We start from the raw sequence: 144,179 nt of genomic DNA, 5'->3' as shown, positions 1-144,179 counted from the left end.
CCATTGGAATCATTGAGGACCCAGTGTGCCTGTCATGCTTGGAGGAGGCGGATAGCACTGAGCACTTTCTCTGTGAGTGTCCTGCCTTTGCTAGAGCACGGCTACGAGTTTTGGGTTCCGATGTCATGAGAATGAGTAATATTCGTTCTCTAAAAATGGAGGATATTTACAGACTTGCCAAAGAATCTGGAAAATTCTCACAGGACTAACTATATCTGTCTCTATTTTTTCCTATCTCTTTCTCTGTTACTTTTCTCCTTCCCTCCTTGACTATCAACCCCCTTTCCAGAGCTTTAAATACAATGGGCTTTTTAGCCTGAGTGTTTTAGGAGCCACCAAATCTCCTGGTGCTCCTTGGCTCGACCTTTTCAAACTTCAATAAGTTATAAAATTGCTTACCAATTTTTCTAGAAATTCTATTTAAAAACCGTGGAAAGGTTTGTGCTTATTTTCTAGCCATATTTCTGTGCTTGTCACCGTACGCCCTTGTATGAAACAGCGCCGCACTCGCACTCTCCCGTTCGATACTGCCGTACACTGGTTCAACGTTCGCCACTTACCGTTTGTGGTGTGTGAGTTAATTTTTGGCTTATAACGATTTTGTGCGACTATTTATTTCATTTAATATAGCATTTTTAATTTCCTTCCAATTGGCTTCTTTGAAATTTTGTTTTATTGAAATACAAATGTACATATATTTTAGCATATATTTTGCTTTTTGTATGAATATTATTGATGGATGAATTTATGGCAATTAATGTTAAATTTTACTCTTTGCCACATACTTCGCTATTAAATGTACAAATAACAACAAACACGAATAAAGTAAATGTCGGGGCGTAAACAATTTACAATTTTTGAAAATATTTTGCTCGTATGTCTGGCACAGTGAAAACATTTATTTTTATATTAGTACCAAACTTGTTGCATTTTTTTTTCACAATTTACATGTTTGCTCATACGTGCAGCATATGTACGTATGTATATTTTGTATTTACAATTTTCAAATTTTACGTGGTTTTATAATTTTTTAATTTTTTTTTTTGCAATTTGTTTTATTTTTGGTTTTTATTTTAATTTTTTAGTGAAATTTGTGTTGTCATTTATTTGTGTTGCCTTTCCTCACATCGGTTTCTGCTCACCGCTCAAATTTGTGAGATCATCTTTTTGTGACGTTAATGGCCATTTCGTTTTTCTCTTTGCCTGCTCTGACGTGGAACAGACTGATTTAATATTTATAAAATATATAAAGATAAACAATAGCAAAATTGTAATCATTATCATTATCTTCTTTGTAGTTTATTCGATCCACTCTCGACTCTGTTCCAAGTTACCCAACCGAAGCTGATCTGCATTACTCTAGTAGAGTATACATATTTACATGTTTTTGGCTTTTTTGCTATTTTTAATTTCCGTCTTTACCGCTAATATGTTGGCAAAATATAACAGCGTCATAAGTGGGTTATTACGTAATGTGTGCTTTGATTGGAACGTTGGACCGACAGATAATCAGACAGAGAGACAGACGGTTGCGGAGATTAAATGAATAATGGCAACTTGCATATCGGTCAAAAACACGTGATGTTCGTGAACTATTATAAAGGGTGGGTCACCGGTTGGTTTCGTTTTAAAAACTCATTAATGAATACTCCTTTCAAAAATATTTAGTTTATTACTTAGAAAGAGTAAACTTCCCGAGTAATTTTGAAATGCAGCTCTATCCAAATGGCTGTCTTGGCTAGCCCAGTAGTAGTAGTTGATTTTTCGACTCAATTTATTTGCGGCACGAGCGTCAACAGCACTGTTTAAGTTCCTCAATCGTTTCTGGGCTATCCACAACCCCTAAAAAAGCTAACTTTGCCAAATTATAGTTTTACGTAGCCACTTTTACATCGCCAAACGGCTGATTATACGATTGCCGAACTTAGTGCGGAAAATATAAGGTCAGTCCATAAAGTCGTGCGTTTTTTAAAGGTGGTTTTACAATTAACAAAAAAGATGTTTAAAGTATTTATTAATCAATAATATATTTTCCTTCATTATTTACAATGCCTTCCCAACGTTTAGGCAAATTTTAATGCCCTGCTCAAAAAATTGTTTGTCCTTGGAGCCAAAATACGCTTCGATATCCCTTTTTATAGCTTCTTTTGAGGAGTAGTTCTTGTTACTCATATGGGATTCAAGTCCACGGAAAAGGCGATAATCATAAGGTGCAATATCCGGAGAGTATGGCGGATGCGGCATTAGCTCCCATCCGAGCTCGTTCAGCTTGCCTAATGTTTGCCCTGCGGTATGAGGTCTTGCGTTGTCGTGCTGAAACAAAACTTTGCGTCTATTCACTAAAGACGGTCGATTTTTTTTAAGTGCCTCATTCAGGTTTGATAGCTGATGGGAATAATAATCAGCAGTTATCGTCTGGTTTGGAAGTTCATGATAAACAATACCGACCATATCCCACCAAATAGGCAGGAGAATCTTCTTGGGGTGGAGGTCATCTCTAGGGGACGGTTCTGGTGTTTTATCTTTATCTAACCATTGGCGTTTGCGAACAGAATTATCGTAAAGGACCCATTTTTCATCACCAGTAACGATACGGTTCAAAAAACTTTCATTTCCAAGCCGTGGTAGCAGCTGAGAACACACATTCACTCTCTGCTGAAGGTTGGCGACGGAAAGTCTATGCGGAACCCATTTTCCCAGCAAGGCGATGGAGTTAAAAACTTCAGGACGACCAGCGCGTGGGGCGTCCTCCTCGTCGCAGTTACCACTTCGGAATTTTGAAAACCACTTTTGCGCAGTCCTTACACTCACGGTATCCTCTCCGTGAACAGTGTTTATTTCTGCAGCAGCAGTTGTTGCATTTTTACCTTTTTTATAAAAAACGGCTCCATTTTATTTGCTTCCACCTGCTTCTATCTGCGATTAAAGTCATTTGTTGAATGCGCAATACCTTCTGGTCACACATACCTTCTGAGAACACACTCGAGCTTGACTTGTTTACAGTAGCACAGAAAACAAACTATGTGACATATCACGCTGAAATTTGCCATGTAAAACAGTCTTACCAAAAAACAAAAAATTTATTTTTGCCATATGTCATCCGCGGACCGTTTTATTGATAACGTGTCGTTCATATTTGAGCAGAAGGTATATCAAACAAAATATACATAAATACTTCCGTTATATTCTGCGAATAATTTTTTGTATGCAAAAATCGTACAAAAGAGAAATTATGGGTAAAATACGCACGAACTTATGGACCGACCTGATATCAATCAGTTGTCCAATGATGCGTGGTCTGTTGCGCCATCTTACTGGAATCGAAGCTAGTTAAGGAATGATTTCATTCACAAATAATAAATAAAAATAGTTAAGTAAATTCTAAGTATAATTATGCAGGGCTGAACAAATCCAAACATATGTATTTTAAGAATAACAAGAAAAACATGTTTTTCCTAAACAGCAAACAAAGAAACTAATATACAAGTCGTGTACCTAAAACAGTAAGATGAGGTATAAGTATGTATAAATACGACTGTCAAATATTACATGTTGGCAGTCAGTCCAGTATTAACATAGCGTTAAGAACTACCCTAAAATTAAATTTAAAAAAATAAATTTTTATATATTTTCCAAAGATAAGCAAGTCTTTAACTATCTTCTAAGTCTTTAACGAGCTTACCACTAGCGTTGTTCCGAAGTGGAGCAAATGTGTCTGGGGATGAACGAAAATAAGTCGATATATACTTCCTGTAATTAAACAAGCGGCCAGCGCATTCACGGCTCGCCATCCACCTCATTGGTGCCAATTCTATTTTTGAAGTAGTAAAGGACCCGTCAGTATATACACAGGCATTAAACGGCATTAATCGGGAGTCTCTCACCACACAACTGTTAGGGGAAAAAATAAAACAGCTTGAAAGCTTACAATTGGAGAATTACATATTTTGCACTTTACAAAAGAAGTGATTCAATACTTTCCAGAAGACAGCTAAAGCCTGGCTCAGTTAAAATTTGTAGGCTTAAAAGTGGGGAAATATATTTATTATTTTTTGACGTGATAACGTCTTATAATTCGATTTAACAGGCTGCACGCACGAAAAAATGTGTCGTTACCTTGCTCATATGTAGTTACCTTGCTCATTAGTGTTACCTTGCTCATATTAGTGTTACCTTGCTCATTAGTGTTACCTTGCTCATATTAGTGTTACCTTGCTCATTGCCGTTACCTTGCTCATTGCATTGAATGAACTGCAAGCGAAAGGGCGGAACGAACGACAAAGCAAACAAAGCAAACGAACGGCAACGTTCGACATCTTGCTCTCTCCTACTTAAGTGAGCGTATATATGTATGTATATGCGCATATGTACATGTATAAATTCACGTATTTGTATTTGCATATGCCTTCTTACTGATTATTATTAATTTGATTCACTTGAAGAATTTAAAATAAAACCAAGTTTGTTAATAATACCTGTTGTTTTAATGTTATAATTATTAATTTTTTTATTATATATGCAGGAAAAAATGTATGGTAATATTTACCATATACCTTATAAGATATGTTGTCTATACTAATATTATAAAGAGGAAAACTTTGTTTGTTTGTAATGAATAGGCTCAAAACTACTGGACCGATTTTAAAAATTCTTTCACCATTCGAAAGCTACATCATCCACGAGTAACATGGATTATATTTTATTTTGGAAATAGGGCTCGAGATATAGGTCAAAACGTGGACCCGGGTAACCCTCGGATGTGTATGTACAATATGGGTATCAAATGGAAGCTGTTGGTGAATGCTTTAGTCCAGAGTATTTTTCATGCTGCTCCGTGACTAGGGTCTCGAGATAGAGACCAAAACGTGGACCCTAGAATGTGTTTGTACAATATGGATATCAAATTGAAGCTGTTGGTGAATGCTTTAGTACAGAGTATTTTTCATGCCGATCCGTGACTGGGGTCTCGAGATATAGGTCAAAACGTGGACCCGGGTAACCTTTGGTTGTGTATGTACAATATGGGTATCAAATGAAAGCTGTTGATAAGTGCTTTAATACGGGGTAGTTTTCATACCTATTGATGACTAGGGTCTCGAAATATATGCCAAAACGTGGACCCGCCGTGTCTTTGAACCGAATTAAACCAAACTTACACACATTGTTAAGTAGGTATTGAAGATGATTTCCGTATAGTTTGAATACCTATTGGTAGATAGGGTCTCAAGATATAGGTCAAAACGTGGACCCGGGTAACCTTCGGACGTGTATGTACAATATGGGTATCAAATGAAAGCTGTTGGTGAATGCTTTAGTACAGAGTATTTTTCATGCCGCTCCGCGACTGGGGTCTCGAGATATAGGTCAAAACGTGGACCCGGGTCACCTTTGGTTGTGTATGTACAATATGGGTATCAAATGAAAGCTGTTGATAAGTGCTTTAATACGGGTAATTTGTTATGTTATGTTATGTTATGTTATGTTATGTAATGTAATGTAATGTAATGTAATGTTATGTTATGTTATGTTATGTTATGTTATGTTATGTTATGTTATGTTATGTTATGTTATGTTATGTTATGTTATGTTATGTTGTGTTGTGTTATGTTATGTTATGTTATGTTATGTTATGTTATGTTATGTTATGTTATGTTATGTTATGTTATGTTATGTTATGTTATGTTATGTTATGTTATGTTATGTTGTGTTGTGTTGTGTTATGTTATGTTATGTTATGTTATGTTATGTTATGTTATGTTATGTTATGTTAAAGTATATTATGTTATGTTAATGTTAACTCATTCTCTATATCCATACAAAATATCTATCAAACAAATAAAATTAAAATTTTCTTTTGAAAATGCAACCATTCAATCAGTATTTTCTTATGACGTTATCACGTTAAACTATCGTCAGTAAACCGACTTTACAGACAACCTCTTTTTTTTGTAAAATGTATCCATTTTGCTTCAAATTGGCTTTCTAAAACTACCTAACTTTATGGGGCGGAGCTGTGGACAATTGGGTGGATTCATATTTTTAGGGATCACATCCACTTCATTATACAGGTACCATTTCGTGGTTGTTCTGGAATAATGTATGCTGGCTAGGCTAGGTAAAAATGGTGTTGAATCAAAGGCAGCAACCACTAAGTGATACACTATTTAGAGTAAATTTGAGATGTCATTGTAGATGATGATAAAAATGGCCGGCTTTTCGAAACACAGCTGCATATTGTTTGTCAGATTATAATTTTTGTTTTTAAACTTATCTGATTTTTTTATATATACATTTTGAAGAGTTGATGTTGTTGTTGTTATTGCAGCAGCATAAATATTCTCCATACATACGGGGAATACTGCTGAAGTGACAGTTCTTGGCCGAATATAAATCCGGGTGGTTCCGGTCACGTAGAACCGACTTTCGTGGGAACGAAATTTTGAAGAGTCATCCAATTTCGCTGTACCCATAAATAATCTTAAATGCAAACTGTAAAGCGAATAGCTAAAGACAACTTTGCTCTGATCACTAATTACCACGCCATAGTACACGACTTGAAAATTAAATAAATTACGCCACATAAAATAGTGTTACCAAGAACTAACTTTTGCGTCCAAAAGCACGTTGGGCGTAACGGTAGACGTGGCAGGGAACTTGTTAAATATATATAACTCGAAAAGTTGCACAGATTACTGCATAGCCCAAGCTATAAATGAAAAAACAAAAAAAAAGGAAAAAATCCGAGAGGGTGTGTTTTTCACAAATGATAAAGAAAGTTTTTCCACAAAAATTTTGAACAGAAAAATAATATTTTTCCCCCAAAAAATTAATTTTTTACTCCAAAAACAAAATTTGTTTAAGAATTATATTTTGTCTTGAAAACAGAAAAGAAAAATATAAAAACTTCAAAAAGAACTGAAGGTATTTGACTTAAATAAATCAATACCATAATTTTGAACATTGAATAATTCTCTACATTGTACATTTTTTTCAAAAGTTCTTCACATTACTTCTTATTATAATCTATAGGCTTGATTCAATCAGCCAATTTTATGGAAAACTGAAGGCCATGTTTAAAATACCTTAATCACCTGATGTAGAATTGCTCATACATTTTAAAAACATTTAATTCGCAGAATTCAGCCGGTGGCTCACCCTATACTCGTATGCCCCTTACCTTTAAAACTATTCATGAACAAAAATAATTTAATTTTTAAACTGGTATGCTCAGTGTAAACTTGATGACAACTTTGCAAAAACTCATTGCATGAATGATAATGATGATAACACCCACAAAACATATACATGTATGTATGTATGTATATATGTATGTATGTATGTACGTATGTATATATGTATGTATATATGTATGTATATATGTATGTATATATGTATGTATATATGTATATATGTATGTATGAGTGCATCATACACGTAATAATAATAACGCTGATGATGATTTTCCTGGCATTCGCAATGATGTTCACTTCCGTAAGCTTTGTTTGCTCGTAGCTTGAAATTTATTTCTCTTGTTCCTTAGCGCTCAGCTTAGATTTTGCATATGAATGAGCAAGTGGCAAGTGTCAGGCCTGAGTTCCATGAATCCAGTGAGGCTACTATTTATGCGTTAGATTTATTTATATGTATTAATATAAAATGTCTGTATGTTCAATAAGTTTGGGTGTGTTTTTTTATACTTGTTGGAGTTAGTGCACAACCGAACTACCCTACAGGGAAAACAATAAACTCAAATTTTGTGTTGTATTAGAGAATTTAGGACCATAAAAAATTAATTAGGATTTTTTCATATTAACTATTACTTAGTTTAGCAGGCGCCGTTTCAATTGACACACCAAGTTCAATGGCCCGTGGTTCGCTGATGGTGCGCTCGTAATACCTTGCTTAAATTTCAACCATATCCGAATACTTTATCACCGGGACATTACAGGGAATTGCTAGGTTGATGAGCTAACTAAATAGGGGAGTCTTGAGGTGGTTTCCCCGCGAAATGAGAGGATTGTGGCTCCCTTGCCTACCTGTGATGTGCTCCTGAAAAGGTGAGCTCCGTGCCAACTCCGCGAGCGTTAGGCAAGTACACCAAACTTCAAGGTCGTGAGATCTTTCTGGTCACACGTTGGTCAAAGATGTTCGATGGAACTTTAAAGTTCAGTCAGTAGTTCGAAGTGGTTAACACAATCTTAAACAGTCATCGGTTAGTCTTTCTCATATGCAACTGATATTTCCTTTATTCTTCAAATGCTACAGGGTGGTCAATCTAGCGTTTGAAATTCAATTCGGCTATAAATAAAAAACGCATGCATATTTTCAAGGTATTTCTTTAAGCAGTAAACTTGAACAAAAACAGAAATCTATTTTGGAAAATTGCTTTTAACATTTCTCAGCTTCGCTCTAGCTAAAAACCATCTTATAAATGTTTGGACCACAAATTGAATTTATTTAAGCTGCCAAAACCAAAAAATTGATAGTTCAAATTTCATATCTTATAATACGTTCAAATATGCATTAATCACCTATAAATCCACCAAAGTAATCTACCCGTTCACATATGGCAGAAAACCTGCAAAATTGACAATCAGCTCTCAATACTACTTTAAGAGGTTTTTCTCCACAGAAATCATTTTGTTGGAATATTCGGTGTTTTTGGTTTCTTTAATTATTATTAACGATAGGAAGAAAATACAAGGAAAAGGAATAATTTAATAGCGCAATTGGCTGCTAATAATAAACAGTTGGAGGAAATTCGTATGCGACGTTTACATAGGTTGAAAAAATTATGGCAGCAATGCGCATGGGATATTCTATATTACATTTTATAAGTAATAAGAGGGCAAAACGTTTGTGGACACACGCTTTATTCTGTAAAATTAATCCATAATTATTAATATTTAACAAAAATCCTATTAGAATTATGTTTACAGACCTGTTTTCTTTGCCGGCATCCATTTCATTTAGTTTTTATTTTGATGTTTCTTCTTACATTCATAATAATAATTATCGATAACACAGAAAACACAGGGCTGTATGTCAATAAGTATCGTTATTATTTTGTATGGGAAATCGGGCTTTTTAATTACGGATTTTGAGTTAAGCGGGAAGAAGTAGATCATCTACTTATATGTGAACGTATTATTAGATAGACTACTTAGATAGATTACTAGCTGTGCCTATCCCTACGGGGTATGCATATATGCACTGAACTTGTGTTTGATTTAGTTTGCACCGACCAGCACCGTTGTCGCTCTTTTCAATCACTTTGCTTTTTTATCTGATAAATTGTATGCTTAAGTTTTCACTGGCAAATTTCGCTGTGTTTATACATAGGCATATGTATGATATGTACATACATATATATTAAATGAAACAACACACAAATCAAGCAAAAATATCACCAACCACATATACAGTTGTATGTGTATGGGAGTGTAAATTGAATGGGTGTGAGTGTGTTTTTAGAAAGCACTAAATATTCGCATATTCGCGGCAATGTGCGAATTATTGTGTATTTTGTGTTGAATTCATTCTCAAGGTAAAATCAATTGAGATCAAACTAATTGAAATGAATCTAAATGCCAACAAAACTGGACGGCGCAAAATGGGTAGCGGTGCACACTTACTAAGTATGTGTGTATGTATGTATTTATTTATGTAGCTTGGTCTCCACTAGATGGGCGGATGATGAGCGCTAATGCTGACGTGAACGTCGGAAAATTGTCGTTGGTTTGCTGCGTACAGGTTGATGGCGTGTCGCTTTTGTGCAACATTTCTATTATCCGATATTGTGCAAAATTACAAAAACAGAAGCGGCATAAAATTAAAAGAAGTAAGGGCGTGCGGTTTTCGACTCAATACGATTTAAATGTGCAACTACACTGTGCAGCACCCGAAACCAGCCCGGACTTTGTTAATATTTTCTGAAAGTATATGTATACTCGAGGCGGCCACCGTAGCCGAATGGGTTGGTGCCTACAGTTTTACGCAGCTTCCAAACGGCAGATTGCTTTTTTTATCAGGAACATTTTTTATCATTTTATGTCTTGTGCCCGGGGTTTCGCACCAACCCAATCGGCTACGGTGGCCGCCTTAATTTGTACCGCTAAAATTGCTTGCGTGAGCTCGCTTGCGTATAAATTGAAATACTTTCTGAGTTAAAAAAAAAGAAACAAGTGGCAATACCATTAAAAAATGTTTTTAAATAAAACGCTCTCAATCATGATTTGCGTCATCTCCCCATCGCTATACTTTTATTTACTATTTTCACCTTATGAGTTAGGTGGCTACGCCATACACAACTAATTTTAATTAAAGCTTTACTCATGCTTTTGAAGACAATTTATTTGATACCCATATTTTGACCTCAATTTCTTAATTTGCAAAAATACGTGGCAACACCAGCTAAAATTATTTTGTATTGAATCTTGTTAACACACCTCATAGGTTTCATTATATCTTAAAGTTTGAACGAAATGTGTGGTAAATTGCGAGTTTTGCATTAAAATTCCAGTGACAACGCTATCAAAAAAATTGTTGGAATGAATTTTTCTTAAGAATATTTGTTGCTGTCTTGAACCCGCTGTTGTAATACTTATGATTATTATTAAATGATTACTTTTTAAATACAAACTGGTGGCAACAAATTGCTAAAATGAATGTGTAAACGGTGTACACAATTTCAAAATCGAGGCAATAGTTTTTGCGTGATGCTCTTTCGAAGACATTTTCTACGTTTTTATAGAGTTGTGGGCGGGTGAGATCCAAATTGGGCATTTGTATAGATTAGCTCTTCAATTAACTCTTCTTATCAACTTTTTCATTGAGGTGATTTTGTTAAAGACTAAACTATGACTTTATGTGTGCACAAATCTTATGATATAGAAAAGGAAATGAAAATAAACATACAAATTAACAGGCGTATACTTTCACTTAAGGAATATTCACCTTTGCCGCCGATCACTAACCGAATCAAAAAGACATTCAGTTCCATCTATAGATCTTCAAAATTGAAACGACAGTTATCTGGTAGCATTAACTTCTACAATCTGAACTTTTTACATTACATATTTGTATAAATGGGGCTTCGCGATTTTCCGTAAATACTTACTTTATTTCATTCATATGCTTTTATTCTGAATAAAACACATTTGTCGAAAACTTTTTCGTGTGAGGTATAAAAACGAGTACAAAGTAATTTTAATGTGCGGAAATTGCAAATAATTTACTACCTTATATGTGCGTACAATTATTTGAATAAAGTACACGTTTACATGCCGGGTAATCTATGTAGCGACGAATGACAATGAAGCAAGCAACTCGTAAATTTCTATTTTTCCACTATCTAAATTCATGTGAGCTATTTTAGGTAACTGTGACTGGAGTACAATGGTCTGATGATTTCGCTTAGGAATTTAGCCAAGCCATAGACAGCGGGGCAACAAAGCGACAAAGCAGTGAGGCGGTGGCAAACAAATGTGGTCAGTGCAACCTGTTGATTTAGTTAACCTCGGACTGGGAATATGTACATTGACACCACTTTAATGAACATTTTTAGATGCTATGTTGTGCCAGATTTATCTAATAAAGTACCAACTAAAATATTCAAAACAATTGTGCACATACATACATACATATGGACTTATGCGTGTGGCGTAGCCTGAATTAGTTATCTTAATTTAGTTTTAATGAGAGAAACGCGTAAAAATATTTCTACATTCATAGTTTAGTTTTTGTGCTTTTGATATTATTGAAGAGGAATAGTAAAAAAATTAGGTAATTACTATTTCGCTGAGCTAGCAATTGTCTCAGATGCTATTATATCGTTCACAAAGAAATGACCTACCGAATTAACTTTTTTTAATAAAAAGCCCTGGTGTAATACAAAAAATAATATAAAAAATTGGAAACAATATTTATTCTTTATTCACATTGATGATATTTTGCCGAAGGCTACTTAACCTATAGGACCCAAAAAACCAACACTTCACAAGTGGACATAACAGAATTTTTTTGGTACTTGCTTAAAGCTAATTTAATTAAAATGAAACTCAAAACAAATTATTTCATTTTATTAAAATAATGTCATCCTTAAATGCTTGCACCGGATTCAAAAAGAATGCAGTTTTTCATAACACGTTTTTTTCTATACACAACACAATTTTGTTTTAGAGAATACAATTTATATTCAAGCATTTCATGTAAGAAAATTAGCACTAAGGTCACAAGAAAAAAATTCACAAATGCACACCTACTACGAGGGAGGCAACCCAACCTATGCCTACGTTCCCACGACAGTCGGTTCTACGTAACCGGAACGACCTCGATTTATATCCGGCCAAGAACTGTCACTTCAGCAAGCTTCTCCATATATGTATGTGCATATATATGGGGAATGTTTATGCTGCCACAACACTGTCCATTTTGTATTCCCTCTTCAGTTTACTGCATTTAGTAGCTTTTTCCTCTGATCTAGGACAACAAAGACACTATTAATTGATCCTTCGGATTATAATATTTCAAAGATTTATAAATTTTTCAAGTATTCCAATCTTATCCGACGTGTCTAAACCGGCCAATCTCTACCAGCCAGCTGAAAGCCTCTGTAGCTAGCGCGGCGTATCTTTTTAGTTATTATTTAACTTTTATAAAAAAAAAAAAATAAATAAAAATTGGTTATCACCTACCAGAACATCTCTAAACTGCTGTACCTTCAAACTGAAATATTTAATTTTTGAAAAAGTCGTTTCATTTATTCGCTGCAATTTGGTAATACTAGAAACTGATGAGGTTCTAAACACCTTAAAAGGGTGTTGATAGTCACGAGAATACGAAGGATGTAACAAAATCCGTTACTTTTTAGCGTTCTATTGGGTAACCATAATGTTTCCTGTATTATTGTCAATTCCTTGTTGGCTGATTAAACAGTAATCGGCCAAAATCGCATAAGCGGTCATCGCGCCAATCAAGAAGAAGAAAAAGTTAGCTTGATTACCTTGATTTTTCCGCGTCTCAAGAGAGAGAGATTACACTATTGTTGTTTGGTATATATGTAACAAATGGTTTTAGTTTTTTGTTCAAAATTAGCTTTATTCATCAACGTAATTTTCATCAAGGACAACGCAATCATCGCCGCTCTAACATTTCAATATCACTTTTGTGGAACGATTTATCGTATATCTTTTCTTTATCTCAAAATAGGCCCTAGTTTCAGCGATAACCTCTTAATTCTAGCGAAATTTCTTACTGGGGAGCAACAGCCAGTAATCGCTGGGAGCCAAATCTAGCGAATGCGGTGATTGTGGGAGCAATTCGAAGTTCAATTCATGTAGTTTTGCATCATCAACACTTTCTTGTTTTTGATGAGCAAACGCGGCACCCACTTTAAACAGAGCTTTCTCATAGTCAAATGTTCACGCAATATAAATCCAACGCGTTCTTCTTATATCTTTACGATGCCAACTAACTCACGAAACTTTACTGTTTTGTGGATTTTTCTAATGTTTTCTGGTGCTACCGACGTCCACTGCGTTGTGCATCATCGGTGTCTCTACCACCAATTTTTTAAGTCAGAAAACCATCGTTTTATTGTTGTTTCTGATTTAGCGCAATCCCCATAACAACTTTCAAGTCATTGCTTCGCTTGAACGGTATTTTTTCTCATCAAGAAGCAGTGTAAAATTGATACACGAACTTCTTTTTGATCCATTGTTTTGAAAGAAACAAAAGTAGTGTAAATCTTAGCACAATAACTCACGAACTAACGAATAGAATACATGTAGTTTTAACAGCTGTCTCTTTGAAGGTAGTACTAACTGAAAAAGAGGATAATGCAATAAAACTACTTCCATCTATGTGTTAGGTCCGGGACTTTTCAGCCCATGTGTGATGTAGGTTTTTTCCATTAAGAGCGCTCGAAATTTTAAATTAAACAAGATACGTAGTTAAGTGAACCACCCAAAATAGTCGAGTGGCGGTAAGTCCAACGATCTCGATGGTCAGTCAGTGTCGTCGCCATATGAGATGAGAATTTCAATGTTACACTTGTAGTATGGTAACTGGCGCCATTCTGTTGTTGTTGTTTTTGTTGTTGAAGGGGTTGAGTATTTCCACTGAAATAGTCCTAATTACTGATCAGCACCGTTTTACCACCGTCCTCGAATAATGATGTTTTTTTTCTTTTTTGTTCTAAGTCAGATCCATTTAGTGAGGTCCAAGTATAGCAACAAATTCTTTATCTCGATGTCTGAAATCTCATTAATTTGTTGCAAGAAAGGCTTACCAAAGGAGCGGAGTCGCGCCCTAGCTAGCCCTGGACATTCACATAAGTAGTGGAAAAGACTTTTCTTCGCTCCTTTCGCTTGACAGCTTCTGCAGATAGGATGAAGGGTAGGTTGAGTCTAGCTGCATGATCCCTTACTTTCTAATGGCCTGTAAGGGTTGCAGTGATGCGTGAGATGTTTGGCCGAGAGCATCCTAACAGATCATTCGTCCTTTGGATTTTGTATGACGGCCATGTGTTTTTTGTTGTAATACATGTAGTTAGTTGCTTCCATCTTCTCTCGGCTAAAGCATGATAGTGTAAAGTAATGGATGCTTTTAATGTGTTGAGTGGGGTGGAGACTGCCACAGCCTCTGCTATTTCTAGTTTCGAACCTTTTCTTGCTACCTCATCCGCTATCTCATTACCCCGTATGTTCCTGTGACCGGGAGCCCATATCAGAGTGATTTCAATGACTAAGCATTTCCAGCTCCTCTCTACACTGTAAGACTAGTTTGGATGAAATGGAGTTGGACTCTAGGGCCTTTATAGCTGCTTGGCTGTCTGAGAAGATAGCTACTCTTGCACCAACTTCCTTGTAGAGTTTTAGTGATTTACATGATTCTCTGATCGCTAACTGTTCTGCCTGGAACACGCTGACATAGTCAGGAAGACAAATTGACTGAGATAGGTTGAGCGGCTCCAAATGGAAGCCAGCTCCCACACCACAGTTCATCTTAGAACCATCGGTATAAATTTCGATATAGTATCTTCCAATCACCTTCCCTTTGCTCCATTCGGCACTTGGTGGAAAACGTACCGTAAAGTCTTTCTTGAAGTTAAGGTCGGGTACAGTGTAGACTGATCTGTTTTTGAGCAGCGGGGGTCCTTGTAGGAGTATCTATTGTGGCCGTACGACCTTGTTGTCCAGCTTCCTATGCCTCTGAGTTACGCCGCGCTGCAAGTAGCGATTGTTTTAATGTGCAAGTCTAATGGTAGCAGGTGAGTTAGTACATTGAGCGCTCCTGTAGTTAGGATACATGCTGTTCTTTGTATTTTGTTCAGCTTAGTTTTGTTGTATTTCTTTTCTGTTGCACGCCACCAGACTAGTGCCACATATGTTAGTATTGCCTTACAATGGCTGTGTAGGACCAATTGGTTAGTTTTGGTTGGAGACCCCATTTTTTACCTAACATTCTCTTACACGTGTAAAGTGGCTTATTCGCTTTCTTCCATCTGAGTTTGGGGTCTAGGATAACACCAAGGTATTTTGCCTGTTGGGTTAGCGTTAGACTAACGCCGTTTATTTTTGGGAGATTAAAGTTTGGTACCTTGGTTTTCTTGGTGAATAGCATCAATTCATAAGCTGATGGGTCTGAAATCTTTCGCTGTATCATGACCGTGTCTATCAGCTTTGGGGATAAAAATCCCCTTAACCCTCCTCCACCTTTTTGGAATATGCCCTAGCATAAAGCTTTTTCTGAAAAATACCTCCAGCCAAGGAATCGTCGTTTCTCGAGTGTTCCACAGCATGGCTGGGAATATCCCGTCTGGGCCGGCTGTTTTGTAAGGTTCAAAGTTTTCCATTGCCCATAGTATTCTATCTTGGGATACGATGTGATTGATTGTATTGGATGACAGGTTGGACGTTGGAACACTGTTAATATTGTTCTTAATATATTCTGTGTTACCTGGGAAATTTGAAAATATCAAAAAACTATGCAAAAGTTTTCAAAAATTCAATGCCAAAAAATTATTATCACGTTTCAGTATGTGGATGTAATAGCTGATAGGTTTATCGCAGTCTAGCGCAATAAAAGTAGCGACTCTTGTATTGTGTCTATAAAAGTTCTAACTCCTCTCTGTATTTGACTGATTATAAAACCCTTGACAGTTTTAGACAATATGCTTATCACATTTTGCTTAAATGATAGAAACCGGCACCAGCGCCACGGCTCACCTGTAGCATTTTCAATAAATGATGCTAAAATTTTTGTAGCACTCCACTTCTCAGAATTCTAAATTGTCAGTAAGTTGGAAACAATAATTAAATATGATATATACTCTCATGCACTTAAGTACTCTGCATTAGATAATTATACCTACTTATTTGTTAACGACCTTTCAAGACCTAAGAAAAATATCATAAATTATCATTCTCAATCTTTATATGTATTCTATTTTACTTTACTGATACGAAAGAATTTTACAATTATTTAAGCTTTTACATTATCTTATATCTACCGGCAATTATTATAAATTTTTAATCCTTTATAATACAGATCTTACTTAACATTTTCCGTTTGTGAAAAAGGAAGCTTAGAATTATCCCTATTACTTGCTAAATAAGTGTGCGTGTCGTTACTATATCTAAAATTATCACTCTAATATTTCGGGGGGTATACGCCTTATATGATTATACAATGTGTAAGAAGGCAGTAGAAAGAAAAAAAAAGAAAAATTATTGACATTCCAATTTAATATTTCGGCTGGCCAATAACTCCTTGTTTTTCATGCTACTAATACTTTTATCGGCGCACGGACTAACATTTTTTCATTCTCTTTTAACTCGGCCGTAAATGAATAGCAGTAACTTACAATGTCAAGTTCGTAAGTCATCATTTTCATACAAAAACAATAAGCACTTCAAAATATTCATAGGTGTTTTAATAATTGTTCACATACTGCATGCGCATACGTATATATGTATGTGGGTATGCACGAGTATGCGTGAACGTCCATATGGAAGTAAATAAGAGGCGCGCCTCGTTTGTAGTTCGTGTGCAACAATTGCTGGTCTTGCTGTCGATGGGTTTAATTTGTTGACGTTGTGTGTCTGTACGTACATACATATGTAGGTGTATGTAGGTATCTGTATGTACATATGAGAGTATATGACCATAGACGGTGTGTTTACACTTTGATAAGCGTTAATTTTGCCTTTCAAGGTTGCTTTGTACGTAATTTCTTACGTTAATAGTTACTCCTTTCCTTATTCATCTAATTTTTTCTCATTTGCCAAACATTTGTGTATATTGCTACTGGGAGTTTGTTTGTTCGCGTTTAAACATACTCGTACTTTATATTTGCATACATATGCATGCAAGTATATACATACATACCGCATGTACTAGTTGTATGGTAAATTAGATTTGTCTGAGCTACTAACATACATACATAACCAGGTAGAGCCGCCAAATCACGAGATTAGCTTGCGAAAATATCACACTTAAAATACAAACATATGTACATAAATCTATCAGTATGTATATTTTTACCAAGCCTGAAATATAGACCGCGTTGATTGTGCTTTACTGTTTCGTTTTTTATTCTTAGTATATTGATAGCACTGGAGCAGTCTCAGCGACATAGAGTTTATGCCCGACTTTTTATTTTTTGCAAATTTTTTCAGAGATCTTGTTTAAAATTATATTTATCTACTGAATTTAATTCCTTCTTTTGAAGAGCTGAAAATGCTGGAGAAAGACGTTTGCGGGGAAAGGGTCACTTGAAAGTTACAAAGCGCTCAAGGAGTATAAGTAGTAGATTTCGGAGGTTAAATACTATAAAATATTCTCGTACTTTAATTTTTTCCCCTAATTTTCAATTTCTAAAATTTACAAATTATACAAGACGTCAAACAAATTTTTTTCTCGTTTTCTTCGTTTTAAATTATCTACAAATTCCTCTAGACGTAACTTAGCTTAAGTTACAAAAGAACTTAAAGATGTTTACGCAAGCTGTCAAATAAATCAAAGTACGCAATTATTGAGCTCGACAAATACTTCTATCAAATAGTAATCCCTATCTCCTGGAACTCGATTGTAGCTCTAAACTCGGTTGTTGTTAATGGAGCAGTTTACCAGGCCCTGCTAGTTCGGTGTAGTCTCCGATCGTCATCTTCTAACTCATCTAACGGCAGGCCCAGGAAACGTGCTGTTTCGACAGGATGAGTCCTGAGGGAGAAGGGTATTAGGTGAGTGGGTTGGTTAAAGTATAGTTGGTTAGTATCGTGTGGTTTCATATGTCGGTCATATGTATATTGAGTATGTCGGGGCCGGTTTTGATTAGGTAGGAGTTTTAGCTGTTACAATTAGATCAAACCGCAGTTGAGCCAAAGTTACGCTGGTCTCAAGAGGCAGCTGAAGCTCTTCGTCTATAATGGGTGATGGGTGAAGTCCGATAATGGCTTTCGGGGGTCGGGAGTTTAACACGTTCCCTGTCCGCTGAGCCACATATGGTCCAGGAAACGTGCGCCTGATAAGCACTGATACGTTCCTGAGCCATATGTGTGTCAGGGGGTATATGAAACTTCTAAAACAAATTATTCGACTGGACGTAACGGAACTGTACAGTTTCTGCACTGGACGTGCTGGGACATACGAAAAAATATTTTTATTTTACGCAGAAATCACAAATTTTTTTAAATTATTTCTTATTACGACACTCCCAGGCTTATCCAAATCAGCAATCTAGGGGTCACGCCCTATGTAAATATCATAATTCCAGACAAACCCCTCTTCTGTGCACAGTTTATAGATTTTCAAGCCGTATTTATGAGCTTTTTATGGGTTGTATTGACGGAAAGATATCCTGCCTCTAAACGGCATCATCGACTCGTCAATGACGATACATTCACCAGGTGTTAGTAAGCTCTTCCAGTTATTGATAACAAGGTCCAAAAGTGGTTTTATTTTGTATAGACGTTCGTTTTGATCCCTCGGAGCTTTCCATCAATTGCTGAGTCTGTTGGATCCTAAAAGCGGGAAATACATAATTCGAGATTTTTGTGCAAAATTCTTACTAAGATTAGTGTTTTATTCAAATTTGTATTCTCAACTTTAGTAATTAACTGATTAGAGCGTATACGTACATATTCATAAGTATTTGTAGGTGCTTAATGTTTGTGGTTTACGTATCGTCTAGTTGGTAATTATTAGCTTATTTGCTTCACGTTCGCGATAAACACATTAAAAACGATAACGTTCGTCATGAAGAATGTATGATACTTGTGCATACATGTGTATATGCGTGTATATCTAATCTAAAATACTTATGTATGTATGTACATATGTACTTATACATACTTATTAATTAATAAAACGTGACAATGAGCTAAATTAAATGAGTAATTTTTGGAGAAAAATTGTTAACCTTATCAATACTTTTATTCAAATTGACTCTCCGAAGATTTATCTGTAGTCAATAAAAATCTGTATAATATAGTACATATTAACATATGTATGTGCATTAGAGTCGATGGTATCGGTAGTATCGATAGTAGGTGTTATTTTGTGACTTATCGGTGGTTTTATCGTTATCCTGGAAATCATGTTTAATTATAAAAAACCCACGGTCAAACTTAAAGGCTAAAACCGTTGATGTGCTGATTTTTCTTAAAAAAAATTTAAATGAGATAGCCGTAAATGCATAACTTTAATATATATTAATTTAATATATTCGATTCGATATTTATGTAATACATTCGATAGTATATAGATCAACTTTCGAAAACTATCGATGGTCTTACCTATCGACAGTCTGACAGCTCTAATGCTCATATATGTATACGAGTATTTGAAAAATAAAATAAAAGCAATATGATTCAAACTTTGCACGAAATTCAAAAAAGTTCATCAAATTTTCATAAACTAATTTTTTGTCGAAGGTATTTTGCATACTTTACTTCTAGAAAAGCATAGTAAATTGAAACCCTTGGAGCCGTTTTTCGCGAATTTGTGATTTTTTTAGTTATGACTTTCTTCCAGCAAATGAGCCGTATGCATGTACATATCAATATATTATCACGGTATGGCATACAAATTGCTGGCGTTTATTAACGTTGTTGTGAGATCGGTTTTCTATTGATTTAATAAATTTACATATTTATTTTATGAAATTCTATCTATTAAAAAATTCCTTTGGTCTCGAATGCAATGTGAAGCACTTAGAGGTGGCATGTGTAATGTTTGAGGTATTTGCGTTCGAATTTTTAAACAAATTCCATGTCATCCGTTCACACCACTCAATTGTTGATTATATTAATAAATTGTATGCAAAAGTATGAGTGCTTCACCTATCTATGTCAACTTGCTCTAATATTGCGCTGTGTTTTTGTTTTAAATTTTTTTTTATTTTTCATAACGGTGAAATCGTTATTTTCTAATTCAATTATACATTCCTATAACATCATAACTTCAACATTCGTCGGATGTTGTAAGCTTCAATTCATTCATAAATCTAGTTGACACAATGCAAAGTCATTCGTTCTCATACTACATACATTGAATTTTTTCTTAAATAAAGTAAGCATGACAAATAATTAAATGAAAACCAAATACATACGTACATGCATACACACATAAAAAATCACCACATATATTATATTTATGCCGTAAATATTCAAATTCATTCATTATTCCACACTGTAGGCTCCATATTACGAACTCAACAACTTATTTCATTCCCCTCATTCCTCATTGGTTTTCATTCATTCACCAACATATTTGGTCCAATTTGTCATGTTTAGTCGCAACTATAATGTGTGTGACACGGCAATTCCAGCAATACGAGTATTAATAACAACAATAGAAAAAGCAACAATAGCAAAAGTGTCAACAATTGCAGCGTACAAAAATGACAGGAACCACGATCGAAACGACAAAAACACCGGCAAATCTAATAAATAGAATCTAATGGAAATGAACAACAAGTATGCAACTACTTACAAATATTATATGTAAGCATTTCATACAATCTTTTGCATTGTTGAAGAGGAATTAAATTCCGTCTATGGCATACTGAATTCATATTAAATTATTTTCACGCGATTTAATCGGTATACTTTAGATAATTTTTTCTTAGATACACTTTTTATCAATATATTTTTATTAAAAAGTCGTTAAATGGATGAGTAATGTAATTTTATTCACATAACGGGTGTATATACTTTGTACGAACACAACATTTTTCAAAATTTGATTAAAAGTTTCGACTTTTTAAATGAAACTTTTTGGAATTTTTCTGTGTATGCAGTTTTATAGCCCATTTTAGTATAACAAAGTGCAAGTAAGGGATTCATTTTTTTTTTTTTTTTGAAGAAAATTTTGTTCAAAAAGTTTAAAGTTTTGATTAACATTTTTGAAGTTTTGCGCTATGCCATTTTGGTTAGAGTATATACACTGGAAGTGTATTTATAATTTTGCAACGGGGTGTACATGAGAAGAAACCGAGGGGATATACCAATATTAAGCTCGAATAGTAATGTCTGCCCATTTGTCCGTCTGTTCGTGTGCACGAAAACTCTAGCAAAAATTAAAATATTTCAATGAAACTTGGTACACATACGGTATTACTCTTTGTACACGGTAGTTTGGTTTTGAAAATTTGCGAAATAGGTCAATAATGCCGTATAACGCTAATTTTTTAAAGAGAGAAAAGTGATATCTCTGTTAAAGTTAGACCAAAATTTTGATGCAAATAATAAACCAAAAAAAAAAAAAAATAGTAGGCTTTTAAACAGCACAAATTGATTTGGGCCAGCTTCCTCTAATTTTCATATTTGTCGTAATTGTACCGAAATATGCACCGAATTTTCTCTTTTTTAACCGTCATTTTGAACTACCTTTAAATCGTCGTTTAGTTTGACTCGATACTTTGCATACTTCTTGAGATAGGGCTCACTAGATATTATACATCTAGCGGAAAATGGCCAGAATTTTTTACTTCACTGAATACTTTAATAATTTGAAGGTCACAGCTTGCGTGATAATCATTCGCTATGCTTCTAAAGTTGTCACACAAAATACCCATATTTTCGTTGAAGATCGAGCCCCACACTGTGTTGACTCTGGAAACTAATATACAAGTAATTGCAGCACTGTTGCACTGTAAGTAGAGGTCTATCGCAAATTAACTATCAGCCTAAAATGTGATGAACTTAAACGCAACTGAAAAATTCTAACAAAACCACAGTTAATTCAGCCTGAAATACGAGCCAGTGGTCAAAAAGTCGTATGTAGAAAGATCTCTTCGGAAACCAATTTGTCCTAATCAACGTTCGGCCGGCTTTCAAAAATATAAGACGTAATATACTATATGTATATATACAGCCATGGACAGATAAATAGCACAAATGTGAACCTTATATGTTAAGTTAAGTTAAGTTTTTAGTACGAACTCTGTTTTGATCAAATACATTTGTTTGTTTATATTTATTACCATTATTAAGCTACCATTTATGCGAGGAATTTACCGTTTTTTTTTTCGATGGAATTTTTTGCGTTCTATTGCATTTATGCTTATTGCTGTTTTGAATTGGACACAAACATAGCACATGTTAACTTGTGCAGCGGAGAGTAAAACTTTAATATTGTTTCAGCGATTTGTAGTGTAATTTTTTGTTTCTTAAATAAAATTTTGAAGTAATTACTAAAAAAAACTTTTGCACGCCGGAGGAAAGAGCTCTTATATACCTTATGAGTCAAAATGGAAAAAGCTATGCAGAAATAGCTGAAATGATGATGTGCTCTCGGAAAATGGTTTATACTCGTAATGCTCTTAATTTAGTTAAGAAAGATTAATCCTATCTAAGCAAAAAAACGGAAAGAAAACCAAAGCCGCGAAAAACTGATGTTAATGTGGATGGAGCTATAATACGCAAGAGCAAAGCAGATCCTTGTAAGTCGGCACGGCAAATAATGCATAAACCAAGAATCTGGTCTACAGGTGTCCAGAAAGTTTGTAGGAAGGCGACCTAACGAAGCCCAGCTGTTTGGCCGCATAAACAAAAAAAAAAAACACTTCTCTCAAAAAGACATATCAAACACCGACTTGCCTTTGAAAAAGTGAACAAAAAAAAATCTATTCAGTTTTGGATAAACGTACTTTGGCCCGACGAAACCAAAATAAATAGGATGGGACCAGATGGGAAAACTATTGTTCGTTGTCCAAAAAATCAAGCACTAAATTCTAGGTTGGGGAGCTTGTTCCTAGCATGGTGTTAGGCCGATTGTTCGCGTGATTGGTAAAATGGATAGATTTCAGTATCTGGATATATTCCAGAATAAAATGGAGCCATTTGTGTTTGAGTTTATGCCATTAAATTGGGCATTTATGCAGGACAATGATCCAAGCATACTGCGAAGACAGTGAAGCAATGGCTCAAAAGAGAAAAAATTAATGTACTGGATTGGCTGGCGCAGAGCCCTGATGTCAATCCAATAGAAAATTTGTGGAATGACGTTAAGGTCAAAATTGCTAACAAAAATTTTAAAAATTTTGACGATTTGTGGGCCGCAGATGAGGAGGCTTGGTACTCTATTCCAAAGGAAAGACGCCACAAGCTTGTAGAAAGCATGGAGCGACGGTTCGAAGAAGTAATCAAAAACAGTGGATATAGTACAAAATACTAATCTGGTAAAACAATATTATTACTTAAATATTTGATTTGTTTACTATTTTGGCTTTTATTTGTAATTTTTTAGGATGTGCTAATTAGGTGTCCAGAAGGTTTCGTGAGTTATCAACGGTCTCGTAAATTAAATAAAAACTGAAATATTTTTTGACCATTTTTTTGATGGTGGAAGTAAATAAGTTTTTTATTTTTTATGTTACTTTTTTCCCAATAAACAATAATTACTTAAAAACATATTCAACTCTTTGCTTTCAGAGTCTAAACGTGCTATTTATATGCTGTATATATATATACAATATATATATAATTGACGCGTACACCCGTTTTGAGTGTTTGGCCGAGCTCCTCCTTCTATTTGTGGCGTGCGTCTTGATGTTGTTCCACAAATGGAGGGACCTACAATTTCAAGCCGACTCCGAACGGCAGATATTTTTATGAGGAAATTTTTTATGGCAGAAATATACTCGTAGGTTTGTCATTGCCTGCCGAGGGGCGACCGCTATTAGAAAAATGTTTTTCTTAATTTTGGTGTTTCACCGAGATTTGAACCTATCCATTCGCACCAACTCATTCGACTACGGCGGCCTTAATATACTATAGTTGTTATTAAATTCGAAGTTTTGAAGTTACATAATTGTTATTAACGTCCGTAGCGAAACCTTGGACTACCAGCGTCTGCTGTTCCTTAAAACTACGTATGTATGAATATATGAATTTGTGCAAGTACTGACTTCGAGCTGCTTACTCGTAAGTTCGCGATGACTTGACTTTTGATATTTGATGTCTCAAAGAAAATTGCCTTTGTAAATTGATATAAATGACAATATTGCTAAATTGCGATAAGAGCTGGGCGTAGTTGTTCAACGGTGTGGCCAGACTAGTTTTTAGAATTAGTATTTATTTTTGTGCTCTAACCTAAGAATTTTCTGTTATAATACGAGTATATAGTATGCTAAAGAGATGGTGCTCGACCTTTCACCGCTTTATAAAATTATTCAGCAATCAGCCAAGTGCACCCTTTTTAATATGACTAGGGAAGATTTTGGGAAAAAGTCATCTCATCCGGGAATATAGATTCGTTGAGACTGTAGCTCTCACCTGCCCAAGTACCCAGTTGGCCAGTTACTAGGGTCATAAAATGAGAGAAGAAATTTAGGATCGAGCTTGAGGATAAAATCAAATGGAGTACACCTGCTTTCGAAAGGAAACTCCAAGAGTGTACCCTGCACTGGTACACAGATGGCTCAAAAACACCAGAAAGAATGGGCGTTCGGAAAAGCAACTGACACGTGTGGGTACCTGGACACAGAGGTAAACATGAGAGTATATACGTTGGCTAGAGAGGCGCGGCGTCCTTACTAATAGAATGCGGGCTCTTCCTGTATATGGGACAACATAACATCAAAGAAGAGGTTCGAAATGGGGAGCTAAAGCTAAAAAATGTAAGCTGTTAAAAATTATGGCGTCGAACGCCAGGCTAAGCAATATTTGGTAGGGTATAATCAAACAGAGGCAAACTGAGAAGGCTCACTGGCTTCGTCATAGGTCATGGCAGATTGCGCAGGCTCGGTATATCACCCACCGACTCCTGTTATTTCTGCGACGATCAATCACCGAAAATTCTAAAACACCTTCTCGAATGCGATGCCAAGCGATAAGAAGGCCTGTTCCATCCAAGGCTTATTGAGGGAACTTGAATTTTGGATTTAAGGTCGAAATGTATACCTCCTCCACTCTTTCATTTCAGTTCATAGTTTGTAGTTATAACTTCGTGCCTTTTTTCTAGCCTTTTGTCTACTTAAAATAGTAGTTTTATAATTCTTTAATTATTAATTAATTATTATATTTCAACGTTATGGCAATTATATGCTCTAATTTTAGCTCTTTCGATACATCTGATGAAGACGGCATACAGTTAAGTTACTTAAACATCGTCATGAAAAATGTTCAAAACATTAATAACATTTTTAGATTTTGTTAGTAATTTTGTATAAGTACAAACCCGAATTAAATAAAACATAAATTGTAATAAATAACTTCTTTTTCATGACATCTCAAATTTTCTAACCTTTTACTTTAAGTAAATTTAGCTTCTTTTCTTTTGATAATCTGGTCGCATTGTTGAATATGAAGTCTTGGACTGAAGTATGCTACCTACTAGGCGACAATAACAACTGTGCGGCCGGTATACTGGGTTGATTGACTGACGGATGGCCTGGTATATAATATTATGAGAAAGCGGCATACGCACATACCTACATACTTGTACATAACAACTAACTAGCTTGCTAACTTACGATTGTCATCCGTCGGTTGTCGGCAATTCGTTCTACTGTGTGAAGAGAACGACTCAAATTTTCCAACGCTCGAGTAGTGGTACCAATTGTTTACATTTCATTCATGGGGCGAACACAATACTACACACATTCCATTTAATTTATTATTATGTGTTGTTATTGTTTATTTTATATAACTTTTTGCTGAGCATGCTAATATATAATATTCAATGTGAAAATGAACTCGCAAGTGCTTGCGGTCATTTTGTTATTTAGATTAATTCGAAGAGGTATTTATATAAATTTATTAATTGGGAATAATATTGGCAACAAAGGTTTAAAGCAGAAGAAAATAAAATAAATTCTTTCTCAAAAGAAATTTCTAACGAGGAGATGAAAATCACTTGCAAAAATAATTTAATCCATTGCATTGCGATCTCTACTGTGTTTAAGCTACATACATATATAGAAGGTTTTAATTGTTCAAAACGAAAGTTCGTGATTTGTTTATTTAATGCCGTGAAACCACAAAATTAATCACTCCCAATTTGCTGTTGTCTCAGGTTACTAATATTATTTACGTTGGTCTACATTGGTTACTGTTGATGACTAGATGTATGTATGTGTATGTTAATGAACAAACCCTGTAAGAAAGTCACACTTGTGAAGATGGATTTTACTTCCAATGCTATTTGAATTGGAATTTGGTGAGTAATGATTTTGAGAGTGTGAGATGGGGTACGATACACTAGACAGGGCTAGTTTACTGAGGCGGCAGCCCTTGGTCGGGGAAAAAACCCGAGTCATTCCGGTAACGTAGAACCGGCTGCCCTGGGAATGTAATATTAGAGTGTGATTAGTAGTGAGATTAGTCACCAATTTTTTATTGATCTCATTACATGAAATTGATTTTGCAATAAAATTCAATGGTTTTAAAAAAAAATTTAGGCCAAGTTTCTTAAAATTTTGGTATCCGAGTATATACTAATATATATTTGTTCTCTGACAATACAGGCCTTTACATTCGAAACACAGGTATTTTTAGGGACGGTATTCCGGATGTACGTTAAGAGTTGTCGAAATGGACAATGATCCTACTGTAACTGAGGTCTTATCTTTGTGCTTTGCCGGAAGATAAACACCTTTCATCGAGTACAAAACAAAACCTAGGCACTGACAAACGTGCAAGGTTAATTCTACTTTCCAGGTAAACCAAGTTTAAACACCAAATTTTGCAGATGAGTCGGAAATTCAAAGGTTGGTGTAAAAATTTCAAGAAACTGGTTCTGTCGAGGATAGAAGCTAAGTTTCCTAGTCCGTTAATTTCACGTAATGCTGACATAAACTGGACACCTAGATCATGGGTCCTAATTTTACTATATTAAGTTTTTTTTTGAAAAGTAAAAAATATGTGAATAAGAAAACAACGGTTCCAGAGCAGAAACACAACATTCAGATCGAGATTGCTGAACTCAATGTGATAATGTGTGAGTGAGTGAGTCCTTGAAAATTTTAATTCTCGTATGATAGCCTATAGTCGTGTTCATTGTGAACATTTCACATTTAATTATTAAGAGCCGTTTTTTTGAATTAAAATAGAGAAATCTGAAAAATTAAAGTTTTTACATGTTTTATTTTAAAACAACTTCTTGGTTTGTTTTTAATAAAAAACCATCTGCCGTTCAACTGTAGGTGCCTTCATTTTCGAGACAACATAAAAATATACATATATTGCTTATTTTTTTTTAGCTGAATGAGAACTATGTATATCGATAACTATGGCTTGATAGCTGAGTATTGAATATTTGGCAAGTCATCAGGAATCGTTTAAGGGGTTATACGCAGTTATGAAGCAAATAAAAGACGGGTTGTCAAGGATTTATCCTGAAGAAACTTCAGAATATTTTAATTTGAAAATTTTTGGCGGTTATAAAAACATCCTTCAAGAACGTAACAAAATTTTTTATTTATGAAAATGTTGATTATAGAGCGCGCTGCAGGCGATTTCTGGAACCTCCTTTAAAAAAAGACGATTTACGGTGTACATCGTAACTCAGGATTGGATTATCTGAAATCAAAAAACCAAACAAATTTTGTTAATATATTAGATTATCTAGTAATTAATCGTTCGGCTAATCAAAATAGTGAATTTTCACAAAATGGCAGCTTTTAAAAGAAATGATTTCGATTTTTACGTTAAAATTTGGCCGTAAATTAATTATAATATAAAATGGAAAATAAGTATCAGATTTACAAAAGGAACGATTAATTACTAGAAAATGTATCTTTAAAGATTGAGTTAAAACGGTTGACCGATCAAACAAGCCGTTTTCGAGATATCGTGTACACCGACTTGAAAAATGCCGTTTTGAAAAAAACACGTTTAAAGTTTCAATACCTACCTTAAAACGTGCCGAGGCATCTCTACATATTTAGGTATAACTCCGAAAGTATTGCTTAGATCTACTTCAAATTTCGTGCGTATACTTTTGAATATATGTACATTACAAAAATGCAATAAAAAAAATCGATTTTTTTGAAAGTCATAACTGCGTATAACCCCTTAACGCCAGAACAACGCTTCCAAATTGTGGAAATTTACTTTGAAAAAAAAAAAAAAATTATAAATATGGTCGCGAAGTTCATATAGCACTGACGTCATCATCGGCTAATCATCTAAACATCGACGACATTTGGTTACAATAAAATGACGCTACTTGCCATACAGCTCACTTAACAATTGATTAATTGCAATATTCCACCTACCATTGACGCCATACAGCCAGATTTATTGAAAAAAAGTAGTAAAAAATTGGACTGATACAATGGACCATGTATCTCGTAGGCGGTCATATGTCGGATATACCATACCATATTTCTGTTCTTTATTATCATTTTAAGCTCTCAAGCTCTTAAAAAACACCCTATACAACAAATTTATTTATTTATTCGTAGGAAAAGCTCGATTAATAATTTTGCAAATGCAATCCTGTATTGAAATTGTTTTAACTACCAGCCTATAAATTTATTTTTTTGGCTTAGATTTTCCTGCAGGTCATCTCATTGCATTCATTGTACATATGTATGTGCTATGTAGAAGTAAGTGGTTGTGCAAATCCAAATATGCTGGCGATTATTCTGCTAATAACCGTTGGCAAATTGTGGACCGAATTTCCTTCAGGAAGATTCAATAAAAAATAATAAAGCGAGCTAGAGAAAAGGTGGGAATTTTCTTATATACTCGTTTTGTATATCGCGTGCTTCATATTTTCTTACCTTGTTTGCTGATTTTTGATGGTAAATCGTAAATTTCGCGGGTAATTTAGGCGTTCACTAATTTGTCTATACTCAAATCTAATAAGCGAATTGTAGACAGAGTCGATTATTAAATTAACGGTGTCTACGATGTTAATCCGCATTTTCATAATTACGAAAGTTAATACTCGTACATACATTTTATAGCTTTTTTTGCCAACCAGACCTGGCAAGGGGCGAAATGATTTGTTGGTGGGAATACTCGAGTACACGCGTTAGAATACCTTGTGGTATTTAATTATAATTTGATTATCGGAAACGTTCGACAGGGTTTATAAGTGATTAGCATTTTACAAATTTTGCTTTGTTAAATTTTCTGGAATATATTTTTTTATTTTTTCATTTCTAATATCCATCGTTTTCGCTTTCGTGTATTTTTGCTTTGGCCCCCTTTAATGTGAAACCACGTCTTTTTGTCTGTTCATAAGTAAATGCTTTCGCATATCTTTGTACTTATGGATTATAGAAAACGTACTATAAAGCTAATTTAGTTTGGAAACTTTTTTGTCAGCAATTTCTATGTTATGTTCGCTATGTTAATTTTTGAAAAGTTTCAGGTTAAGTCGCCTGAGACTCATACTTTCACAGAAACCGCAAGTCTTCATCCCATTTTTGATCTTTTGCTCTGTACCACTTGTGCATATATATGTGTGTGCATACTTATATGTTTACTAATTTAGCTGTCTTGCCGTTGGCGTATTAAGTAGGTGTTGTTTGCTTGATTTTTTTCCTCTCTCCTCACAACTTACTGCTGATTCCGTATAACGTGCTTTCGCTTCTTTCCGGTTGGGCGCGGCTCACTTCCAGTGTGGTTCTTAACTTTTTGCGCTTTTCTCTTCCTCCATGTCTTTTTATGTAAATGCGTTTGATACTTTGGCCAAATATTTGAATTTCTTTCCGTTCTCCTCACTTATTAGAAAGTGTCAATCTTTGCAGTTACATTTATTGATTTGATTGAGCGCTTAGAAACTTAAAATCTGAATGTAAAGTCAAGTTCAGTGAGGTAATAGTTTAAGTTGGAGCGATTTTGTGATTTTGCAATAAATTGTCTTAGTGATACTTTTATACAGGTGGTACAAAATTAACCACCCTATCGGAAGACGTATAATTTTTGCAAACGGCGTCGTACGTCAATCATATAGGTATGACACGTGTGAAGTAGTGCAAGCTGAGGAGCGGTGCTTGACAGTCCAAATAAAGATTTCCATCACTCATAATTATTTTTTTTTTATTCAGTAAAAAAGTTATTCAAAAACAAAATTGGATGATTAATTTTGCGTCACAAAGATAAAAGCACCGGGATTCGAATCTACACACTACCGAATGGTAGTCACGCACCAACCCATTCAGCTACAGCGGCCGCCTGTATAGCAGTTGCATAGCTCATTAAATTTTAGTATAATAATGTGCAAGTTCGAAGTGGCTCAAAAATCGCGTTTTTTTATTTTTTTTTGTTTTTGTGGTCGTTTTTTTAGTTGTTGGTGGTTTTGTGTATTTTCCCAAAACAAGCGAAATTATCAAACATCAACGAGAACTTTTAACCAATGCAAACACTTAAGGGGTTATATACCTTGTGTTTTTCAAAAAAATCAAAATAAATTTTATTTCTTTATCGTAAAGTACAATCCCTTGAGAACATTTTCCAAAAATTTCATAGAGATCTGAGCAATAGATCGAAAGTTACAGCGTTTTAAATTGTGCGTCGTCACGTCCTGAGCGTACGGCCTCATGCGGCGCTTGAAACTTTAAACGCGATTATCTCAAAAACGTGTTTTTCCAAAAATGCTTTTGCGGTGGACGCGATTGCAAAAAAAGTATTCAACCGATTTTTATAATTTTTTTTTTAAATTGTTCGTAATTGATGTCGCCTCTTAGTGAACGATCAACTTTTTATGTATAAATTTTTATTTTGCAGATATGAATTTTTTAATGCCAATTTTAGGACTGTAGAAGTGGAGTTTTTTAAAAACATGTTCCTATTTTCACAAAAATCAAAATATTTAATATATTGATCGTTCACTAAGAAGATATAACCCTATACTAATGAAATCTTTTCGATTTTTTGATTTCAGTTGACTTGGTGGACTTGAATCGCGTCCACCGCAAGCCTCTTCCAAAAAAAGGGTCTTGGGGGAAAACGCCATAACTCCGCCATTTTTAAATATTTTTACACAAACAAAGCCTTTTTTTTTTCTTTAAACATTGTAATATCCAATAATAAAAACTTTTATACAATAAAATTATTGCTACATATCTTTAAAAAAAACCCAACTTTCGCTAATTTCACCGGACCACAAGGTATATAACCCCTTAATAATACAAAAATTCAATGGGCTATAACGCTAAATTATGAATAAAAAGTATGCAATTTTGATGGAAATTGGATAAATGTTTACAAATTTTGCACAAAGTTTGAAACTTGAGTTTGTGTGTTATAGAATGAAATATATTTTTATAAAAAACAACAATAATTAAAATTAATAAAAAAAATTATTCAGTCAAAACTTATCAATATATGGGGACCTTATCATTATGTCATTACTCTTTAGTTATACCGTATTTCCGTCGAGCATTTACAGTAGTTTACGTTTAAATACAGTTAAATTTTTCACTTAATGACCAAAATTGAATTTTGCATCGAATCGTGTCAACTCATTTCCAGAACAGAATTAACAGAAAATGTTATGTTAACAGTGATACTCGTATGACAAATGTAAATGCAATATGAATTATCTTTTCGAGAATCTCGCACGGGTCGCGCTAATTTTACTGTTAATATTCCAGGACGGAAGAAAAAGATGTGTAATCAGAAAATTAAAATGTTGGCCTAATTCAAAATCCTATCATATCTATTCGAGTTGCTTTAAAGCCTAAACTGAGCAGAGATAAAACGAGGCCACCCGCCTTTTGCCTGCAGTAGCGAAATCTCTCTCCCATAAAAATCGCGCTTGGCGACTTCAACGTCAGGGTGGGCAAGGATGGAATTTTTGGTCCCACAGTCGGCAAATTCAGCCTGCACAACTAAACATCCGGTAACGGTAACGAAACATGGTAGTCTGTAGCACCAGATTCCAGCATAAAAAGCACCAAGTTACCTGGCTGTCCCCTGATCGAAAAACCCGAAACCAGATCGATCATGTTGTGATAGATGGAAGACACGCTTCTAGTGTATTAGATGTACGTACGATCCGAGGACCCAAGATGACGTTGCTCAACACCAGCAGCGCCGTCAAAATTGGGAAGGACCTCTCCGAGCCGTTTGATAACAAAAGAGGTTTCAGACATGGTGACTCACTGTCGTGTGACTTCTTTAAATGATGTTGGAGAGCATCGTAAGAGCCGCAGAACTTAATCGCTCAGATACAATATTTTATAAGAGCTTACAATTGTTGGCGTTTGCCGATGACATTGACATCATCAAATGTAATCAAATGTGCGTTTCTTTATCTTCATATCTGCGATACTTTACTCTACTTCACAATTTTTTGACTTCTAATGATCATCTTATTGTTTGTGAAAATGAGGCATGCAAGTAAATGGTGCTTTAGAGGTGAGGTATTGGAACAATAATATTATTTGCTTTCGTTTTTATTTATTTTGTTTTTGAGAAATGAAGTTTTATGTGAACAATGACCTTGCAGTTTTTTAATTAGAGGAGTGTAGAGCCCACTTCGCACCTCCACTACAGTCTGATACAACAGCCGCTGCTTGCCTGGGACTGCTTATTTGTTATAGAGGTCCTTCATCATCCGCAATCTGAGACCCGTCCGGTAGCCTGCAGCTTGGCTTCCACAGAAAATATTTCCCACGACAGTCTGTTCTACGTTCCCGGAATGACCCGGATTTATATCCGGCCAAGGATTGCCCCTCCAGCAGCACTCTTCATACAACTCTAAACATCACTCAACCGCCTGATCTCAATATAATCGAGTTCCATGTTTGGAAGCAATTGTTCAGAGAAATAGAGTTTTGAAGCACAAACGAACTGAAAGAAACTCTGAAAACCGAATGATACAATATTTCACCTGACATATGTAAAAAACTTGGTAGAGTCTTTGTAAAAGACGTTTAAATGCAGCAATAAAGGGCAAAGTATCAAATACGGATCAAACAGTTTTGTAAAATATTTCAATTTTGTACGATTATTCGTTTGGACAAGAATTCTATCGTTTTGTTTATTTTTATTTCCCAGTAGGAAATGATGAATATAAATATAATTTATTAAAATAAATGAAGTAAACTCTAAATAAATGATATATATAAATTTTGCGAATATTAATTAAATTGCAGTTCCGAAATTCTGTTTTGAAGTGTAACAATGAGTTTGTATGATTAAGCGTTTGAGCCACACTCTATTCGCATTACATTCATATGTCTACGTAATATAGTGCAGTACAACTGCTTAATATCATGGAATTATCTTACAAATAACTGCTGACTTAAAATAACAAATTAACTGTCTTCCACGTGTTATCAATAATGAATCTAGAACGCTCAGGCTCACTAGACCGCAAATATTAGCGTACATTTGCATACAGACAATCATATATATTGCGCAAAAACTATATTAATAACAATACCAATTGTTTCATCAACTCCCCAAGTGTATCGGTGCTTCGGGTAATGACTTAGATAATAGTAAAATTCAAAGTGTAATAGATATGTAAGTGTGTGAACCTCTTTACCCCGTGCCCTGGACGCTGAGTGTGCATTGGAGGAAATAACAACTTGTTGCCTGTCTATTGGTGAAAATACATACGTATTCCCAAGTCCATGGATAAGTATACCTATGCACATAATAGTAGACAGTCTATAAATAAAGAACACTTCCACTTAAACACCTATACACATATCGGCAACCCCTAACCACCCACTAGACATACCACCTGTCTTGGGAGCATTAAAAAAACAAAAGCGAAATAATTATGGAAGCTGCAGTTGGTGCTTTTGTTAAGTGGAAACAGAAAACCGGACGACGAATAGGCAGGGAGGAAGTGATCAATGGGCAGTCAAATACAATGTTTCAATGTGCATATGACTGAATGTACACTGAATGCATGCGAGTATAGTGTATGTATGTATGTGTGATATTGAATATTTGCCAGATATAATAAACTATTTGCCGTTTAGACTGCTTCCATGCATAGAAATATCCATATGTGTTATGTGTGTGCATGCTTCTCTATGTCGTATGTATGGATGTGTGTATGTTCGCCTTTAAAATAGCGTGTCTTGTTTTATTTCCTAAACTGCAAATGAGCGTCGAGGTCACAATAGTTGAACTTCATTTATTTTATATATTCGAAGTGCGTGCGTCAGTCGTCGCAACATAAGCAAAGCCGTAAAAAGCATTATATGACAACGAAAAATCTATCATGTAAGTTAAGGGAAATGTTCTCAATAGAAATTAGAATAACATTTCAGGTTATTTACAAGAGCTTGATCTTCTTCATCCACATTGTGAATTGGATTTAATAGGGCAGAGTGTGAGGGAGAAACTTCGGAGAGATACTCGTAGCACTTTACTTTTGAGCAAAAGTTAATATTTCCTTTGCCGAACGCCATTATGGAACATTCATTACCATATGAGATCAATACGAGATCCCTTGAATTTTTGTAAAATACAAAAGTTACCATTGCCATTTCCAGGGGAGTTCTAGAGCCTATGAAATAGCGAGACTCGGCACTAAACTTCCTAACGAGTACATAGACAATATATTTACAGGTAACATGTCAGCAAGTAATTTTTGAGAAATTTGTAAGAATAGCGAACGAAAAATGGCGTAACGAACCGACTTGCAGAATGGTCCGGCAACTGTTGTCGACTCTCAACACTAAACGCACAGTACCCTTTATGGCCCGAAATAAGCATAGCCTTAGTTCAGTAATATCTAATATAATGGTCTTACAAGCTGACACGCCCAGAGGTTATACGCGCAAATACGTGATTTCTGCAGAAGCTGTATAAATGAAGAAGAGAAAGAGACGATCCTTCATCTTCTGTGAGCCAGAAGGTCCTGATCTATTGAGACGAAGATTATTTACTTTAAGTAGACAATTGCTTAATGAGTTGAAAGACCTCAACACTGTGGAAATCGGCGATTTTCTAAAATTTTTTGAACAATTCACGTTGATTTTAAGAGTAATCAGGGCAAGTTCCTCATGTGGCATCACAATGGGCTGTGAGCTGCGTGTGTCCCATAATGGCCAACGGCTCCAACCTAATGTAACCCAGAAATTCCGCAAAAGTGTAGATAGGGTAATATAATTTTGTGATGTCCTTTGCTTAATCCTTATGCTATTCGAAATCTGACATCAAACGGCTATGTCATGATCACTCAGTTAATTTTCCACCCATTGCTTCATCTCTTATGGTAGGGTAAAGTCCTTGAGGTGATAAATAGAAATGTCGCGTGAACTGCGCGTTGGCGACGGCAAATATCGCAGACTATTGAGCGAAGAAGTGTATGAGCTTTATGGGGACATAGACATAGGATACCAACGCTCCATCTCTAAAAGTATTCCGTGTGGTACTTGCTGCTGAAAATTAAGTGTAAAAGGATTTGCCTTCACTAGAAGTGTCTAATAGGTACCAATTACCACAAGGAAGGAACTACCAGGAAGAAGAAGATTTGCCCAGATTATATGTGGGTTGTTTTTTAGTATTTGCATGTATGCACATCTTATTTTCTTCGGAAGCACATACGGTGTTTTTTTAGAAATGGTCTTTGCAGAAATGGTTCGATTTTTGGTAAAAGAGAGAATAGCAAAATGTTTAAAAAGAAAAGAAATACAATAATAAAGCGGTTATGCACTTTTAAACATAATGAAGTTGTGAAGCCACTTTCAAAATTTCAAATAAATTCATGCAAAAGGGTGGTTCGGAATAAACAAAAAGGCGTTAAAAGTTGTAAAAGTAGCTGAAAAACGCTACGGTAAAGTAGATACTTGAAGCTTTAACATTTTTTGTTCACTATAGGATGTTATTTTTAAGAATCCTAACTATTGTATTATATAAAAAAATCAAAAGTTTTGAAAAATCCAAAATGCCATGAACGAAAAACAGAGTTTAATATGCATTGAAATCTGATTCGAAAAATGTTTGACAATTTTTGTTTTTTATTTACTCGTACATTTATGAATAGAAACTTAGGAGGGTTTTATTGATATATATAGGCATTTTCTGCAATCGATGCGATTTTAAAAATATCTTCAAATATATGGTATGAAAGTAACAAATTTTGCAAATGTAACCTGTTAAAAATGTTGCGAATGATATGTTACGTCATATCCAGCGATTTGGAGCCAAATTTTTGCTTTTTTTTCACGAAATCTATGCAATAGGTTTTGTAAATCTCACTGATCTCAAATAGTACGATTTGCGGAATTTGCCTGATATATTCGATATACGAGTACATACATATAATATCGAGAAGAGCCAAGCTTAAATGCAATGCATTCAGAATAAATTTTTCAGTGCTGTTTTATTTGGGATGCATTTTATGAATGAATAACTGCAAATTTGAACTCAAGTTTTGCTGGAAAGTTGAGGAAAGACTGCACTGAAAAATTGGCCCCTACATTTTTTACCTATCTACCCGCCTGAATGAATTATATTATATTATAAGCACTCGACATGTGATCATTTTGCCTAAGATGGAAGAAAATTTAATAAATTAATTTCACAGTTTAATATTCTTTTTATAATCTTCCTGACTCTTCTTCCATGTTCCTTTCAACTACGAGCAGAAAGAAAGTTCAGCGCATAGAGCAACGGAAATTGTGCCTTTTTACACCGCCTGCTGGCGCAGAAAAAAGGTAGACATCATCTTTGCTTTCTCATCGACACTTGAACGCTTAATAGCTTTTGCTTTGTCATAAATTAAAAAAACAAAAAAAATTAAAGGAAGCTAACAATATCCAAGATAGTTTTCAGCGCATCTGCAAACAATCTAAAAATGGCAATTGGCACATTCAACTTGACGCCCACTAAAGATCGCGTAGTTGCACAAGCTTAGCTTAACTAAAGGGTGACCAAATAAGAATGATAGAAAGAAAATGTAAATAAAACTGCAATGGTGCGAGATATCAACTTACTTTATTATGAAGCTACAGTACTTAATTATTTTGGCATAGGAGCTCATTCAATTGATGTCAATCTGTGATGTCAGCTGAGCAATGTCTTCTGGAGTGACACTAAGTGGCGAATTCAGATAAGTTTTTGGCTTGGCGAAACTGCACAGAAAATAATCGAAAGGTCTCAAATCTCATGTTCTCATCGGTCAAATGATAAAGCTTCAAGAAGTTGTCAAATGGATCGTAATATCAGTGGTATAAAGTTTGAGCCTGAACTTCGACGTCTCTTAATTATTTCCAAAGATGTATAGAGCATCAAGAGAAGCATGTTGAAATGGCTATATCCTTATTGAGAAAACTATCAAAGCTATTTGGTCACCCGTTACATGTGTGCACTTACCACTCACCTAAACACCTACATAAAAACGTTTATTTGTTTTTGTATTAGTAAGTTTTGTGTCTGCTGCCCTTTGGCAAATTATGTGTGCGAAAAATACTTATGTACAGTTTGCGCGCAGCCAATTAGAATCGCGATATTTAGTTTGACCAGTTTTGATTGCTTTATGTTTTTTTTTTAATTTTCATTATTTTTTTATAATAATTGAGTTCATTCAACAACATTATATTATTAAAATTAGAAAAATTTTCATTAAAATTAAAAAAAATAATTTCAAATTTTCAAAATTTCATTGTAATTTTAAATAATAAAAAAAAATTAATTTGGGTGTGCAGTTTCAAGGCCCATTGATTTTAGTATTATGAAGAGCAATTTGTACTGGCTCGAAATTTTCGTCGATTTTTGATAATTTTTCCCCTTTTTCCAGGCGGTGTTGCGCATTTTCTCCATATAACGAATGCATGTAATTTTTCTTTATATAGACCAATATTCCTTATGCGTACCTACATTTTTTTTTAGAAGTATGGTATTTTTGAATATTTGTCGATTTTTTTAAAGTTTTGTGCAAAGTTAGAAATTTTTTTATATTTGTTGTAAAATGAATTATTGTATATTTATTTTTTTTAATTAGTAGCCAAAACTGGTCAAAATATTATGTTTCTAATTAGATGTACGCATCTATATGCATACGAGGTGTGTCTATTAAAGAACGATACCGATTCCGTAAAAAGATTTTATTTTTGCTTTATACATACATACATATTTTATTAATTATCGCCTTCAATATTCGCCTTTCCTCTATCCCAACGAAGTTTCCATTTTTGAAAATTTGCAGCCATACTTCACTTTAAACAGCTCGCAAACGTCAGTCTCGTTATGTAATAGCCACACCTCGTATGCACTTATGTATGTACATATATATGTATGCGTACATATATATGTATGTATGTGTGCAGCTCAACTTAAAAATCTTAAGTTTTCACAACGGCAGATGCAATAGTTCCTAAAGGCATTATTACAAAGTTAATTGGCACATTTTAGGCGATGAATGGAAATTGTCATTGCCATTCTCATTTAATAATGCACCTATTGGAAACGTACTTGGCGTCTTAACAACCAAGTGCTCGCACATAAATGCGCATTACATTTTGTTTTTTATTGATTTCCGCAAACATTGGCGGTAAGTGCTGAAACGTTGTATTGATTAGATCGTCAGCTTGGTTTTCATGAGTTCATTCTTTTTTACTCTTCTGCATGTCATTTACTTGCTTTTATTGAAAATGACGTTGGCGGCAATTTCAAGTTTTTTTATTTAGTTTTTTTTTAAATTTTTCCTTCCTTTGCTATTACTAGTGCATACCCGTACATTCATACTTTTCCACCCGGTCGCCTTATTTCAAGCCCAAGAATAATTCGCTTTTTTATGCGGACATATAAATGATTTAGTAAATATTGCTGCAGGGCGTTTTACAAAAATATTGTCAAATATTTCATATTAAAATATTCCTCCAATCTTTAAAAGATAGAATTGAGATTGCAAATCAAAATTTGAGTAGCCGTTATACATATGTACCTACTACACCTCTGTTCACAAGAAAAGCGGCGGGACACATTGCAGAGTTTTGACTATTTTAAGTTTTTTATAAAAATGTAATTCAACTGCAAAAAAAACTACAAAGTTTCAAACTTTGTACAAAATTAAGAAAAAAGAAGAAAAAAAAACGAACTTCATCAAAATTGCATACTTTTTATTTCGAATTTTTAAAACTATTCTGCAAGTAGCATGAAATTTTATAGATCATTGAATTCTGGTATTATAAAGTGCAAGTTTGAAGTGATTTTAAAATTTTTTTGTTGCTATTCGTTAGGAACCAACGCTAAATTTATGCGACTTTAAACTAACAATTTTAGACAAAAATTTAATGGTCCACAAAGTTTGAAACTTTGAGTTAAATATTAAATATGGCTTTTGTTGTAGTAGGAACCACATTTTTATAAAAATAAAAACGAAAGAAAAATAAATAATATAAATACTCAAAACTTCGAAATATGCGGCGCTGCTATTATTTAAATTATATAATATACATACACACATTTCGTTCATTATTTCATAATTGTTTAGCATTGGCCAGAAACGCGAACCGGTTCCTATTCACAATCATTGCGAATTCCCGGTTCAAAGTTGCTGGTTCTAGTGTAACGTGTGCTCAGTTCATTCTTAAATTAAGCTCAATAGAAATAAATTTATAATTTACCATATGTTTAACAAATTGTTTTAATTATTTCCTTCCTTTCTATTACACTATATATAGGCGAATAAGAATGCTACTGTATCCATGTCTGCAACCGCCGATCGCGTGCCACCCATCGGTAACTACCAGTGGCCTGCCGATCTGACACCTGGCGTCATGGGGCTCAAGAATCACGGTAATACATGTTTTATGAATGCAGTGCTGCAGTGTCTCAGTCACACTGACATACTGGCGGAATATTTTGTTTTGGATCAGTATAAGGTGAGTGTAAATTGAATATGGTGAACCAGAAAACTCGCTACACTCAGCAGCAAAGAAAGCTTAAGTTCTCAATAGTCGTAAAAATAATGCAGCTATATCGTGTTTTACTTAAGCTTATATTTTATTAGTTCATTAGTATTATATGAATTTATTATTATAAAGCTGGTGGAATTCCATTTGAAAAAATAGAATTCACTTATGAGTAAGAGCTAAGAGCGGTTGCTTATAAACAATTCACAGTTAGTATTTAAAAAATCCTTCGATCGCTTAAAATTCGCCAAATCGTTTTTATAACGTTTAATTATGAAAAAGATGTAACTCCATTTGTGACCCAGTCAGAATATATGAGTAGTACATAGGTCATGCTAGAAGTTGTCTTGCAACTTCTTATTGGTGTAAAAATTTAAAGAAAGAGTTTTTAGATTTCATTGCCATTTCATTTAAACTTTTTTTCATTTATTAATATTGTTGTAGTACGAGTATAACTAAAAAATATTCAAAATTATCGCATTTTACTTTTATACGCTCTTCAACGGTCCGACTGTTGTACAGGGTCCGGCACTCGAAGTGTAACTAATTAAAAAGGCCATAAATTGAGTTTGGAAAATTACTTTTATTCAAATCAAAGTAAAAAATGTGTGAAAATAATACAAAATTAAGATCAACTCACTTTTGCTCGATATGACTACATTTTGCCTTGAATATTTCCTTGAGACGGTCCAGAAACGAATCGCAAGCTGCTTGAACGTGACTTGGAGATTTTTTGGCCCACTCGCGGACAATAACTTTTTTCAGCGCCTCGAGACTGGTGAATCTTTTAGTTTGGACCTTGCTCTCCAAAATGGCCCAAAGAGAATAATCCATCGAATTCGCGTCTGGTGAATTTGAGAGCCATTGTGTGGACGTTATGAAGTTCGGAACGTTGTTTTTGAGCCATTCTTGGTTCACTCGAGCTTTGTGAGACCGTGCCGAGTACTGTTGAAACGTCCATAGTCTGCCACCGAAATGTTTGTCTGCCCACGGCTTCAAAGCAACATCCAGAATACTTTCCCAATAATATTTCTCATTTATCTTGATGCCAGGCTCGATTAAAACTATTACCTGTGACGGGTGCTGCCTTGTAGGGACCAATCGATGAATCAAATTCTCGTATGAACAGTCGGTCAAATAAGCCGGTCCCTTTTGGGAGTTTGCGAATTGCTCAATTTGAAAAATTTTCTCGTGAGAAAACGCAATGTTCGGAAATTGATCGCTTTTGGCCAAGCGAAGCAACTCCTTCGCTCTTCAAGTCTGACTTGTTGCTGCTTTGGTGTGAGATCATACGCCTTTTGGGTCTTGTAAGGCTTCACTTTGAGATTATTTTTCAGTATGCGGCGGATGCTACGCTCAGACATTTTCAGTTCTTTCGCCATTTGATTGGCACTTCGTCGGAGATTTCTCTCAAGTCGCTTCTTCACTTTTTGAATCATTTCACGTGACGTTACAGTTTTTGATGACCACCTCCATTACGTTTCGTGATGTTACCAGTATCATTGTAAAAAGTAATGGTGCGATAAACAAAAATTTTATTTACTTTAAGATGCTCGAGCTCACGAACAATCGCTGGTTGTGATTTTCCAGCCAAATATAATGAAGTCACACTATCACGTTTGAAATCCATTACTGATTTTCTTTTTTCGAGTTTACTATCGGCTAAATGCTTCCGCGCGCTTGTAAACAATAATGTAGACTGTCATTTAGCCATCTAACAGACAGCTCTTGTTCGTGCATTCGTATGTGGCGAATTCGTTCCTTCACAGCTTTTATATCTGTCCCCAACTTGACACGATTCTAAGATTTATAGTACGATTCACAGACAATCTGCCTATACCGGGTGTTTTTTTTAGTAAAGTGAATGTCTGAAGTCCAATAATTTCGCACTTTTGTAATGCAATCACAAGAAATGGGATAACGTGAACATTCTAATATACTTAAAATTCAAAAGCCTACTGCTTTGAAAATCTTGTAATAGAACTTGTGGCATTACTTAAGTACATATCATATTTTAGTTACAGCTGGTGGCCAAATTATTATACTCAATTCGAAAAATTAGCTTCAATACGTTTTAATGAAACGTATAATAAATGTATTTATTACGTAAACATGTTTATATTAAAGAAAAACTTATTGCAATGTAGACTACTTAAGAGAGAATTAAAATTCAATACATACACCCGTTGACAGCTAATTTGAAACGCGATATCTTGACCAATTTTGACTACTTTATTGTTGTTTTAATTTGCATTAATTTTTTAGAAAAAAAGTTCATTCTACAAAAAACATCATATAAAAAGTAAAAGGTGTTATAAAAATTTCAAATTTTTAAGAGAAATTAAAACAAACAGGCAAACATTTTAATAAACCAATATTTTAGTTAACCACAATATTAAACCAAAATTGAAAGGGCTTCGAAATTGCATACACAGAAATTTTGTGAAAATTGTGATAAAAAAAATTGGAAGTAAGTATGTTTTTATATAATACAGGGTGGCTGATGAATTTTGATACTTTAAGAAACTCAAATAACTTTTTTTTTAGTGTATGGAATTCATTTATTTTTTTTTCAAGTTGAAGGTCATTAAATTTTATTAAATGTAGCTTAACTACAATAGTTTTAAAAATAATCGAATTTAAATGCCCCCCATGCTCGTTGACACAAGTGCGGCATCTTAGTAAAAAGTTGTTCATTGCTGCTTTGAGAGTTGCGACAGGAATAGCCGCAATTGTTGCCCGAATGGATTGTTTTAGTTCATCCAAATTTGTTGGCTTTGTTTTATAAACTTCTTGTTTACATAAACCCCACAAGAAAAAGTCAGATGCAGTAAGGTCAGGCGACCTGGGGGGCCAACGAAATTCGGAGTTTCTTGAAATCAGTTTATTGGGAAATTTTCGTCACAACTCTGTCATAACAGTCTGGGCTATGTGAGACGTTGCCCCATCTTGTTGAAACCACACAGAGTTGAAAGGAATTCTCTTTCGGCGTAGTTCTGGATAGAAAAATTCTTTCAGCATTTTCAAATAACGGTCTCCAGTAACCGTAACGGTGTGACCATTTTCTTCAAAAAAATAAGGCCCGACAATACAGCGTGAAGAAACCGCACACCACACTGTCACGCGAAGAGGATGCAATTCCGTCTCGTGGAGTATCTGTGGGTTAGAAGTACTCCATATTCGACAATTTTGTTTGTTCACATTGCCGTTTAAATCGAAATGGGCCTCATCAGACATGAAAAGGCAGTTTAACATGTTTTGGTCTTCTTCCACCATTTGCAGGATCTTCTGGCAAAATTCCAAGCGAATCGGCAAGTCTGCTGCATTCAGTTTGTTAACCATTTGAATTTTGTAGGGAAATAAGTCTAAATCTTTGTGCATTATTGTTTGCAAAGACTGTCGGCTGACACCAAGTTGAGCAGATAAGCTTCTTGTTGAAATCCTTGGATTGCTTTGTATAGCTGCAGCGACAGCAGCGATCGTTTCCTCCGTCCGAACTGGTGGGTTTCGATGATAAGGCCTTCTTGCGACTGTTCCTTGCTCAGCAAAATTATTCACCAGTCTCATTATGGTCCATCTGCTCGGGGGATCGCCGCCAAACATCCACCTGTACTCTCTCTGAACCAAAACTACGGACTCCAGTGCGTGATAGCGGCGGACTATCCAAATTCTTGTTTGCGTGTCCCAGTTATCCATTTTAATAAATTTTAAAGATCAATCTGCAAATTAAAACAAAAATGGAACAGATAACTTAAAAAGAGCCACCCTGTATTTACCCGTGCAACCAAAGCTTTGAAAACTACAATTGAATTCCCATGAGAAAAAATCGTGTTACGTAAATTCGGTATAAAATGTTTATAGATTCATATTATTTAATCTCCTATTTGAATTTATCTTCACAAACTTCCAAAAAATTATGCCTAGAATAAAAGAAAACTTAAGATAAAACGAGATAAATATTAATTTTTAACAATTTTTTTATTTTGGGGACCCCACCAACAAAAGTTGAAATTATTATTTTTGAATAAACTATGCATATCGTCGCAGAATCTTTTGAGTATAAATTGTGGGTAGAGCGCTTTGCTGGTGAGTGCGCACATGCACACACACATACATATTTATTGTTTGTTGAATCATTTATTACTTCATATTTGTAGATCTAAGAATACTTATGTATGTCTGTTTATTGTTTTCCTTTTAAGGCTGACTTAAAGCGACGCAACAAAATCAATTCACGCAAATTTGGCACTAAAGGAGAGTTAACCGAACAATTAGCCAATGTGCTGAAAGCTTTGTGGACATGCAAGAATGAGAGCGATCACAGCACCAGTTTTAAGGTGAGTCAATTTGTGTCTTCAAATATTTCATATTAATGCAAATGTGGTGCCGCTTTCTTTCAGGCTGTTGTCGATCGCTATGGTTCACAATTTCGTAGCTCAACACAACACGATGCTCAAGAATTTCTATTCTGGCTGCTGGACAAGGTGCACGAGGACCTGAATACGGCTACGAAGCGACGTTACAAAAGCGTAAAGGTACTTATTAATACTATATAACGCAGTTTAGTACAAAAATTGATTTTGCTGTTAGCAATGTATACATTTGATCTATGCGAGTCGTAATGACATAACAGAGAGGATTTATTTTAATGTTTTGGTCTTTTCGCTTGTTCCTCGAATTACTTAAAACTATAACGAAACTAGTCGAAATTATATCTGTCCAAAAACTTCGCCGCAACCGTAGTGGAGTGGATTTGTACGTCATTACCATTCGTTGGTTCTCGGGTTCAAATGTACTTCAAACCCAACGATTACCCTCTTATCGAACAACCGACATGACGGACGCAGCCGCATTCCCATGCCAGCCGGTTCTATGTTACCGGAATGACCAAGGGCTGCCACTAGACTATCTATGTATGTCTAGTGAACAGTTTATCACGCAGTCCGCATTAAGTAAAATTAATTTTGTTTGGGTGCTAGACAAAAAACGGCAGGAATTTGTTACTTGTCGAGATTTAAAAATATTTAGCTATAGAAAAAAAATTATCAGCTGGATTAAAAGCTTGAAATATATCATCGTCCATCATTTATGAAGAGAAGATAGTAGCGTTTTCTTGATGGTAAAAAGCAGGCCAGATCAAAAGTCCTGAAATGAGAATTAAAAGTTTGAGAATTAAGGGATCGAAGTTCTATATGGTTTTACAAAAAAGAGGCTTAGAGGTAGAGGAAATATTAAGGCTGACTTCTGCCAGAAGAGAGGGGCTGGAAAACGTCCTTGTGAACAGCTTAATCACAGTTGTGTTCCCACGACAGTCGGTTCTATGTTACCGGACCGACCATGATTTATATATGACCAAGGATTGTCCTCGAGCAGCACTCCCCTTACATGTATTGGGAATGGTTATACTAAAACAACAACAACAGTTTAATCATAATTATTATTCCCAACATTTTTCTATAACTAACAAGAGTCGAAAGATTGATAAACTTTAGAGGACTATTGCATGGGGGAAACACTCAAATCTCTTAATCTATCATCGCAAATGTCTTAAGGCAAAAATATAAACTGGTTCTGCATAGATTCTATAGCCAAATTCGGTAATAGTAAATTTTCTTTTAATTCATCGAATTAACGTGAAACTCTTTACTCGGGGTTTTTTGGGATCGCTGAATACGAATTTGAAATAAGTTTTTCGAAGTTCAAAAACAACTCAACCAAAAATTACTAGTACGTACTTCCGTTACCTGCAACATTTTCTCTTGTAAATATTGATAAATGATATCTTTTTGCAATTATGCACGTTTTACATTACAAGTCTTTCAAACTTCTTTATTAGTCGGAAAAAATAAGAAATTTCCACTTTTATCCAGCTACTCTTTTAAGACTTAGGCAAGCATTCTCAGTACTCTGCATCTTATCTAATTATTAATTATAGTTAAAATAAGTTTGCAACAAATGTTTTGCCGATTTACATGCATACATACATATGTATATAGTGTAGACAAATGTACACGTGGAATTTTTTTATTGTTGAGGAAATTGCGACGTAATTGTAGCTCATCAAATGCACTAGTGGCTAGCCAATAGTTGGCAACCAGGCAGAATGTGGCAGTTAATTTTACAATTCTTATTTACATTCATTGTAAATTGGGCATTGGACAAAACGAAACGAACAAAAAGAAAGTATGCGATGGCAAGAGTAAAGAAAAGGTTCTACTGTAATATTGCACTGGCTGCTTATGTAAACAAAAACAAATTATTGTTGAAGTATGTTTATTAAAAATATTTTTTTTGCGACAGTGCATACTTATACTCTTACCTACACATGCATAGACGTATGCATGTAAATCGAGTTTGCCATGGCTACGCGTGCTCTTGAATTATTATCATTTTTGCAAAGTGGAAAACTACTATTTACTTAGCGTCTTGTATAGATAAGATAAGCTAAAAGATGGGGGCAGCGTCGCTGACAGCGGCAGCGAGTAATTGTGAAATAACTTACGAAAGTTTTTGATCAAGGAGCATCTCATGGCGATTTTTATGTATTCTAAAAAACGCGTGCATATCTATTTAGCAATTATTGCTTTCATATATATGTACATACATACATGTACACGTATGTATGTAAATAAGTAACAATATGGAAGACAAATTGATGGTTATAGGTTGATGTTGCGCAATTTGTTTAACGATCATTTCTATGAAAGTACAAAATGCACAGACAACTTTACGTACCCCTCACAAATAATGCGTTCAGAAGATAATTGATTTTATTTAAAAAAAAACTGACCAAGAGAACTATTGTCTTTTAGGATGCCTGACATTTCGCCCAGCAGCATTTCTAAATACATTTACATATGTACATATGTTTGTTTTATCGCTCCAAAGTATGCTATACCATTTTTTCGTACCCTCTGGTCCACACCATGGCTTGTTTTCTTGAGCAAAACTGTTCCTTATTTTTTTAACGCCGTACAGTTCTCGTTGATTCTAAATTATTGATTTAATATGCAATGGCCTTTGATGACTTTGAAAGGACCCGTCTTGGCAAGAGTCACAATTAAATTATCAGTATTGCAAGTCGTTTCGTTTACCACCACGTCGTTCTGGGGATTTTTTGGCTTAAGGGCATTTACAACAAAAATTTTGGACCAAGTGACTCAGCGGTAAATTCGAACGTTTTTTTTTTGTTTTCAAAGATTGATAACAAACCTCCGTTCCGCAACTGTGCAATGCTGAGCACGACCCATTCTTGAAAGAAATTCAAATTATTTTTTAGTTATAAATCAACCATCTTATTCGCTACTTACGTTACGTTCTATATTTTTCACTTACTTCGTTAAAATGCACGAGTAAACGGCAAAGTACTTATTTTAGTGGACGCAAAATTACACTTTATTAAAATATCGAATCTGTGCAACCAATAACGCAGCTTAATATAAGGGGGCTTTCAAATTCACAACGAAACAGTGATGCCTTTTTGGAAAAAGCGAACTTTCAATAATAGCTTTAAATTTTTGCGAAAGGCTCAAGGCAATCGATAGATAGAGGCATTTCAATGACCATAAGCTGGATTTTAAAAATTTTAGAAATTGGAAACCCGCTCCTCGAATTAAAAGCTTTGAATCTTTGTGAATACAAAAAAATCGAATAATAAACTACGTTTTTTTTTTTAATTCGTAAGAATCGGGAGAACTTCTGTAAGTTTAGTTTGAGTAAACATTGCTCTTTAAAGAAAAAAGAAAGCATATAACAACCACTTTTTCGTTTTCGTATGTTTAATTTTTATATGTTTCCACTTTTAGAACTCTTACGGTCGTCCTGATGAGATAATCGCCGCAGAAACGCTAGCCAATCACATTCGCTGCAACAACTCCTTTGTACAAGCGGTGTTCCAGGCACAATTCCGTTCGTCGCTCACATGCCCACGTTGTAAAAAACAGTCCAACACTTTCGATCCGTTCCATTGCATTTCGGTGCAACTGCCACAGTTGATGCAACAGACGATTTTCGTTACTGTGGTCTATCTACAACGAGAACCACGCCAAGTAAAGATCGGTATTACTGTGCCTACTGGTTCGCCCATTGTTGCCCTACGCGATCAATTGCAAGCCGACACTGGCATTCAGGGAAAGCGCATGGTGCTAGCAGACATCAACAAAGAAGGTTTTACGCGCGTCTTCTACGACTCCCAGCCGGTTGCAACGCTGTGTGGTGTTGAATCGATTTATTGTATAGAGGTACCCGAGATAAAGATCGCGACAGTTTCGTCAACGGTATCAACAACTGCCGTCACCGAAAAGAGCGACACAATTCGCACCAGCAACAACTCTAATTCCAACCCCAGTGCGGAAGCAAATTCTACATCAACAGAAGCAAGTAAAATCAATGCTTCTAGCAATACTGCCAATGCAAATACCAACGCCAAGGTTACGAACACGTCGCCTTCTGCCAGCACTACCGCAGAGCTACTTTTGTTGGTGGCGAATGTGCGCAAGCGTAAAGTCGTAAATGATGGCAACGAGCCAGCGAACGGCAACGGTCTTGTATATACGGTGGAACGGTTTGGTATGCCATTCAGCTTGCTAACAGCTCGAGATTGTTCTTATGCCGATTTACAAAAGCGCCTTCTGCGCGAAATGTCGCCATTGTTAAAACCTGAAGTTTTCTCGTTTACCCAATCGCTCCATGATATGTTTCAAATGCGTCTGCAAGATCCATCTGCAGATCCCGACACATATCTACAGAACGTTGAACATCCACTGCTAACGGAGATGATCGATTTGGCTTTATCAGTGCTCTCGGCTGAGGCTGGACCGCCACATATAAAGTTGTTGCTTGAGTGGCCTGAGCCAGAAGATTATTTTGTGGATCTCAGTGATAAGGTGGTGGAAGACGAAAGTGTGGCGCGTTTACTCGACGATCGTAAACTTAAAATGGCGAGTGACACTTCAGTACTTACTTTAGAGCAATGTCTTGAGCACTATACCAAGGCGGAAACATTGAGTGCCGAAGATGCTTGGCGCTGCCCGCATTGTCAGCAATATTTGCCGGTTGTGAAGACGCTCGGTCTATGGTCACTGCCCGACATATTGGTCGTGCATTTCAAGCGATTCCGCCAACACCATGAAAAGGGCGCAAATGCAGCTAAACTTACCACCATGGTGAAATTTCCGCTGAACGCATTCGATATGTCGCCGCATATAGTACGCGGCGGGGATGACGAAGAGAGACCGCGCTCAACTCTAAACACCGCTACTGCAATGGATATGGGCTCATATTCTAGGCCAAGTCCTTGGAGGAAGACGCGTTCAGGGGATTCCCGATCTTCCACACTTAGTTCCCGAGACAACAGGGAGACACGTTACGACTTGTACGCTGTGTGCTACCATCAGGGTGATACGCTCGAGACGGGCCACTACACTGCCGCATGTAAAAACCCCTATGACCGACAGTGGTACAAATTTGACGATCAACGGGTTTCTAAAGTACCCAACGAATCCATCGAGGATGAGATAATTAACAATGAGGCTTATATGTTATTTTACCAGCGTCGTACTGGAGACGTAGCTGAATGTTCCGGTTCTAGTTCCAATTCTGGTGATCACTGGGTATCACGAATTGCACCACCACCAATGGCAGTGGTTGAGAAGATAAAGGATTCGGAAGAAAAACTAGTCGAAGAAGATATAACTGCTGATAGAAAAGATGTTGTTGTTGTCGCGACCGCAGCCGCAATCGAAACAATACCAGGAAAGCCCGAAGAAAAATCAGTCGATATACCAAAATTGAAAGAAGCTATACATGAAAAGGACGCAGTCGGAGAAGGTAAGTCCAGTTGTGTAAATACTAACATAACTTTTCTCAAACATTTTTATTTACAGTAAAAACAGATGCCTCACCAGTGGTTGTGAAGAATGAAACGATTTCAGTCGATATCGAAGTATTCGACTTTGCCGCTTCAAATTCTGCTGCTGCTATCGATGCTGCTGATGACAGAAAGGATTCCGTTATACACACATTAAAATCCGATAGCACAGGAAAAGCCGTTGAAACATTGCCATTAAGTATGACAAAAGACAGCGTTGGCGACAATCAGATCTTCGTTATGGACGAAGATTGCCACATTGATGAAAGCCAGTCTCAAGCAACAATAGTACAACCTGTCAGTAATGGAGTGTCTGTTGCTAAATCGCAATTATCACCCTTATCAACTACCAAAGCGTTGTCAGCGACGGTGGCAGCAGTTTCAGTGACACCTTCAAAAACATCTGCTGGCGGCTCAACAAATTCAGTATTAACCAATGGCTATGCTACAGATAACCCAACATTGCCAAATCGAAACTCAAGTATCAAGCGTCCCGAAAGAACTGGTAAACCGAAAAGTCCCGCCACGTATGTCATTCCCAAGCCGACTGTTCCGGCTGGTATCAATGGCGACCGCGGGCGTAATTCCTCAACTTCTTCCTCCAGTTCTTCGTTGTCATCACACTCCTCTCCACACTCACTGGCCGTGTCCATACATGGTGCTTCGACGTTGCAAAACAAGTTCAACGGCTTCACCACCACTTCGGCCACAGCGAGTAACAACTACAAGGAAGTATTGCTCTCCAGTAGTCTAAAGAGCAACAGTAGCAGTATTATTAGTGCCGCTGTGGCTGCGCATACAGCACACGAATTCCACTTGTCACGTCATCAGCCATGGAACGGCAGTCGTTCGAGTGTTTCAGCACTGGAGAGTGGAACGCAAGCGAACAGTCATCAGCATGTGCATGGACTTAATTTAAGACATTCATTCTCCACAAGCTCTAATTGCAAATTGCGCGAATGCAGCGAAACGCTGTCGTCGATGTTGCGCAATTCGACCAATACATGCAGTAAAGACACGCTGATATTTATCGACCAGCAGAATCATCACCATCACCACAGTTTAATCGAAGATGACGACGATTCGTTCATGGGCAGTCGTTCACTTTGGGTAGGTTTATTAAAATAACTAATATTTGCAAGTAAGCTAATAAATATATCTTCTTCCTCACAGATTTCGCCAGTAACGCCACACAAACTCATAACGGTCTCGCCCAAAAACTGAGAAGTCGCTCTGCCATGAGCTTTGAGAATTATATATTACCGTTGATGATACAAATATACAGATATCTGAATAAGGATAAGAAAATGAAAGGTTCAGCAAAAGAGTTCTTTAGTGTTTTCACCATTGAATTTATATAAAACCCAACTGAACGATTTACAAAGGAGTAAATTATTTTAAAATTTAAGAGCATAGTGACCAAATTTATATAAATTATATACGTGTATGTATGTATTTGATGTGTATGCATGTGGTATTCTATAGACACTTGCTGTCTTTAGGGGCAATAAATGACGTACAAACAAATGTCGTATGAATGCGACACATGATACCCATTTAGAGGCAGATAACTGTAAAATGAATTATCGATAGCAATTTACAAATTACCAGTGAATGTGATTCGAGTGCGCAGAGATGTAAATTATTGTAAGAAATACATGTTAAATACAGGCTTAAAAAGCTAGAGGAATGAGTTATTAGAGGTTGGCATTTTGATTGTTGGTACATTTTACATTAACTTATTGGCCAGTACAAGGAGCTGTGCAAATAAAATGACAGTTGCTACATGTGAATTTATCTTAAGTGGTAGATAAGTAGGAGTAAAACGTGGAATATAGTGAAATATGTATTAGCAGGTGCATCCAGACATGCATGCTTAGCATTGGGAAATGAAACATGATATACATATTTATGTAAGCACGTGATCATGTTAATTACGTATGTAAGGGTACAATTATATTTGCAACCATAACATTATTTAGTGCTGTAAGCTAAATTTATGGAAATATGTTGGAATTATTTATTATGTAAAGTCGAGTTTAAGACTATTGAAGCAATATCATTGCGATACAGTTCACGGATATAAATAAAATAGAAATGGTCACTTTGCTTGGTTTGTTTTTAGACCCAACGACAGGCGTAAGAAAATATATTAGCTTTTGTTATTGTAACAGTATAGAATACACCCCAATCAATTTTACGCAATTCTACTGAAATGACGGCGGCCGCTATAGCCGAATGGTTTGTGCGTGAGTACCATTCGGAATTCAGAGAGAGAACATAGGTTCGAATCTCGGTGAAATACTAAAATTAAGAAAAACATTTTTCTAATAGCGGTCGTCCCTCGGCAGGCAATGGCAAACCTCCGAGTGTATTTTTGCCATAAAAAAGCTCCTCATAAAAAATATCTGCCTTTCGTAGTCGGCTTGAAACTTTAGGTCTCTCCATTTGTGGAACAACATCAAGACGCACAAATAGGAAGAGGAGCTCGGCCAAACACCCAAAAAGGGTGTAAGCGCCAATTATATATATATATATATATATATATACTGAAATGACAGTATTTGGGGTAATGTAAATGTTGGTCGTTCGGTAACTTAGATTCAGCTGTCAGGGGAAACAAGAAATGCCTTTCCATTAGTACGAAGCGTAGTGCAAACCATGTTGCTTTTGAATCAATCTGAATTAAATTTTTTTCAGCTTACCTATGTATATTATTTAAAACGCTTGTACACTTTTTGCATTTTTTTCCTCTGTCTCTCAACTAAGTATAGGCTCAATTACATATATCTAAATGTTTGTGTGTCTACAAGCGTTGAAAATATTTTTTTTGATTTTTGCATCATAATTTAAATATTTAATTAGAGAAATGAATATTCCAGCAATGAACACTTGCATATGTATGCATCTGCTCTTAATACAAACATACATTATTCGGCAGTCACAATGCATTTTATGTGCAACATATTTTTAGGTTTTAATTTGATATTCAAAACAACTAAATTAGCCTCATTTACTTTAGATTTTACTCAAAATGACGCAAAAATGCAATAACTGTTTGTACGAACGAAACGAAATACTGTGTAATTATTATATTATATGTGTATTATTATTGATACATACACATGTCTATGTATACGTAACTTAGCACCTTGCAATAAGCTAAAAACCAAATGTAATACTTCAAGTAGATTTTAAATTGAAATCAAATATATATGACGAAGCATATAAGTATATTAAATAAACATAAAAATATTAAAGACTTTGACTAAATTTTGTTTATAACATGAAAGCAAATAAGTAATAAATAATATTAATGTATTCATATATCTTTATTTATCTAAAATAAAAAGTTGTTGAAAATGATAAAATCTATTTAAGGTGAGATGAATTCGAAATAAACATGAAATTACAAGCCAAATTACAAAATTGTGTTACCATCTTTATACACCACAATCTTTATAAATAAACCATACAGAAAAATTAGTAAAGTTGGGATTTTTGTATGAGACCACTATACATATTTTTACAACTCATAATTCGTATGATTGTCTGAAAATAAAGGAACTTCAGAAAGGTTTTACACCGACATACAAGGGCATTTTCCAAAACGCCTTTTGCTTTATGTTCGAACAAAGTAACATGTTCCTAAGCGTAACCCTGATACCCTTGACGATGTTTCGTGTTCCGAAAAGTATCGTTGATGTTCACGTCACCAAAGCATCAGTAATATGCACGTCACAAGGGGTCCGTTGCGAAAATGAATTTGACTGGCAGCCCAATAAATTATGCGATTTTGAGTCGAAAGCGCCACAGAAGTGCCGTACGCCACGCCGGAATGCACAAAAATTGGCAACTTTCTACTTTTACTGTACGGCAAGTGCGGCGAAAATGACAGTTATTTGAAAACGAACAATACTTTATCGCATAAATTTTTATCGGGAGGGTTTTTTATTACATCAAATTAAATGCAGAAAATAAATGGGATTTGAATGAATTGAGTCAATTCGAATGCACCCTTATCTTTTCGATAAAAGCTTGAAAGAGTAGAATAAAGGCTATGCTTAACCAAGTTATCCTAAAAAAGGATTTGTGCGTCCCCATCTCCAAGTTGTGGTCGCACCCACCGTTAAGCATTAATTTGATAATATATTACACAACTAAAAAAACCTGTATAAGCAGATATGACATTGGCTTTCACAACAAGAACATCTGTTTTTTTTTCTTTGTTTATATTCGCCAATACTTTCATTATGGCACCACGGCACGTACTACACGTCACACCAGCCAAATCCATTGCCGCAACGGACACAAGCGGCCCTTTGTGACAGCCCTATAAAAAAGCTGATGCAATATGTACATATATACATACGCAACATAGGAGGAAAATGGAAAAAATTGCGGAGAACGAAGAAAAGTAAGTTTTGAAATTATATTGCTCATTATAAGATATTTGTACTTAATTTTTAATATTCTAAGGGTTGCAAAGCATAACTTTACAAAGTATCAATATTTTACTGATACAATGTATACATAGTGATTTTAAGAGGTGTTCTACGTAGCAGATCGTTATTCGGCTCTGAGTGAATATGGCACATGCGCTTAACAAAATTTAGCTCGTGTCAGTGATAAACGCCAAAAATCAACACAACCAATGCTCATACCATTGACGAATACGGTACATCCGCGTTATCAGTTACAATTTTTCATTGTTTAATAAACCAAAGCCAGAAACGAACAAATGCAAATAGTTCATTTATCTATAACTATAACATTATTCAAACATTGTTTTTAAGTTATTCTAATAAAAGTTAAAATTTTTTCAAGTTTATTTTGTAAATGATTTCGAAATATACTGCTTGGCAACACTGTGTGGTGAGAGAGCAATCAGCAAGACGTTTCTACGAAACAAGCCAAAATGTTTCATTTACCCACGTAAACGATCTACGATGTCACGGAACGGAACGGTGGTGATTCTTCATTTACATGGGGCTCTCATAAGGTTTTAGTGTAAGCTGACATGGAACGTACGTTTACGTTGGTGAGTGTGAACACCATTAGACGTTACAGGTCCGTTGTGATACCACTGTGTTACACGGGAACCTCATTTACTTCGTGGAACCATTTTGTGGCTCTTATGAAACGGATTTGTCGTTCGTTAGAGAATTGAATTAAAATTTAGCTAGATACCTGTTCTGATTTTGGCCTAAGGTTGAACAATTGCAAAGCAAGTGCTTAACTGTTTATTTTTCTTCCTCTTCCTCATCTCTACAACTTGTACAATATTCGTGTGAGAAAACTCCTAGCCTCAAGGAATACCTGCCAGATAGCCAATGATCGGTTATAAAAGCCACCACCTTCAAGACATCCTGTCTTGAGAGGCTAAGCAGTTCCTTTGTACTTTTCTTATTGCGGTCTTAGTAGCTTAGCGTGTACCTCTACCTTTCCATGATCTATTGGTCTCTTGGATAATTTTGTATTTGATTATTAGTTTGCTCGTGTCCATACGTATCCCAATGGCACTTTTATCACTGAGCAGGTCACTACTCGTACCTTTCCTAACTAGCTCATCGGGTTTACAATTTCCCTCAATATCTCCGTGCCCCAGAATCCAAATAAGGCTGAACTTGAATACGATGGTAATATAATTTAGGACTGCTGGGAATTCCTGTGCAACCTTTAATCTTAGTATAGCCGCATTCATTGATTTAATGGCCGCCTGGCTATCCGAGAATATATTTATAGTAGTTTTGGTGCATGCGTATTTAGATAAATAACTAGTTCTTTTGTAGCTAGAACTTCTGCTTGATAGACGCTGCAATTTAGTCACATTTAGCTCACAATTTATAAAACTAAATACATTAATTTTATTTTATTTGTTGTAGCGCCATAAAACATTACCCATATACTTTTATGGAATAACGTTCAAATGAATCCCTTGGTAGGGTATAGGACCGGGTTGGTATTTTAATGCGAAGGAGAAGCAATTATTCAATTTTAAAGCAAAATGCTTTTCACATCGCCTTGGTTAAATTTATATGATTTTTTTCTTGTACGAGTTTTCACGAGTAAGGTTTTAGTAAGATATAAAAAAAGAAGGTAGTTTCACTTTAAATTTTTTTTCACATACTATAAATTGTGCTCATTGCCGTTTACACTTTTCATAAATTGCTCAAGTACCGCTGCCACCTCAACAAATTATTGCTTTAGAAATTTTACTATTTTTTAAGATAATGTTTTACCCATTAAAAATATAAAACACACACACTTATTTAAACTTATTTTTATTGTGTTTTGGCACTACAAAAATTTTGCATTATCTGTAGTGTTTTATGATCCTTAAGAAGTATTTTACCGTCAATAAAAACTTCTTTGTGTAGTCGTGAATTCCACATCTTCCATGTCTTGTATATTGTCTGAAACCAATATTTGCATATTGAATAATAAAATTTGCAAAAGAAAATAGATTTCGCACATTAGGTATTACAGATAAGATTTGCCTTGTTTGAGTTACAATCGCAACAGCAACCGGTGTATTGCACGATTTTTTAAGGTATCACGTTCGACGTGAAATTCTGACAACTTTGGCAAAAGTACAGCGCTCTAACTGGTAAAAATTAGGTCATTGTTGCACGCCTACTCTTTTAAATCGGCATTATAAAACTTTTTTTCCACGATTGCTTCATTCTTTTCTTTGTAATTTTTAATAGTAAATTATCTTCAATATTGGGCTTAAGTGCTGCAATACTGCCGCCTTTATTATATGTCTCGAACAAGCCCATTCTTACTCTACTCCTACACCATGCACGCGGCCATCCACTTTCCTCGGATATGCAGTGCCGCCGCGCTCCTTGAATTTTTGCAATCTCTAAATGAGCTGCATAAATTGCTGCTTACTAAATTCTGATAAAAAAATGAATTCCTTATGTGCATTAAACAATGTTACATTTTCCTACCTTCCAGTTTATATTTAATTTTAAAATAAAATTGCGCTCCCTGAGGCTGAAATATATTTTTTTAATTCTTAAAATGACTTATTCGAAGTCACTAGTCATTTTTGTTTTTACTTTACCAAAGAATGTAATGAATTAATTTTAAAAGAAGCAGACAAAAGCATAGTTTAAGTCAAATGGTGGCAAAACTTGAAACTTTTAAATTATTTGATTTGATTTTTTTTAATTTGTCTCGGCTTAGAGATTGGCAAAATGAGATGTTTATTTACGCTTTGTTTGGTTACACTTTAATTTGAAACTCGTACACAATTATGTCGGCATATTCTTGTGAAAATTAATGTTCAATAAAAAGAAAAAAATATCGTTTAAACATGGGCGAGTGCGTTTTGGAACGGGAATGGACCATAAGTTATAATGTATCCCTGTACCTCGTCGAATTGCTCAGCCATTTTGCACATAACCGCAGTATGCTTCATTGGCTACGACATATCTTTAGATATTTTACCTTTGCACCCACTTGCATTTATAAATAATTTCGTTAGAGTAAACGAATTCATCCGGCTTATAAAAATCAGCTCGTTTTGACAGTCTGAAAGGCAAAAGCAAAAATAAAATACACGTCACTTTTGTTTTTGTACTACTGCTATCACCTTGAATAGATACACCTTGAACATGGGTCTCAGTGCAAAAATTTTATGGTGAAAATATAATTTTATATTTTAATTTTTAAGCACTTTATAGCTGTAAAAAATTTAGAATCCAATGTACTTTTTTAACAAAGTTACAAAATTACAACTAAAACTTCAAAATTCAAATAACCTTCAATAGTGCTGTAAGCCTTCAATCTACCATTTATCACACAGTTACGTTTATTCAAAAAATTTCAGCATTTAGGTGTAAACACGTTTTAGCAGAGTGAAGTAAGTGTAGGAGGCATTGAGTAAGGATTGGAAAAGCTCCAGCGAAATGGGATGAATATGTCCCACCATCATCTGAAAAAAATTAAAAAATAAAACCAGACTAAATAAAGTACATGTATACGACATGGATATGCAACTCTTCCTACCGCTGGTGGCTTCTGGGCTCGCAAGATCATCAAAAGAATGTATTTTTGCACCGGTATTGGAAATGTGAACCATTCAGTGTCATAAGCAGCGGCTGCAATCGCAAGATTCTATGACCACGAAAAATTAGTAGTTGGCAAGCTTTTATTTAGTAAGTATTTAAGTTTTCTTATAAATCAATTATTTCTATAAAAATATGTAAAATATTAGGCAGTCTAACTATAGACCTTCGGATATTTTTTTATAAGTATTTTGTGCTCTTTGCTCTGTGTAAATTTCGCTCTTCGGAACGCCGTTTAACTTTGCTTTGTTTTATCAAATACAAAAAATAAAAATCTCTGCGGCTCGTTATATGGATTTCAGGAAAAATAATAATTTAGTTCCTACTCCAGGAGAAGCATTTTCAAATCGTTTAATACTTGTTTTGTTTGGAAATTTAACCGCTGGACCGCTACATGATGGAACAATGAAAGAATTTAATAAGACTTCAAATTCTTCGACTTTTCATTTTTCACCCTCTAAACAAAATTTTTAATTGTCACTGAATAAATTATGTACATAAATAGATAAGTATGAAGTATTATCGTCAAGTATTTTTGTTGTAATCTGTGAGAAATCAAGAATTTCAAGATTTATTAAGAATGGATAAATAAATTTTTAAAAATTATTATCAAAATCATCGCTGAGGCTGATTTTTGGTTAAGGGGCTTTTTAAGCAAGCATAAGTACCGGATTTTGATCGGCGAAAATCCACGTCAGATTTATCAAGCACCTCTACACTCCGAAATTCACTGTTTGGAATGGATTTGCTGCGTCCACTTCCAATGGCTGTCATCCAAGTTGGTCTACTAAGACCACCGAAATTCTATCTCAAGCATAGTGCCGATGTCAATGAGGTTCGAAAGAAACAACTGATTGTCAGACAACAGAAATTCTTATTTAATTTTGTATTGAACAGTTGCGCCAAATTAACGTTTTTATATTTTCTGCTTATTTAATACACCAAAACTACCTAAAAATCATGATAAAATTTAGCAACACCTTCTAACACTACATTTTTCGCAGCTTTGTTTCGACGGACACAGTGCCCAAAAGGGAACCAAGTTTGAAAGGATGCATGATGATGATCGCCAGTTTAATTTACATTTATACAACAAATTTGAGAACCCGATGGTTTATGTGTTTTTATACAACTTATACACAAAAGTAGCGTTTGCCCGTTGGCTGGAGTGGCTGACTCGAAAGACAAGTCTCAGGATATGTGACTATAACATGGCTGTAAAAGCTGTGGATCAAGCCATAATTCTTTCGTTCTTTATTTATCCTGCATAAAGAGGTATCTAGTTATGAAATCAGTGAAATACACTCGGAGGTTTTTCATTGCCTGCCAAGGGGCGGCCGCTATTAGAAAAAACTCTCATTCTTCATTTGGTGTTTCGAGATTCGAACCTTATACAATATATAAAGGGTGATCAGATTGGAGGTACTTTATCCAATAGGTTTTTTTTTGAGAGATCACGCGAGATCAAACTAAATACATAATTTTTTCAGTATTCATAAGGAAAGACTTACACCTTAACAACGTTTACAAAGGGTACAATTATTACGTATTCGTATTACGAAAATTGACGCTCTGTGAAAAGTGTTCATCACGCGCTCAGACCAACAATTTTGTTCAGCAATGAAACCCATTTTTGGCTTACTAAAATTATTCCTGAGTTACCGATCGAATACTCCAGCGAGTAATTCAAAATTGGTGTTTACGGATGGCCGAATTACGGCGCATTTGCGACCAACATTTGAAAGAGATGATCTTTAAAAAAATAAATGTTAGAATAGTTCTACACAAATTTAATAATTGTTTTATATTAATTTTTAATCTGATATTTCTAAACTGATCACCCTTTATTGTAAATAGTAGTACCTGTTCCCGCAGTTCATTCGCATACCAGTACAGTGACAAAATCTGTGCAAATATCATTGTAATATAAGCACAAACGATAATCGCCTGAGCTGAGGAGTCGACCTGTAACGAAATGTCCATACATAAATGAAAATAAATTAATATTGATGAATTAGCTTTTGAAACTCCACCATCTACTTACAATAATCAATAAGAAGAGCAGTGCACATAAAAGTGTGCCAAAAGCGAGGAATTCCAAAAGAAATATGTAGGTCGTCAAATCATTCACTTGGCCGATATAGCTGCATACATGGAAGAGTAAATGTATTGGTATGTACGTTTATGTGTAGAAAAACATTCGGTGGAGAAAGCTTTTGATACATTTTTCATTTTATATTATATTATATGTAAGTTACTCACTTTATAATGCCCAGCTGATATTTAATGCATTCCTTAATATTTTTGTGAATCAACGAATCGACATGCCTCACGCGATGTAATGTTTTCAAACGAAATTGCAAAGCTTTGCACATCACAATGCCAAACATAATTAAGGCGACAATTAGACTTGTATAGGGAATATACATGCAACAGCCCATGGGGGTGATTATCATCTGATAAACGTACCAAAATTCATAGAACGGACTCTTGTACTCGTCAACGCCTGGAATCATGCTACCAAAAGGTAAAACTTTTGACGAAAGAAAATGGAAATAACGGAAATTTATATTAATATATATATTATTAATCTGGAATGAGCACCATAAAAAATAGCGAACCTCTTTCAGTGGTAAAAAATGGATAGAGAGCAAAACCGAAGCAGGTGAGAAGCCCAAGAAAGAGATTACCCCGCGCCATATATTTTCCTGTTGAATTAACCTCGTTTAGTAAATCCTGTATGTAAAAATCTTCTGATTTCTAAGGAATAAATAAAAGAAGAATCGTGTCAAATATTAGAAAAAGGTTTAAGATCTAATAATTTTGGGTGCGATTTGTTCAACTTTTTAAAATATTTCGAAATGACGCAAAATAAAGTATATTTATGCTCTATATATATATGTATATGCTTATAATTATATATATGTTTGTATCTAATTGGTGCATATACCTCTGTAAGATAAATGATTTCTCATCGCTCAAAATATCAGATAAAAAACTTAAAAATTTGGTATTCAGAAAACAGCAATGGCAATCGACAAGTTCCCTAATTCCTTAATGTTGACATTAATCTTCTGCACTTGATATTTTCAGCCGCAACTTTCTTTGAAAGAGAGATTCACTTTGGTCAGGAAATGCAACTTGAATTAAGAAACAACCGACCAATCGCGCGAATCATGCGCTAAAGATGGACAAAGACCATTTGAAAGGAGACTGTACAGTTTGATATCAGTTATTATATTTCCCCGTCATTCTTAGGTGAAACATAAGACCTTATCCTGTTAAGATATAATTTTTCGCATGAAGTAATAAATTTGAAACCTTGCTATTGCCTGCTAAAGGGCGACTGTTGTCAACTTTTGTTCGTGTCGGAGCATTGAACATGATACCTGCTGATGGAGGCAGATGTAAGAAAAAGCCCTCTTTGCGTCGGGAAGGTCTCATTGATTCGCCCGGTATATTTAACTCTTTATTGAACTTGTCCAAAAGCGTTACGCAGTTACTAATAAAAATTAAGAAGAAGAAGAACTACACATATAGCCCCGGTGTTTGTTGTGCTTATATTCACATAAGAAGTTTCACATACAGAGTATGTATGAACTGAAATAAGAGCTGCGCTGAAGAGTTTACCTCGTTCACTTCCCATCATACAAAATCTGACAGCTACCCACATTTCGTGTACTTGATATTCTGTAATGCAATCGGCAACAGAAAAGGCATCGGACACTTTTTTCTCTGGAGCGTGTATTTTTTCGTATGATATGATCTGGATATCAACTTGCACATTCTATCGACTACCGTGATTGCGTAGCCAACGGGCGAAAGTCCATATAGTACCTCATATAGATTATTATGCGCCTGTGGGGCGTTGCCATTGTTCCAGCTTCGGCAATATGTGCTTTTCGCTCATAGAGGAGATTATTTTAATGATTAATACTCGCCATATACAGTAGCGCAGTAGTACACAGAAATCTTGACACTCAAATATCCACAAAACTTTTATTGTACTTTTGCACACCTGAAATCTATGTCAAAATTATTTGTAAAAATGGATATGCATATACATATGCGAGTACATATTCTTTAGTTGTTTTAATATAGGATTCGAGTGGTCTAGAAATTTCAAAAAATTATTTTTTTGTTTTTTCGATATTTCGAAAATATAGGATCTTAAGAATATACTGTGAAATTTTCATGCGGAAATTCCCAATATTATAGCATCTACAGCCCATTAACTAGGTAGAGAGCGGTCCGCGCGCTCCTGTAACTCAGCTACAGTCATAGTGATTAATAATTTTTTTTTGCTCTTTGTGTTTCAGATAAATAAAAGAGCCAAAATGGACAACTCCGTCCAGGTCCAAATTTTCGGGTGGGTCAACTTCTGCTACTTTAAAATTATTTAAATAAAAAAAAAATTTAATTTTTGTATGTAAAGGAAGTTAAATAAAAAAACTAAAAAAATTAAATCACGTTTTCATTTTTCTTATTGTAAAAAAAATTCTGAAAATACCCTAAATTTTCGAGCTCGGGCGACCACCGGGACCCCTTAATAGCCTTAAATTGGAGCATTTATAAAGTAATATTTTGCTGATTGGAAATTGAAATTAGTTTGAGGAAAAATTATAACCATACTAAATCTGACTTTAGGTGCGAAGGTTGTGGTTTTTGTGACGTTAAGTTCAAATTTTAGTTCTTCACAGTCGCTCATTTTTATGGTACATTTTTGCACGACTTATCAATCGCACACACAAATAGTGATTAAAAAGGTATGTAAACTAAGTGGCACAGAAAAAAATTTAATCCCACTAAATTCCGTAAAAGTTTAATTACAATTGACCGCCACACAAGTGTCCAGATTAGAGTGTCCGCTACTGTATAGCTCTACATGGAAGGCAAATAAAAAACGTTATCGCCTTCTTTACTTTAAAACAACTTAATAAATGTGTTTCTCGACCATCCTAGTGTATCCAAACATTTATCTGTCTCTGTAATATATGATAGCAGGATATCAATGAAAAAGTCAAATGCAAACGATCATTCGATGTATAGCACTCCTAGTCCAGGACCGAAAGTGTGAGCACTTAAGCTTGCGAGCATTTTAACCTTATGATTTACATCTTAACTCGTACCTTTAAGTCATAGTAAAAAATTTCCAAATCACTCAACAACTGTTCGTACTTCTTCCGATCGTACAGTAGTAGATAAGCCCTCAGTATTGTATTGAACCACAGCACCAGCATGTAGGAGTTCCTAATTATGGCGCCAATACCCTCGCTGGTGCGAACCATATAATAGAGTTGAGTGAACACCAAAAACGTTGTCATCGATAAGCAAACGTAACGACGCCAGGTATGCTCATAGATCAGTGACCAGAAGCGCAGAATTCGTACACTCATATGGATCATTTGCAGATCATCGAACATGCTGTTGCTGTTTTTCTAACAAGTTAAAGTGGTAACGCGAATGTACTTATATCTGAACTGCACTTACACAATTCAACTTTTCATTTATATGCAAAATTTGACGAACATTTTTGAACGTCGCTTAGTTGCCTGTAATGATTTGACCTTGAAAGGATAATTTTGAATTCAGGCAAATTAGTTAAAATATATAATCTGCATGACATGAAATGGTGTGATTTGTAAAATATGTTACTGAACACTGCAAAAAATTAGCAACCATTTGAGAAATTTAAGAAAATTTGTTGTATGTGTAACAAACTAAATTATGAGTTGTACTTGTTCTAGCTTTTAATTGCTAACACAGATCCTCAAGTCAAAGTTCTTTCTTATATACTCCTTAAAAAGGTAAGTACGTATATTCCATTGTTTTAAATACAATAATGTTTTAAAACATAGGAATGAGTGTGCATTAGGATGGCTCAACACTTTTTGTTCTATGGTCAAAAAAATTAGACATCTACTTTTTTTTTAATTTACTCGTGCTCTCAACGTTTTCAAAATTATCATTGAGTTTATTTATTTATTTAATTTATTTAAGTAAGGAATGCAATTATATTCTTGCTAGCCTAGCATTATAAATAGGATCTATGAGTTTGAATGTGATTTAGGTCTAAGGTTTTCAATGGCGCTCCAGTAAATGACAAGTCGATATCTTTGACATTATTTAGTTCACTTGGAGTTCGCGCAATGGGTGCATACATAGCATAATTGAATTTGTTTAATTGCGCGTGAAACACGCCAAAAATTGGGCAAGTTCCTAACAGGTATATTGTTAGATAGTCTTCTTCGTTTTGAATACGCTCTTGATTTTCATGTGAATGGCTTGGAAAGCCCTCCAGATAAAAGCGGCGTATTCTAAACTGGCCCTATCAATGCTATATACAAGTTTTTGAGAGTAAAAGGATCTGATAAATCTGAACAATTACGTCGAAAAAAGGCGTGTATATTCGGAATTTAGTAGTCTATATGGTTACTGAATGTGCGTTTAGAGGCGAAATATACCTCTACATTTTTAATTTGGCCTGTAGTTTTCAGTTTAAACCTCGAAATATGGTAGGTATTATATATATTATAGTATTTGCTTTTCTTGAAAAAACTACTTAAGAGCATTCAAATATAAACGACAGTATTCAAGAATAAACTTTCGCCAAGTCAGAAAGCAATAAAACTGAACTTTCAGCATTCGATACGTCGGAGTAAATTTTAATATCATAATTGAAATGGAGAAATTTCGAAAAATGAAAACACGAACTTATACAATACCATTAATAAAAATTATGAAGGGAAGTGGGCCGAGAATACCACCTTTACCGGACGAAACCTGGAAAGGGCGAGAAGTTGTGTTTTTCAGTGCAACTGAGCAGGCCCCATAGTTAATTTGCTTATAAATATTATATTTCCATGGAAAAAATTCACTTTTTTTAGATAAATTTGGTATATAATGTTAACAGATCGATATTTTTTGATATTTTTGGTACAATTTTATACCAGACTTACGAAAAAATTAAATATTTTTCCCCATGGTAATTTTCAAAGCATTGGAAATTTGTTGAATTTTTTAAACAAAAAATAAATTTGGAGGTCAACATTAAGAAAAAAATGTTGTTTTTGGTCACCGTAATGTACTTATTCAAGTGTGAGTTTAAGTTTGTTACCGACTATTGTAAAAACGCATTCCACATTTTTCACTATTTCCTACCTTGGTTGGGGTTAAATAACAAAGAATACATACATACATATGTATTTATAATGGAATGAGGGTGAGTCCAAACTTTGGTTATTAATTATTTCATACATATGTATCATTCATACATACCCACTATTTTTACAAATCTTTGCGGAAGACTTACAAACATTCAACTTCCTCAAAATGTTACTTGTGAAATTTCTGAATTAATTAAGAAATCAAAGCAACTTAAAGAATTTGGAAACTTATGCAAAACTTTATGTAAGAAATAGTTATAATTTATAAATGAACTCAAGTGTATGCAGTACGTATACCCTCTGTTCCAAAAAAACTGAACTTTATATAACGCAATCTGAAATTAATAGTCGGCAACAGCAACATTATTCTAATTTGAGTAGATAAATACGAGCATAGATTGTGTTGGAAATTACTTTCTTCACCACTTTACATACTGACACAGAGCCGATTGATATACATATCTACTTTATCTTCTCTACTTTAATATTATATTTTCAATATTTCGAGCTTCTTCCACTTTTTTGAGCAAGAACTAAAATAGCATGACCACGCTTTAACTTATTTCCTTTATAGATTGATCCAATCAAAGCATTGAAAAATCTAAGTTTTCTGATACCCTCTGAAACATTTTATCATTAACTATTTTGCTCTCTGTACTATTAGGAATTTTCTTTAAAAATAAGCCTGCACTAATTTCCAATTGCCAAATCATTTACAAATGTATAATGGCGAAATACAAATTAGCAATACGAATGACTAGTAAATGTGTTTAGGCATACGTATAATACATATTATGTGTATACAGATGTTTGAGAATAAAACCCAAAGTCATGCAAATTAATGCCTCAAATGAATTCTTGTTGGGAAATTACGCATACGTCAACTATTGAACAATCAAATCATTAAAATCAATTATTTTATTACCTATAATAGAATATAAAATATAGGTACATATTCTGCATGGAAATCTATAGTACCCTTCTATAGGGTTCGGAACCATAACCGGAATCACATTATTTTTTCAGTCAATGCAAGTAATGGTGTAGGAACTACTCGTTTTTCGATAGTTTGAGTTTCAACAAATATAGGATAGGGGGTCAATCAAAATTTTATGTTTATGAGTTCATCCATAAACAACCTTTCAAGATTCACAAGGGGCAGTAATGTGCAACTTGAATAGTGATCTGGAGACATGATGTATATCACCTCTTACTGCCCATCGCCTAACTTGAATCCTTCTAGCGGGGAAATTGTTAACCCCAACCAGAGACTGGGTACCTCAAAAAACCCCAGCAGAAGGAAAGGGAACAAAGTGGATGATTTGGCTATCTTAGAGCGGACTGGTCCTAGGGCTGACAACCTTTACCAGTATTCATCAACAACATTCTTGAATAACTGATACCATCAAAATATACCGACCCAAGTAATGAATTAGGGATTGTAATTTACGTTTTCCTACTTGGAAGTGGAACCAATGGTCTGCATAAGACTGTAATACTAATGATAAAGATGATGTTGATAATTTCATTTTAATAAAGATATGATGCATATACACAGAACACATCCCATAGGTACATGTTCGTCTCACATTAGTGACACTCGTTTGTTCTTTTGATGGTAATTTTTTGCGTGCTGATTTATTTTCTAATAGGGCAAGGGGGCCTTTTAAAAGAAATCGCTTCTATAGTATGCTACATTTAACTTTTTTAGCTGCTACTTAATAGCTAATCGTAGGCCCGTAATCTTTGATTCTCATTATTAGTTGTAAGTTCTATAGAATACGAACTTGAGCATTCATATATTTAAAAGATAGCCCTAAAGCTTGTAAATCGTATAATCTGTACGTCAATATCATATCGTCGACTGAGTGGAAGATAGCCCTGTCTCAACAAATAGTTCAAGAATACCCCATCTTGGTTGCTGCTCTAAAAAAGTTGTATATTTAATGAGGTGTTTATTCTTTAAAAAATGTGAAGTAGTGGAAATTATAAGTTTAATAGAACTTCTTTCATTAATGATTTCCAAGTATAACCTTTCTATTCCTTTAGTGTACATATTCTCCAATTTACTTTTCTTTGTTGTTCAACTCCGTTCCATTACCGTAGAATTGTGTGAAAGCATTTGGTTTTCTCATTAACTGCTTTGACATAGGCCAATTATTCACTCAGCCAGCGATATATCCACAGCCGGGAGTTTGTAAAACTCAATCCATTAACTTCCATAGTGGACTAATCGCTTAAAAGACTCTCGACATCGTTTCTACATTTTTGCCATGGAGCACCTCAAATTGGAATTCGAATTTGGTCGTAAAATCTTGTTTTCTCATAAGGTAACTTAATGCACAAGACTCTTGAGAAGAGATGTCATCATTGAAACAATTTATTTTTTTGAAAATTTAGTTGGTAACCGATTTCGGTGAAAGGAGTGTGCTATAAAGCCATTTTTATTGAAGTTGCAGAAAGAAATTAGCCTTCTTGTTAATATTAATTGGTCGCCTATGGCTTTATTATGAGGGACTGTAAAACATTGATGTTAGCTGTGAAATGCTGAAATGACTAAGGCTTTTAAGGCAAAGTCTTAGGAAATAGTTTTGACCTGGCGAGGTAGAGCTTAGCCTACTCATGAAGAGAGCTGTGCCTTATAAATAACGAGCGCTGTTATGAAGAATTATAATGCTTCAGCTTTATTACAGTAATACAATACTATTCTGTTAACACAAACATTAAAATTAACATTAAAGGTGAAATTAAAGTTACACAAAAGTGCAAATTAAAATTAAAATTAATATTAAGGTCAAAACTAAAAACTAAAATAAAATTAAAATGAACGTTAAAAGTAAAATTTAAATTAAAACTGAAATTATAAATAAAGGTAAAATTAAATTCAAATACAAATTTAAATTAAAAAGTAAAATTGAAACTAAAATTGTGGTTAAGATTTACATTAACAATTAATTTAAAACAATAAATTAAAATAAAATTGGAATTTAAATAAAATTGAAATTTAAATAAAATTTAAATTTAAAATCAGAATAGAAATCAAAATTAGTATTTAACTTAGAAATTATAATAAAATTAAGATAATAATTTTGACAAAATCTAAATTAGCGGTAAAGATAAAAGAAAAAATTAAAATTAAAAGAAAATTATTATAAAACTAAAATTGAAAATTGCATTAAAATTAAAATTATTACACATGAAATTAAAGTTAAACTAAAATCCAAACCACAGAAAATTACTAAACAACACAAAACCTACTGATCTACTCTTAAACAATTCTACACAGAACATTATTAAACTTATAAGCTATTTAAGATATTGTAATATCCAAAATGAAATTGGCGACCGCCGTAGCCGAATGGGTTGGTCCATGACTACCATTCGGTATTTACAGAGAGAACGTAGGTTCGAATACACCAAAATTAAGAAAAACACTTTTGTAATAGCGGTCGCCCCTCGGCAGGCAATGGCAAACCTCCGAGTGTATTTCTGCCATAAAAAAGCTCCTCATAAAAAACGGAGTCGGCTTGAAACTGTAGGTCCCTGCATTTGTGGAACAACATCAAGACGCACGGCCCAAATAGGAGGAGGAGCTCGGCCAAACACCCAAACAAGTGGTACGCGCCAATTATATATATATATAAATGAAATTTAGCTAACACTCTACATACACATATATACACATCCAATAAATTAGCTTAAGGCCACAGTAGCCATAGCTATAAGCTTATTGTATTTTATAGTTAACTTATAACTACAGTCAATGTCAATAAATAAAAAATTCTCAATAAAAAAAAGTAAAATTAACATTAAAGTCAAAGCTGAAAATTAAAAAAATATATAAAATTAACATTAAAAGTGAAAATAAAATAAAAATTAAGACTAAAATTAAAAGCAAAGAAAAAAAATTGTATTAAAATTAACTCCTGCTGCATAGACTGGTACTTGAACCATTTCACCTACCTACTTAAAAATGGACTTTAATTTGCAACAACGAGTTTACATTAAATTGTGGCTTAAAAATGGATTCAATGGCGCGAAAACCTTAAAAATATTGGGAAACTGTTTGAGTAATGATACTCTAAAGAAAACAGCCGCTTACGAGTGGCATGAATGCTGCAGAAGATATCGTGAGTCCATCGAGTTGGCGAACGAAATAGTAGACCGTCGACATCGAAAACTTATAAAAACATCAATAAAGTGAAAGAAAAGTTGATCAATAACCGAAAATTTATTGTAGTTAATAATTTGGGTTTGCGCTGTGTTACTGCAAAGTTGATCCCAAAGGACCTGAATTTCATCACCGCATCATTACTAGATACGAGACGTCGATTTATATGTACGACACGCCATCCAGACATCGGCCTAGTAAGTGGAGAGCTCCAAATGAACCAAAATAAAAAGAACCACGTGGTTTTCAGTCAAAAACGAAAACGATGCTCATGATTTTTATGGATTACAGCGGTAGTGTACACTACACTTTTTTGCCAGAAGATTAGACAATTAATAAGGACTATTATTTGGACATTATGAGACGTTTACGTGAAGCAATTCGTCAAAAAAGAAAGGATTTGTTGATTTTGCGCCACGACAACGCACCTTCGCACAGTTCCATAATTATCCGTGAATTTTTGACCAAGTACGAAATAAATACGATCCAACAGCCATCGAATTCTCCTGATATCGCTCCCTGCGATTTTTTCTGTTTGAGTAAAAAAACCACTACGGGAAATGCCGAATGTTTTAATAGCCGAAAGGAAGTAACGAAAAAATCGAAGACGGCTCTGGTGACATGTTTCGAGAGCTGGATCAAGCGCTGGCATGAGAGCGTTGTAGTTGATGGGGACTACTTTGAAGGCGATAATATCGCTTTTGAGGCATAAACTTGTATTTTTAATTTTCTGAATATATTTCGGGAACTTTTTGATCAAAGTACTATGAGCTAAAACTAATATGAGCGACTCTAATATACCTTCGTTTACTTTTTTATTAATAAAAATACTGGAATTTAAAAAAAAAATTTCTTGCTTATTACATGAGCCCTTTAAAATGTTCGGTTAGGCCTTGAAAATCGATGTACGGTAGTTCTCTAGTAATTAGTAAATATGTTCTCGTTATTTCATAGTTATAAGTCACATGTACGGTGAATTAACTTTTGTTCAATTTAATAAAATATTAAACTAATTACACCATAGACAAATTTCGGAAAATAGTATTTTATAGGGCCCAAGTTAACGTAACCAATTTCAGATGAGCCGTATCACGTCAAAAACAAAAGAAAGTGATCAACCAAAATGCACTGAAAATTGTCAAACTATTCAAAACTGTACCATTAACCCACATTCATGTTCAAATTGTGTGCAACCTAATAAAAACCAAAAATATTTCAAAATATAAGTGAAAGAAAAGCACAACTAGGTGGTTCACAAGATGTCATAAGTGGCATATCGTTATTATTGAAACTCCAGCAAACTATTTTTAACTATGTGAAATTTCATAAGATGACTTGTACGGTACCTTTTTTAAAGTTTACGTTTTTTTTTGTAGAATACCCTAAATGCGTAAAGTCACAGCATCTAAATAAAGATTTTCTATTATAAACAAAGAACATTTTGTTTTCAGGCTCTAAATTACCTCAACATTTTTACGTGATACGGTTTTTCCGAATATGTAATCTGGGACTCAGACTAAAGTTTGCGTATTCAGCCCATAAGTTGTGAATATTTTACATCCCATTTTTATTAGTACTACCCTTGTACGATATATCAAAATTTACTTTCGTATACTTGTGTAAATCTTTTAAATGGAAAATTTTCTTAACCCACTGTAGAAAAAACTAAACACAAAAAAGTTCAACCAACCTCACTTACTCAGTACACGCATTTTAGTCTCCGCTTATTAACATACTATTGAATTGCATACTCATACATAAACACACATACGTACATACTTACAAACTTGTAACCCATATGCACATACATACCTAGCGCCAAAGAAGAAAGTAATGAAGAAATTTAAAGAAATTCTCCTCGAAGTAGAAAGAAGTGAGCGCGAGAAAAGCCAACTCCATCAGTCCAGCACGAAGCGGTTCATTCGGTGGCATTGGCATTGGCAAAGAGACATTGGAAGCCACACTGATGATGAGATGGAATTCCGTGGTCTGACATGCGAGTTGGTGTTATGCTGCGCCATATCCATAGGTTCAATGTTTAGGTTGCTTATAATATCATTTCAGTTGAGTGGCAGCTTTTGACGGAACTTGTTCTACTAAAATTGAGAAATAAAGAAAAATTACAAGCATTGAAGTGCTTTCGAATATCAAAAAAAAAGTGTCAATTTTAGCAAGCATAAATATAATAATTTTAATACAAGTATAAAAAGTGCAACTGAAAATTTTAAGAAACAAACAAACAAGAAATAATATAAAAAAGTTGGAAAAAGTTTCGAAGTGCAGAGGTATTGCTCGATTTGGGCTTGGAATTTTTTAGTGTGATGGATAATCGATTATTTTTGGTAGGTTAAAACATACATTGTATCATGTATATATGAATGAAATAGCAGTTTTTTAATACTTGAATAAATTTAATTTCCAAACTATTTATGTGCACGTATATGTGAGCGTAATTGAATGGAAATTTATATTTAGTGGCGTATGTAAATCCTGCATTTCTTCAGCATGCTCTAGATTATTCTAACCATCTTATTTTCGCTGTTTTCAGTATTTTACTACAACAACAACGCAAAAAATATGCAAAGCAATTGCAAATGTTGTACTCTTTCTTCTTCCAGCATTTTACAAGACAAGCATTTGTTAGTTCGAGTTCGTTGTTCAACTCTTTCGTTCTAAGTCGTTCCACTGGTTGTAGCCACTGTTGGAATAGGAATTTTTTAATTATAAGAAAATTTGTATATACGTACGTAGCGGTTATCATCAGCACTTGCTACATTGTTAGTTATGCATTTGTTTGCTTTTTATTTAAATTTTCACAGCTGAGTGAACGGTTTTTCTTTTTAATCGCAGCAACAAAAAGTAGGAGAGAAATTGAAGTAGAATAGTTTATTGCTACTGCCGCTAACCTTAGCGGCAACTTGCGAATATTTAATGTGTCTTAGTATTCAAAATGATGTATAGCCTTAAGTTTTGGATGGCATAGAGGAGATACAGGGAAGCGTGTGAGCATTCATTATTCTTTAATTAGAATACAAACAGCAAAATACGAGCAAGTTTTCCCGTTACTTAATAACATACTTATGCACGTATTTAGAACGATGTGTGAATTGTTGGATATCCAACTCATCTTCGCTGTGCTGCTATGAATGACACAACCGCTCACTTTATAAGCAAAATACTAATACAAGTGATTAAATAAACATGCAAGTACTCATGTATGTATATATGCATGAATGAGCTGGAAATGTTACACATACAATATCTATGTATATGTATATGTACTATTAATATACATACATATCTGTATGAATTTCTATGAATTTGTAGGATTTGTATGAGCGCCACGTCTTTTTTTAACGCTATTACTAAAAAGTCGGTCACGATATTCCGTTGCTTTCTTTTGCGTATCTCTAACCTTTTTTCACCATATTCTTGCTGACACTTTGATAGCCATTCGCTTCACATACAGCAAGAAAAGGTAAACAAATTAATTATGAAATAAACAATGGCAGGCATTATTTATGGGAATTTTGGCAAGTGTAAAGATGTTATTTGTATATTTTATACATGTATGTGAATGCATAGCTTATAAATGTGAAGGTAGCAACACAAAATATTAACTTTAACGCAATTTTTAAGTCACTCAACCCTCTGAATTGGTTCTCTAATAGAAACTCGTTCACCTGGTCAATTTCGTTTTGAAACTTTCTTTCATGACGAAGCCATTTATCTCTATATTTTTTCGCTTAAGTTATTTGTATTACATCTACTTAATCCGATAGTGCATTTGAAATGAGCTTTTGTAACATTTACATTTCCATGTCCGGAGCAGGCGAGTAAGCAGTTGAGCATTTCGGCATTTATCAAATGCCAACGCAATAACAACTGAAGTGTACGAAGGAGCCGATCAGTGGAGAGTTTACAACCGTACAAACTCAATGCTGACGTCTGACCTAATTTAATTGTTTTGGTATGCAAACCGAGAGCGACACAACACGGTTAATGCCGCTATAGGTTCCCCTTTTCCACTTCGGTTCAGTTCGTTGCTCATCCATTCGTTCTGCTGCCAAAGTGACACAAATAATGACTACAGCACACCCATTTAATGAGTTATCATAAATTTTAAATTCCAAAAATGCTCTCATCATTAAAAAAAAATAAATATGTTAAGGAAATGAAATGAAGAAATCAGAAGTAACAGCACATTCTCAAATGTTAAGATACATATGTATGAGTGCCTGTAAGACTATAGTGGGTAGAAAGCAAGAAATCAAAAGTAATCAGACGCTTGGGTATGCACTTGAAAGGTCAAAGAAATCGCGGCATTCTTTGACTGCAGCTACTGTGTATGTAGAGTGTAAAGACTTAAGAGTAGGCTGTTAAGTGGAAGTCATTGAGATACTACAGACTCAATTTTCATTTCACTTTTAACTTCTGAAAAACAAAAAATACATTGAATACAATGCATTCGTAGAAAAAGCGGAAGTGAAAATAAAAATTTCTTCATTTTTGGGATCTCATTTTGTACTTTTCTTTTTAGAGCATGCGACCGAGGCTTAGCATTGATAACAAGTGTTTCTCGTTACATACATTTCTGTATATAAATACTTCTATTATAAGTTAACTCTATGGCCGAGTGGACTTGAGAGCGACTACCATTTGGTTGGCCCTGCGTTAGATGTCTACTATTAAAATGAAGAGAATTTTCTCAAAGCGCTTACCTTCAACAGGCATTGGTATACATCCGAGAGCATTTCTGTAATGAAAAAGTTTCTCATATACCGTAAAAGTATGATCTATCCATTTGTAGAACAGCATCAAGAAGCATGCTATAAATTTTAGCAGTAGTTCCACCAAATACTTAACCATTAATGAATGCATTTTTTCGATTGATAAATAAGATTTCATTATACTTGGTTGGCCAAATAAGAACAGAACGCTCTAATGACGAGCTTAAAAACTCAACATTTTTTGGTATTTTTAGTATTGCCATCTTTTATAGTACACTTATGTACAATTTAGCATAGAATTGAGATAGTTAGTGGGACTCATGCAATGTTTATGTAGATCTTCCCCTTTCCATTTTAAAGAGTTTTTATTCATACCCGTATATTTGAGCACAGTTAGTCACACTAAAGCCGGTGGCTTTTGGTTTACAGAAAATACTGATATGCTCATACATATCAGCAGACACTTTCATACGTAAATTGATTCTGAAGAAGTGTTCCATACTAAAAATTGTGTTCCGCACAGGTCACAGGGAGCTATAGCAAAACAAGTAAGGTATAAGGTATTTCGTGCTGTTTATATAGTTCATTGAGGACTATACATTCAGTCAAACGTATTCTGCATCGTTTCATCTATAATATGTTGCACTGTAACATTTTAATCTCCTAATTTTGATTTGGGTAGCTAGCCTACTGACTGGGAGTTGATTGAAACTAGAGATGGTCACCCAAATTACCAACTCCGTATAATTGTTGGTTGGCTGGTTGAAGTAGTGATTCATCCAGAATCCACATCCTCACTACCAACTTTTATTTACGGTACAATAGACAGGGCTAGTTTCCTGGGGTGGCAGCCCTTGGTCGGGAAAAACACGAGTAGTTCCGGTAAATTCCGTAAAATAGACTGCCATGGGAATGGATACTGTAGCAGGTTATGACCCCGACTTACTAAATATATGTCCAGCATGTGAAGGCACCTCGCATGACACTAACCACCTTTTCCTAGGCCTATCGTTAGATGCGCTAGACGAAGACGACCGGTGATTTACACTACACTGAGGGCAAAGTATACTGCTATAACAACAACAACAACGGCTATTTAAAGCATGACTATATCCAGTCTGTACGGTTCAAGAACCTTAATAGGATGTTCACATCTTAGCCAGACAGTTGCTCGAGACTCTCGCACAGTGGTCTGTCCAGCGGAAATCGATTCCTTTTTCTTTGGTTGTTTACAACAGTTATAGTGTTGTAAGGGATGCCTACTTTTGCTGTTTATTCCCCGACAGGCCAAAAGCCAGTTATGACAGCCGTGAGTCTTCAGGCGTCCCGTCTTTTCATGTTTATTAATGTTGACGTGGGCCATAACGTTCTGCTGACTTTGCATGTCGTCTGGTCTCTCCATCTACAATCCGCGATTCGGAGGTACTTTCGGGAAATTGCACGTTATTTATGACAGATTCTTCTCTTGCCAGTTCATCTGTTTTTTCGTTACTTTCAATGTTTCGATGTCCCGGGACCCGGATTAAGGTAACGTTATGGTGTTCACTCAAGGTGGTAAAGCTATTCCTACTTTGTTCCACTAGTTTAGAAGTTGTTGTAGTCGAGTCCAGTGCCTGGATTGCAACGTGGCTACCCGAAAGAATAACGCTATTGCACTTAAAAGAGAAGTCTGCGATTAGTAACCTACAACCTTTCCCAATTGCCTGTATTTGAACACATTGCAGGCATTAGAAAAACGTCCATATTTTTCGATTCTAAAAGAATATATACCTGCTCCAACACCACAATCCATTTTAAAGCCATCTGTAGTGTCGAAGTTTTTTACTAAGAATCCTTAACTCCATTCATCTTGAGATAGAAAGAGAGTGGCAAATTCCTGTTGAATATTACCGTCGGCTCAATGTAATCAGTTCTCTCCGAGGTGTACTGAGTTTATCGCAATAAGTTGGCATGACCATAATTTTTTTGCTTCCAGCGACCCGCTTCATTTATCTTAAGTACACTCATGGTTGCCATCAAGTTGAAACACACCAAATCAAGGATTCGGTTCATAACCTTGCTGAGAATTGTAGAGATTGGGGCAGATAATTAAATGAATCAAAATATAAACTAAGTGGCTCGGAATCCTAGCTAACGCGCATTGGGCTTGAATGGGAAGCTCCCGTAGTCATAGATATGAGCCTCATTCTAATAAGCGCTTACAGTTTCTTTATTTAATAAACCGGTTAAGAACTGCAAGCTTTTGTACTGGGTGAATTCTGTAAAAACGTAAATGTGATAACATTTTAATTTTATAATAATTTCCAATGGCATAAGAAAATGGCTTAACGCTACTGGCATGAGCGAAGTGATCCTCCAAGCATATATTTAATAGATATTCAATAAATGAAATTTTTGATCAACTGTGATATATATGCCACCATTTTTTGGGAGGTTATATTACCGATGTCAATTAAATCCAATTCTAGACAAAAATAGTATTCTAACCTGGCACCATAGCAAACTCCATTGGCCGTAATATGATGATTATTTTCACCAATGACAAAGTATGATCCAACTACATCTCCGACGGAAAATCCCGAATTTTTCTATGATTAAAATGAAGTCACGGAAGCACTTATAAGTTTGAAATACAGCACATCAAATTATCCCATAATAGAAATTATATATATACTCGTATGTATATATATAAATGGCGCTTTTGGGTGTTTGGCCGAGCTCCTCCTCCTATTTGAGGCGTGCGTCTTTATGTTATTCCACAAATGGAGGTACCTACAGTTTCAAGCCGACTCCGAACGGCAGATATTTTTATGAGGAGCTTTTTTCAAGGGCGACCGCTATTAGAAAAAACTTTTTCTTAATTTTGGTGTTTCACTGAGACTCGAAATTACTGAAATTACAGCACATCAAATTATCAAACGGCTTAACTTCTTGATTTTGCATGATCCCCGCAAGGAAACAAGCTTTCAGCTGATCAATTTCCAATTCCTATGAATAACGTGGAATCGACTGATTTTGCTTATTTTGAATTAGAGCCTAAATATTTTCAGTATTTCAACCTGTTGCGATTTTGACAAGGAACCATAGAATAATAAATAAGATGACTCGAATTTATTCACCATTGTACATATTTCAACCGACTGACGGGTGAACGACCTAAAGTTGCCCCCACCATTCACTTGGAATTTCGCCTACGAACTTAATAATAACCGAACTTAATAATCTTCGAAATTATACAAAAATTTAAGGGTGCATTTGTTTTTAATTACAAAATTTGTATGCCCCTATAAGAAAACCGACGCGGGTATGTGAAAGTAAAAACTTCTAAAAAAAGGCTAAAATTGTGTTAGTAATATATTTTTTTAATGAAAAAAGGTATTATTAATAAAAATAGTAATAAAAGAGAATAAAAGTAAAATAAATAATGAAACAAAGACTTAAATTTCCTAAAAATGATAATGAACGTACAAACTTATTAATGAATAAGCTTTTGGTATGTCTATTCGCCGAAAAACGTCAAAAACAAAATTCAAATAAGAAAATTAATTGCTTTGAAAAGAGTTGTTAGTATTTTAGCATATAAATTTGGTATGATGTTCGCTTTGGCAAAATAGTCAACACCGTAATTGGCAACAACAAGCAACAACAAAAGTACACAGTCTTCGATATTAGCAACTAGGCAACAGTTAGTGTTAAATAAACTTAAATACATACATACGCGCACACGTAATAAACTATAAATGTCATTTATCTCATAAAATAAACCGCCAACAATTCATTTTTGGCGAAAGTTAGTGTGTTTTTTTCGTAAATAGACAGCAACAACAACTTCAACCGCAAAGTAGTAGCACTTCAGCACTTAACGAAAACTGAACTCTTTAGATAACTTCAAACACTTTCATTATTATTGTTATGCTGTTTCTTTTTGCTATTGCCGCTGTTGTTGTTGTACTTTAAACCTGACTTTTTTGTTTGTTCTTCTCAAATGTAAGCCGCCTAAAGTGGAATTGGAAGTAAAAATTCATGTATACACATGTATTTATGTACAACTGCATCATCATATACGAAATAACGGTTTTTACTCTTACCACAATAGTATAAGTAGTGTGCAACACTTATTTTAACATTCCTAAACAATCCAGCAATAGTATGAAGACAAAAATTAAAACTCCAATTCAATTTCAAAGCAATGTTGCCTTCTGAATTTGAATGAAAAAATTAAAAACCAAATTATCGCAAATTTCACTTGAATATTAAGGTTTTTAAACAAGCCTAGGTAAAAAATATTTTTAACTGGTTTTTCCACATGATTTTAATTGCAAATATATCAACTTTTGGAAAATTTCATTTCAATACTAAAATATGGATATCAGATGAAAGTTGTTTAAACAAGCTTTGATGAAAAAATAGTTTCAGCTGGTGTTGCCACCAGTTTTCTATAAATTAATAAATTGAATGAAAAACTATAGAAATTTTAACAAAATATAATATATACATCAATGTAAAGATAGAAATAACTTTAATGTAATAATATTTTTAAAATATGTTGCCATCTAATTTTAAAGAGTAATTTAAATTAATAACAAAAAATTAATAATAATTAGATATCAAACGAAATGTGTTCTTTAATTAAAAATATTTGTGTATGGCGTTGCCATCTAACTCTTAAGGGGAAAATCTCAAAAGATGGTGCATATGAATAAGCACAAGGGTGTGGGTATCTCGCAAATTATCTTTGAGAATATTTTATATTATTAAAAAGTGTTTTGAATGGTGTTGCCCTTACATAACATACGCTGCAATTCAAAATGTATTGTATGGAATATGTACATACTATATATCTACTTCTTAAGCATCATTAGACGAAATCCACGTGTACAAAATTTATGGCGATATCTACATATTAACAGTTCCTCATTAGATAAAAACATATTAACTTAGGGAGGCCAAATAAATTGAAAAATTTGAAGAAAACAATTTTTTTTTTTGACAATATTGAAGTAAATGAGCGATCTAAGAGTATTAACGCCGAAAAATAAGCATTTAGTCAAAATAAACTATATAATCCTTGATTTGGCGCATACTCAAATAGATTCGGCTGTTGAACAAGACGAATTAATTTTTTATACAGACGAATTTTAAATGGCCTAAAGACTTCAGGATTACCGGTACACCAAATTACATTCAAAATTGGTCCTCCTATAATATTTTTAAGGAATTTAAAACTTCCTAAGCTGTAAAATAGCACAGGTTGGTGTATTATTGAAGCAACTATTTTAATTGGTTGCGGCAAATGAGAATTATCCAAACTCCAATTATGCCAGAAAGTATGCATACAAATTCAAGTGATTTGAAGCTCCGATTATTTCGAGTTTTCAAATAATAATTAATAGGGCACAAGGATATACAAATAAAAACAGCGTTGACTTGCGTAGTGATTTATTCTTCTACGTTGGTTGTTTCCGAGTAAGTAGCTTTAATGATTTATACTGCTGCTCATAAAAAAAAACTAGGAATATTGTATACCTCAATAACCATACCTTTTCCTTTCAAAAATTAAAAGTTGCCTATGTATTTCACTTTATAGGCATGCGAAGACGCGGGCTTATGCTACTTCTTAATAGAAAGATAGCATCTAATCATCACTTAAGGCAAGCGTATTCCCTTATTTACTTACCTCACTTTCTTCGAACGCTTTGATATATTTGGATCAGCAAAATGTATACACAGTAACAAACATCCACCACACCTACAATTAGGAAAAGAAAATTTCTTCCATTCCTTAGCTTGTTGTATATTGTATATTTATTGCTACAATTGGCTTGATGACTTTATTATGCTTTCACTATATTTAACTACTGGCAATTATTTTCCTTTATTAATTTCTAATACACATACATACATATGTGAAGTACATACATACACAAAGCTGTATATTTAGTTTGAATCAAATGCTTCTGCTAGTAAAGCGCTGTTGAGATATCGCCAAGTAGTAATCCAAAAATTATTCACTTTTACCATCGGAGACATAAAGCTTATGAAGCTTTAAATATTATAGTATATTAGACATAACCATTGGCCAGCCATGCAGAGAGTAGGAGTATATGACCATATTTTACAGTATAAACTAGTCAATGAATATTTTTTTATTCATTTCCATACACTCAATAGACGCTTTTCCTATGCATACATCATTTAATTTCATTTACTCTATGGTCTATGACCTTAACAATCTTACAGACTAGAGAGATTAAATTAATCTAAAAGTATATAAAATATTTCAATATTAAATTTAAATAGTGATCATTGAGCCGCATACTCATTATTAGTATTTTTTGAGATTTTGTTGAACTCAGTAAGAGTGCTAAACATCGGTGCAGGAGCAAAACAAAAGTAGGCTTTCATTCAATGCAGATAAAATGGATGTCGAAAGCATAAGACTCTGTTTGAAACATTGAATCACATCTGTTTAAGTAGTTCGAGGGGGTCTATACCGTCACAAAGAAAATAATAAAAAACGTAAGTGATTGGACAGTCATTCTTTTTTCAAGCAATTTTAAATTTATAAGCTTACAACGACCACTCTAAGCAGGTTAAAAACTGAAGAGTAACACCAGCAAATTTTTGTTGTACTCCCTTTGCATCCTACTAACATGCGAATTATAAATTGGATTCCATACTAAGTTTTGACGTATGGGATATTTTCCTAGTATAGAGATTCTTTAAATCTTTCGCATATCTACCCAGAATTGTTAGATGGGAATCTGTTACAAAATAAGTGTCGGATATACAAGTAATTCCATGAACAGCTTAATATCATCCGCATGGAGTAAAAATTTTTAAGAAGCTACTAATTTTATTTATGAGTAGAGCAAATAAAAGAGGGCTAAAGACACTATCTCGTGATACACCAGAAGCTGCAATAAAATGCATTCCCCCAACCCTAGTTATGTGGTCAGCACAAGCAAGTTTTGTGTTAAGAACCCCACATTTTTTACCTTATCCGTAAAGGTAAGGGAACTAGTATCTATCCACAATTTAGGGATATTGTCAACATACACCACACTATTACATATAGGTAAGAAATATAACTTTGACGCGTTCAAACATAAAGAACTATCATTAGCCCAAACAGAAATAGCAGACAAATCACTGTTTATTTTGAAACAAGTACAATTGTATATCATCAACTAATTCTAATATCGTCCAGTATTTTAACCTGGCGAGCAACTGTGACTTTGTTTGAAGACAGATTGCAGTGGAGAGAGTAGACGATTGTCCTGTACAAAAGATGAAATTTGCGTGGCCATCAAGCTGGAAAATACGGGCAGTATGCTGATAGGTCTATAGTCACCAGCATAAACAGCAACTATAGCCTTTTCCATGCTGCTGAGAAACATGAACTAGTCAAGCAATGGTTTATTATATTGGTAAGGGGGCCTATTATATAAATGACCAAACCGACAAATTTTAGCGAGATGCCATCATCTCCTACAGCATTAGTCTTTATTTTGGATAAGCTTTCAGGACATCTACCTCACTAACTGTCTTAAATTGAAACTGTTCTTTTAGAGAAGCACAAGATGAGGAATCTCTTAAAATAGGAGCACAATTTGTTTTCGTACCAACATAAAGTAGTCATTAAGTTCATCCAGGTCAATCTCACAGTCGGCACTTTCCTTGCTATGAATTTTAAATTTTTTTAAGTTGCGCCACAGTTCTCTTATTGGAAGTGACGGATCAAGTTCTAAGTAACTGTACCAACGTTTGGCTTTCTCGTATAAAAAAGGTAGATTCTGTATTCGTTTTAAGGTGAGAGGAACTTCTTCCAGCGAGGTTCACTTTCCCAAACGGAGGTGTATCGGAATCTGTTATCTTTCCAAGGGATGACGAGATCAAAATATTCACAAACGGTTCAAAAATGGGCATTGCAGCAAAATGTAAAATATTTTACCAGCAACTTTAATTGAAAGAAGCTTTCAAACTTACAGCATAAAAACTGCGACTTTTAAATGACAACTCCGTCTTCAACTACAAATTTAAGATTCGTTTCTACTATAAATGCGAGTGAGAATGTGATATCGTTCTATGGGATGTCGAGATTTTAATGTTAGCAGATGGAGGTTTTTACACTTCCAGACCGCTACCGGCAGTCACGCTGCGGCCAAGGCATTTATGTTTACTGATCCAAATGAAATATGTTCAGGAATATCGAAGATCTCTGTAATCTCTTATATGGGATCCCTGGACTTATTAGTAAAATGATGAATGATGGTGCAATAAATGATGAAGTACTTATAGATGAGTGCTTACTAGGAAACGGTGGGAAGCAGGAGTTGGGGAACCAAGTCTCTTCGGGCTTTCCTATTTCACAAGTTAAGCTGAAAACTAGTGCAGCTACAAAATATAAATTGATCTTCATACTTGCAGAGTATCATTTTGCCAACACTTGCGCCCCGCATAACGATTTCTGTAGGAGTTGTAGACCAGAAATAGAGGTAGAGTTTGTTAAACTCCTCGAACAATGCACCTAAAATGTCTGTGGAAATACTTCTTTGCGAATCTGTACAGCTTGGGCGCAAACTTGGTAGAGATACTAATGAAATTCTCCGAAAGATCTGCATATTTAAGAACACGCAGCGATAGGGCTGAGGAATATTTCCTCGACTTATTAATATTCCTCTGTACTCACCTAATTTATCTTAATATATGCACTTGCAAGCCCACTGCCCTTTTATTCTGCTTCTTTATTGGCGCGATAACCACTTAAGCGATTTTTGTTGAGTTTAACACAGCACGCTAGTTGTTTCTACCAAGTGATCTCTAATACGCAAACGAGGCTTACATGCTTACCTTCTCTCGAATACCACAAGGACTGCCTCATTAGGGTCTTATAAAGTATGAGTTTTGTTCGGCGAGAAAGGACTTTACTACTCACTTGCCGACTAACCCAGAGTAGCACTTTTGGTAAGAAAAGTTTAACGTTGTATTTTAATACCGACATTATCATCGGTGCTCTTATTGGTTCCCAAATAAACGAAGTCTTTTATTACTTCAAAATTATAACTGCCAACAGTGACGCAGTTTCTATCCAGTCTTCCGGCGAAATCTTCGCTAACAGAAAGAGCCTGATCGATTTCACCGATGTTCGAATGAGGAAATGTTTAAATTTTCTTAACAGAATCATACCAAAATATTGAAACATCTTGAAGCACATTACTATTTTGTAGTTTTCTAGTCGCCTATAAAAAAGTATTCAGCACAAACACCCTCGATAGAAACTCAAGGCTCGTAAAGCGGTTAAGCTCGAGAACCTCAGTTTAGTTAAGCCATTTTGTTTGACTACAGCTATTTATTACTTTTAATTTTGCAAACATCCGCGTGTAAATATACAATTACATACATACTTCAATTTAACATAAATGCATTAATTCATTAAAAAAATATATATATATTTATTTACTCTGCAGAAATTTCTATGTCTCACGCTGCTCGCCGTTGACACCTCAGCACAGACACAAAATGATTATAGTGAGGAGCCGCCCGAGGGTTATTATGCTTTCGTAGAATCGCCAAATGCCGTGCCACCAAAAGTGCGTCCACCCCCCTATACGCACGTCAGTGCCGATTGCAAAAATGTAGGTGGCAATAAGAAGGCCGCTGTGTCGGTGAACAACATTTGTGGGGACCTAAACAAGGGGCAAATTCCTCAAAATCCAATGAGACAAAATGTGCTTGGGGAGCCATATCCATTGTAAATACTTATAAACTAATGACACAAACAGCTTATAGTAAGAGACTAATTGGAAAACATACGCTCTTTATCCGTTTTTCTCCACAGTGAACTAATACGCAATCAAACGCTGAAGTTTTTATCCAAAACCCTGCCAGTGCTTAAAGCCGATGACACATTACCCAAGGTGACCCAAATTATCCGCGACGAACCAGTCGAGCAGGTGGAGAACAACAATATCGATCGTCACTACAATGCACGTGCAAAACGGTCCACGCCACCACAGCCACATAGCCAGCCTCGAAATGAGGGGCATGAATTTAGCTATTTCGATCCGGCTTTAGATGAAGAACAGCGCGCAAATAGCCGTGCGGCCGAGGAGCGAAAACCACGCAAGTTCTGCGATGGTGGTGGAGTGTAAGTTATTCTTATTTCTGGTTTGTGTTTTGAATCATCACTATATTTTAAAATTTTTGTTACAGTTTCTGCACTTTGTATCGCGCCATACAGGGCGATACTTCGACCACACCGCAAGCTACCGCAGAACGGCGCGAAGAAATCGGACCCATACGTTATGAGGGTCCACCCACGCCGTGTCCCGCCAAAGTTGAGTACGCCACACCTGTGTTTGCGAAAAATTATCAGGGCTTCTGGCGATATGTGGTGCAAATACCGTACGAAGGTTATTTCACACAGACTGTCGAAGTGACCCGTTGCATACAAGCGCGTTGTCATTACTTAGATGGCGGATGTTTGTCCTCACCGCGTTGGGTTAGTCTGTTGGTCGCTGAAATTTTCTACCCAAATGCAGAGGAAGCCGTGCCGACTACGTCCACAACCACGCAAACACCATCCGTACAAGACTTCCAGGCATATCAGCAATATCTGCAGAAACGTGCTGGCGTAGCCACAGCCTCTGATGCCACAAACCATAATAATGGCGCTAATGCACCTGAGTTTAATCAGCACTGTGATGGGCACGATGAGATCGGTTGCTTCCAAGTGCGTCTCTACTATGATTGGTTTTTGATTCCAGGTTCATGCAAATGCTGGCGTCCGGACTACTTTGCCAAGTATGTGCGAAGAAAGTCTGTGGCGGATTTGTAAATCAGCGAGTAAAGGTCATTCATCCATTCCGACAAACATACGAGTAAGAGATCACTTTGGGAGCTTTACTCGTATTTTGAAGAGGAGAGAAATCACAAAAAAGAAATCTCAAACTATACTTATGTCAACTTTCCTGCCTGTTAATCTTGCAATTATACATAAATACGTATATTTACATATACACGTACATATAAGATAATGCTCTGCATTTACCAGTTAGTTTAATCTATTAAAAGCGAAAGCGTTAAGTGAAGTTTCCATTCTAAAATTCCATCTACATAAGTGCGGGTACTGAAAATTTAAATTTATTTTTAGAAATAAGGAGTTTTCAGAGTTCTAACTTCGCAGCTACTAACAAGTTAATTTAAGCTCTTATATAAATCTGTATAAGCTAGTGCTGGAGAAATGTGCTACTCCACTGGATATGCATTTAATTTTATCAATTTTTATTATTTACGATGTAAGTACACATGTATCGCATGTAGTGCGTTTCCCAAATATTAGGCGAAGTAAACAGTTCTGTATGTTTCGGCTAGAAGTCTTTAGTGAGCCACATCTCTCTATACAATAAATTGCATCGGTTCATATTTGTACTATATGGCGATCTCAATGTGATATTACGCTTCAGAAAAAGCCCTTCGATAGTTTCGTGCTTGACACATCTAATTGTGTGTTGCAGTGATAAAAAAGACAACATTCGATACACTCTTCAGCGCTACTACGATCAAGATGAAAGACGGAGTAGCCAATTTCAAAAACTTGTGCTTCTTATGGTACCAAAATAGTATCGAATACAACAGCATAGCGCCGTATCCAACGATTCCGTTCTGGTGGATCCAATCTTCAAATATGTTAATATATAAAATCGAGATTTTCGAGTCGAACCGACATATGGGCACCTATCCTATTGACCAGAAAGTGAACATTAGTAAGGAAATCGTTTGGAATCATTTGTGTAAAAATAATTATAACTTCAGTGCGCTGATTTTTTTATAGCAAATAAATAACGAATGCTCGAAAACTTTATACAAGAAAACATCCAACGCCGTCAGCAAAAAAATGTCAAAAATCAACAGCTCCTTCAAACTTACACTTTATTATACCAAAATTTAGTTTTCTAAAAAACTACATACCAAATATTTACTAACTGTAAGACACATTTTTCTAAAAATTCTCATTAAAAGTATGAAATTTTGGTAAAAGTTTCTTAAATTTTTTTTAATTTGCACGAATTTCGAAGCTTGCATTTACTTATATGGCTTTTGTACAAAAATGCACTATATTTTCATAGACAAATTATTAAAAATAAATAAGAAAGAAACAAATTTTCAAAATTGCACAATAAGTCGTTGAGCTATAGTGGTTTGGTGATTTATTTAAATGATTTAAAACCATTTTCTGATCGATCTATAGCTCCTGGGCGAAGCTACGACTACTAACATACAGGTCAAATTCATGCTTGTGATTTTGTCAACATTTTTTTTAACATCAAAAATGCCTGAATGGAATTGATTGCATTTTCGCCTTTATCAAAGGAAAACTGTAAAATGTACCGAATTTCCTCTTTCTTGACATCCATTGGTAACACCCTGTAACTCACAACTGAATGGAGCAAACAAAAACTTAGTGTAAAATGTCACCTTGACAATGAACATAAACTTTAAATTGTTTGATAGATACTTTGCGATATATCAACCACTGCAGCAATCTACCGAGAAAACAATGGATTTCTTTTCCCCAAATATTAATATATCAGTTTCATCGTCGAAATAAAGCAAAACAGCCTTGAGAACTTTTTACTTCAGCGTATAGTCTGTATTTCTCATATGTAATTTACTGGTTAAATAACCTATGAAATAAATGTATCCTCAACTACTTACTTATTAATCATAGACGTACACATATAAAAAAATACAATAATGAATTATGTATAAAAAACGGTTACATTTTTTATTGAAGGCTTTATGAAATCGCATATAATTGTGTAGAAAAAAACTAGATGTTACCTGTGTATCCCCGCCCCCTTAGTATTTCTAGTTAGCATAACACAACTTGAGCCAACAGTTTTTTCGTCTTATATCCCTGAACAACATGCATTTTCTCTGGTCCAGGCTAAACTGTCATCTTGTTATACTCAATGATATGCCCCTGGAATGAAACATTTCAAATTTTGTGTTAATATAAACATTTATGTATAATATAGAAACTAAAATACATCACTGTGCAGCAGCCAAAAAAAAAAAAATAATAATAACGTACAGCAATTATGGAAGAGGAAGAGCTGCAGAATATTCGTCAAACGTCACACATTTTTTGAAGTGTGTTGGAGTTTTTCCAATTTCGTGTGAAGTTGATCTCAATTATTTGAAAGAACTCTTACATTTACCACTAACATTGTTCTCAAGACTTTACAAGAAAATCAATGGCACATATTTTCGTGGAATATTTTAACCCAATATTTCTTACGCATGTGAAAAATATTAAATTTGTAGGACCAATGGAGCGCTCAGGATAGGTTGATTAGGTTGAGGCCGTTGTCTAGTGTGGATCACACTCAGGCTCAGAGCCCATTGAATTTTCATTTTTCTCAAAAAATATTTATTTATTCATCAATTTCTAGTTTTAAAGTCCCCCTTGTGCCACTTGTGCCAGCATTTTTTGCAGTCCTCGAAGCAGTTCTGATATGCACTTTTTGGTATGATATGCACTATTTTGACGCATGATAATGGTATTGTTTTTGGCCAAATAGATGAGTGAGCAGGTGGATTATCATGATGCAAAGCCATGAATTTTTTTTCCACAATCCCGGCGTTTTTTCGTATTGCTTCACGCAAACGGCGCATAACTTCACTTAATCGAAGAAAACACTGAGCAAAACCGTAACATTTGATCGCACTTGGCGTGCTGTTTTTGGTCTGGGCTCTCCTGGACTTTTCCATTTTTCCATAGGGACGATTGAGCTTTGGGTTCGATGTCATAATCATTTACTCATGATTCCTCACCAAGTATAACCCTTTTAAGCAAATCTGGATCATCGTTGGCGTCATTCAACAATTCCTGAGCGATGCTCATGCGACATTGTTTTTGGTCAAAATTCAGCAATTTGGAACGAACTTCGCTGCCACATAACATGAGCCAACCCAAATTCCGACATCCTCAGCAACTTCTCTAATTGTGATTCGACGAATCTCCATAACAATTTTCTTCACTTTCTCAAGATTTTCATCGGTTGTTGATGTGCTGGGCGTACAGAGCGAGCGTCGTCATTCACATCTTCTCGACCTTCTCTGAAAAGCTTGCACCACTTGCAAATATTTTTTTGACTCAGAGTACTCTCATCGTATGCCCCTGTCAACATTTCAAGTGTTTTTGAGCACTTAATTCCATTTTTTACACAAAATTTTATGTAACTTTTTTGATGAATTTTTTTTCGATAGCAGAAAATCGCCAAACTCGCAAAATACTTGTCTTATTTTTTTTTCCTCGCTGTTGTTTTTGTAGCAGTTTATCGCTATCATATTGAATGCTAAAATCCGCCTCTACGATGAAAGTTTTCTTGCCCTGTTGTCTAATGCATTATTCAGTAGCGAATAATTTCTAGACAGTAGTTTTCTTTATGCCGATCTTATGGTCGATCTTTAAGACTTTTTGTGGAAATAATCATCCGAATGAGTCGAAAATTCAAAGGTTGGTGAACAAATTTGAAGAAACTGGTTCTGTCGAAGATAGAAAAAGAGTGGCAGACCAGACTGAAATTTTTTGAAAAGTAAACTCTATATAAATAAGCCAAAAATTATTCCAAACCTGAATTACAACTTCGGATCGAGATTTTTGAACTCAATGCGATAATGTGTGAGCGAGTCCTTAAAAATTTTAATTCTCTTATGACAGCCTTTATACGTGCTTCATGGTGGGCATTTAAATAATATCATTTTTCACATATAATTGTTAAGAACTGCATTTTGAATAAAAAAAAAGTTAAAGCTTAATTGTACATGTTTTATTTTAAAACAACTTCTAAGTGCGCCTTTTGAAAGACCCTTGATAATGGAATGTTCTTCATCTGACAGCGATGATGAAATGGAAAATTACTGTGGACAAACTAAAATCGTGTGATGCCAATTCATGTGACCGGTATTTTGAATTTTATTTGCTTTATTTTATTTTTATTTTTTTTTTATTTGCTTAATTTTTTTTTTTGCTTTTAATTTAATACGAGATAGCTCGACGGAAATTTTTTTAAAATTTTTGTGATTTTTCCCGCCCACAATTTAATCAGCTGTTCGTAAAACTTGCAAATTCTTACTGGTTTTGCGTTCATATCCTTTCTTTTCTTTTCGGAAGCGAATTCTCGGAAATTAAATTACTGGCAAGTTACTGGATAATTCAGTCTTGGTTGTTTATGTTATGAAAACATGAAAATCGAGTAGCGGTCATTATAATTGAGTGAAGAAATAAAAAAATATAGTTTTCCTTGAGTAAAAAAATTTCATAATTTAAAATTGAATTAAAAATTCTTCATTTTAACACGCAATGGATCCGATTTTTTAATAAAATCGTTTAAATGCCAATAGAATATTATTTCTGATGATTCAAGATATAATATGTTGGTAATTTAATGCTTCGCCTGGAATGCACCTTCTATGAGTGCAAATAAAACGCAACTGATGTCTATAAAATAAAGATTTAATGATTTCAGCAAATACATTTACTCATATTTGCATATGAACATGCATTGTTTTTATTGTATGTATGCTCGTATAAGTGTATGTGTAAAATTGTACATGAATTGATGCTTGTTACGAATAAAGCAACAAGTAATCGCATTTTACTCAACTTATTGTGCCGTGAAACCGTGAAGTAGATTAATTTAATAATTTTCAAATAACTGGAAGCTACAGAGAGATAATTATCATTCGGTTGCATGTAAATATCGCATTTTTGCGCAACACGGTTCCCAGGTCGCTTCTGCCAAGTTGAGCGCGAAATATGCAAGAGACAAAAACCATGAACATAAACATGCGCAGCAGAATGCACGATACACGAATTATGATGGAAATAAATGAAGAGCAGAAACACGCACAACAACAAAAAAAGCATAGCAAATGCTACAAAAAGGAAACGAACTGCGACCATAACAGCGATTGCAACTAGGAAGAGGGCAAAAACCAGAATCGAATGCGGTTACAGGTAGCTGCAGCAGCCACAACGACCGACAACAACAGCGCAAACTAAACATAGTCATACACAATTGAATGCAGCAGCCAACAAAGCAACAAGCCAACCATCACCCCTCACTCACACACATCGAGATGTAAACTACTCGTATGCTGTGAGCCAGCATATGCAGCCAGCTAAGAGCGGCGCTGTTACATTGGGCGCGCGCGTATTCGTTGCGTGCCAATAGTGTTACGGTGACGCACCGTCGGCAGTCCGTTGTCTACCTTTCCTGTCTGCGTTCTTTTTTTTTTTGCATGCTTTTGTCGTGATTTGTTTTATTGACTTCTTCTGCATGGCGAGCTAGAGAATTGTTTAAAAATAGATTAGGAAGCTAAAGAACCTTTTAAGCGGTCGCTGTGGGCACCAATGGCACGAACCGAATCCATAACCAGTCTTTACGGGCAAAGCAGTTTAGCAACAAGTACAATACATAGCAAAGCATCACACACTGCTCGCCATCAGTCGATGCTCTGAGTCGGTTGTTTATGGCAACAGCAGCAGCAGCATTAGCGGCTGCACAAACATCAACATTAACAAGTTTGGGCGGTTCATGTGTATAGTGAGTTTTAGCTGTTCGCCGCATACGGATTGCATTCCGCAAATATTGTCGAGCTCAGGAATTTACGTGTAATGCAAAACTAACCACAAAGAATACTTTTTAAATGTAATCAATTAGAGATTTAAATGAAATGCCTGTAAAAGCATGCACGTGGATTCGGGTAATATTATTTATGTTGTAATGAGCGCGCAACTTGTTACATAGCTTTTAATCGGTGACCAAAAAAAGCGGTTTGACAAGGCAAGTTCGTTTCTTTGGTCTTTCGTTTTATTTTCATTTCAAAACACACATCTCGTTTTGACTTTTCTCAAATATTGTTCAAGTGGCCGCGAATACTATAGCTAGATGCATCTAATTTGACACTCGCTCTTAAATTACTCTTTGAAGAATTTGCATCTTTTTGGAATGTGACTGTTTAATAAAAACCATTATCTATAAAAGTTGCGTCTAAAATGTGAAATAAGATACTGCTTCCAGTGAGACCCCGCAAATGATCCAGTTAAAAAAAATTAAATGAAAACAATTAAAAATTAATATTTCTCTGGTACACCAGTCGGGTGTACTTTGCCGGAATGACCCGGATTTAAATCCGGTCAAGTACTGTTATTTCAGCAGCATTCTCAAAAAGTTATGCAAATGTGTATGCTGTTACAACAACAACCACTCATAAGTTATCTCTGCGAAAGTTCTCAAGATTTCCTATATCGATGCCTAGCGACTCAAACACGAGCTCAAAGTAACGCTTCTTTACTAACCATATATACACATATAACGATATTACTAGGCTAAAATCTTTTCGATTTCATCTGATATAATAATTGAGAGAACCTTAATTAGTTAAAGAAACCCAGTTAAGAGGGTTGAACGTCCTCTGCGACACCCTGCCATTCCTACATGACCTAACAGTGTGAGATCTACTTGTGTAACCCAAATTAAAAAAATAAATAAATAATTGGCGCGTACACTTCTGTTAGGTGTTTGGCCGAGCTCCTCCTCCTATTTGTGGTGTGCGTCTTGATGTTGTTCCACAAATGGAGGGACCTACAGTTTCAAACCGACTCCGAACGGCAGATATTTTTATGAGGAGCCTTTTCATGGCAGAAATACACTCGGAGGTTTGCCATTGCCTGCCGAGGGGCGACCGCTATTAGAAAAATGTTTTTATTAATTTTGCTTTCACCGAGATTCGAACCAACGACCTCTCTGTGAATTCCGAATGGTAATCACGCACCAACCCATTCGGCTACGGCGGCCGCCAAACCCAAATTATCTTCTTTAAAATGACGTTAGAGAATCGCTCCATTTCAAACATTGTTTAGAAGAAGAAGTCGCATCGCTCGACTTCAATTTTCATAGTCGTATAAGTTTAGCGCGTATCCAATTCAGATAAAGAAGCCTAGGACCATTTATTTTTGTGCCATCAAAAGCTGCTTTGAAACTGACTGGTGTCAACCCTCGAATAGCGTATACTATCATAGAGAGAATACCTTGATGAACTCAAGCGAGAAATGGATTTCGTTGATACAACATAAACTTTCTCCATAAATGATTATGGAATGCAGCTGGGATAACAGTTTGTGGCCGGATATAAAACCAGGTGATTCCGAAGGCTCCTTGCCGTTCTTTAACGGTCCGACGCGAGTCTACATCCGACGAAGGGCTGTTACTTCTGCAGCATTCCCCAAAAATGTTTAGATTACAATGATTACTCCAGCTATTGCAGGGATGAAAACACGAGACCTTCTGTGCAAATGTACAGCTTTAATGAAGAATCAGAGAAACGTACTGGGGGCATTTAAGTACAATCCACTGCCGGTTTTATCGAACCACGCCCTTATCAGTCATCTGAATATTGTGACATTAAATGGGACTTTTACTACATGGATATTCAGTTTTTTGCAGCCATCTTGGCAGCCTAACAATAACTCCAAAATCGAAATGTTATGAATATGAAACACCTTTCGAATCGGTTAAAATAAATGAACAGTAGTTTATTCTCTAATATAATTCCGGGTCATTCCGGTACGTAGAACCGTCTACCATGGCAATGTGATCGAGAGACGTTATTTCAAATAGATTTATTCGAGCGTAGTAGCACTAACTACTAATTCATATTTATTTCGTTATAGTATTAACATTACCGCGTTCTAAGAATTAGAATTCTAAGCAAACCAAAAACTGTCAGTCGTGCAATTTTTATGCCGAAAAGCTCCAAAATACTATAATACTACTCAATTTTATGACTAGTTAGTCCATAATAGTAAATACTAGCTTAGTTCGTTTTACTGAGTTTCGAATTATTTCTTCTCTCCCAGGCAGCATAAGTCCAGATCTCATTTAATTTTAATTCTAATTTTCAAAATGTATAATATTAACTACCATATGATTCCTTAATTACAGATTTGGTTTTGTACCTATTAAGTTACGACAAAATGGACCAAATATAATGAACGTGCCAACTAATAAAACGCTCAATTCAAATATAACAAACATCAACGTTTGCGGCTCTTCCTTTGGTAGTCCAATGGATGCATTGCCCAAACAGTTTGTCGCTTCAATGAAAACACTTTTCGATATATTGGATGACCAGCACACCGGGTTCGTACGGTTTTTGGACATTGAAAAAGGATGGCAAGATGATGGCTGCAAAGGATTGCCACATGGCGTCATTGATTCACTTCGAAAAGTAACGCCTGCAAGTGGTCTCCTTTCGTTTGACCGTTTCTGTGCCGGCTTGAAATTGTGTCTGTTACGTAATCAAAACGCTTCTGTCGGCAGCGCAACTGCAGGAGCAAACAGTGTCGCTGTTCATACCGGCGTCTCGCCAGTAAAACCTCCTCGACCACCATCTGCACCACTTTTAGACATCGACAGTACTGTACATGGTAACACAACTTGGGGAGTTAGCAACACCACAACTGCCACTGTACGTCCACATAAAATTGTATCTGCTCACCGTGCCCTCAGTTTGCCGCAGTTAAGCCCAGACTCGGAGCTGGAAGTAGAAATGAATGGTGCTGATGTTGGCATATACAATTCACCAGCGCCACCACCGAAACCTCCGCGCGCCTCAGCTGCTAATCAACTCGGCACCGCGACTACTCCAACTACGCCTTTGGACAAGGCAGAGATTCGGCATGCATTGCAGAATTGGCAAATGGGCATATTACTAAACGAAATGGGCGCAAAAGAGAAACGAAACTCGGCATATTTGTATAATCACTTTCCATATCGTGGTTGTGCAGATGGTGGATCATCATCAGCCACTGATAGCGTCACAGGAACAGTGGGCACACTGCACCCTAAAAAGGGCAGCTCAAAACGACGAGAGCCGCGACGGCACACACTGCAGAATGGTATTGACTACAATATGCTCAAACGTCTCAAACAATTCGAAGAGGAGCGTGAAGTACTGTTGACGGGCTTAGATGCAGTAGAGAAAGCACGTGAGTGGTACTTACAGCAAATGGCTAATGTTCAGGAGAAGATTAAATATTTGGGACGGATGGGTCACGTAGTGAGTAATAGCATGTATATACGAGCATCTGTCTTAATAATGAGTCTAAATTATATCTGATCGTAGGAACAATGGTCGGAGGTACGACAGGAACGGCTAGAATTCCAACGCGCCCGCGTATATGAAGTAAATCGAAATTTAGCTGCTCTTGCCGATTGCTGGGAGCGTGGAGGATTCCCTTTACATTTTAATCTTGCAATAAGAACGCCCGGTAAAGCGCTAAGTCAGCGCAATGTTAGCGGCAACAATAGTGGTGGGTTGCTTCAACCAGTAGACCGCCTGCGTCAACAAAATCATAATCTTACGAATGAGGTAAACTTAAAAAGCGACCGGATAGCATTGCTGGAGCGTGAAAAGCAATCACTAATGAGGGAATTGTACGAGTTGAGACAAAGAGTTGGACGAAGTCCAGGATTTGTAAACGTTCTAGGTCAATCATCACCTTCATCTTCCGGGGGACTTGGAGAAGCGGACGTCGTTTTCTAATGAAGCGAACGTTGTTTTCTAATGTTAAAAAATTTTAAGTAAGCTCTTTGAAGACTTTAGTAAGTGCTTAGAATAAATAAGAAAACTTATAAATACAAAACTGTATAAATATGTTCACATGTTCAGTTTACAATTAAGCGAAATGTTTTTTAATTACTTGTTGAAATAATTTATTGTTCATTATTGATATGGACATGTAGCAAGGACTACTGTGGATTTGGAAAGCGTCGCATGTACTTGTTGAGCTGTTTATAGTTGAGGTTTTTGCCTGGTGTTATTATACCCTGGTTCACAGTTTTCTTTGCTTCGAATTTTGAGTCCGCAAAAAATTTATAACATTTTTGGAATTGCTGTATTTCCTTATTGCAATACTTTTCTACAAATTCATTATCTTTGAGGCACGCGAAAAGTACTCCCATTTCCTGCAAGCAAGCCACATCGGACGTAGAATCTGCTTTACCGCTTACTCTATTTTTTAAACGAAGAGGTAATATTTCTTGGAACGGCACTGCATGTTCTTTCTGCGGTGCACGAGCATCACGATTTTTATAGGCGAATATGGCAGAGGGCACACGCATTTTAATTATCTGAAAATCCAAATAAAATTTTAATACTTGTAAGATTTGAAAAACAACGATGCACGAATGAAATTTTATCTACACTCCTATACTTTATGGAATAGTTGAGGAAGAACCGCTCGTAATGGAATCCAACCATGATTTTACCTATTTACTGTATCCACCAAGTATTTATTATGCCAGTATAAAAACACACAGTAATTTAACTTCTTGGTTACATGAACACAACGTTGCTGCCAAACCACAAAAAACAGCTGAACAGCTGATGCCCATAAAATACAGTGAAGCAAATAAATTGAGAAGTGAATGAATAGGAATCTTCAGACCCAGTTCGGTAACTTCGAAAATTTTCTAGGTCTGTAAGCACTAATTTTTCTCTCGTTCTTCGTGATGCGACAAATGAGTTCATTTAGTATTCTAAGAGCAAACGAAAGTTTTGTTTACGAATAAACATCAAAATCTCTCGGCTCTTGGGGCGCGCGAATGAAAACTCTAGCAAAGCAGGCGAAATTAAGGTACCAAACTAGCATTTCATTTTAAAGCGAAGCTGATAGGTTTCTGCTCGAAAATTTTACGGCGGGAGCACTTTGCAAGTAGGAAAATCGACTGTTTACAATTTATATAAATTAGAAATTTAAGTAACGCTGGAAAAGGTCAACAATGAATTGAAATATGGAAAGAGTAAGTAAATATATATTGGATTTTACGGAATACGCTATACAGAGCTTTTTTGAATTATCTCTTCTTCTTATTTCACTTTTAATTTTCAATGTAAACAAACTATGAGGTGATTGTGAAACTAAAAAGTATGTACTGGTTTCCTGTTCGTTTACTATTTTCAGTATTTTTCTAATTTTCGGAGATCAGCGCCTCTTCGAAAGAATTTCGCTGCTGGATAATAAGTTTAATCGGCTAGACTTTTCAGTTGCTTATTTCCACTAGATTTTATTGTAATTACCAATTAAGAGTTAACAAATTGAAATATTATAAATTTTCCGTAATAGTTTATGCCAAATGGCTTATCACTAAAACTTGTGCAAAAAACCTTATTCAACATAAAATATATCTCTGAAATAATTTTTTTTAATTTACTACATACAACCAAATTTTTGTGTACACATTTAGAAGTCAGTGCCACCAATTAGTAAAGACTGTGCTGCCAAACTAATAAGGAAAACAAAACGAACAGAACGTACCATAAATTGTACCAGATCTCTATCAGGATCACACGTTGTTGCTGCATTTGCGTAGTTAATTTCGGAACCGTATTCAGATCATTAGTCAGTGAAAACACAGCTTATATGAGTTTTAAAGTTTGAGTAAAATGCTTCGGATCTAAGGTGCACAATTTTTCTTTTTAATTGTAGAAAATATTTACATGCTTTTGTTTCAATTAGGGGTGTTTCACTGTACTTTCCAGTGCTTACAACACAAATTCTCCTTAAAAATTAGAAGCACTTCATTCATTTAATAATCGGAGTTTTTGACATTATCTCGGCACTGTTTTTCGTGCATATTTGTTTTCATTGAGTAGATTTGTGGAAAATGTAAAAAAGTGTAGTAAAGGCTTCTAAGTATATTATACGTTGATACGGTACATCTAACTGAAGTCAAGAAAATATAAGCAAGTCGACTAAACATGAGTAGCGAAATTACAGTACCAGGTCAAAATCAGCCTGCACCAGCTGCTACGCAGCTTGAAATCGGTTCTGTCCCTTCTGTGTCGGTATCTTTAACCTCTCTAGCAACCAACAATGCAGTGACCAATGAAACATTGCACCCTTGTAATACCAACAACAAGCGACAGTTGGCTCGATTCCATCCCTATCATGGCGCCAACATAATTCTGTGTGAAGACAACACAGTCGCTTACCGCAAGGCAAGCTTTGCTGATGCAGTTACTTTTTCCGAAAAACCACTTCAACCTGGTGAAATTTTCCTAGTCGAAATTGAAAAAAATGAACGTGGATGGTCGGGGCATATCAGGCTTGGGTTGACACAATTGCTGCCGGATGTTATCGGCTCCATGTCGGAGGGTTTGCCACAGTTTGCATTGCCCGACTTGGCTAACTTGGGAACCAGCTGGATTTATCCAATCTCGAAATTTGAGTCACATTCGTTAACACCACGTAACGGTACTGTCGGTGGTGTTATTGAAACAAATCCATTGTTTCAAAACGTACCAAAACCAGAAATACTGCGTCAGGATATATCTGGTTCAGTCAATGACGATGAGCCAAGTAGCAGTACTGCAGCTCGTAGTAAGTTTCAAATTTATCCAAGAAAAATTTAATTCGTCAATTTCAATATTATTAATAGGCAATATACTTGGCGATTCGCTTTATGTACGCACTCCACGAGGCATGATTCCAAAGCGATTATTACGCCCTACTGTTGATAATGGTGATTGTAATTCCGGTATTTTGCTAACAGATAAGGGTTCCCGCATAGGCGTCGTATATGTACCCACTGAAGCCGACAAAGATAAGGGAGAAATGCATTTCATTATTAATGGCGTTGATCAAGGGCCGTGCACAAAAGAAATACCGATGGACAAATCTCCACTTCATGTGGTTATTGATGTTTATGGCACAACAAAACAAATTCGAATCATACAACTCTATGGAAGTGAGTATCTAACATTTACAACAAATTCATTATGTATGCATATGTATTTAGTCCCGATTTTTTTTTAATTAATCTTTTTTCCATTGTGCATTCAGTCGTTTCTTTACAAAATGCTTGTCGAGATGCTATTCTCTTGAACATTAAACCACAAAATATCGGAATGCTGCCGCTGCCGGAGCGTCTAAAAAACTTTCTTCGCCGTAATGATTAGATAAAAAGTAACTTTCAGCACATGCGAAAATTTGCATCTATTCATATAGAGTGCACCTCATTTTAGGTATATAGTAAAAACCGGGGGTAAGAGGAAGTAGGAGATGACAGCGTGATGTGTTGTTAAAAAGTTTTTTGTTACACCAATCTTCATACATACATATGTGAGGTAAGAAGAAATATCACAGGCACGGAAGAATAAAAAGGAATGTATGTTAAATATATTGACGGTTTGTTTGTTGTTACCGATGATGGGGCCTAAGTCGATCATATTCGCTCGTAAATTAAACGGGCTTAGATGTAGTGAAAAAGATTAACCTATATGCATATTTATACACAAATAGTAATTACATATATATGTAGTAGTTTATGCAATGCTAATTGTTTATAGCAAAAATTTGTATTTGAACATAAGTTTTATTTACATATAAATACAGTACTATTAATTGGATGTGTACTAAATATCACATTCTATCGGAAACGAATTGGGCTTTTTTGTGTACATGTACTATATTTATGCTCCTACATTTAATCTTATATTTTTAAGCGATATTTCGCTAACAATAAATAATTTATCTCCAGGTATCATTTATGTATAGCACGTAAAACAAACAGATAAGAAATCTATCTTATTGCACAATGCACTAAGTAAATAAAAGACTTTCAACGTTTTCCTCTTTACTTTTTGTATACAATCATATAATATTCACTTGAATTACTAATGGTTTATTTTTTATTTTTCTTTTTTTTAATAAAATAAATATAAAAAATTCTAATAAAGAGATTTGGCGAAATTGATTAAAGAATATTTTCTATATAATTCAAAGAACTAGGAATGTGAAATTTATGAAAAAAAAAAACTGATCAAGGTAGTGCGTCGATAGTCCCGTAACATTCAATCTATTTAAATGACTATATATAATCTAAATAATAACGAACCAATTAAATCCAATGGCAATCCCCTAAACTGTACTTACCAGTTTTAAATAATGATGCATGCAACGTTCAACTCTCATTTATTCCAAATCAATAGCTCGAAAATTAACTTCGAGTTATATAATATTAAATCAAATCATTTAAACTTTTGTGTTTATTAATGTTTATGCATGCAAATATATTTATCATTATTAGTCAATATTCATAAAGGGACCTTATTTATTTTGTTTTGATCGATTTTCGTCTAAAATATCTTTAAAGATCTTCTTTAACTCATCAGCTCCATCTTGATTGATCTTCTGATAATCAGGAAGCTCAGATAAGCGTTTCATCCATGCTCGTAACTTGGCGAATTTAAACTCATCAATTGGCGCCACCTCATCAACAGAAGTTATTGTTGCTACACAACACAAATCAGCAATTGTCAATTCATCACCACACACGTATGGGTGCTCTTTCAACATTTCCTCCATTATTTCGTATGTTTTTTGTATATAAGCGATTTTATCCATAGAGCAATCGGTTGAACCGAAGTATAGGATCGGTTCATAAAGAAAACGTAAACGTGCAAATAGATGCCCGGAATCGAAATGTAGGCGTGCATTCACTTGCGCACGTTTCACCAAATCTTTTGGATAGAGTTTGTCGTCGTTCCCATACTTGTCAACTAAGTAACCACAAATGGCATGCGAATCGTATATGACATTTCCATCATCAATCAGTGTAGGAATGGTATGTTGTGGGTTTATCTTAATAAACTCCTCTGTTAGATGCTCGCCTTTCAATAGGCTAATTGAGCTGGAAATTAAAATCGTTACAAATATTTATTTTTTATTTGTTAAAAGCAGAAATCATACCGTAATTCCAATTCAAGGTTAAGCAATTTTGCTGTCAGTAAAACGGCACGCGATGGAGGGCTTAGTGTTGCATAGTACAAAACTAGTTTCGACATATTGTAATTTCTAGGAAAAGTAGAATTAAATGATGGATTTTAATTACTGTTATTATTATTTTTAGCTAAAAGACAGCTAAAGACGTAAGACTTATTATAGTGTACCTTTACAAGTCCCTTCACAATGAAGTGGACTCCACTAAAAGCTCCTAAGAACGGGAAAAACTGACTTTTACAATTTTTTTTAATAAGAAATCATTGCGTTTAATATTTTTAGTAAATCTAAACTCAAATTATGTTGTCTGGCTTAATATCCACAGTAACATAAACACTGTCATTCTCGAAAGGAGCTGTTTCATTTTTTGGACTTTGCTACTTGCAACTAGTATCGCAGTTATATAGGGGTAGGAAACAAACAATTTTATGGAATGAATTATTCTTTTACAAAACCATAGACATATTTACGAAAACCATATTTCCGAACGGTTTTCAAAAACAAAGGTATCCAAATTACTAAGTACACATCAGAATGCTCAATTAACTGGGAAAACAGATGCACATATGTACATATATACATCTAAGTGTGCATTTATATTTACTTATACATGCACTTACACATATACATACATATACATATTTCATGTAAATGTAGGTGAAATACATTCATAATAAAAAGGCAAACATACAAGTACCAACAATCTCATACTATACATGAGTTCAAACGACTCTATCAAAATATAACTTCACCCTCACCCACTTCATATAAGAGCGTGAATGTTTAAAAACATAATAAAATAACAGTATAGATTCAAAGATTTATTAGATAAAATATGTAATGGCATACTCTACAGTTATTAATTCCCCTCTGAAGGGTTTATGTATGTATATGGTACTTTTATGGATATCTCGTAATCGCAGATAACTCACACCTACGTACATATACATATGCATGTGGATATGTACACCCATACGTACGAGTATATCTATTAAATAGATGGGAAAATTAGCCCTCCTTTAAAATTGACACAACGTAATTTTCTTACATTTTTACATTTCAAACACCTGCCTACATTGGCTTTCGTCTGAGGTTACCTAAATCAAGCACCCAGTGATTACATCCAATATAAATTACTAAAAATAATGGACAACTTTTGCAAATTATACACTTGAATACTTACTCTTGTGGGAATGTCTTAATGGAAAATAAACATCAACTAACTGTACCTCTTGTCCGTTGATCTTTACTAAATGAGCACACTGAAGAGACTGAACTTCCATAAACACTATCCTCCATATTTCAGTTACGGCAAGCCCCAAACCCTAAGCATACATGCATATGTATTTAATAATCTCTCCGAGAGCGATCAACGTGTTTTTATTACACACATGTTCATACATATTAATGTATAAAGAGCGATAATAGAAAATCAACCGGCGTTATATCAAAATATAAGGTTGTATATATGATTATATTAATGAGTAAAACTGCTTGCAATACTCTCTAGTTTGCTGTATGCACTCATATTTTAAATTTGCACTGCGCGGACTCGAGCATACATCAAAATATTCATATGTGTGTACTACTTATGTACATGCAAATATAGTAAAAAAATAAATAAATAAATAAAATAAAATAATCGTTTAAATCATTTAGTAAATCACGTAGTGAGAAACGGTTCATTAGATAGGGCAGCCGGTTTTACGTTACCGGTATGACTCGGTTTTTTTTCGATTAAAGGAAACTATCCCAGTCTAGTGAAACGTATCACTTAGCTTTCAAGTTTGCTGTATAGAAAGATAGTGGCGAACGGGAAGTTTTCACAACTAGTTTTTTTTTTATACAGTAGCAACCATACATAAGTATATAGGTGTCAACCGAGAAAGATTTCACAACTACTGGTTTTTTTTATACAGTAGCAATCAGACATAAGTATATATAATCTCAACCGTGCCTTATGAACTTCGGGGTTTTTCCCAGATCATTAGAAGTTGAAAAACTTTGAAGTATCTCTCAATTCGAGTTGCTACCTTCTACAGAAAGTGTTTTATGTTGCTGGAACAACACAGAAACAACCGAAGTAGTCATTACCATAGTAAATACAATAAATAAGTCTTATAATTACCTACATATTCATTATTAGTGACTAAAATTGAATTGGTTTGGTTAATTAAAAGTAATTTCACAAAACTTTGTCTAAAACTGTGTACTTATATAAATAGGCTTCAGATCCTAATCAAAATAATCAGGACTTGGATTACGCCGTATTTTGAGGTAAAGCTTTCAAAACTTTGAAGGATGTAAAATCGAATTTGAACATGTTGTTTTTGCGTTATAAAATATATATAATACCATAAACGAGCTACATATGTATGTTTATATTTATAAGCACTATTTTATTTGCGCCTCTTAAACAAATTTTAACTTTGAAATTTATCCTTTGTCTTCACAATGATCTAACAAGCATTATCAGTATGTTTTTGACATTAAAGCTTATCGATCTAAAGCATTCATCAATCAGCTTGGGATATATTTTGTGCTGCACTAATTAAGGTATCATGGATGTCTTTCGCTGACTGCACATGTACGCGCACAATGTTAAGATATGTAGAATACGTCATAGGTCCACCGGGATTTTCTTGCATATAGGGTTCCATGCGAGCTGCTGTCACTGCACTCGGTAAATAATGTTGTGCAGATGATAACTGTTGCATACATTGGATAGCTGTTTTAAGATGTAATTCAATTTGATCACAATATGCATAAAAGTCTTCCAAATGCTTTTCAAATCGCGCTGCATGTGACGCTGTGTCGCGTTTAAGATTATCCGCTAAATTATGTTCTTGCAATGCGAATGCTCCTGTGCGTAGTGTAAGAAAAAGTGACTCGCGCAAAGGCGACAGTAGACTCTTGACTTTTAGGATGTTGTCCATTTTTTCTGCCTGCTGTTGCTGTTGCTGCTGCTGCTGTTGCTGCTGTTGCTGTTGCTGTGCAGCATTCGATACTTGGGATTGCATTTGACCTTGCATTTGTTGTTGCGGAGAAGCTTGCATCATAGAAACCGGCGAAACGCCTGGCTGCATCATTGGATTTGGACCACCAACAGCGGCAATGTTCATCTGTTGCATGCCGTGCATATTCATGTTGGGATTCATTATTCGTTAACAGTTATAAATATTATTTAAGCCAAATTAGTAAGAAATACACTGATGAAATTAAAACAAGAAAGTCTTTATGACTATGAACGAAGAAATTTGTTTATTGAATTAGAGATCACATATCAAACAACGAACAGCTGTTGCAAGTGGTGAATATATTTCCATCTTGAAATGGAATACAATACAATTCGATAGTTGACATAAATCGAGTTACCGCTAAATTGGAAGTGTTTCATCGAATAATGGAGTTGTGATTACAAGACTATTAAAGGGAAAAATTTAGTATAATGTACATCGCTTTGAAAAAAAAAGATTAAAAGGGGGGCATAGAGGGGTGTATCCTCATCTTAAAACTCAAAACAGCACCTTCTGGAACCTTATAGTTTTTAAGTAATTTAATGCTAAAGTTCTGTAATTTAGCGAAAAGTTGGTGTTGCCATACACTTGAAATTAAAATCGAAGTTCGTGTGCAAAGATGTTCAGTGGAGGGTTGATATTGAATATTTTTTGCTGTAATTTAAAATTAATAAATATTTTTGAAAATAAAAACATACAACTTATCGAAACTTAAAAACAATGTTATTAAGCGTATCACAAAAAAATAATAAAGTAATTAAAAGCCAAAAACTACGGTTCATAAGTGTATTGTATTGCTTCGATCAGGGTCCTCATGACTTTTATAAACAGATTTTCTCCACAAAAATTCGATTATCATGTCTGCAAAACAAATAGGGTGGTCGTAGTTGTCTTTATTAAAAAACTCGCCGCGGAAGTATTTTTGCGTAGAACTCTTTTCCGTGTTAAAACCATTGAACCCAAAATTAAAACGTCATATGCGTATGTGTAGTAAGGAGGCTCAATAACCCCCATCCTCATCATTAAAACTAAACTTCATTTTTGTTTATATGTTTTCATTTGCAGGCATCCGGCAATACCATTCTGTAATCATTCCAACTTCTTCTTATTCGCGTTTAAAATTGGAAAGTGATTGTATGGACAAATGCATTTTCATTTAATTTTAATGAAAATAATTCGAACATACGTATAAAAATAAGTAAAAACACATAAATACATTACAGTTTGCCAAAAATTGCCCAATATACATTATTGCGAATCCTAGCCCCCCTTTCGGGGATCATTTGAAGTATCACAACTTATAAAAGTCGATACTTTTAACGCTTAGTCCCAATCATTGTACGGATATATAAGTAAAAATACTCTTCGTCTTCAACACCCATAAAAATCATCCGAATCGATCCAGTGGTGGTTGATGATAATACTGAACTGGATAATCTAAAAAATTCGAAAAATATTTCAAAACATCATAATGTATAATTACGAATTTCGTCACGTCAAAATCCAGTTAAATCTCTAAAAATAATTCCTCTGAGTTCGCTCACTAGATTATGAAATAAAAGCCACAAATTAATTGCAACACACTTGATTTAGTGAATCACTTTATTTACTTTTCGTTTATTTCGTCCAATTTAAGACTGAATACTGTATTTGCATGCACCTCTGCTTACATACATGTGCTTAACAACTATCGTAATTTCTACATATGACAGCTCGTATCTTCTGGCGAGTTCTGACCGCCACATAGACTAATTGTTGCTATTGTTCCCAGTAGGTTTCGTAGCTTCTGGATTCGAAAAAGTATTATGTTGAGTCGTGAACATTTGCGAAACGTCTGGCAACAATATTGAAAAAATGAGATGCCACATCGAGAAATTACGAAAGCATTAAGTATATATATAAGCAGAGGTACATGCGCACAAGATGTGCAGTCTTAAGTTAACCTTGTGAGTGTGTAAACGTACAAAGTGATTAATAGGCCTGACCCAATAGGTCCCTTAAGTCCGGAGCGGCAACGCATTTAACTGAAATGACGTGTAAAGCGTACCGTGGGGGCACAATGAAAGTATTGTCGCATATAAGCAAATACTATATCGTTTACAATACAAAGGTTTTGATTGATTGGGAAATATATTATAAAACTAATGCTTATTGAAAAACAAAAGGCTTTTAATAGAATTTACTATAGTAGGTGCGACCCTAATTTCGAGATTGGGAAGCACATAGATTTTTCAAGACAAGTTTTTAGATTTCGACTTGCTTCTGAATTTGGTTAAGAAGAGTAAAGCAGATGGGTTTCTCTATATTCTTTTAAGCATTTGTCGAAAGGATAAAAAATTGCGCGATACACAATTAATTGCTCTTCTTTAAAGAGTTGTTTTAAGACAATTAAGTTGTGTTAAGTTTATGACTTTTATTTAGCAATACAGAAATCGTAATTAGTTCGATTCGAGAGGGGCGTTTTATTAGCAAAACGTAACAGTAAATTATAGTTTGGTGACCAAACATTCCGTGCCTGATGATGAATTTTATATTTTTTTTCTTGAAAACATTATCATTACGAAAATATTGCCATACTCCCTGCGAAATTATATATAGTGCAGGTATAATGAATATACAGCCCATTTCTGAATACTCCCAGGGAATTTGTTCCTACTATTAGATTATTTCAAAATCTGGAACAATCGGAGCTAAAATTTTGTATGGTTAATCCTCTTTTTTAATTACTATTTGGGATTTTTTTTTGTTTTGTTACTGATTGCATGTCGTTTTATAATACGTTCACATATAAGTAGATGATCTACTTTTCCGTGTTTAATTCTCAATTCGTAATTAAAAAGCGAGATTTCCTATACAAAATTTCTCTCCTAAAATCGGAGATTATAAAATAATCCTAGATAATAACCATACTTTCTGACATACAACCCTGTATTATCGATAATTATTATTACGAATGTAATAATACTTTCACATATAAGTCGATAATCTACTTTTTCGTGCTTAAATCAAAATCCGTAATTAAAAAACGCGATTTCCCATATAAAATTTCTATTCCAAAATCTGAGATTATAAAATAATCCTTGATAATATCCGTACTTTTTGACACACACCGATAATTATTATTGCGAATGTAACAATACGTTCACATATGCGTTAATCACTTATAAATCCACCAAAATAATCTACCCGTTCACATATGACAGATTATCTGCAAAATTGACAATCAGCTGACAATACTTTTGTAGGGGTTTTCTTCATAGGAACTATGTTGGAGGAATATTTCGGTGTTTTTGGTTTCTTTAATTATTATTAACGATATGAAGAAAATACAAGGAGAAGGAATAGCTAATTTAATTGCGCAATTAATTGGCGACTAATAATAAACAATTGGAGGAATTCCGTATGCGACATTTACTGAGGTTGCAAAAAATTATGACCGCAATGCGCATGGGATATTCTATATCACATTTTATAATAAGTAATAAGAGGACAAAACGTTTATGGACACACCCTTTTTTCTGTTAAATGCATATGTGTAATGTGAACGTACTTTTACGATACATCATCGCAAACAATCGGTTGTTTACTGGCAATAAACTATCAATGAGAACACATTTAACGATAACATTTAATAAGAAATGAACAATAGCCTGTGTAGACATATTATGAAGACTCTCTCCTGTGTATTTTTAAATACTTTATTCCAAAGTTTATATATCCTGCAGTAATTATATTGGACGAAGAAGTTTACGGCAAAACACAAATTCACACAAAATGACTGATTTCCTTCGGACCGAACTTGTAAATGCTCAACAATGTCTGGTGGAAACTTATGAATTGGCTGCTGCGTATGGAGATAATGGTAAACAATACTCATAGATTTTTTTAAGTATGAAATTAATAATTTAAATTTATAGAGGAAAAAGACCCTAGCAAATATTTGCACTTAATGGAACGCATATGTCAAATAAGAGAGGATTCTAAGCGGAATGAACGATCCTTAGAATTGGCTATGGAGGAACGTACTATAACTGATTTTGAATCTACCTTTCAGCGGGAATTAAATAGAAACAGGAAATATTGTCAGGGTAAAAAAGATCGTGAATATAAAGATTTCAGCAATCGGTTAAATGAAATAGCTAATGCCAATATGAGTGGTTCAAGTGATAGTGCATCAAGATCGTCGAATGTATCGAAAGACGGTGGGCTAATTGAAATGGATATGCAAGTGAACTTATGTGATCCCCTTACAAAAAGGCGGATGGTTGATCCAGTAAAGAATACAATTTGTGGGCATGTCTACGAAAATACCAGTATTAGAGACGCACTAGCGATTAATCCAAAACTACGGTATTTTTTAAATAATTATATCCGATGGAAAATATTAATTATCCCCATTTTCAGGTGCCCTGTTGCTGGTTGTGGCAATGTTCGGCCTATTAATAAGGCTAATTTAAAACCAGACAATACATTAAAACTGCATCTACAACGTATAGCGAATGCCGAAGAAAATGACGCTTGACTTACATGGAAAAGTGACGTTAAACTCGGAAATATATATATGTAGAAGAGCATGAAACAAGAAAATTACAATGGAATCACTTTTTTTATTGTATCATGGCATAAGAGTACAGAAGCAAATGCTGAAAAATGATCTTCAATTTTTTTTTATTTTTCCACATAAAGAACGATTTCCTCTATAATTAATGGTATGTCTTTTTTAAAGTAGTCGCAACCGACAATTTGGTGCACCACATTGACAATATAAAACCTTCCCGGGTACAACACCAACCTCATAATTATAATTCCAAGTTAACTCCGTGCCAGCCCGAATGTTCGTGGAAGAAAAGAATGCCACCCAAGGAAAGCGCAAATCATGTGTGTCAACGAAAACGTTTTGGACAAACAAATTAGGAGAACACGAATGCTGCAAACAAAAAAAAACTGTTTTTAATCAATGTCTAAATATTTAAAATTCATAATTACGTTGAAGTAACGACCAAGATTTCCTGTTATTTTCGCATCCATCACATAACAAGCCTCATCCTTTCCAAATAGACTACGTATGGAGCTGGTGAAATAATAAAAATTTCCGAAAATCTAAATATCATAAATATGAGGAAAATCAGTAATTACTTACGATTCTCGTGTTGAGTCTTCGTTCATGTCCGCATTTGGATTGAAATTGATTACTTGACGCTCCTGTGAATCTTCATCAGTGTTTTGACACGAACTGCTACGTGTAAGCTTTTGTGCTTTGTTTTTGGCGCGAGTTAAAAATGATTTACTAGGAGTAAATTCGTCATCATCTTCTGGGTCTGGTGCATAAATATCCTAACGCCAATGCATACGAAATAGTTAAATAATACATTATACAAATACTATAGCTACTCTTTTACAAACCTCCTCTTCTTCAACCTCCGGTGGCTCAACATCTGACTCGTATCCCTCTTTAATTTGTTCGGCCACTTCTATGTAATCCAGTTCTGCAAAATATTCATCACCGGCGTCTAGACCACCCTAGTAAAAATGATAGCGAAGGTTATAGGTATGCCTAACAATTTATATCTTAATAGTTTTACTTCATTTGCTTTTGCTTCAGTTAATAAGTGGCCAGCATAAATGCACACAAAACTCCCTCTGGGCACATCATTTATGCAACGCAAGCCCCATCCACGGTTTGATGTTTTAAATACTTGTAACTTCATAGCTAATGGCTGTTGTGCTACACGATTTAAGCAATTGGATTTGCACTTACATCTAAATTAAAATGTCAAGATGAGTATAAATTTAAGCTTGTAAAAAAATTTTCAAAATTTAACCTCGAGTTGCATTCGTAAATTCCCGTTGGAACATGTTCATATAAACGTTTGTATTGGTAACCAATTTCTTCCATTGGTGTGTTTGGATTGCCATATTTGGCGCCTGCATAAGTTAGTTGCCAACAAGAGCATTTCTCCTTGTCCTAGGGTATAATGGGTTTTTTAATATTTAATTGAAGTATAAATGCGAAACACGTAATTTGTTAGTTACCGAACAATCCCCCTCACAGTCGCAACCAACCAAAAACTCTGGATCAAGATTTATATTTACTCCATCAGTAGGTATACGTTGGGCTGCGTATTTACACTCGGGTGGCAAAGTATTGTCGTAGTAATTAACTAATGGTATAGCCATTCGCTCCTGACCGCCGGATATATCACGCTTTTGAACTATCGCTGATTCAATTACATATTCCGCCAAACAGCTGGTTTCATGGTGGAAGTCAAAGTTATCCACATTCAGTATATTATTTGTTGCACGAAGGTACCGACGCACTTCTTCCATGTTACGCATAATTTTGCCACATGGTCCACGATAGGCAACTATTTTTTTGTTCTTTAAACGCAATATTGGACGTTCCCAACCTGAAAGTAAGGGTTTCGACAGTGGGCTGTAGGCGCTAAGATTATGTGGTATTTTAAATAGACATGAAGATGAGCACTTGTGTGGGCGATAGGTTAATGGAGGTAAATCTCTTTTGGCGGTGTAGTATACAACCTAAAAGCAATAAAAATTATATTTCAATACATCATGGACCGCATCTGCACTTACTTTTCCTTTTGGTTTGTTTTCATCTTCAAGATAAATAGTAGAGTTGTTCAAATGCCGCACTGTTGGTACTGAAGGTGTTGCAGATTGTGTATTAGTTATTAATGATGTTGGGTCTGATGACAAACGGCTAACGCTCTTTTTGGCAACAGCGCGTGGCTCAGTAGAAGACGCACGCTCAAGCTCCTGCGCTTGTTGTTGCTGTGCTGTTGTTGCTTCTTCATCAGCGGTGTACCGTATGAATGGTTCAGTTCGCTAATCAAAATGTAGACAACAACTAATTATTACTGTTGTGTGTCGCACACTTTTATACACTTACCCTGGCTAAGCGAGGTATGGGTAGCGTATCCTTTTGTAGTGTTTTCTGGTACTCTTTAAATACAGGGCCTAGTCGCAAAGATCCACGGTATATCCATTCTGTATGACTTTTGGGGCCTTCAAATTGCATTTGTATTAAACTACAATCAATATCTACGACACGCGCGTAAATCCATTTGCCATTCGATTCTGTGGTCATGCTTTGTCCTTTCTGTGTCTGCACCATCGGTCGATTTATTGAATACTGAGTTAGATATTTCTGTATAAATTCACGAGATGCTGGATGAACATCTTCCCAAACATGTTCGGAAACGTTACACACTAAACGAACATCCTTGTGTGACACATACTGAGTGTAACCATCGTCATAGAATATCAAATACCTAAAAAGATTTTGTGTAATTATTTCTAAATAGTTGTAATTGTAAGCCCGTACAATACTCCCTATAAGATTTTGTGGATTGTCGAAGTGATAATATAATACAGTAAATGTACAATGATACCATTTACCTGTAATTATTGTTTGGTTTTAAAGGCTCAGCAATAATTCCTGGATAGAAAGCACTTTGTATCATCATCTTTTCTTTGCCTCGCGATAAGGAAGTGGCATCGAAGTAAGCAATTACACGTGATCCTTAAACAAAAATATTGCTATTAGTAATGATCTAGTTTTGCACGTTTATAGAAAAATCAATTTTACCAATTGGAAGCCGAAATTTAGGTGGATCATAGTAGGCTAAATGCTTTGCTGAGACTGTTTTCACCATTTGATACTGTAGTTTCATAAATTTAACTTTATAATGAGGCACCTTAGAGTGTGCACCTATAACTACGCTGGGTTCCACCTGCTCAACCACCTTACAAGGCACCCAGCTAGCTATTGCTTTGTTTTTCACTGCATAATATATTTGATTGATTTCTATAGGCGGACGCATTATTTCCCCAGTTGGCGGGCAAGGCTATGATGAGTCAATAAATATTGCTACGATTAGACGGCAAAAAATTCAATGAAGCAGTACTTACAGTTACTTCAGGAAAAGTGTAAGGTAAGCCTGTATTCAAATCTAAAGGCTGAAACTGTCGTAAGCGTATTTTTGGACATTGATAAAGTGAGCTGTACATTTGATCCGCTTTCCTCTGCAATGAGCGCAACAATTCATCATTTAAATTTGATTCTTCCTCTAGTCTGCGAGCACGCGTTGTTAAAATTGTCTTTGACCAAGTTAATTGATTTTGAATTTCCAAATTCTCAAGTACATTTTTAATAGAGCTCTCCAATTCTGCTTCAATCAGGTCCAAATCCACTTTAGAAAATGAACTTTTTGCTAAAACAGATATTTGAAGTCGCAATATTTAGAAATTCGTATTTCAAATACTTCTGATTAAATTTTCCATAGTTTGTATAATTACAATATCTATATATATGAGTATAATATACTATAAGAAATAGTTTTACTTATTGGAGTCTGTGTTGTTGTATGCGCTTCTTCCTCATCCTCACTGCTGTCTGTAATTTCCACAAACTCGGGTCCTTGCACGGTGATATTTTTTAAAAGTAAAGGTTGTTTTGTTTTTAATATACTACAGTAATCCTGGAAAAATTATTTTGTGTCGTTAAAGAAATAGATATGGCGGAACAAAGTGTTTACCTCATAAACGTCGAGAGCGCTGTCATAACATTCTGTGCACACGTATTGCTTTTGGGTACGCCTTTTCTTTACTTTAAAGTGACTTAAAGCGAACTGCGGTGCTAGGAAAAATTGCTTATGATTATGTGGACAATCATGGTTAATACATTCTTGGTTGTAAAATATTTCATCAGAGGTGTCTTTGGGCGCGCTTTCATCTGCGTCGGATATTGTTTGCTTTTCGTTTTGTGGTTGTATTGCAGTTTCTGTTAACAACTCTGGTTTCTCAGTACTTGATTCCTTAGCAGATGCATCTTCCATTTGGGTATTCTCGTTTGTTTCGTTGGCTCTTTCTTCTGGAACGATTTTGTCACTAATATTTTCGGCAACAGTGGGAGACGTTTCTAATGTAGTAGAGGGGTCACCCTTTTCTTCATTTAGTTCATTTTTTTGTACCACATTACTTCCGTGAGGTTCTTCATCATCATCGTCGTCTATTTCAATGACTGGAATGTAGGATGCACTTCTTGTCTCTGTAATTTCTACATCTAGGTCCTCTTCTTGTGGTTTTGTTTCTTCAATATCATCGTCTATTTCAATAACATTTTCAAGTGTGGACTCGCAGTTCTTTACCGCCTGATGACAAGACTCAATTTGTGTCTCAGAAGGTATTTCAATGGCATCTTTTGCAGTTCCTTTGTGGTCTTTTTCGTCATCCTCGGAATTTTTTATTTGGCACGATTTTGTAGGAGTTTCAATTGGTTTTTCATCGATTACAAGAGGCAATGATTCTTGACTATCGTCGTTTCCTTCAAATACATCCGTTGATTTGGTATCCATACTTCCAGATTTTGTTAGTATATCTTTGTCTGTTTCCATTGGTTCTACTGGACTATCACTCACTATTTCTTTTGTTAACGACAATTCGGTCAATGGTGCATCTATTTCTTTTTCTGAACAATTTGGCAAGTTACTTGCACCGATATACGGAGAAGGGTTGTCTACATGTTCAGTTGCTTCATTCTCTACTTCCATATTAATAGACTTATTTTGTTGCTTGTTTTCTTTAATAGATGCCGTATTTGATTCTTCCGTTACTTCGGATGCATCTTCGTAGTGCATTTCTTCGGGATTCGAATTTACACCTTCGGGCGTTGATCTTGTCATTTCTCCTGCATTTCCTTCTATTGTTTCTATAACTTCTACCAAAGTTTTCTCATTTGCTGTTTCCATTGCATCACTGATACAACTTATTTTCTCACCAATATTTTCATTTATGATTTCGGCCTCTTCCACATGCGTATTCACCCCTTCGCCATTTTTCTCTACATTGATTATATCCTGTGCCTTTTTACTAGATATTGTTCCAGCAGTGCTTGTATCTTTTGTGTTCATTTCGATGTTGTCAGACATTTTAGAATTCACTGAATTTTATTAATCCAATATATATTTCCTTATGCTGTTCCAATAACATAAAACTTTCCGGAAAATAATAGCCGCATAAACAAAAGTCTTACAAGCGTTGCCATACAGATGGGTGATATTTGCTGTCAAACATATACACGGTAAAGAAAGGGGTTGTCTGTAAGTCGGTTTACTGAAGATAGTTTAACGTGACAACGTCATAAGAAAATACTGATGGAATGGTGGCATTTTTCAAAACAAAATTTTAATTTTATTTGTTTTATAGATATTTTGTATGGATATTGAGAAGGAGGTAAATGAAATCGAAATGGAATTGATCAAGTCACAATTACAAAAACGTGAAAAATTACGAAACATTTACCAAATTCATGAAAGATATGTTCAATTTCGATTGTGCATCAGACGTTAATAAGTCAACAACTCTAAGAGACAACATCAGCGATTTGACTTTGTCAAGACACTTTACACTCGAAACACGCCCTTTTATTTTCTACTTTTTCTATCATCGTCCTATTCTCAACGGAGATATAGTTCATTACCATGATTCAACTATTAAAGGTTTGCTCACTAGTGACATTCGAATTTTGACACTCCCTTACAAAAGGTTGTATTTAAGAAGGTGCATAAAAAGAAAAAAAATAAATATTTTTTGGTAAAAATGGTAGCAAAATAGTATTTTGTAAATAATGGTATTGATAGAAGTGATTAGCGGAAATTGCCAAGTCTAATATTAAAACAAGAAATTATTTCAAATAATCCCAGATTTTATTTTGTGAACTAATTTTTAAATTTAAAATCAATCGCGAAGTTTCGCCAATATGAAACTATTTTGTTAAAAATAAATAAATAATTGGCACGTACAATTCAGTTAGGTGTTTCGCCGAGATCCTCCTCCTATTTGTAGCACGCGTTCCACAATTGGAAGGCCCTACAGTTTTAACCCGATTCCGGTAGATGGTTTTTTATGAGAAGCTCTTTCATACTGGTACTGTGCTTTTTTAAGCCTCCTCTGGACACTTCATTCATCCATAGAAAGGTGAGCTCATTGGAAACAAGTTCTGCCAACTTTTTATAATGAGGTCTGCAATGTAATCGATTGCGTCGGCACTATTCAATAATTCTCCCTGCTGTAACTCTTTAGTAAACGCTTGCTCTTTGCAAAACATGAGTTCCGTTTAAATCACCACATCATAAGAAATAAAGCTTTGTAAATTCTCCATCTCGATCTCGGATTGCGTCAAATACTCCATCATGTCCTGACTTAAGCGGTATGTATTCCATGTCATACTACGATAGTCCTGAACATACCGATGAAAACTCTTGAGCGAGTTGTTGTTCGTAAGCAGTCCATTTTGAAAATGAAATGTTTTTTCTACAAATTGTCAAGAGGGAATGAGAAAGCTGCTTACTGAGCAAACCTTTTATTATTGAATCATGGTTCATTACCATGCACACAGGAAGAAGGCATATGCATATACAAGTATGTGAACTTTTATAGAAATGCGCATATACATACATATATATGCTCACTCAAGTAGGACAGAGCCAGATGTCGAACGTTGCCGAACCCGGGGAACATTTGATATATCCATATGATTTATATGCATCTTTTCATATAGATTTGTTCTTTTTGAAAATTGCGCGAAATTGTATATGTATATTCATGTTTATATACATAGGTATATTTGTATACAACATATCTTATAAGGTATGTGGTAAATATTACCATACATTTTTCCTTCATATATAATAATAAATTAATAATAAAAACATTAAAACAACAGTTATTATTAACAACTAGTCGTCACTAATTATAAATTCGGTAAGGATGATGATGATACACTTGACTTTATTTTAAATCCTTCAAGTAAATCAAATTAATAACAATCAATAAGAAGGCATATGCTAATAAAAATATGTGAATTTGTATACATATGCGCATACACATACATATATATGCTCACTCAAGTAGGAGAGAGCCAGATGTCGAACGTTGCCGAATGCTGGGGCCGATTGTGCTCTTTGTCGTTCGTTTCGAGCCCTCGCTTGCAGCTCGCAGTTCAAGCAAGGTAACGACGCATGAGCAAGATAACGACACATTTTTTCGTGCGTGCAGCCGGCTAAATCAAATTATAAGACCTTATCACGTCAAAAACTAATGAAAACGAAGTGCCGCATGCTAAATTGTGACAGTTCAAGTTATTATAAAGCCTCCAAATGCTTATACATATATGGATGGTGGCGTGGCAAAAAAGTTTGTATGTATAATTTCTTGAGTTTAGTAGTTCCATTTCTTTTACTTACTCTTCTTCTCCACAAATAAGTAATTCCCCTTCCTTTTGTTTTTGAAGTGAAAACTTCTTTAGAATCGTTGGGAGTGATTTGAGAAAAAGTGAAACGAAAAAAGCGACACTCTTGGCTACGAATATTACATATACACGTAGCGACGAACTAAATAACTTTTAGGCCAGCGCCGACAGCATGGCGCGATAGCCGAGCGGCTAGCAATGTGAGCTTCCGATCCAAAATCCTTGGTTCGAATCACAAGAAAAAAATTTTTTTTATACAGTTATTTTATTTTTTTATTTTATGATATGTTTATGAGGAGCTTTTTGAAGTGAAAACTTCTTTAGAATCGTTGCGAGTGATTTGAGAAAAAGTGAAACGAAAAAAGCGACACTCTTGGCTACGAATATTACATATACACGTAGCGACGAACTAAATAACTTTTAGGCCAGCGCCGACAGCATGGCGCGATAGCCGAGTGGCTAGCAATGTGAGCTTCGGATCCAAAATCCTTGGTTCGAATCACAAGAAAAAAATTTTTTTTATACAGTTATTTTATTTTTTTATTTTATGATATGTTTATGAGGAGCTTTTTTTCATGGCAGAAATACACTCGGTGTTTTGCCATTGCCTGCTGAGGGGTGAGCGCTATTAGAAAAATAGTTTTCCTTAATTTTGGTGTTTTCACCGAGATTCGAACTGACGTTCTCTCTGTGAATTCTGAATAGTAGTCACGCACCAACCCATTCGGCTACGGCGTTTGTTTAATTTTACTGATGCAAAAATGAGGAAAAATAAATGAATAAAGTTTGCTTACTGTTTACACATTTTCCAAAGGTGACGGAGAACCAAAAAAAAAAGTCGATTTTCAAACAAATACGAGTGCATATGTGTAATTGTGTTAGAGTTTCGGTCACGCCCCAGCAAAACCTGCGTGCATATGTGTTTGTAACATTCAAAAAAATGTAATTGTGTTAGAGTTTCGGTCACGCAGGTTTTGCTGGGGACGCTCATAATAGCAACCGCGTGTGTATTTTTATATTCGTAAATATTTTCATTTTTAAATATTTACCGCAATTATGCCGAAAAATAATGCAGAAAAGTGTCGTGAATATCGACAGAAAAAAAAATCAATAAATAGCATCACGGAATTCATTCACGAAAATTTAATAAAGTATACACCAGAAGTATCGCGGATACTTAGAAAAGATTACAATAAAGTTCCAATGATTTTAAGTGGCGATTTTAACGTAAATTTTGCATTGGACACAGCGGTTCCTTTAATTGACGTTCTCAATACAACATTCAATTTAAAAATGTGTAACAATCGCACTGAATCGACAACACGATCAAAAACAACCATTGACGCGGTATTTCAAAGACATGTTGACAACATCGAAACCAAAGCATTTGTATCATATTTTAGCTATCATAAGCCACTCGTATCATTTGTTGAAATTGAAAACGTTGAGGATGAATAATAAAAAAAGAAGAAAATAAAATATGAACTTTATAGCAATATTATAATGAACCTATAATTATCTTGCTCCTAATGCTGCTTTCGTCTTATTCTCTCTCAGTTTGTTTTACGGAAGGTTTCACTTCTATCGCGTCTAACCGTTAGACTGGTGTTTTTTTTTATTCATGAAGCCTGAAGACACAGCAAATAAGGGAGTCGCAATAACTATCGTAATTTCTAGATTTGGCAATTCGTATCTTTTGTCGACTTCAGCCTCTGGGGTCAAGGCGACATTTTTTTACTTTGGTATCTTATCCGCTCCACGGGCATCCTCACATCCTGCAGACTGCGGATACTCCAATGCACCTTCTCTTGGAATGCAGAGAAGGTTGAGACATCTTGGCCAATTGCAGTCAGAAGAAAGCACATACGCTCAATCCAACCCAGCTCCATCCTGAGTTTGATAAGGGAACTGGGATTGGACGAGGTACAGTGGTGAGTAAAGGGCACAAAAGACCATGAGGTCGAAGTGCAAACCTCATATATCTATCTATCCATCTATCTCATTCGCTCGGTATTGTCGCCAGTCGGTTCACGAAGTTTCGTTTAAAAGAAGATCGTTTAAAAGTATGGTAACAATGGCAAGAATTGATTGCTATTTTCACATTTCACTATATTCAATATATACATAATAGATGAGTCTTTATTCAGACGATATTGAGTAATAAGCCCAAAATAAATACTTAATGAAATTAATTAAATGTTCGTGTAGCAAGGAAGGAGGAAAAACAGGTTGTTTTCCTCCCCCGGCCAGAACAAAAATAACATGCAGACCAAGACAAGTTAACCAGTTCAGCACACGTTCACTAACGGGTACCCGTTCTGCAGGGACTAGTCTAAGTCATTGCTCCATTTGCAAATGGTCACTTTCATATGCATTTAGGTATTTTGTCGCTTGATATAATGAGTATCGAATTTATTCCCCATCTTACCACCCAAATTTCTTATTTGGCGAAATGATCAACTTCATACGATGTGTTGCATGAAGGTGTATGCCTATGTGCATATTCTGTACAATATTTGGCATAATGTTTCGTTCAGTATTTTTAATATCATTAAAAGTTTTTCAAAATCGTTAATTGATGTTGTGTAATAGAGTTATTCAAAAATGTAAAATAAAACAAAGCAAAAGAACTCACAATGGACCTGCTAAAGGTCTAATTATGTCGTTACGACAACCACCCAATCTAAAGCAAAATAACGGGTGTCGAGAAGATGCTGCTAAAATTTTACGACCGAATTGTACAATTAGATAAAAAAGAGTAATTTGGTAGTTAATATTTTAGGTACTAAATTGCAGAGTTTATGAAGTGATGCGCGCTTAATTGAGTACCCTTAAAATTTAGAAGCACTAATATTTTCATAATGCTGCCATACAAATCCATTTGCATATTTCGCTGCTGACATTTCAGTAAATATTACAAAGAAAAAAAAAGACACAAGGTTGAAAAGAAATGAGATTTAAAGTTTTTAAACAAAGTAAATTTGAAGAATAAAGTGATGTATTGACACAAGAGTAATATCATATGCAAATAATTCGATAAATTAGCAAAAAGTACAATAGAGGTTTTACTTCAGAGTTGCATATTCCATTTGAGGTATATTAACATATTTTTCCATTATTTCATTTTGTATTTTTTTTTGTATTGAAGTAAACTATAATATCCATATAATTGCACATCTTGATGTAAAGTATTCTCATGTTTTAAAAAAATTAAAGAAGAAAAAAAAATGTTTTAAATAGTTTTTTTTTCATCCATTTATGCTACAATATTCAATTCGATTAAATTCAAATTCGCTTCTAATTAGATTGATGTACTCCGAAGCAACTCTACTCTAGGTGCATCTTTGCATTATGTATGTTAACGCAAAATCGATTTACAACTGTCAGAATTTTTCTGTTTATCGATTTTGTGATAAGAGAATTTGGAAAAGTTTTATTCTTGAATGAGCAAAAGTTGTGGCGTATCTTCATAATCCTGATAAATTTGCCGTTGAAGTTGTTTTCGAGCGAGGAACAGTGCACTGGATTTAAAAAATGAATTTAGACTTCGCGAAATTGTGCGGCAAGCACGGTGCCATTTATGAGGCATATTACAAACAGGTATGGTATAGGGGTATACATGAAAAACGGTGTTCTGTTGCGTATAACTACAGTGTGTAGCGGATACGCCTATTGATTTTTACTTTTTTATGCTTCGAAAATTAATTGGTGTTTGTGTTCTTGTGCTTGTTCGGTCTAATTGGGTAGATTGACCCTAAAGGTTCTGGTGCTATTGAAGCGATGACGGCAGCGAAATTTTTGAAAAAATCTGGTCTTAGTGATGTGGTGCTGAGTCGGGTTTGGGATTTGTCAGATCCTGACGGAAAGGGGTTTCTGGATAAGCCTGGTTTCTTCGTTGCATTAAAACTCGTCTCTCTGGCTCAAGCAGGTCAAGTAATTAATATGAGCAACATCTATACAGATACACTGAATCCACCGAAAGTGGTAAGTATGTTATAGTAATAATCATAATTGATTAAATTTGAGTAGATTACACAATCGCGGTTATGGAAACGATGATATAGATGAGTTTAACTTTTACATATAATTAGATTGCTTCTGTTTTATTAGCTGTCCTAATTAAGAATTTTTGTGCCAAATATGTAAGCGAATTTGACGTCACTGCAATTCGTTATGTATATATGTGCCTTTATTGCATATGTACTTACGAGTATTTCGTTTAACATAACTTAAATGTTGCTTAATAAATATAAGATATCGCAAAACTTTAAATTTACTAAATATCTATTGTTTATATAGGGCGATATTCCAAAAATTATGCCACCTCGCATTCAAACTGTGCCAGTTTCGAGTGGTGGTATTACAAGCGGCGATTGGTCCATAAGTGTTATTGACCGTTTGAAGTATGAACAACTGTTCGAGACCTTGAAACCTGTTAATGGAATGTTGGCTGGAAACAAAGTCAAAGGCGTACTCATGGACTCGAAACTCCCAATGGACACTTTGGGGAAAATTTGGGATTTAGCTGACCAGGACAAGGATGGTAACTTGGACAAGCACGAATTTATCGTAGCCATGCACCTAGTCTACCAGACACTGGAAAAGCGCACTGTACCAGATGTGCTACCACAAGAGTTGCGCAAGCCAGGCGGAGGTCCACCTCCAAAACCAGCTCCGCCGTCTGTTGCAAGTAATAATGCTACGATGCCGCGTGCACCTAGTGGCGAAGGGTTTGGCGATGGTGGTTTTGTAGCCAACTTTCCTAAAGATATAGCACCTCCACCAGCTATACCACCGCTGCCTGTTGCGATACCAACAATGACACGTGTTCCACCCGTAGGTGCTAGTGGTGTGCAACCACAGCCTCTTATATCAACAGATCCTCTTATACCTATTGGCGCGCCACCTTCAGTAACAGCTAGCGCTGATTGGGTTGTTAGCCCAACTGAATTGAAACGCTTTGAAATAACATTCCGGGAATCAGATCGAGACAAAGATGGGCTTGTATCAGGACTCGAAGTAAAGAATGTGTTTTTACAATCGGGAGTGCCACAAAACTGTTTAGCGCATATTTGGTGGGTATAATTCCATTATAAGTTTATATCTATTCTAATGATGAACAAAAGCGGCAAATAGTAAGAGTAAAGTGATGTTCTTTTACACGGTTGAGTAAAAAGTAAATTAGTAAAATCCTATTTAATGGTGCACATTTATACGAGTATATGTACATATATTGGTGATCTGTTGACTAAAGAACTAATTTGACATTAGCAAATTTCGTTAATAAAAGATAAGTTAGTATTTTAATTCAACTTTAATTAGGATGGATTCGAAGCTATAATTATTACTAATTATTTATTTAAACATCTCACTGGAACCAAGAAGTTTTGCGCTTGAGTGTGATAAATGTTAAGTCTATTCAAGTTGCATTGCGATTGGAAAGCCCAAAACCTGTAATAACGCTATGCTTTTTCGTTTTGCCCTGCTAGCTCGTAAATTTCCTTTTAATGAAAATAAATTATACAATTTTTTAGGGCGCTTTGTGACACAAATCAATCGGGCAAGTTGACATTCGAGCAATTTGCCTTGGCAATGTGGATGGTGGAACGTAAACAAAAAAACATTGAGCCTCCGCAAGTACTGACAGCCAATATGGTACCACCGTCTATGCGTAGCACTGTATCTGGCGTGGATTTGCAACCACAAGTAAACTTATTTTCAAAAAATGCACTCATTTATTGATAGAAACAAAATCATTTGCGTAGGAACCAAAACCGGCATATTCTAATCCTGAGCTAGAAATGATTTCAAAGGAAATCGAAGAACTTGCCAAAGAGCGCCGTGCTTTGGAAACAGAAATCGCACAGAAAGAGGCAGATATTCGCATAAAATCCGGAGAAGTTCGTAGCTTACAGGTTGGCATTATAATAATTTTAAATAAAATACTTTAATTACAGTATTATTTGATTTCAGAGCGAATTAGATACATTGTCTGCCACACTAAAGCAATTAGAGAATCAACGCGGGGAAGCACAGAAACGGTTGGACGACTTGAAAGCACAGGCAAGTACTAAATCTTACGGTTCTACGTTACCGGAATGACTCGGGTTTTTATTCCCGACCAAGGGCTGCCGCCCCAGTACACTAGCCCTGTCTAGTGCACCGTATTTTACCCTAAACCTTTCGTCACAGGAGCAACTCATTGCAGCCAGTTTGCTCCAAATACTTCTCTTCCGGGCTGGCGTCGAACCCAACCCCGGACCTGAAGTATTCTACTGCTGCATTTGCCACAAACGGCTCCACCCGAACTCCACCTCGGTTAGGTGTAACCAGTGCAACGGGTGGTGCCATCTTAAGACCTGTTCAGGCCTTAAGACTCACAGGGAGTGGTCCACAAGGTATGTGGCCACGTGTTGCTCCCGCTCACAGGCGGTCACCGCCTCTACGGCGACACTGCCCTCAGTGCCGGCACATCACACTGCCGCCACTAACAACACCTCAACGGCCAGGAGCCCCCAAGAGCAACACGACTCCCTCTCCAACCCACAACCCTCCTGCTCCTACCCCAGTGCGGGGACAAACCAGCAGCTCTTGGTCCCCCGCACAGTCTGCTCCGTGTGCCAGACCGTAGTACCTCGGAACCTGACAACTGTCCAATGCAGTTCTTGCAGTGTCTGGTGTCACTTTCGGAGGTGCTCCGGCCTGCACACCACCCGTGAGTGGACACGTGACTACGTTGCCCCCTGCTGCAGAGCTCTGCACCCGCAACCGCCCACCGTGGCGCGGCCACCCGACAACATCAGGCCACTCCCCATTTTGCGGAACGCACAGCAGGACCAACGCAGACAACATCACGCATCCCTCACCCCCCGAATTACGACGACGCTCCCGCGAAGCTTCAAGCTTTTGCAACTGAACTGCAACGGACTAACGAGTAAGATTGACGAGATAGTCGACTTCATGAGTCGGTTCGGAATTAAGATAGCTGCGGTCCAAGAGACAAAACTGCACGCTAGCTCCCCCCTGATTACCAGGGACGGCTATAACGTGCACCGAAAGGACCGCGAGCGAGACAACGGTGGTGGCCTAGCGTTCATAGTACACCATTCAGTGCAGTATCGTCTTATTGATGAAGGCATCGACCGCAGGGACAGCACCTTAGAACGTCAAGGTATAGCTGTCCGGTCAGGCGATGCCGAGCTCGAAATTTACAATATTTATATACCCCCTGTCACCTGCTGCCCGGCAGGATATCTCCCCGATATTGGTGCGCTCATCAGGGGAGAAAACCGATTGGTAGTAGGTGACTTTAACGCGCATCACGATCTTTGGCATTCAAGCCTGCCAAATGATCGTAGGGGACAGCTATTGGCAGAGCAGATAGACGATTCGACGTTCAGCACTGTAAACGACGACGCCCCCACTAGGGTAGTGGGCAATTGTAGCAGCTCGCCTGACATAACAATTGCTAGCGCTGGACTGATAAATAGCATAACCTGGCGACCTATGCTATCGCTTGCATCAGACCACTTGCCCATTATCATCTCGATCGAGAGACCCGCCGATTTTGTTTCCGCGGATCACCGGTCATATATCAACTTTAACAAAGCTGATTGGACCAGATTCGCGGAATTTACTGAGAACATCTTCGCAGCCCTACCCACTCCCACCGATGTGCGCGCAGGCGAACGCGCACTCCGCAAGGCGATTACAGCCGCCGCGGCTCGCTTCATACCTGCTGGACGGATCCGGGAATTACGTCCCAATTTCCCAGCCGAAGCAGCCGTTATGGCAAACGAGCGTGACCGTCTACGCCAGGCCGATCCCGGGGATCCTCGTATAAAGGATCTCAATTTGGAGATCCGGCAACTGGTCACCCAACATAAGCGGACCAAATGGGTAGAGCATCTGAAGTCCTGTAATTTCACCTCTGGTGTGAGCAAGCTCTGGTCCACCGTAAGGTCCCTGTCGAACCCGACGAAGCACAACGACAAGGTGGATATCACCTTCAACGGTCGTACTTCGTCGGACCCGAAGAGATGCGCGAGCTACTTTAGCCGGCAATTTATATTGCATCCTCCGGTCGACAGATCCAAACGTTGTGCCACCAGACGGCTGCACAAACTGCCCTACAACAGTGCACCGCTTACTTTCACCAGCGACGAGGTTCAGGGGGCCATCAAACACATGAAACCATCAAAAGCCATTGGCCCCGACGGACTAAACATGCTGATGCTGAAAAAGCTGGGTCCATTGGGAGTAGAATATCTCACAAAGGTCTTCAACCTGTCTATGGCCACTCTCATCATTCCTGATAAGTGGAAATTAGGGAGAGTGGTCCCACTGCTGAAGCCTGGGAAACCCGCCAACCAAGGGGAGTCTTATCGTCCGATAACTCTCCTTTCACCAGTAGTGAAGACACTTGAGGCCCTTCTACTCCCACTCCTCACTCAACACCTGACTCCAGCCCCACACCAGCATGGTTTCCGTAGAGTGCACAGTACCACCACGGCACTCACCGTCATAAACACCCAGGTAAACCGCGGCCTTAACCAAAACCGCCCCTGCGAGAGGACTGTCCTAGTAGCGTTGGACCTACAAAAGGCTTTCGACACAGTCAGCCACGCCACGCTACTAGATGACATTTTACAGTCGACACTCCCGCCAGGGCTGAAGAGGTGGACCGCGAACTACCTGAGTGGTCGTCACTCGTCGGTAGTATTTCGAGATCAAACCTCAAAACAGAGAAAAATAAAGCAAGGAGTACCGCAGGGTGGTGTCCTTTCACCCTTGCTTTTTAATTTCTATATTTCGAAACTCCCCCAGCCACCAGAGGGAGTCTCACTGGTCTCATATGCCGACGACTGCACGATAATGGCGTCGGGCAATGACATTGATGGCCTATGCTCAAAAGTAAACGACTACCTCGCCAGCCTTTCTCGCTTCTTCACTGCGAGAAACTTAAAACTTTCTCCCACTAAATCCACGGCGACCCTATTTACCACCTGGACAAAGGAGGTCAAGCTGCCACTTCAGGTACACGTCGACGATACCCCAATTCCGACGATAAACAACCCCAGAATTTTGGGAGTCACCTTTGACAGCTTGCTCTCCTTTTCGGCGCACACAACCGCTATTGCAACGAGAGTACAGAATCGCAACAAGGTCCTCAAGTCGCTTGCCGGCAGCACTTGGGGCAAAGACAAAGAAATGTTGCTGTCGACTTTCAAAGCAATAGGCCGACCGGTTCTGAACTATGCCGCGCCTGTCTGGTCGCCTGGAACCAGTGATACGCAGTGGACGAAGCTTCAGACCTGCCAGAATACTGCCATCAGGACCGCGACAGGATGTCTCCTGATGTCCCCTATCCACCATTTACATGACGAGGCGCACATGCTCCCGGTTAAGGAGCATAACAAAATGCTCGGCAAGCAGTTCCTGCTTGGGTGTCACCGTAGGCCTCACCCATGCAGACACCTGCTCGAGCCTGAGCCACCTCCCAGGCACATCAGGAGACACTTCCTCAACTACGTGGACGAGATCCAGGACAAAACGGACAGACCTCTCCAGGATCGGACAGTATACAGACAGGCTATAAACGACATTCATCGGGAGACACTTACCACCTTCCTAAGCTTCCGACCCCCGAATGCCGTTATCGGAGTCCAACCGCCACCTATCGCAGACGAAGAGCTCCAGCTTCCTCGAGAGTCCCGCGTAATCTTGGCACAACTACGTTCTGGATATTGTAGCAGGTTAAACTCCTACCTATCCAGAATCGACCCCGACATACTAAACATATGTCCTGCATGTGAAGGTACCCCGCACGACACTAACCACCTCTTCACATGCCCCATCAAGCCCACTCATCTAACACCTCTCTCCCTCTGGACCCAACCCGTCGAAACTGCCAGTTTCCTGGGCCTACCGTTAGATGAGCTAGACGAAGACGACCGGTAATTTACACTACACTGACAGGGTGAAGATACTGCTACAACAACAACAACAACTAAATCTTATATACTAATTTTGATGCTGATCTATTTTTATAGTATAAGAAAACATGTTTGCTGGCAAATGAATGAATTTATATGAAAGTATGATTTTATATTTAATTTAAACTGAAATTTATTTTTTATTTCTTTCATATGTGAAAAACGTTAAAATTGGTGCACACATTTTTATTACATACATATGTATCTTCGCCGTACGTGTGTGCTCCACATTATTGCTCCTCATTCCTTTGCACCATCCAACCACTTTAACTACCAAATCCTACCAAACATTGGCATCCTTGCTCACATATGGGTATAAACTAAAAAATTTTACTAATTAGAGCATTGATTACCAGACGGTACTAGCAAACATGACTTTAGATATATTCCAAATAAGAAATCAGGTTTGTTTGTTTTATTTATGATTTTGCTGATATGTTTTGTTATTGTTTTGTTGGGTTTCGTTATACATATATTATATTTTTTACCTTGAGCGTGCATCGTCGATGTGTTCCTTTAAATATTTCATAAGAGATTTGCCTAATTGGTAATGTAAAATGCACTACTCCATGTACTTATATATTCATGTACATAGTTTGTTCTGTTTTTTAGTCTAGAAACAATATTTATAAGAAAATCTTACTTGCAGGTCAATAAAATACGCGAACAATGCCAGAAACAGGAGGAAACTATCAACGAGCAGGAGGGTGAACTGAATGCAAAGCGATCTGAGTTGCAAAAGCTAAAAGATGAGGAGGCTGCGTTGCAGAAAGAGTATGACCAAAATAATCGCGAATTACAAAAGCTAACACAACACCTACAAAACACCCAATTACAAATAAGTTCGGTATGTGCGCTAAAAAAGGAAAATTAGCCGAAACAACTTCACACAGTTATTTATCAATTAACCCCACAGGTACGTTCTATGGTTACACAATTAATGGAGACTCAGCGGCAAATGACTGATGCATTGCTGATGTGTCGAGCGGCCATCTCAAATCAAGACACCGAGTTAGTTTCAGAGTATCAATTAAAAATCGAACCAGACTTCAGCGAAGCTCGTCAAACGCTCGAAAAGAAAGTTGAAGAACCTAAAGCGGACGATCCATTTGATGAAAATAGTACCGCAGCACCGGCAACGAAAACTTCGAACACAAACGGATTTGTCAGTAATGGCTTCAGTAATGATCCGTTTGCGGCTAATAATGTTAATATTGGTCGAAGTGGATTTGATGACAGCTTTACAGCCAACACTGGATTCAGCGATAGCGGATTCGATGCATTTGGCAACAACAGCGGCTTCAATCAGCCACAAACCGATCCGTTTGGCAGTGATGCATTCAGTGGAAATAAACCTAGCAATGCTGTAACGCCCGAGGTATATTCTTATTTAATTACAATATTTTACATAGCATTTTACACATTTTATTTATAAAATATTTCTATACAAATTTGTAATCTACCTTTCTAAGCAGCCGGGTAAAGATGACTTTGGAAGTGATCCGTTTGCCGCATTGCATGCACCTACGGGCCAAGGACAGGTGTTAAGCCCAAATACTCAAAAGGCGGGACCACCTCCAAGGCCTGAATCGCCAAGCCCAGCATTGCCACCAAAGAAATCGAAGGTGCCACCACCGCGACCAGCACCACCTCGTCCAATGCAAGTGAGTAAAGCCAAACTTAAATCAGTAGTTATATGTTCATGTTCTTAACACAGTAGTTGAAATTATCCGTAAACCTATCTGTGGATTTTTGAAAGCACAACCCATTGCACTTCATCATACTTTGATCTTTCATATACAAATTAAATATTTGAATTCAACTTTTATTAAGAAGGGCTCTAAAGAAGCAGCTTTGGAAGATTAATAATTTGAACTTGCATTAAAGCCCTGCAGCTTACGGCTGGAAAACATGTTGAGTGGTTTTTAGTTGTTTTTCCAAAAGTCCTCAATATGGCATACCATGAGCTCTATGCAGGTTAACCAAATTATTTTTATGATAACGTTCCTTAGCTTTTCCTTTATTAGTTGTAGAATACTATCAGTATGTATGCCCGCATCTTAAATTGGCACCTAACCACTGGTTGTTTCGAAGATTGTCAAACTTTTACACCTCTATATAGTTATTCTTGCCTTAAATTCTGTGACAAATTTTACAACGCATATGGCGAAAACAAATTCCCAGAAAAAAGTTCCGTTATATTTTGCTTTTGTGCCTTCTCATAAATTATACTCAGTTTCGTGGCAAATTTCGCTTATTAACAATGGAGTGGGGAGCTAAGGTAAATCGCATTGCAGAGATTGCATTACAAAAGTGTGGTAAAAGTGCAAGTGAGATTTACGAATTGCTGAAAACATTTAATATTTCGATTATGTTTGTTTACCGCCGAATCAATCGTTTTTCCCAAACGCCTGAAGTGACAGACAGAAAAAGAAGTGGTCGTCCTCGCGTGGCTCGAACCAGTGCAGCCATAAAAGCCGTTCTAGAAAGAATTCACTGAAATTCCCCTAGAAGGCAGAAAATCATGTCTAGGGAAATGAATGTATCGACCAGATGGACGTCAAGACTAATTAGAGATGATCTCCATATGAAAGCCTTCCGTCGCTCAACTGGTAATCTTTTGACAACACGCTTGAAGAAAATTAGACTCGACAGATGTAAGCAGCTTCTTTGGTGGCAGGCGGTCAACGGCCATATTCCTTTAACAGATGAGAAAAGAAGCAGTCTTCCATCAAGATTCCGCTGCAGTCCATAAGGCGAAAGGCACTCGGCAATGGCTAAAAAATAATATTACTGGGTTCATAGCCGCAGAAGATAGGCCGTCTTGAAATCCAGATCTGAATCCATTGGACTACAGTTTGTGGTCAGAATCGGAGAACTTGGCGATTTGAAGAGCTCAGAGAAATATGGAAACCGTGCGTGCTGCAATACCCGAATGGCCTAATCGTTTGAAGGCTTGTGTAAAAGCAAATGATGACCATTTCGAATGAAAATTTAAAATTTTGTTTTTTAGTATTTACATGATTAAATAAAATTTAAAAAAAGTATTATAATTTCATATCTATGTATAACGGACTTAACTTGTAACAGAACTTTTGGCAGGACTAAGTATTCTATGACAATCTGGATTTATATCTGGCCATAGGCTGCCATTTTAGTAGCATTCTCGCAAAAACTTTTATACTGCTATCACAACAATAAAAAAAACCATCCATATTCTCATTAATTGGTAAAGTTTACCACGAGGGTCATTATTACTGAGCATTTTTTTATTGTAGGGACCCGCACGACCTGCTCAACCATCTGCGGATGCTTTCGGATCGAATACATCTAGCGGAGGTGGTGGCTTTGCTGACTTTGCAGATTTCGACAATAAGGTTGGTAGCAATTTTACAGTACGTTGGGATCGTTGGTAATGCATGCATGCCACACAACCACAATGCCACTAACATATCCCTTAGACATAACCCAACAACACCTTTTGTTATTTGCTTTTAACATTTTTAACATCAGTTGTACAAATAATATTTTGATTTCTTTTAAGTAGTGGTTAGTTATGTTTTATGCCTTATGTTTTGTTCTTAACAAATTTTGCTAACAAATAAAATTTAACACTATTTTTCGATAAAAATTATTATTCAAAAAAAAAAAGGTAATATCAAAGTATTTTCATTTAAAATGTGCGAAGAGTATTCTCCAAGTCTTAGCGAAAACTTTATGTTTTAATTTCGTTATAACATATTATAACTTATTTTTTTAATATAAATCATACATGGTATGCCCAAATTTCGCACATACATACATACATACTTATGTATAAATCCAATAAATTACTCAAGCACCTTTCATCAGTTCTTTAAATTTTGGTTGTCAGTATTGTTTTTCGTTTTGCTGTTACTGTAAAATACAATACAAAGATGTTTACTAGTCAGCCTTCCTAGTTAAAATTTTTTATTAACTTTTTCAACCTTGTGTTCAACTTACCGATGAGACTAACAGTGCGCTTCCATTTTCTGAAACTCTATTTTCAGTGAACATCATATTCTCAATCACGTTTATATAAATATTAAGAAAGAGTTATTTAACTATAAGTGTTTTTTCTTATCAACAAAAAGATAAACAATTGCATACCATTACTCACGCATTAACCTAACAATCTACTTAGAAAAAGGAAGTGAAACATAAGATAAACAAAAAAATCGTTAATACTCTTAGCTAATTTAAATACAAATAATAATGAAAAGAGTTCGAAAATTTCCAAAACTATAGGTAAATTGCATTATGAAAATGAATAACAATTATAATTCGATATTATCATGTTCCCACTAGTATTTGACATACAATACTCGTATTACATTCGTTCTCGTACCTAACCAGATCTACTGCTATACATTGTGAACAAAGGAAAGCTTTCGTTTGAGTGTTGTAAGCATATTTCTTCGTTTTCGCAAATTTATGCTGCGTAGTTAACGAATAGAAATACGCATAAATATATGCACTAATAATATTTTTCTTTTATACATACACACATATATAGTATAACATTTATTAACTCATTTGAGAAAGAGGGTAATGATAGAGGAACTTGTATTTATAAACACAACAAGCATTCCATTAACAAAATGTATTATTTATAACAAAGAACAAAAACAAAAAAAAAATGTGTTAGCTCTGAAATAAGTATTTAACTACATATATAAAATTATGTGTTCTATTATGGTACTCTAAGCCTTGCTTAATTAATTTATGTCGAGCGTAGGTTAGACTTCATTTTTTGTACTCATTTGATGATTTGAAAAACGTTATAAGTAACGTTTTCTTCCATAAAAACTGAAAATTGCCATTTACAACTCATTAGTTTTTCGAATTAAATTATTGTTACAGTGTTATGAAAAATATTATGCTAGAAAAGTAAGATACAATACCCGAAACCAACTCCTATTGTTTCAAACAGTTAATTTTTTTTAAACTTTGATTTTTTGTTGTTATCAAGGACTCACAATAATTTTTGCGGATGCTTTTGATGTGGCAGTTCTTGACCGAATTTGAAATCAGTCCTTGACCGAATCTAAAAATTCTATTTATACATATTGACTAAAAATATATATGTTCATATGTATGCATAGAATATTCAAGCAATTTTGGGCTAAACTCCGCTGAGAAGTTTCGCGATTGTGTGAATCTTCTCTTCTTAATTGGCGCGATAACCGCTTTCGCGATTTTGGCCGACCAACTGCTACCACCAGCTGTTACCGCATCGAATACTTTCAAAGCCGGAGCGTTTGTATCCATTCGGACGACATGACCCAGCCAACGTAGCCGCTGGATCTTTATTCGCTGTGCTATGTCTATGTCGTCGTAAAGCTCATACAGCTCATCGTTCCATCGCCTGCGATATTCGCCGTCCAAAAATCTTACGCAGAATCTTCCTCTTAAACACTCCAAGCGTCGCTTCATCGGATGTTGTTATCGTCCAAGCTTCTGCGCCATACGTTAGGACGGGCATGATGAGAGCCTTGTAGAGTTTCAGTTTTGTTCGTCGAGAGAGGACTTTACTGCTCAGTTGCCTACTTAGTCCAAAGTAGCACTTGTTGGCAAGAGAGATTATACGTTGGATTTCAAGGCTGACATTGTTATCGGTGTTAATGCTGGTTCCTAAATAAACGAAATCTTTTACAACCTCGAAATTATAATTGTCTACAGTGACGTGGGTGCCGATTCGCGAGTGCGCCGACTTTTTGTTTGAAGACAGGAGGTATTTCGTTTTGTCCTCGTTCACTATCAAACCCATTCGCTTTGCCCCTTTATCCAGTTTGGAGAAGGCAGAACTAACAGCGCGGTTGTTAAGGCCGATGATATCGATATCATCGGCATACACCAACAATTGTACGCTCTTATAAGATATTCTGCCTGAGGGATTAAGTTCTACGGCTCGTACGATGCTCTCCAACATCAGATTAAAGAAGTCACACGACAGCGAGTCACCCTGTCTGAAACCTCGTTTGGTATCAAACGGCTCGGAGAGCTCCTTCCTTCCAATTCTGACGGCGCTGCTGGTGTTGAGCAACGTCATCTTGCATAGCCGTATTAGTTTTGTGGGGACAAATTCAGACATCGCGGCATACAAGTAACTCCTTTCCGTACTGTCGAATGCAGCTTTGAAATAGACGAAAAGATGGTTTGTGTCGATTCTCCTTTCATGGGTATTTTCCAAGATTTGGCGATGGTAGACTTTCCAGGTCTAAAGCCACACTGATAAGGTCCAATCAGTTGGTTGACGGTGGGCTTCAGCTTTTCACACAATACGCTCGCTAGAACCTTATAGGCGATAATCCCGCGGTATTTAGCACAGATTGCAGCATCGTCCTTCGTATGGATTGGGCAGAGCACACTTAAATTCCAATCGGCAGGCATGCTTTCATCCGACCATATTTTGCATAGAAGCTGATGCATGTACAATCAAGCAAATTCTTTTAAACAATTGAAGAAGTTTCAGCCAGTCGCCTAAGTGCTTAACTCGACAGGCTTGTTCTGCCTCAACTAACCTACTGTAATTTTGCGCTAGTGCTGAAATTAGTTATATACATACAGTGGCTCACAGCTTATTTCGTGTGCCCGTTTATCAAAATAAAAAAGTTTAATATTTTTGTATAAACTTTATTTAGAAAAAAAACTTAAACGTACATTCAAAGATAAATTATTTCTTGTTACAAACATACATAAATAAACTTAAATTATTTCTTCTTAAGTAATATATTTACAGCAAAATCTAAATTATAAGTAAATCCACGTCACACCTTATTTCGTGTGCTTAACCAAACTAGAAAAAACATGATTTTTTTTTTAATTTATTATGTTTTTACTAATCTAATATTTTGTAGGGTAGCCTTTTTTTTTTAATACAGCTTTTAACCGGGATTGCATGGAGCTAACAAGTTTTCCAGTGTATTCAGGAGATATTTTCTCCCACTCCACTTGCAATGCTGTTTTTAGAACTTGTTTGTTGCTTATGTTATGTTTTCTAATTTTTTGATCCAGAATATTCCTTAAATTCTCAATTACATTGAGATCAGGTGATTGTGCTGGCGTTTTTACCACATGAGGGCAATTCCATATAAGCCACCGGTGCACTAATTCCGACTTATGCTTCGGATCATTGTCCTGATAGAACCTGAACCTGTCCCGAATGCCTAATTTTTCAGCACTTTGTAGTAAATTATTTTTTAATAAATTCAAATAAACTGTTTTATCCATAATTTCGTCGATAAAAACCAAGTTTCCGACACCAGCTGTTGACATGCAGCCCCAAACCACTACATGGCCCCACCGTGTTTTACTGTATCACGCAGATTCTTCGGGTCCAGCTCCGCGTTGGGCTTACGCCAAACGAAAGACTTTCCATCGGAACCAAAGAGGTTGAATTTGCTTTCGTCGGCGAAAATAACGTCATTCCAAAATGTTTGGTCTTTATTAACATGGTTTTCGGCAAACTCCACCCTTAATCTTCTGTTACGCTCATTAACAAACGGTTTGTTTCGAGCTGCACGACCATGGAAATCAGCTTTGCCCAGAATTCTTCTTATTGTTTCAGGATTACATGACTTATCAAATACTTTTTCAACCTCTTTTGTCAAAGCTGGCGCACTAATTCGTGGGTCTTTTTTAATTTTTCTTAATATCCACCTTTCATCAGCTTCTGTAAAAATTTCGTTTGGAGCTTGGCGGCCTTTGTCAACCACTCTTTTTTCACGAGAAAAGCGTTGAATAATGTACTGTACTGTGGAAGTACTTAAATTTACAATTTCAGCAATTTTTTTCTGCGACTTTCCATTTTTGTAATGCGTAATCACTAATTCGCGCCTTTCAATCGACGTACGACGACCCATCACGGTATTTTTAAATTAAGCTGGACAACCGACTATTTTCAATGTATAAACTAAATAAGGATATAATCTAATATACTATGCAAAACAAATTTCCTATAATTGCTAACCGGTTTACTGGCGCCGATAACGGTAAAAGTGAACACACGAAATAAGCTGTGACGTCAATTTACCTAGTATTCTGTTTTTGTTGTAAATAATCTACTAAAGCAGAAAAAATTTGAATGCATTTATACATGTTTGTAATTAGAAATAATTTATCTTTGATTGTGCATTTAAATTTTTTTTAAAGTAAATCAAATAAAAATAATTTTACAATTCTTTAGTTTAACATACAGCCACACGAAATAAGCTGTGAGCCACTGTAGATGGCTTTTAACACTGATTTTTGCAGTAAGAATTTAATTAATTCAATTTTCAACAATAATTCGTTTGCAAAATTCTGCATTGACAAAATGGGATTCACCTCACTACAACAAATTTATGTATTAGATTGTTATTTATGGATGAACTGACCTAGTTTCTTCCTCTAATTGTGTCTTACAAGAGAGAGCTGCTTGCTATGAATTGCCATTGTCCGCCAAGCTGGGAGCGCTTTATAAAACGTGGTAGCATTTAAATGGTTATGCTTTAAGACGATGAGACTTGACTTGTTGAGAGCGATACCATTTCTGGAATATAATAAAAAATACCATGACGCATTTTATCCAGAAGTGTATACGTGTGTATATACATATTTTCACAGTCACTCTATCGACGGCCCACCGTTAGATGACTTCGAAAAACACGCTTAATAGGTTTATCGGTTTAAGGCAAGGCTGCTATAAAAATAAACACTAAATGAATTTAGAAAGTTTCTTCGACGATATTGATAATAAAAGATGGCAGAAACTCGGTTGTTGTTGTTGTTGCAGCATAATCATTCCCATACATATATGGGGAATGCTGCTGAAGTCACAGTCCTTGGCCGGATATAAATCCGGGTCGTTGCGGTAACGTAGAACCGACTGCCGTGGGAACGCAGTACTCAGTATTAATTCACGCTTAAGTAACGATTGAAAACTTATAAAAACCAGATCCCTCTAGTCTCCTACAGTCTCCAAAGGCGACCTTTAATTTAAATTTAAATTGAATTTTTGCTTGACTACCATTCTGTTGGTTATTTTCTAATAGATCACTCCGAGTGCAATTCTGTAAAAAGAAGCTTCTCATGATAACTATCGAGGCGGCAGCATCTCGCGCCGTAAATTGGAGAAGCGTCTCGAGGGAAAGCACCTTACAAAGGATGAATGCGCCAGTTATATATACAGGGTTCGGCACATTAAGTGCTACCAACCTTACACTAGTAATATCCGTTACTATAGCACTCATCTCAATTATTTATTAGCCGCAGAATAAGAATTATCAAATGGAATTTAGGCTGAATAGTGTGATTGAGTTGTATTTGGCTAGAAAATCGCAATCAGTTATTGTTCAGGAGGACAGTCACATCTAAGGGAATCGAATGTTTCTAATTCACACAAAATGTTATAACGATGTAGGTAGCATTGTCAAAAATAGTGGAAGTGGACCTAAAAAAGTGAAGAAATGGCTAGAGCGCAAACCTCGTCGCAGTGAGAATCAAATGGCGAAAGAACTAAAGATATCTGAACGGAGCATTTGATGTATACTCAAAAATGAGCCTTTAAAGTTCCAATAATTACACGATACTACACAACACCAACAAAAGTTCGCCTCATAAGAACAATTTGTAAACTCACAAAATTATGGGGGAAATGTTTTGGAAGCTACTTTGCACCGGTGGGTACACCATATACATTTCGGTCGTGGGCCATGAACGTTTCAACAAGACTTGGCACCGTCGCACACAGCACGTGAATCAAGAATAGTTAAAAAAAGTTCCGCACTTCATTTCTTCGACACAATGGCTTTCGAAATCCACATACTTAAATCTGATGAACTTTTAAATTTTATGCATTTTGGAGAGCAGGATTTGAAAAATAGAATATTCCAGTATACGAGCTATAATACCGTAAGACCACAATCGAGCACCACGAATCTTGTTTTATATCGGCCTAGACCATATTTAAGGCAAAAGGTGTTTACATCGAGATATAAATGAATCCTGAACTTTTTACTTATTTTCGTATATTTTTCTCTTTCAAATTCGTAAAAAATAATCGAACACAAAGAAGTTATGGCTTGTTGAATAGGTAACATTTAACTTGCCGAGTTCTGTATAAATACATTTATGCTTCATATTCATCAATGAATGATACACACATAGTAAATATCCACCATTACTGCAACTTTTCAGTCTCGCTTCGAAAACTTAATTCATTGCAGCAAAAATGCCCGAAATTGTTGAAAGGCTCGAGCTCAGCCCATTTATTGCACTGATTGTATATGTACATACATATATTTAGTAAAGATGTACAAATTAAAATTCATGCGTTTTCACACATTCATCAAAGTTACCTTTAAGCAACATTGCATATTTGCAAAATTAACACTCCCTCATAGACTACATTGCATCCACACAATACCTTGAATGTGCAAGCTAAGACTTATCTAAGCGTTGAAGGCGTTCATTACTTATTATTATATTGTATTGTATGTTACAAGACGAACTATAGCCGCATATTAAAAAAATATATAGGGGGGGATAAGGAACAAAATAAAATTGCCCTAATAAGCATATGAAAAATTGAGGTGAATATGGAATTATTAATAAAAATTCAATATAACTATGACAATGGCAATGATGTAAAAATACATTTGATGGTATCATTTCACAAAATAATATGAAAAATAAATGAAATAAATCATACTAATGAAAAATTCCTTTTCGAATTTTTTTCATTGCATTCGATTTTGATTGGCAATAAAATATCGATTGTGAAGATGTTTACTGCGTTAGTTTAGTTGTTATATAATACCTACTAAAAAAAAAACATAGTCAAACGAAGTTCCAAGCCTTATTGGATTACTGTGTACTTATGTATGTACGATAAATAAAAATTGCTTATAAGCGTAAGTAGTTGTGTACACAAGTAAGTACATATATACATATGTAAGTTGCGGTGTTGGATTCTTTTAGAAAGTCATGCTTGTTTTCTGTAGTTTTTTCTTATATGTATCTGCAAATACATATACGAGTATATATTTTATGCCAATGTATGTACATATGAATTATTCATTACATTTTAATGTTCTTTTTATTACTTTTTTTTTTAATTTATTAACAAATTTGTATTTTATTATGATTTGGTTTTTATTTCTTTTGTTTCCATTTACATCCGTTTTGTTGAATAAAAATTCGCACATGCACAATGGAACTGGTGTTTTCTCGGCTTCAGGTCTCGAACATTCCACCGCCTATAGCATTCCCCACACAATCAACATCTGCACTCCTGTCGCTTAACAGTACAAACAACAGCAGTAGTAGTTCATTTGTCACCACCTCGACCACTCCCACCGCCAAGGTAAAGAGTGCCACATCAGTCACCACCGCATTTGCATCGCCATCAGTATCCGTTTCAAGCGCATCACCATCAACGCCAGTGTCCACGTTAACGGCAATTGCAAACATTTCCAACAATTCATCCACTACGTCCTCGTCTCTAAATGATCATTTAACGCGTTCCATCACACCGCTACAACAGGCGTCCAAAGTAACAACCGGTACAGCTGCGGGTAAAAGTACCCGTGAGAGTCGAGCATCTATTATTATTGGTCCAACAGACTTCTCAGATGATCCCTTCAAGGACTATCGATATGAGGATCCATTTAGTATTAAAGACCCATTCGCGGATGATGATGAGGATGATACAGATCCGGAGAAGGTTTTTAAGGACGAAATATCAGGTGATATTTCAATTCATTTTACTTTTGCACTTTGTAGTTTGAATTTAAATTTTATTCATCCTTATTAACTACATATTATATGTACATACTTTCCTTTCCTAAGCTTTTTCATACGATATGAATATAATTCAACAAGCTTATTCTTTTAGATGATGACAAAGTTAAGACCTCCAGTACGACCTTTTTAGCCAACAGCATAAATACGCAAACATTTGGAACTATTAATAAAAGTACAACCCCACTTAGTGCTGAATTTCTGGATCGATTCGACGCAATCAATTTGAATCCCAGTCCGGTACCTTCACAACAGTCGTCAATATCAGGTGGTTTAACAGGTTTAGGTGTTAGCGCTGGTACTCACAGTAGTATTAGTAGTTCAAGTAAGAAGTCAAAAAGCATTACCCCTCCACTTCCAGCAGGAGGCGTGGTTGGTGGTGATTCCAGCAGTCTATTTGACAACTTTGCCAAATTTGATGCTTTTGGGGCGCCGAAATCGAAAACGGCAGGAAAATTGACTGCATTTGGTGAGCTGGAAGCGGCTTTTAAATGTAATAGCTCTCAAGAGTCCACAACCAATACAAGTGATTCCTTTTTCGATGCATTTAATGATAATTTTGACAATAATTCTAATCGGGATGTGAAGACAAACGCGAATACTGAAAAGTCAAACGCTAATGTCTTCGATGCTTTTGGTGATAACAAGACAAATTTGGATGCATTTGATGCCTTTGGTGCCTCAAAAAGTGTTGCCGCTACAACTTTAGAATCTACAGAAAATTTAGCAATCACTAAATCTTCTAAAATGTTTGACGATTTCAATGACAATACATTTGAAGATGATTTCTTTAAAACAAAAGATAAGAATGCGAATGCGACCAATTTTGATACTGAACTGACAACTAAAGAAAACAATTTTGCTAAATTTGATGCATTTGGTGATAGTCACAATTTTACTAATGATTTTGCTACTGCTCTAAATAATTCGATCAACTTAATTAATAACGAAGACTCAAAGTCCTCGAAGGTTGTAACAGGCGCAACATCACTGATGAAAGTACAAAATCTCACAACTCTATCGAAAGTGTCAAATCCGGAAGTAGAAACTAAAGTTTCAGAGAAATTTGCTGCTGATTACTCTAAAGCCGACACATTCGAGTTGGACTTGCAGGAGGCACTCAAGCGTAGTGTATTAGATAAATAAAGGAATGCTAGCTACTGGCCCGATACAATTTATACTGAAATCGATAATACGATTTATAGATTTGCTTAATCTCAATGTATTCCGTTGTTATATATACGTATGTATATATGATGCATATAGTAACAGAATATGATAGTTCGCCATAATAATGGAAATTAGACATAATTAGAAATATGGGCGTGGCCCGTTGAACAATTCAAATGAAGCTGATAAATTACTCATTCATCATTATGCCGTTTATGTTTTTGCTCAGATTTTGTACTCATAATTTTATTTACAACGAGAATGATTTTTATTCATTAAGAATATTAAATATTTTTTCGCTTAGAAATGGATTTGCGTTGAGTTGCGTACACAGCTTTTCTGTTTGTATAAAAATGTGTCGCAATTATTGGAATTGAATTACGCATGCGAACATTGTATTCCAGCTACAATAGCTACACAATACCATATACATACATATATATTGGCATAATACGTACAAACATATGTTTGCGATAACAACGTTGATTGAAACTTAAAAAAAAAAATTATGAAAATTGCAAGTTACAATATATGTAAATATGTGTCGGAAATTACTTACGTATCGAAGATTGTAAATTACAAAAAATTATGTTAATTGTAATCATTGATCCGAATTGCTTAGTTCTCAACCAAAATATCTGACAATTCCATAACTTAAAATAAACGTATTATTTACTTTATATTATATTATTTTCGTTTAGTTATATGACAAATTTTTCATTTACATGAATATTTATAATAAAAATGCAAAGACTGCATACTGCATACATAAACAAATGAATATAAATATTCGCCTAATATTTTATTACGCAAAGTTGCAAAACACAAAAGTGCTATTACTCGAATTACAACTGTTGTAAGGTAAGAAATACTTAATATATTTTCATATTACTGTTATTTCATAATGAATTATTAGATGTTGCTTGAATCTTACCACTTTTCTAACACAACTTTTCAGATAGCAACCTTCAAAAATTAAAAAGATTCTCACATACAACACTGTACAACACACAATAAAATGTTTTTAACAAAATAAGCACGGTGTGTTCCTGAATTGTTTCCAAAGTTGAAGGGTGTTATAAGGTGTCTTTGTATCGTAATACCTTCAGGAGATAGATATTTGATGTTTGAGAAAAGGTGGTAATCTATGAAGAGTTAAATTTTGAATAAGACTCTTCGATCCCCTCCCATCACTCCTTACAATAGTTGGCATTTTGCTTGTCATGAGAGCTTGGTGAGATCAAGGCTATGTTCAGAAACGCATTATAATGCGCAGTACTTGCAGCGCTGGCAGCACTGTCAATGTGACAATTCATGCAACTGATAGATTTGTTGAAAAATTGCAAATAGATTTGTTGCATTTATGAACGCGCTGTGCAGTAAAATGGAATTGTTACTAGGTTTGGTCATGGACGATGTATGTGAGGAAAAAACCGATAGTCTTTTATTAAATTTAAGAAAAAAAAACCGTGTAAAGCTTAAAAGAAGGACATATCTTGTAAAAAGTTTAATATCAAAACGGAAAATACCCAAAAATAAGTCTTTTTTTGAAACAATAAAATCGTTTCCCGGGGATATATTTTATTCTCATTTTCGAATGAATTGGTCCACTTTTGAGGTAAGTTTTTGATATCCAGTTGCATCAGTATTTTTAATCAAATGTTTTATGAAGTATTTGAAAGCAGCTTTAACTCCAGTTTGGTTAACTGCAAGGACTGGTCGTTGTGGGAAACCATTAGAAAGATGTTTATACATAACATTATGGAAGTTATGTAATAGCAGGGTCACTTTCCGACAGCTTTCGGATCGCTTCGATATTGCTAAGGGAGCTGCGCATTTTCTTTTCAACAAAACAATTAAGGCAATATGCAAATTGAAAAGTGAAATAAAATGGCCATCTGTTGAACAGCAACAAACAATCATGACGGAGTTCGACGGAGTTTTTTTATTCGCTTATATGTGATGAGTTAATTAGAAAATTTTCGCTGGGCGATGTTTCTATCTACAGGTATCCCTCGTATAACGCGATAGTTACGTTCCAGAAGAATTGCGCGTTATGTAATTCCGCGTTATCTAAAACATAGTTTTCATATAAATTTGGGGGTTATGTTCCAATAGGTTTTTTTTTTTAAATTAAATACATACAAAATAACAGATGCACATATATGTATTTCAACTCAATACTAAAGTTCAGACTTTATAATACAATTAAAAACACAAAACAAAAAATTTGAAAACAAACTAAAACAAATTAAAGGTTTATTAAAAACTTTATTGTTATTCTTCAAACTTCATATGGTAATTAATCTGTTTCACTGTCTTCAAAGATATTTGCACGTGGGCGTTTTGGGGGAGCAATAGCTTCATCAGAAGATATTTCTTCAACATAGTTTTCGCTATTGGATAAGGAACTCGTTCTGGGACCTTGTGGTTCTTCTACTGGTTTTATAATTGCAAAATCTGTTATCAGTTTTTGGTGGGTGGTTTCTTTAAGCTCCTTTTCAATTTCGTAATAAGGTGCTAGATTAATATCTATTCTATCTATCTAAGGCAAAAAGGGTAATTCCCGGTTTACATTAAAAATACATTATATATTATAAATATGTGGTACGCAAATTAGTGTTACCAGATTTTATAATTATGTATTTTCCCCTTCGCATTATATAAGCCTAAATTTCCCGTTGTACTGAAACCTAATTTTTCCAAATCGCGTTATATCGAAACCGCGTTGTATAAGACCGCGTTATACAAGGGATATCTGTATTTTTAAATCTTTATTAACTTTTTTTACTTCATCTACGACCTTAGCCCAGAGCACGCTCTTTTTCCTCCTTCCCGACGTGAACTCGTTCTCCATGCTCAGTCGGACTCTGAGCAGTAATTTTATCTCCGATGTACTAAAGTAATCACTAAAACCAAGAAAAGTACAATAAAATAAAATTTAAATATCGTATTTTTCATCAATTTTTGTATTAAAAGCTAAAATAAATAATTAAATACCCACTTTTCATCAGACATTGTACTAGCGTATTTATTGGCAGTGTGAAAATTTTTGCTGCAAATAATACACGACTTTTGATACAAAAATGACGTTTAAGAACGCGTTGCATTTGCAGTACTGCCATATTTGCATTTTTGAACGCACTGCTCACTCTGAAATGGTATGTTGCGCATTATAATGCATTGTTAAACATACCCCAAATAGGGCTAAAGCCTTAACCCTTTCGGTACATCTTTTTATTGCGCCATCCAAAAAATCCAAATTTTTGTCTGAGTATTTATTTTAGGACCAATAACAATACAAATAATTTTTTTTTTTTTTTTGTTAGGTGATTTTTTTTTAATGTTGCCATATGGCAACAAATGTTGTGTATTCGTTTCAATCGCAAATAAACTTCTTCTGCAATCTAATGCAAGTTAACAACTTACGAGAAATTTGTTGCCATATGGCAACAAGCTTAGTTTTAAAAATTAGCACAGCTTTTAAAGCTGCTAGCAAAAAAATATTTATATGCCAAATGACAGATTGAACATTTTTCTATATACTTTATTCAAAAATTGTTGAAAACATTTGCCCAAAATGCCTCAAAAATCTAAAAATGCAAAATACAAATTTCAGAGTGAAGTGCTATATGCCAGAAGGCTTTCTTTAAAAATGTTGTATTACCGATATATAATTGGCGGTTATTATTTATTTTATTTCTGTTTAACCATTAAACTTCAATTTTTGAAAATATGTAACAAAAAAGTTGATATTTTTTACAAGAGAGTGTTGACGGCTTTTTAAAGTTTACTGTTGCCATATGGCAACAATATCGCGAAAGGGTTAAACATACCTAGCGATGATTACACTATGAGATTTGCCCTTGAGTCGTTCTTAAATCAATTTGATTTCTTGTTGAAACTCGTCGCTCTGCTAATCAGAAAGTCCTATTTAGTGCAACGTATGAACCAAATTTAGTAGAAATGGCTATAATGGATGTTTTCTGTGATGGTACTTATTGCAACAAATATGGAAATTTTTTTTTTTATTAATTACCGAGATCTTTTGTATATTTGAAAACTATTATATAGAAAGTTGATGCGGCTATTCTCCGTTTGCTCATTTTGATTACCAGGCTACCATGTACCATATGCCACAAATGTGGTTGAGAAGTGGCTATTTTATTCGATGGATAAACCTACATAAACTGATTCTCTCGTCATTCTGAATTATTTCGCATGAACATACATATTAACCTTATCGATTTCGTTACGCTGTTTTAAATAGCCGCCATGTGGTATAAGTTCTAGAGGATTAGTGTGCACCGGATATAAAAACTTCTGAGTTCTGTAAAAAGCTGTTATCGCCAAATAAAACTTTTTTTCCTTATAGATCAGCTTTTGCAAATAATCGGAGTATAATATAAAATCTAATAAGGGTTATAACTTTTTTAAAGTACTAGAGCTGCCTTAACCGGATGTGTTGGTGCGTGACTATCATTCACAAGAGCACAGATTCGATCGGAGTCGGCTTAAAACTGTAGGTTTCTCCATTTGTGGAGCAATATCAAGGCATACACCACAAATAGGACGAGGAGCTCGGCCAAACCTCGAATAAAGGGAAAGAAAATTAAATATTGCATGCAGCAATGAATCGATCGTATAATAAATAAAAAATAGTCTAACAGAATTGGCAAGTATACGAGTTAGATTGTGATCGGTCAAAACGTTTGGGCGTGAAAACACGATTTAACTCATGACCGATCAACAGAGTGTTAACCCAGTTTTCCAAGACCTTATAATACGTTCACATATGCATTAATCACCTACAAATCCACCAAATTAATCTACTCGTTCACATATGGCAGATTACCTGCAAAATTGACAATCAGCTAATAATACTGCTTTGAGAGGTTTTTCTTCATAGAAATTATTTTGGTGGAATATTTCGGTGTTTTTGGTTTCTTTAATTATTATTAACGATGTGAAGAAAATACAAGAAGAAGGAATAGCTAATTTAATTGTGCAATTAATTGGCTGCTAATAATAAACAGTTAAAATCCATATGCCACGTTTACTGAGGTTGCAAAAAATTATGGCCACAATGCGCATGGGATATTACATTTTATAATAAGTAATAAGAGGACAAAACGTTTACGGACACACGATTTTTTCTGTAAAATTAAACCCTAATTTATAATATTTAACAAAAATTTTATTAGAATTATGTTTACAGACCTCTTTCCTTTGCCGGCATCCATTTCATTTAGTTTTTATTTTGATGTTTCTCCTTACATTCGTAATAATAATTTTCGATAACACAGAAAACACAGGGTTGTATGTCGAAAAATATCGTTATTATCTAGGGTTATTATATAATCTCAGATTTTGGGAGAGAAATTTTGTATGGGAAATCGCGCTTTTTAATTACGGATTTTCAGTTAAGCGCGAAAAAGCAGATCATCTACTTATATGAGAACGTAATATTAGTGACGGTTTATAGTTCTCTTACGAATGGCTTGTTCGATATTCGCCTTAAGGAACTAAATCGATTATAAATTGTTCGGTTAACATCGGAGCACGACGATTTGGAAAATCTGGCAGGATACATCTTTCAGTTTCCCAACAACAAGGGATAATATAATGATAATGTTTTTAGGTGTTATTGCAAAGAAGGTGCAACACTGTTTGCATTGCAGAAAGTAAAGGGTGGTCGATCTAATGTATGGAATTTGAACTATTGAGGTTTTTTTATTTTGACAGCTTATAATACG

General features: G+C 35.5%; 11 protein-coding genes across 19 annotated transcripts in view; 6 read left to right on the top strand and 5 right to left on the bottom strand.

The window, feature by feature from the left end:
- Nucleotides 1-52,268, top strand: part of LOC128868540 (ubiquitin carboxyl-terminal hydrolase 31) — a 62,726-nt gene extending 10,458 nt beyond the window's left edge. The window contains exons 2-7 of the mRNA XM_054110743.1: nt 40,061-40,261; nt 44,494-44,628; nt 44,692-44,826; nt 48,097-50,119; nt 50,176-51,269; nt 51,333-52,268. Of these exons, the coding sequence (XP_053966718.1) occupies nt 40,061-40,261; nt 44,494-44,628; nt 44,692-44,826; nt 48,097-50,119; nt 50,176-51,269; nt 51,333-51,383 (3,639 nt within the window). The 3' untranslated portion in view covers nt 51,384-52,268. The remainder of the gene's footprint in view (nt 1-40,060; nt 40,262-44,493; nt 44,629-44,691; nt 44,827-48,096; nt 50,120-50,175; nt 51,270-51,332) is intronic.
- A 5,703-nt stretch (nt 52,269-57,971) lies between these two features.
- On the bottom strand, nt 57,972-63,722 carry LOC128867881 (odorant receptor 49b). Its single transcript, XM_054109456.1, has 7 exons — nt 63,367-63,722; nt 60,859-60,997; nt 60,500-60,770; nt 60,282-60,381; nt 60,101-60,202; nt 58,179-58,286; nt 57,972-58,104 (listed from the first exon to the last, which is right to left on the bottom strand). Exons 1-7 carry the CDS (start codon nt 63,658-63,660, stop codon nt 58,003-58,005), a joined length of 1,116 nt encoding a protein of 371 aa, XP_053965431.1. The 5' UTR covers nt 63,661-63,722; the 3' UTR covers nt 57,972-58,002.
- A 7,954-nt stretch (nt 63,723-71,676) lies between these two features.
- On the top strand, nt 71,677-86,435 carry LOC128868572 (uncharacterized). The gene is made up of 4 exons (XM_054110825.1): nt 71,677-71,916; nt 83,775-84,058; nt 84,146-84,454; nt 84,520-86,435. Exons 1-4 carry the CDS (start codon nt 71,896-71,898, stop codon nt 85,142-85,144), a joined length of 1,239 nt encoding a protein of 412 aa, XP_053966800.1. The 5' UTR covers nt 71,677-71,895; the 3' UTR covers nt 85,145-86,435.
- A 731-nt stretch (nt 86,436-87,166) lies between these two features.
- On the bottom strand, nt 87,167-95,781 carry LOC128868573 (coiled-coil-helix-coiled-coil-helix domain-containing protein 1). 3 transcript variants are annotated; one of them, XM_054110827.1, is made up of 3 exons: nt 95,652-95,779; nt 95,084-95,513; nt 87,167-87,292 (listed from the first exon to the last, which is right to left on the bottom strand). In XM_054110827.1, exon 2 carries the CDS (start codon nt 95,502-95,504, stop codon nt 95,133-95,135), a length of 372 nt encoding a protein of 123 aa, XP_053966802.1. In that variant the 5' UTR covers nt 95,505-95,513; nt 95,652-95,779; the 3' UTR covers nt 87,167-87,292; nt 95,084-95,132. The 3 variants fall into 3 exon arrangements, with proteins under 3 accessions (XP_053966802.1, XP_053966803.1, XP_053966801.1); XM_054110828.1 differs by lacking the exon at nt 87,167-87,292 and having other exon boundaries at nt 95,036-95,513; nt 95,597-95,781; XM_054110826.1 differs by lacking the exon at nt 87,167-87,292 and having other exon boundaries at nt 95,036-95,513.
- Nucleotides 90,835-95,031, top strand: LOC128868571 (suppressor APC domain-containing protein 2). 3 transcript variants are annotated; one of them, XM_054110824.1, is made up of 3 exons: nt 90,835-90,923; nt 93,324-94,440; nt 94,507-95,031. In XM_054110824.1, exons 2-3 carry the CDS (start codon nt 93,370-93,372, stop codon nt 94,924-94,926), a joined length of 1,491 nt encoding a protein of 496 aa, XP_053966799.1. In that variant the 5' UTR covers nt 90,835-90,923; nt 93,324-93,369; the 3' UTR covers nt 94,927-95,031. The 3 variants fall into 3 exon arrangements, with proteins under 3 accessions (XP_053966799.1, XP_053966796.1, XP_053966798.1); XM_054110821.1 differs by having other exon boundaries at nt 90,839-90,991; XM_054110823.1 differs by having other exon boundaries at nt 90,898-91,163.
- A 991-nt stretch (nt 95,782-96,772) lies between the features above and the next one.
- LOC128868567 (neuralized-like protein 2) lies at nt 96,773-99,064 on the top strand. 2 transcript variants are annotated; one of them, XM_054110817.1, is made up of 4 exons: nt 96,773-97,765; nt 97,824-98,132; nt 98,228-98,350; nt 98,410-99,064. In XM_054110817.1, the coding sequence occupies exons 1-3, from the start codon at nt 97,144-97,146 to the stop codon at nt 98,341-98,343; spliced, it is 1,047 nt and encodes a 348-aa protein (XP_053966792.1). In that variant the 5' UTR covers nt 96,773-97,143; the 3' UTR covers nt 98,344-98,350; nt 98,410-99,064. The 2 variants fall into 2 exon arrangements, with proteins under 2 accessions (XP_053966792.1, XP_053966791.1); XM_054110816.1 differs by having other exon boundaries at nt 96,790-96,844; nt 96,902-97,765; nt 98,228-99,064.
- A 350-nt stretch (nt 99,065-99,414) lies between these two features.
- LOC128868569 (glutathione S-transferase 1) lies at nt 99,415-101,472 on the bottom strand. 2 transcript variants are annotated; one of them, XM_054110819.1, is made up of 3 exons: nt 101,395-101,472; nt 100,136-100,240; nt 99,415-100,076 (listed from the first exon to the last, which is right to left on the bottom strand). In XM_054110819.1, the coding sequence occupies exons 2-3, from the start codon at nt 100,228-100,230 to the stop codon at nt 99,494-99,496; spliced, it is 678 nt and encodes a 225-aa protein (XP_053966794.1). In that variant the 5' UTR covers nt 100,231-100,240; nt 101,395-101,472; the 3' UTR covers nt 99,415-99,493. The 2 variants fall into 2 exon arrangements, with proteins under 2 accessions (XP_053966794.1, XP_053966793.1); XM_054110818.1 differs by having other exon boundaries at nt 101,349-101,457.
- Nucleotides 101,473-102,543: 1,071 nt separating this feature from the next.
- LOC128868570 (mediator of RNA polymerase II transcription subunit 29) lies at nt 102,544-103,499 on the bottom strand. The gene has a single exon (XM_054110820.1). It carries the CDS (start codon nt 103,321-103,323, stop codon nt 102,682-102,684), a length of 642 nt encoding a protein of 213 aa, XP_053966795.1. The 5' UTR covers nt 103,324-103,499; the 3' UTR covers nt 102,544-102,681.
- A 3,305-nt stretch (nt 103,500-106,804) lies between these two features.
- Nucleotides 106,805-107,843, top strand: LOC128866266 (E3 SUMO-protein ligase NSE2-like). Its single transcript, XM_054106853.1, has 3 exons — nt 106,805-107,044; nt 107,100-107,532; nt 107,587-107,843. Exons 1-3 carry the CDS (start codon nt 106,957-106,959, stop codon nt 107,702-107,704), a joined length of 639 nt encoding a protein of 212 aa, XP_053962828.1. The 5' UTR covers nt 106,805-106,956; the 3' UTR covers nt 107,705-107,843.
- LOC128866265 (histone-lysine N-methyltransferase eggless) lies at nt 107,770-113,255 on the bottom strand. Its single transcript, XM_054106851.1, has 14 exons — nt 111,741-113,255; nt 111,548-111,683; nt 111,115-111,416; nt 110,792-111,050; nt 110,602-110,725; nt 110,093-110,474; nt 109,777-110,028; nt 109,216-109,722; nt 109,005-109,147; nt 108,765-108,942; nt 108,586-108,702; nt 108,323-108,516; nt 108,169-108,253; nt 107,770-108,109 (listed from the first exon to the last, which is right to left on the bottom strand). Exons 1-14 carry the CDS (start codon nt 113,130-113,132, stop codon nt 107,903-107,905), a joined length of 4,278 nt encoding a protein of 1,425 aa, XP_053962826.1. The 5' UTR covers nt 113,133-113,255; the 3' UTR covers nt 107,770-107,902.
- A 5,574-nt stretch (nt 113,256-118,829) lies between these two features.
- On the top strand, nt 118,830-139,419 carry LOC128868628 (epidermal growth factor receptor substrate 15-like 1). Of its 3 annotated transcripts, XM_054110926.1 has the most exons (13): nt 118,831-119,053; nt 119,201-119,437; nt 119,753-120,528; nt 120,988-121,159; nt 121,219-121,368; nt 121,427-121,516; nt 125,790-125,852; nt 126,098-126,295; nt 126,365-126,826; nt 126,924-127,112; nt 128,727-128,825; nt 136,691-137,198; nt 137,348-139,414. In XM_054110926.1, exons 1-13 carry the CDS (start codon nt 118,988-118,990, stop codon nt 138,397-138,399), a joined length of 4,062 nt encoding a protein of 1,353 aa, XP_053966901.1. In that variant the 5' UTR covers nt 118,831-118,987; the 3' UTR covers nt 138,400-139,414. The 3 variants fall into 3 exon arrangements, with proteins under 3 accessions (XP_053966903.1, XP_053966901.1, XP_053966902.1); XM_054110928.1 differs by lacking the exon at nt 128,727-128,825 and having other exon boundaries at nt 118,830-119,053; nt 137,348-139,419; XM_054110927.1 differs by lacking the exon at nt 125,790-125,852 and having other exon boundaries at nt 137,348-139,413.
- Nucleotides 139,420-144,179: the final 4,760 nt, after the last annotated feature.

The sequence above is a fragment of the Anastrepha ludens genome, chromosome 6 (genome assembly GCF_028408465.1).
Source record: "Anastrepha ludens isolate Willacy chromosome 6, idAnaLude1.1, whole genome shotgun sequence".
In the NCBI taxonomy this organism is placed as follows: domain Eukaryota; kingdom Metazoa; phylum Arthropoda; class Insecta; order Diptera; family Tephritidae; genus Anastrepha; species Anastrepha ludens.
This window is presented reverse-complemented; position numbering and strand designations above follow the sequence as displayed.

Excerpts from the sequence above, each read along its gene's own strand:
- LOC128868569 (XM_054110819.1), bottom strand. The coding sequence starts at position 100,230 with ATGTCGAAACTAGTTTTGTACTATGCAACACTAAGCCCTCCATCGCGT. Across the intron at positions 100,077-100,135 it reads AACCTTGAATTGGAATTACG|CTCAATTAGCCTATTGAAAG; the intron begins GTATGATTTCTG and ends TTTAATTTCCAG.
- LOC128868567 (XM_054110817.1), top strand. The coding sequence starts at position 97,144 with ATGAGTAGCGAAATTACAGTACCAGGTCAAAATCAGCCTGCACCAGCT. Across the intron at positions 97,766-97,823 it reads TAGCAGTACTGCAGCTCGTA|GCAATATACTTGGCGATTCG; the intron begins GTAAGTTTCAAA and ends TATTATTAATAG. Across the intron at positions 98,133-98,227 it reads AATCATACAACTCTATGGAA|TCGTTTCTTTACAAAATGCT; the intron begins GTGAGTATCTAA and ends TTGTGCATTCAG.
- LOC128866265 (XM_054106851.1), bottom strand. The coding sequence starts at position 113,132 with ATGTCTGACAACATCGAAATGAACACAAAAGATACAAGCACTGCTGGA. Across the intron at positions 109,723-109,776 it reads AAAACAAACCAAAAGGAAAA|GTTGTATACTACACCGCCAA; the intron begins GTAAGTGCAGAT and ends TATTGCTTTTAG. Across the intron at positions 108,943-109,004 it reads ATTTACGAATGCAACTCGAG|ATGTAAGTGCAAATCCAATT; the intron begins GTTAAATTTTGA and ends ATTTTAATTTAG.
- LOC128868570 (XM_054110820.1), bottom strand. The coding sequence starts at position 103,323 with ATGAATCCCAACATGAATATGCACGGCATGCAACAGATGAACATTGCC.
- LOC128868573 (XM_054110828.1), bottom strand. The coding sequence starts at position 95,504 with ATGCGTGTGCCCTCTGCCATATTCGCCTATAAAAATCGTGATGCTCGT.
- LOC128868571 (XM_054110821.1), top strand. The coding sequence starts at position 90,915 with ATGTGTATAGTGAGTTTTAGCTGTTCGCCGCATACGGATTGCATTCCG. Across the intron at positions 90,992-93,323 it reads TCGAGCTCAGGAATTTACGT|ATTTGGTTTTGTACCTATTA; the intron begins GTAATGCAAAAC and ends CCTTAATTACAG. Across the intron at positions 94,441-94,506 it reads TGGGACGGATGGGTCACGTA|GAACAATGGTCGGAGGTACG; the intron begins GTGAGTAATAGC and ends ATCTGATCGTAG.
- LOC128867881 (XM_054109456.1), bottom strand. The coding sequence starts at position 63,660 with ATGTTCGATGATCTGCAAATGATCCATATGAGTGTACGAATTCTGCGC. Across the intron at positions 60,382-60,499 it reads TATCAGCTGGGCATTATAAA|CTATATCGGCCAAGTGAATG; the intron begins GTGAGTAACTTA and ends CCATGTATGCAG. Across the intron at positions 60,203-60,281 it reads TGCTCTTCTTATTGATTATT|GTCGACTCCTCAGCTCAGGC; the intron begins GTAAGTAGATGG and ends ATTTCGTTACAG.
- LOC128868628 (XM_054110926.1), top strand. The coding sequence starts at position 118,988 with ATGAATTTAGACTTCGCGAAATTGTGCGGCAAGCACGGTGCCATTTAT. Across the intron at positions 119,054-119,200 it reads ATGAGGCATATTACAAACAG|ATTGACCCTAAAGGTTCTGG; the intron begins GTATGGTATAGG and ends CTAATTGGGTAG. Across the intron at positions 120,529-120,987 it reads AACTGTTTAGCGCATATTTG|GGCGCTTTGTGACACAAATC; the intron begins GTGGGTATAATT and ends ACAATTTTTTAG.
- LOC128866266 (XM_054106853.1), top strand. The coding sequence starts at position 106,957 with ATGACTGATTTCCTTCGGACCGAACTTGTAAATGCTCAACAATGTCTG. Across the intron at positions 107,045-107,099 it reads TGCTGCGTATGGAGATAATG|AGGAAAAAGACCCTAGCAAA; the intron begins GTAAACAATACT and ends TTAAATTTATAG. Across the intron at positions 107,533-107,586 it reads GCGATTAATCCAAAACTACG|GTGCCCTGTTGCTGGTTGTG; the intron begins GTATTTTTTAAA and ends CCCCATTTTCAG.
- LOC128868572 (XM_054110825.1), top strand. The coding sequence starts at position 71,896 with ATGGATAATCGATTATTTTTG. Across the intron at positions 71,917-83,774 it reads TGGATAATCGATTATTTTTG|AAATTTCTATGTCTCACGCT; the intron begins GTAGGTTAAAAC and ends TTTACTCTGCAG. Across the intron at positions 84,059-84,145 it reads CTTGGGGAGCCATATCCATT|TGAACTAATACGCAATCAAA; the intron begins GTAAATACTTAT and ends TTTTCTCCACAG.